General features: G+C 38.4%; 5 protein-coding genes and 3 long non-coding RNA genes across 8 annotated transcripts; all 8 read left to right on the top strand.

The window, feature by feature from the left end:
- Positions 1-37,886: 37,886 nt before the first annotated feature.
- LOC134790480 (hypodermin-B-like) lies at positions 37,887-41,231 on the top strand. Its single transcript, XM_063761285.1, has 4 exons — positions 37,887-38,166; positions 38,850-39,038; positions 40,133-40,278; positions 41,059-41,231. The coding sequence occupies exons 1-4, from the start codon at positions 37,909-37,911 to the stop codon at positions 41,216-41,218; spliced, it is 753 nt and encodes a 250-aa protein (XP_063617355.1). The 5' UTR covers positions 37,887-37,908; the 3' UTR covers positions 41,219-41,231.
- A 6,502-nt stretch (positions 41,232-47,733) lies between these two features.
- On the top strand, positions 47,734-50,070 carry LOC134791077 (trypsin epsilon-like). The gene is made up of 3 exons (XM_063762104.1): positions 47,734-48,295; positions 49,092-49,237; positions 49,821-50,070. The coding sequence occupies exons 1-3, from the start codon at positions 47,840-47,842 to the stop codon at positions 49,978-49,980; spliced, it is 762 nt and encodes a 253-aa protein (XP_063618174.1). The 5' UTR covers positions 47,734-47,839; the 3' UTR covers positions 49,981-50,070.
- Positions 50,071-54,732: 4,662 nt separating this feature from the next.
- LOC134791076 (mite allergen Der f 3-like) lies at positions 54,733-56,785 on the top strand. The gene is made up of 3 exons (XM_063762103.1): positions 54,733-55,244; positions 55,678-55,823; positions 56,574-56,785. Exons 1-3 carry the CDS (start codon positions 54,795-54,797, stop codon positions 56,734-56,736), a joined length of 759 nt encoding a protein of 252 aa, XP_063618173.1. The 5' UTR covers positions 54,733-54,794; the 3' UTR covers positions 56,737-56,785.
- A 7,296-nt stretch (positions 56,786-64,081) lies between these two features.
- LOC134791074 (uncharacterized) lies at positions 64,082-67,352 on the top strand. The gene is made up of 3 exons (XR_010144252.1): positions 64,082-64,412; positions 64,774-64,919; positions 67,168-67,352. It is a non-coding gene; the product is annotated as an uncharacterized LOC134791074 (long non-coding RNA).
- Positions 67,353-68,176: 824 nt separating this feature from the next.
- LOC134791073 (trypsin eta-like) lies at positions 68,177-70,360 on the top strand. Its single transcript, XM_063762102.1, has 3 exons — positions 68,177-68,636; positions 69,425-69,570; positions 70,184-70,360. Exons 1-3 carry the CDS (start codon positions 68,205-68,207, stop codon positions 70,347-70,349), a joined length of 744 nt encoding a protein of 247 aa, XP_063618172.1. The 5' UTR covers positions 68,177-68,204; the 3' UTR covers positions 70,350-70,360.
- A 3,931-nt stretch (positions 70,361-74,291) lies between these two features.
- LOC134791075 (uncharacterized) lies at positions 74,292-77,072 on the top strand. The gene is made up of 4 exons (XR_010144253.1): positions 74,292-74,546; positions 75,356-75,555; positions 75,956-76,101; positions 76,512-77,072. It is a non-coding gene; the product is annotated as an uncharacterized LOC134791075 (long non-coding RNA).
- Positions 77,073-84,789: 7,717 nt separating this feature from the next.
- LOC134791072 (uncharacterized) lies at positions 84,790-91,279 on the top strand. Its single transcript, XR_010144251.1, has 3 exons — positions 84,790-85,275; positions 87,043-87,185; positions 91,082-91,279. It is a non-coding gene; the product is annotated as an uncharacterized LOC134791072 (long non-coding RNA).
- Positions 91,280-120,025: 28,746 nt separating this feature from the next.
- LOC134790478 (protein-glucosylgalactosylhydroxylysine glucosidase) lies at positions 120,026-141,076 on the top strand. The gene is made up of 15 exons (XM_063761284.1): positions 120,026-120,323; positions 127,998-128,329; positions 128,601-128,906; positions 129,223-129,323; positions 129,547-129,682; positions 130,029-130,176; positions 137,038-137,185; positions 137,417-137,507; positions 137,594-137,681; positions 137,846-138,043; positions 138,318-138,471; positions 138,599-138,613; positions 138,971-139,142; positions 139,534-139,674; positions 140,581-141,076. Exons 1-15 carry the CDS (start codon positions 120,148-120,150, stop codon positions 140,679-140,681), a joined length of 2,307 nt encoding a protein of 768 aa, XP_063617354.1. The 5' UTR covers positions 120,026-120,147; the 3' UTR covers positions 140,682-141,076.
- Positions 141,077-144,179: the final 3,103 nt, after the last annotated feature.

Raw genomic sequence — 144,179 nt, 5'->3', positions numbered from 1 at the left:
GCTCGATAGAATTTGACTCCATAAAACCATAGGAAACCTTAAATGGCGTAGCACATCATATTTAAAATAACTATAAATTAAAAACTTTAGCGTCGGGGGTTAAAAAAGACTTCTTCTTTTTCTTCCTCGCGTTATCTCGGAATTTTGCCACGGCTCATGGGAGCCTGGGGTTCGCTTGACAAATAATCCCAAGAATTGATGTAGGCACTAGTTTTTACGGAAGCGACTGCCATCTGACCTTCCAACCCAGAGGGGAAACTAGGCATTATGGAATTAGCCCGGTTTCCTCACGATGTTTTCCTTCACCGAAAAGCGACTGGTAAATATCAACTGATATTTCGTAAATAGATCGATTTTCGCGCTTGGTTAAAAACAGACTATAGGTCTTTATTTCGATATTATGAAAACCGCATATCTAACAAAGTACGATTATCAGTCCACGACCCGCATAGTTCCATGCACGCATAACTGTCTCACGCATGGGAACCTCTCGAGCTATAAACTAGGGAACCATTCATGCCTAATTGAATCGATAGCGAGGCTGTTGAGACCTAATCGATTCATCTGATACATTGTACCATCGAGCAATTAAATCCATTCGGGTTAAGAATGTTTTCCGGTTTGCGGTGAGATTGCAAGAGGTCATATTTATTAAGGTTATTGATCGGTAGAATCCGCGCTAGGTGTCGCTGTATGCAAAAACTTGTGTTTAAACGTACTTTAATTGAAATGATCAATTGCTAAGTAAAAACTTATTTTCCATAATATTTGGTATATAAGTTTTAAGCACAATAATTGTTTATTTATGTCAAAGCTTCATTTTTTTGATGCAGCACTGCAGTAGTCTCTTTTTTGTTCAATACTCGTAGGTGCCCAAAGGTCTAAACTTGAGATTTCGTTCAGCGGAACAAGAAGCGGATAACGTGCTCTAATTCTTATTAGCGTTATTAAAGTAAACTCGATCGGTAATAGAATGAGCCAACCAATTCCACGAGCTAATTCAACCGGTCCGCAGATAGCTCAATTTTCCCGACCGCATATCGATTTCAGAACGAGTAGTGGTTCAAAATTGGATGTTCCGTTCAGAAACGAGCGAGTCGACCGGCGGCACTGGTCCGGGCGTGTGCCATTCGGTTTCCGAACGGATGCCAACTTTCGTTTGCCAATGAGGTAGCCTATAGTAATTAACTGTAACATGTGTGACAGCAAAAAATCCACCGGCTACTTGATCGCGTGCCATAAATATAGTAGTATAGTTTTTTTATCACCGGCCTGTCAATTTAGGGTAATTTTACATGGCTATCCATGAAGGTCCATGATGCCTTAGAAGTCGCAAGTGATTGGATAGGCTGGAAATCTGCAATCCGGAATCATGTGCTCCACTAGGAGGTCACGACCCTCAGCACTGAGGAGAACGAAGCAAGGAGGAGGAAGATACAAATGGTCCAATCACTGGACCAATATTACAGGGTTCTAAGTTACATTTTCAAGATAGTTGAAATTCGACTTAATATCACTATGACAGTGTTCAAATTTCAGTTCGATAAAAGTGAAACACATAGAACCCTGTAATATTGGGCCAGCGAAATGGTCGTCGTTTCGGGTAGCTGAGCGGAAAGTACAGGAAAGCGCTAAGACGAGGATTTTTACCCTTGCTTGAACGAAGTACCTATCTTCTGGGCCTCTGCACGGGCTAAAGTTAATTTATTACTTAAAGACGTTTAAGCAAGTATTACCAATGTATTATTCTTTACACACGTTGACAAAAGTGACTTTTGAATATTATACACGAGTCCATATGTCCCGTAATCTCAAGGCACGGCTTTCGCGGCCGTCATGCACATAATTTCCAAGATTACGTCGCCCTTTGAATGACAAGACCGGTTTGACACAATGTCACTTTTACAGATGTATTACGTACGACTACAGATATTACTCATGCAAGCATTATTTTGTAATACCTACAAGTGACGAATTTTATTGCCTTCTTTGAATTTGTTAAAGTGGTAAAACGATATGTTCTCCGTAAACGATTCCGACGCATTGAGTCGAGATAATTTTTAACAGTGTTTTTCCTGATGCTATGCTGTCAAGTGTGACAGATTATTGAAAACAGTCAATTAATTCAAATTGTACAACGCCTACGTACATTCTTGTTAACGAAACCTTTGACCTACGAATTGAAAATTAAAGGAATTAAGAAAAGCCTAAGCCCATTGCCCATAGACACATTTAAAAATATATTATCTTTTTAATCGTAGGCGTGCGCCCACATGCTGCTGTCAGGCCTGCCAACCGTTCAATAGTGGTAGAAAAATATCGACGTAGTGATGACCCGTGACCCCGACATCATGTGTAGTGACGTGAAAACGACGAGACCGGTCATAAATCAGAGACTTTTGGAGAAAAGTTGTACCTAGGTTCGGGTTTACAAGTTGGCAGACATGTGACTAGCCTGGGAAAGGTTAATATGTTAAAGTTGAGATGCTTTGCAGAGATCAAGCTTTAATTGAAGTGTCGAGTCCATAAGTACTTTTAATGTGGATGGCTCGTAAAGTCTGGAAGCATGAAAAAGGTGGGATGGGGATGGACTGTATTAAAATGATAAGCGGGATTTTACCTTCGAAAATGAGCGAGTACATTTAATTATATTTTAGTATTTACAAGGATCAGAAAAACACAGCATTTGACACGACCAATCAAATGAAATCTAATGTGTCAGTTTCGTTTTTAAGACAATTTTGAATTTATAATAAGAAATAAGAATAAAGACTCCAAAGAGTCTGCAACAAAGCAGTTTATATATAGGTACTTACCAAAATAATCTTGTACAAATATAATAAAATACAACACGCGTATGGGCAATAACAATTAATAAAATCCTTATATTGACGACCGGTCTGGCCTAGTGGGTAGTGACCCTGCCTATGAAGCCGATGGTCCCGGGTTCGAATCCTGGCGGCTTAGCACGGTCGCGTTTTTATCCCTTGTCACCATGCCTGTCACGTTCTAACAAGTATGTAAGTGCGAAAGGGACGCGCATAGTGATAGTCGATAAAAATTCGGGCAAGTGCGAGTCGGACTCGCGCACGAAGGGTTCCGTACCATATAAAAAAAAAAAACAAAAAAAAAGCAAAAAAAAAACGGTCACCCATCCAAGTACTGACCACTCCCGACGTTGCTTAACTTTGGTCAAAAATCACGTTTGTTGTATGGGAGCCCCATTTAAATCTTTATTTTATTCTGTTTTTAGTATTTGTTGTTATAGCGGCAACAGAAATACATCATCTGTGAAAATTTCAACTGTCTAGCTATCACGGTTCGTGAGATACAGCCTGGTGACAGACGGACGGACGGACGGACAGCGAAGTCTTAGTAATAGGGTCCCGTTTTACCCTTTGGGTACGGAACCCTAAAAATGGAACCGTGCTGAGCCCGCTAGTAAGGGCATTTATTTGTATAATGATACAGATATTTGTTCCTGAATCATGGTTGTTTTCTATGTATTTAAGTATTTATATATTATATATATCGTTGTCTGAGTACCCACAACACAAGCTTTCTTGAGCTTACCGTGGGGCTTAGTCAATTTGTGTAAAAAATGTCCTAAAATATTTATTTATTTATTTATATATCAGACTCAATGGCGAAATGCGATGTTATGACTTATGAGCGGTTGTTATGGAAACAGTAAAACGTGGAGTTGCAAAAAATACTTGTTTCGCGTCCGGGAAGCGAGCCTGTTGGACCCGTCACTTCAATGCTGTGTATTCTTATTGGTGCGAGAGTGCGGGTATACAGTGTGTATACTCTGCACACGCTTTGAGGAGCTTTAGAGGAGATAGTCCGTGGCGTTCACGTCAAAAAAGTGCGATTTACGGCAATTGATGATGATGGAATTTCCTTTTGCAGAGTTGCTCCTTTTGACTCACAGATTGATTTAGGAAGGGGAGCCAACCGAATTATTGATGCAAAATTTTGACTTAAGAAAGGGGGGGGGTGCCCCCCGAAATTTAAAAAAAAATAAGTTTTGCTATGTACTCAAGTTTGGTATCATTTTAGGGTAAATCAAGAATGCTAAATTCATTTCTGATATTTAATTTATACGGTTTCATATAAATAATTAAAAAAAAAATGCGGTGCACACCCTCCTGAGAGTCCTGAGGGCCTACCGCGAACCATGTTGACGTGTTGCCTCTCTGTCGCACTTGTAAATTCGTACGTAAGTGTGACAGGGAGGCAACACATCAAACGTGTTTCGCGGTAGGCCCTCAGCTCCAAAATGTGCGAAGTTCGTGCTCGGACTGTAATTCTCTGCCCAACCAGTGTAAAGTTATTTCCAGATCTGATTATTGTCCGTAATCGACAGATTCTGTTGACTGGTACTCTGTAAGCATCTGGAGTGACACTCTCTAGCAAACTAAATTAAAAAAAAAACAGTAGGTAGTTAATTTATTGATGTTCTTATTTCGTTGCAAATTTCCTATTTTTCGCACTTGTATTGTACTTTGTACTATCCCATGCATGTAGGTAGGTATGCAGAACGGAAAATGGAAATAGTGCCACCCTATTGAATACTCCGTAAACTACGTAACAGTTAACCTGCCGCGTTCCTTAGTATCCTAGAAAGGATATTACTGCACATCGCCCCCGGCGTTTCGTCATGGCTTCCGTCCTCTGTGGGAATAGCTGCCAACTGCCTCAGTTGCCGATAATTATGGGAAAATATTACCACGACTTTACTCTTAAACATGCTACTCTAACGCTACGTCTTACGTAGGCGAACAACGCGCGAACGCGGCGCGGCGCGGCGCGGCGAAATCAATCCTTTGATGCCCATAGAAGTGTCCTACGTAAGCGATCTCGTTGCGAACGCAGTGCGGCGCGATTTGCACGCGAATGTCAGGCGGCGCGGCGCGGCGCGGCGCGGCGGCGGCCGCTTTCGCCGCGCCGCGCCGCGCCGCGTTCGCGCGTTGTTCGCCTACGTAAGACGTAGCGTAAGGCTTACAAGTTAGGGTTCAACTTAGCTTGTGTAATTAAAATGCGTTTGCACACAGCGACCTGCCAACTCATCTGTTGCTATGATAATAAATTTGTGTATGTGTATCATTAATTTTAATCACTGGAATGAATGGGCTTTCAGGCGTACATAGCAAAGATGGCAATGCGAGCTCAAACCAATCCAACGGTTATAGGCAATCATTGAAATATCCCATTCGTGAAACTTAATGAAATGAAGTGATTTACGGGTATTTATTAGTTTTTGTTAAATGAAATGCTGTTATTGTAACCTTTGCCTTTAATGGATGGTCTTTGTAATATGAACATTTCAGAAAAAGGGTTCACACTTTCACAGATGAAACCCAAAACATTGCAAAACATACTCAGTATAACTATACTATTACGCATAACTATTGTAACAAAATGATCTAATTTCAACGATTTTCTCTAATGGGAAAATATACCTCCAAGATTGGGCCCATTAAAATCTAAGGTTTGAAAATAGGATATTGATTCGTTTTAGTACCTATCTGTCGAACTCTCAGTTCCTCTTTCATCATGTTACCACCATGTTACGATGTAGCTTTGCTATAAAATTACCTAATTAAAATGATTTTCCAAAAAAATATCACTTTTAATGACTTCATGGTTCAAAATCGTGGCAAAAACCAAATTGCAAAGCAGTTGTACCTATTCAATAGAACATTTCAATCATGGAATGATATTTTTTTAATTCGTTCCGTCATTATCGTAGGATAGTGCCCGCCTGTGACTCACGTCCGCGTTTTCGCATAACCGGTCATTTGAACTTGGAACAAGAAACTACTCGCGTAAATGACAGTTATTTTTTTTAGTTACTGGATTTTATTTTTATTTTTAATGAGTTGTCATTCTAATGTAAACCTTACTGTTGCAAATATTAAAATCCAGTGTATATTAAAAACACCGAAATAAAACAATTAGAGTCGGACCAAGCTAACCCTGCATAACATTTGCAATGACAAATTGTGGGAATGTCAATATTAATGTCAAATTTCTATGAAAATATGACGTTTATAATGACGCTTCCGCACTTTGTTCTGTTCAAGACGGTGCAAAGTTATCTTCGCCGGACTCTACCTGGTTTAAAAATTGACTTTAGAGATATAAAATAACAACTTCGAATAATAAATTTAAACTAGATGCTTTCAATATCTTAGGTGATTCATCTTTTTAATCTCCCAACAAAGGGATGTTAAATAATCGTGTGAAAATCGACACATCACAATCATAAGTCATAATATATAAGTGTCATAACTGTCAGACCGTTGCCAACAATTCTATTACCGAGCTAACAGCGTTAATCGATCGTTATTACCCCATTAACATCGGAACCCGTAGAGCTGCATCGGAACCACAATCGATACGGAATCGATACAATAAATCTTTTCGAATCATTATGTCATCGCATAGTGTCGCGGGCGTTGCCACTAGTGATGTATGAATATTCAAACCAGTTGTAGAACTTGTCTGTGGAGTTGTACAGTCCGTGTCTATGGTATAGCTTGTGATCTCGAGTGCCATTAGGCTGTAAACATACGCGGGGAACAAGTTTTCTGATGTTTTATATTGTAAGTTGAATGTCAGAAGCTTTTGAGGTTCAATAGCTATTACTACGCTTGCGCTTATAAAAAGGAATCACATTAACTTTTGCTTTACATGGAAAAAAAAATCTAGAAAATTGACCTCAATGACCTCTAGGTAAGTATATAACTTATATATTTATTTTAATTTCAATATTTATTTCAGACTGCCTATAGGTCCATAAAATTGTTAGTATTACAAGTACCTACATTTAGGGGAGTTAGTGCCTACATGCAAAACATACAATAAAATAATATATAAATAATAACTAGAGAACAAAACTAATCGTAAATTAACATGTAATCAAAATAAAAATATTAAAAAAATATATAAAAACGAAAATTAAACAGTTAAATTTAGTTAAAATTCCAATTCATGTCAAATTCAATTATTAATTCCTATTTATTTAACATCAAAAATGATAGGTCTGTCGCTTGTATTAACCCTTAATATAGTTTATTCCATGAATATGATACGTTCGACTCTGATGGAATCCTTACTTTCCAATATGGTTAAATCAGATCTAACTCACATGCTTAGGTACATTTGCATATCTATTCATGAATAATAAAGATAGTGATATTTTCTAATCAAGTCTCATAACTATTGACAGAGACGGCTGAAAACCAAATATATTCACGTCGAACAGCTTGTACTGTTAAATAATGGAATAGCTCAATTTACATTGGATTATGAGCCTTTCAGCCGTCTTACACGCGCGTCGCGCGTCGTCTTTGCCGAGTTAAGTTTCTGTGCCAGACATCAACATCTTTTGGAAAATATTGTTTATTTTCATCATGAGGGATGGGTGCCTTACGTCAGCGTGAAATGGACAATGCTACCACATAGGGCTACCATTATTGATATTAATCTTGTAAAAATGACATTTTTTAAAAGAAGAAAAAGTTATTTTATAATTATAATTACCATATAGAATAAAATGAAAGGGCTTGTGATGTTCCTCCAAGTATTAGTGAAAAAAAAAATACTAGTTACCTTATCAATAATCTTCTTCCTCGCGTTATCCAGGCATATTACCACGGCTCATGGAAGCCTGGAGTCCGCTTGACAACTAATCCCAAGAATTGACGTACGTACCCATTAGTTTTTACGAAAGCGACTGCCATCTGACCTTCCAACCCAGAGGGGAAACTAGGCATTATTGGGATAAGTCCTGTTTCCTCACAATGTTTTCCTTCACCGAAAAGCAACTGGTAAATATCAAACAAATAATATTTATTGCAGTTTGGCACTAGAAAAAAACTATAAAATAGGGTTTATTTCGTCTGAATAAATGTTTTTTTCGTACATTTGTTACGTAAAACTCATTAAGGTCCGAGTCGGAGTTTGAACCCGCGTCCTCCGGATTGAAAGTCGCACGCTCTTACCGCTAGGCCACCTGCGCCTTATCAAATTTACCTTATCAATAATACATGCGCTTAATGATGATGTTAAAAAAAACGAAGTTGACATTTTGTAAGTTAAAGTGGGCCTCCTGATCATTCCTCACGCGTAGGACTCAGGCCCATGTGTCGAGTATTAATTAGGTTGACGCCCACCCGTCAGGCGCCCTCGGGATCGCGGATATAACGGGACCAATATCTGTGAAGTATATATTATATTTCACAGTTAACTAGTTTATAGCCAAAATGCTAAATAATTGGTTAAGTAACTGGCCAGTACCGTGTCCTCGCCCGAGAATTAATTAGGAGGGACATTGGAACTTCAATCCGATTTCGATTTGACATCTCGCAGTACATCTCGGACTTCTAACATAATATAGATTCAAGATTGATGTTATATTTTGAATACCACACTAAGAGCCACTTGCAGCATCCCACTAAACCGGGGTTAAGCGGTTAAACCGTTAACCCAGAGTAAAATTGTATTGGTAACCATGGTAACTCCAGGTTTAACCAGTTAACCCGGGTTAGTGGGATGGTGCAAGTGCATGGCGCTAAGTCGATGATGCGACACAGCGCACGCCCGCCTGTCATGCGCTATGCTCTACCTTTTGGGCTATATTAAATATAGCATACAGCGGGACCACTAAATTAAAAATTATACATAACATAAGCTAATTCAAATACAAAAGTTAACAAGATTCTTTATATTACAATGTAGCCGTCCGTATTACTAAGCAGAGCAGGATCAAAATATACTTACCTATGCAAATTTCCATGAATTCTTTATTAAATAACTTCTGATTAGATTTATCTAAAACTTCACAAACAAAATTAAAACTCTTCCTTTTTGAAACCGGCCAGTTTTCTCAAACTTCAAAAACAAACCACAGCCGTTCCATTTTTGAAATTGGCGTTCGATCGGTCGCGTAGGCCGCGCAGGTGGCAGGAATTAATTAGAGCCGGCGCTGCCCACCCACCGGCGATACACCGAATACGTAAGCCAGTTAGGCGTGAAGTTGTGAGGAACAGTATCGGGCATTCATCTCTTACAGTTACCTTGGGGTACACCTGTGTTTTAAAATTTGAGCTTTGATTTGTTTATTTAAGGGTGGACAATAAGGATATACTCGTATAGAAGATAAAGCCTCCAAGCTTCGGGGCCCCTAGGTTGCTTTGACCCGCGGAAAGGGCGGAAAGAACACAAACCCTAAAAGGAAGCGGGATAGCGGAAAGCCTGGTCGTGGTCGTAATGTTTGGAGATCTCTGATCTAGAATATTGTTGAAATATTAAAATAGGTTAACGGCACAGCGAAATGTCATCTTTCTGGAATCAAGAGCATCTAAACTATAAGGGAAGTTAGAAAACCAAAGCCTTAATGACACTACTCCTCGCTAATAGATTAACTCCCTTATTCATAAAACTTCAGCAAACGGTTTTAAATGTTGCTCCTTTCTAACAAACACAAATGTCAAAATGTAGATAACGACAAACGATTATCAAGGGCTTGTTAGACTTGACAAGCGTTTATGAATAACGCCATTCGACTATACGCGTGCATATTATTGACATAGTACATAGTAGCTTGTTAAAGTAGGTATATCCATGCAGGTACATTGACACGTCCAATCAGTGTACTTGACTATGACGTCCGACTGTTATTTTTTGTACATATACGGTTCGGAATAACAAGTCTACAAACAATGTATCGATAAAAAGTTGCGGTAAAAAACATTAGGCCGGGTGGACTATGTGTCGATATTAACACGTTGGAATTAACATTACTCATAGATATCGGACGTTAACATCATAGACATTGGTCTAAGAGCTAGCCACGGCAATAGTTATGCAATTTATAGAGCAACGAAATCCCGAAATCCATACTATCATTATTAATTAATCCGGGCGCCTGGCAGCTGTCTAGCGGTGGGTGTGGGAGTGGATGGGCAACAAAGTGGTTGTAAAATCAATTGAAGGTGTGCAATTTATAGAGCTCTGTGTTTGGTGTGATATAATAGCTAATTATGTATTTAATTCAAATTTAACAATGCCAGGCGTTTTATTTGGGGGAAAAGTAGTGCCAGGCGATGAAAATACACAATCACTTGTGCGCCTGCAGGAAGTACTCTCAATTGCTTTACGCATAGATTGTGAGGCGAGTGCAATTTGCTCGTGATCTTCCTGCAGGCGCACAAATGATTGTGTATTTTCATCGCCTGGCACTACTTTTCCCCCAAATAAAACGCCTGGCATTGTTATATTTGAATTAAATACATAATTAGCTATTATATCACACCAAACACAGAGCTCTATAAATTGCACACCTTCAATAGATTTTACAACCACTTTGTTGCCCATCCACTCCCACACTCCCACCGCTAGACAGCTGCCAGGCGCCCAGATTAATTAATAATGATAGTATGGCATACTAACTAGAGGGATTTCGTTACTCTATATATTGCATACCTATTTCCGTGGCTAGTCTCCCTCTAATACATAGTATTGGCCAATATAATGTCTCATTCGTGAGATTTTCAGTTTTCTTTTTGTTTTTCCTGTGACGGTACTTAGGTAGATCATCAGAGGGTGTTGCTTTAATTTCTGTCAAGTCTTTCAATTTAATGTCAAATTTTAACAATTTCATACAAAACTATAATTTAGCGACTGCTAAAGGATTTAATCTGATATTCGATCCAGAGTCGCTACCAGCACCCATTGCAAAATACCTTCTTGTTAGGGAGAATTTGAATAGACGATTTCCGCAAACATGGCCATTTGCGTTACTTAACAGTAGACCTTATAGGTTAATTTTACTCTTGATCATGATAGTAATTTAGTTTCCACTTAATTACTTGCATAAACTAGCCTCACTTTAACATTAAAATGTGTCCAAAATGCTAAATCTTCCATAAAGGGAAAGGTCGAGTTATCAGTTTATCACTTTCATATATATCAAAAGATGCTTGTGACTCGATATACAAGTAATAAAGACCTCAAGATTTAAATGAAGAACTCTGTCGTGCGTATGAATAGGCGATAATTCTAATTTCAAACGCGGATCGCGTACGGGCACCCACCCGCAGCGCGCGCGCGAATTCGACGCCTCTTTATTGCCCAACTTCAGATATAACTTAACAGGCATATCAGGAAGCGGGGTGGTTTACGTGGGTACTTTACTGTCGTGACAAACGTTGTCGTGGACAGTTAAATTGTAATGAGATTCATGGCTCTGTGCGCTGACACACAAATTACTCACGAAATCTTGTATTAATAACCGTCACATGGAATACGATATGAGTGATCGCCAATATAGTGCTAGTAGATAAATAAACTCTTATACCAGATACTTCCGAGATTTATCGCCGTTCGCTTAACGATAAGCTATCTGAAACGTTTATTTATTACCGCCGAGGATCTATTTATAACGATCAGAGACAACTCGCCTCGGACAATGCAAATTCGCACTTAGTTATTGCTATTCAATTGACTTACAATTTTCTTTTCCCACCGCTCGTTAGTCTAGAACGGTGAGATAACCGCGTTTGCGTTTGCGTTGTAGGACGTTTTACAATCGCGCGTTTGTACAAACGTAAACGCGCGCGTCGACGGCGAGGACTCGTGCGGTTAGTTCGTGAGTCGCTCTTCGTAAGCAGAGCATTAAATCTCAGCATGACTAGGGCTTGCGAAACCCACTCGGCTCGTTGGGAGCGAGGAGCTAATCTGCTGGGAATGCCCGATCGAGTTCCCATGAAATCGATTTAAATTGCTTTAATCAACATTGTGTTTAATTCGGATTTAGTGCAAGGTATTGATCGCCTTCAATTGAGAGAATGTCATTAAACTAGTAATTGTATAGTGTCTTAATCTTTCTCCTAAGTATATAAATGTTCTTTATCGTTAATGTTTATTTGATTAAGTAGGTAAACTTTACTATTTATTGTTTATGATCAAAAGCGTGGTCTTGTTTTAATTTAGATTTTATTTTCTGATGATATCCTATGAGAATTTATCAGTACGTGCACGGAGAAATTGCTACGTTAGCTTCAGCTGAGCATAACGATATCCTGCCATTGGCTACATCTGTAACGGCATTCGTTTCTAGTCGACATAGGAATCTGTAAATGCACATGCTTGATATTCTTCCATCATAATCGTCTATCTCATCGGTTCCTTCAAACCGTAACCACATTCCGCTCCATATTGTTTTTATTCATATCTATTATCTTAGGCATTCCATAAGAAAAACTCCATCAATTTGCATGCATTTCTCAGATCTCGATTGAGGAACTGGGCGTGTTATTAAATAAACATTGAATCGGTAGCCGACCAATTACTGGCGAGATGGGGCGATAGCTGTTTTACTTTAGCATTTACTTGTGGAACATTCGTGGGACGGCGGCTAGTTACGGCTCTGATTATGATAGTGCCTTTAGGCTATTCAAAAAGCCTAGTACGACTAGAGGGCTACCGAATGCTGTAATAAACATTGGAATAGGTAGCGCAGGGTGGTGGGTGCAGCATCCATTGGCCTTTCCCTTCTACTGTTTATTCATTGCTGTGTAATAATACATTAGATACTTATATTTGTTAATGTTACAGTAACATTAACAAATAACTGCTATAATAGTAGTAACTACTTAATTTCCTGTAGAAACTGTAATACATATGAGTAGGTACGTTTGTCGCGTAGGGATACCTTTCGTTGATTTACTCTTAGTTTTGCTTATTAATCATTAAGTTGTCTGCGAATATTAAAAACATTTTCATTAACTATAAACTCACTTCTAATGATCAATAATGAAATCTGTCGGGAAACGCCAGTGAATCAAACCTTCCCAAGCAGGTGGTTGATAATCTGATGGACTATTCGCTATATTTTTTAGTTGCGTGCCGGCACGGCAGATGAAATCTTGCGATACTCTACGAGTAGTAGTCGGCATTAGTTTCATATCTGGACACTGTTAATAAGCGTAAAGTTTTTTATGCTTCTTTTTGGTCGTAAATTGAGATTGCGTGAAAGTCTAAACGCTTTCTTGAGGCTGAAATTGGTCGTGTATACAACGATATTGTATGAAATATACATTTTATATAAAAAAATACTTCATATAACACACTTCACTCGTTGATCTGTATTTGTAATAATTCATTTGACAAAATAATACCTAATATAAATACCTCAATCCTATTTATGTGTTATTCGTTTACATATGACTCTACAATCTATATATCTATAAGCAATAAGATGCACTTAAGTTAACAATTAATTAGGCAATAAGCTAAGTTTACCTATCTATATTTTAAGGGAGTTCCCTCTGCTAACAAACTGTCCTGCAGTTTGCCAGAAGAATAAACTGTACAAATAGGGTTTATTTCGCCTGAATAAATGATTTATTTATGTATCTTAGAAAGAACCTTTTAATATGTACCTCTAAAGCGAAAGTTGATTGATTAATTCTGTTATAATTTTAATGTCCATAAAAATACATGTTCAAATACCCCTTCATCACTTGCTATTCACAGAGCAATATTTTAATTACTATGTTAATGAGAATACCATTAACACCTGTTTCATTTTAATTAAGCCGTGTAGTTAGCTTTAACATTGGCACGCTTTTCAAGACAGACTTATGTGCCTGGGCTTTTATGTAGTATTCGCCGTTTCGTCCTGCAAGATGCCTCTTATAAAATGGGTGTATCTGAATCTACGTCAGGTGGTAATAGAAAGACATAACGTACGAGTCTTGGGTTTCATTAATTTTAATTGCCGTGGTGCGCGTGCGTTGGTTAATGTAGTTAATGATCGGCTAGAGTTGGCTCTGAAGCACTATTCGTAGTTAGATTTACTGGAAATATCGTTGGCATACATCAGTCAAAAGTATTACAGTACCTATTACAGTTAAAAGGTTGCTTTTTTTTCGATTATGCCGAACTGGTAAAATTTTGTGAATACATTTATAGACTCAAAGGATAAGATTGTATAAAATAATGACATCAAATAACTTAAATAATATTTGTTGCTCATTGCTCGATTGCTTTCGAAAGAAAAAAATATATAACAGAGAGGTGTGATTAAATTGCTTAAGATTTTCATTTCTCTCAAAATTTACCGCAAATATTACCTATATAGGCACGTAAATATATATTGAAGAACGGCTGAATCATACCATCCATCGCATTTAATAATGTATACCTACTAATAATAATGATACGCCCACGATTCCCGATATAGATATTTCAATCAAATGGAACGAAGTTTTTGCTATCAATAAATCGATAAAATACGTTTGTCGCATCTCTATCGCTAAGTAACTGAGTCGTCGGTCGCAGTCACCGTGGCGTCACGTGCCCATTTATAAATGCAATCTATAGATGCAGAACGGACTCATAGAATTTATAACGTTGACCTTTTAACTAAGCACTGTTAATATATTTCAGATATATTTATACATTAATCAGTAGGGCTAAGATGATAGACTCGGACCAAGAACAGTCTGCAGCGGATTTGATAGCCCACGCAGTGCAAGTGTCATTTATACGTCATAATTTCATAGAAGTTTGACGTTTAAAATAACACGTGCACTGCGTGGGATATCAAATCCGCTGCAAACTTTTCAGGGACTGCCTCCAAGTTTTTTATTATCTGTCATCATGCCTGTCACGTTCTAACAAGTATGTAAGTGCGAAGTGACGCATGACATGACAAGTGATAAAAGTGCGACCACGATTCGGCCGCAGGGTAACTGCGACAAGTCACTTTGGTAAGTAGATGATAGAATTAAGTAACTTAATGACTTTTTGACGACCGGTCTTGCCTAGTGGGTCCCGATGGTCCTGCCAGTAAGGGCATTTATTTCTGTGATGACACAGATAGTTGTAATAAATAAATATTACAGGACATTCTTACACAGATTGACTAAGTCCCACAGTAAGCTCAAGAAGGCTTGTGTTGTGGGTGCTCAGACAACGATATATATAATATATAAATACTTAAATACATAGACAACAAACATGACTCAGGAACAAATATCTGTATCATCATACAAATAAATATTACAGATTTGTTGGGGCAGGTCCCCGCAGCGAATACGGGTGGCCTTGTCCTAAGTTTCCAGGTCTTCGCCGGGATTGGCGGTTTCATGTTGTAAGTCAGGTAAGCAATTTTATTAGGTGTCAATTATATAATTATATATTTTGTGTATTTGATAAAGGAATCGAGTGTCTTCTTTTCCGATAGTTACAGATACTAGGAACTTATGAGAGTAGTGTTTATTTTTACTGTTCTTAGTTAGTCTCCAGCTACGGATTAAGTAAGTATTTAGCTAACTAAAGGGAACAAATCAAATTATTCTTATTAAATATTTTGTATGTGTTGTATTTTTATTAAATATAATAATAGGTACTGTAAGACATATAGGTATTTCAGTTTATAAATATTTACCTATTAAAACAGAACAGCACTGAAGAGACAGATAGAAACCACACGAAAACAAATGAAAACATGGCTGCTTGAAGAACAGAAGGAACAAGAAGAATTCTAGAAGAAAGAAGAACTCGCACCATGCACAGGCAATGGCACTGGAAGAATTCACGGGTTATTTACAGTCCCGTGGTCTCTTAGTGGCATCACTAGTGTTGGGCGATTCGTCATTTTTTAACAAGAAACAAGATACTTTTTGGAATAGGACATATACCTAATTTCCTACTCTTTTAAATTGCGATTCTGTTGGTTGAGATATTGTCTATTGATTATTAGTGTTTTGTTTCCAAAAAATTCAAAAACATTGTATTTGTACTAGTTCTATGTAACAAATTGGTTTGCACTTTTGCAGGCACTTGTAGAATAATAAAATTCTGCTCAAGGTAAGGTGGGGTATGACTAACATAGTTTATTTTGCTCGGGGCAAGACAAACAGTTTCAGGATTCAATACAAGTGTTAGTCTAGCCCCGGTGATAGTCTTACCCCACCTTACCTTATACAATTCGTGTTACTATGCATATTAGCCGCGACATCTATACGTTAGCGTTTATATGATTTTATTCGTGAAAGTACTATTGCAATGCATTCGGCCGAACAAGCTCCGCGAGTCACTAGCGGACGTTTTTTTTTGCCATTCGTGTTTATATTTACCCTTTGTAAAGTGATGTTACGTTTTTTGGTAAGGTACAGTCACCTGCAATAATATGTTACACAACGAAGGCCGCAAAAATATCTGACGCGATCTTATTTGTAGAGCCATAAGAGCGTGTCACATATTTTTGCGGCCTTCGAAGAGTAACATATTATTGCATGTGACTGTACGTACGAGTAATGCCATAAAAAACTAAACTAGGATACGAGACTTATTCTGATTGTTATAACTGATTATGATCTTGATCTGTTAACAAAATATATGCATAAGATTTATCAACTGTAAAGAGAGACATTTTTTCAACATTAAATGTCATTGTTGACAGCTGACATATCATAGAGGAATTTACTCCCCAAGATTTGGGTTAAAAATATAATGAGCTGTGGAGTATAACAAGTTCATGTCGAAGCACTACATAATATGGGATCTAGAGTCCGTCTAAATAGCTAACTACACCGAATATGTCATTATAAACGTCATATTATCATAGAAATTTGACATTAATTATGACTTTGTCATTGCAAAAGCCATGCAGAGTTAGCTTGGTTCAACTGTATAAACGGATTTATTTGTGACACTTCTTGTACAGTCAGCATATAACTAACAGAAAGAGATAATATATGTTTTTATATGTAGAATAATTAGACTGTAACATACACTTTTGGCACCTTGTTTCATCCGCTACTATTGACGTTGATTCTATTAATGCGATTGTTTGCCGCTTACCTTGCTCCGCTACAGCGCGTCAGTTGGACTAGCACATAACCGCAGAGAGATTTCTTCAATAATATGCCTACAGCGCGCCACTTATTACTGGATGCTAGAAAGCCGCGAAGCGTGCCGGTTTTTTGCCCGTGCATCGTACTATTTTATTCCGAATATAATAAAAAACTTGTTAAGAACTAGCCTGGATCGCGCTTGCAGGGTTCTATACGAAACAATAAATAAATAAAACTGATGCCATAAATATTATAAGTATAGACTATGATAGCTACTCCTACAGCAGACACGCCTCGGCAACCAGACACCTAGGGTTTGCAATCCGGATCCGAAATGTATGAAATTATCCGGATCCGGATCCGGATCCGCGGATATTCCCATACATTTCGGATCCGTCGTGCAAACCCTACAGACACCAGCGCAAACCTCAATCTTTAGATAGGTAAATATTAATTAAATCCAGTAACTGTAATGCCATGCGATAAATAAGCAGATACATATTACATACACAACTATCTAACACGTGAAAATTTAACACTTTAAACTCTCGCGTTTTGTACTTACACATATTTAATTACACAAACTACCGCGATATAATTTCATTGTTTTTACCTTAAGTTCCGACGTTTCAGCTGAGTTGCACGAGCTGTGGTCACGGAAAGCAAAATCCCAGCTAATTTCGGGTAGTGTTTATTTATATCTCCGTTGACATTTGCTGGGACGGTAGGCTTTCCGTGACCACAGCTGCATGGTGCAACTCAGCTGAAACGTCGGAATTTAAGGTAAAAACAATGAAATTATATCGCGGTAGACCCGTTTGTGTAATTAAATACGTGAACATTTTGTGAAGGTATTCGTGATTGTGGTTGTACTAAAGAGTCATTTAAATATAATGTAGTTAGATCAGATAGGCCTAGGGTTACCAGATGACAGGAATTTTCCTGACATGTCAGGAATTTTGGCCTTTTGTCAGGAATGGGGACGGAACACGAAAATGTCAGGATTTTTTTGAATTGATAGACTTTTTTTTATAAAGTACCTTTTTATTTACTTAGATTAATACAAATAATAAATTTAATACAACGTGGCTATCGGCTCAATCGGGTGGCCATCGCTAACGGCTAGACCCCCCCCCCCCCACCCTCCGTCGTCGTCAAAAATATGAATGTCAGGAAAAATATTCGGAAATCAGGAATTTTGTCAGGAAATTCTAAATTTGTATCTGGTAACCCTACAGTTGCCTCCAGAATCTCGCGAACTAAACTGACAGGTCAATGTGCAATAATAATACCACAGTTTGGCCAGTGCTGTTCATATCGATATTTTCAAAAAAGTTTGAATTAGCGAATATCGCGAGAATTCACCGCTAGGGGCGCTACTGTTGCGCGGTCAGTTAAAATGAATCTTTAATTAAGTAAGTAATTTTGTTAAGTTATTTTACAAATGTTATTTGGTATTTCGAAATTGTGCAATTTTATAGTAATAGAGACAAGGATATTGGGATAATCATATTGTAATTAAATAAATATTTTATTTTATTAGTTTTGTTTTATTTGTTAGGAAAACTTATAGCTAGAGTAACAACTTAGGTACTGGATTTTCTGGTAAGCTCTTCTTTACAACTATTAAATAAAGGCAATGAACCGACATTCGTCAATGCAAGGCGGGGGGAGGTTATTGATATAACGCTAGCGTCCAACAACGCGAGTAATAAGATTAGCTCATGGCATGTCTCTGGGGAGATTTCTTTATCGGACCACAGATATATATGCTTCAGGTATAAGACTAAAATCCAATTAGAAACTATACGCAAACGGAATCCCAGGAACACCAACTGGTTAGCGTTCAAAAGCGACCTGGAGGTGGAACTGGGAGACCCTAAAGGCAAGTTAAACTCTATTATTGACATAGAACTTGAAACAGACAGAATAGCACAAGCTGTCTATACAGCTTGGACAAACAACTGCCCGGAAAAGAAAATCCTGGCGAAGAAGGTGCCCTGGTGGAACCCGGAGATTGCAAAACTCCGGAACGAAACCAGGGCTGTCTTCAATGATACTAAAAGGACCAACGACTTCGAGCATTACGCGCGAAAACTCACGGAATACAGCAAAGCTGTGAGGAAAGCAAAAAGGAAAGCATGGATGAACCATTGCGATCAAATCAGGTCCATACCGGAAGGCATGAGACTTACAAAGGCACTAGCTGCAACGAAGTCAGTTCCACTCACTTCCATTAGAAGAAGTGACGGAAGAATGACTGAAACGGGGCTAGAAACCCTCAAAGTTATGTGTGACACACACTTCCCAGGCTCGATAATACATCAGAGCGTAACGGACGATGGAACCGGTGCAATGGAACAATCCATCAGCACGACCAGATACAACTGGGACACGTCTAAAAAGGTAGTAGATCACGATAAGATACAATGGGCACTATCCACATTTCAACCATACAAAGCCCTGGGGCCAGATGGAATCTACCCCATACTACTACAAGAGGGCGCCAATGTACTAATACCGCACTTAGGTAGACTGTACAGAGCGTGCATAGCCTTCGGACACGTACCGCGTGTGTGGAGGATGGTAAAGGTAACGTACTTGCCTAAACCGGGCAAAGCAGATTACACAGAAGCCAAATCATACAGGCCGATAAGTCTGTCATCGTTTTTCCTCAAAATACTGGAGAAACTGGTAGACAGACACATAAGGGATGGTCCTCTTAAGAGGCATCCGCTGCACCAATTGCAGTGTGCGTATCAGCCGGGTAAATCGACTGAAACGGCACTACACCTGGTGACAACCAGAGCGGAACAGGCGATAGAGAACAAAGAACTATGTCTGGCCACTTTTATAGACGTGGAGGGGGCATTTGACCGCACCACGTATCAGGCAATCAATATTGCAGCATCTAAACACGGCATAGAACCAACAATCTGTAGATGGATTGGTACTATGCTAAATAGCCGACTAATAAAATCCTCCCTTATGGGAGATGAAATATTAGCTACGGCCACGAAGGGTTGTCCACAGGGTGGGGTTCTCTCACCAACTCTCTGGAGTCTGGTAGTTAACTCACTGTTGGAAGAACTAAACAAAGGCCCAATACATACGGTAGGGTACGCGGATGATTTAGTGATTCTTGTAAACGGGAAATTCCCGGGAACAGTATCGGAAATCATGAATAAAGCACTGAAGCAAGTGGAGAGATGGTGCAACTGTCATCAACTCTCCATAAACCCAGGCAAAACAGTGGTAATACCGTTTACCAGGAAAAAGACACTTAATGGCATGAAGCAGCTGAAGCTTTATGGAAGGGTACTGGATATGTCCAATGAAGTGAAATATCTAGGCGTTACACTAGATAAAGAGCTGAACTGGAGAAAGCATGTCGAACTAACAACCACCAAGGCACTTAGAGTGTTTGGAATGTGTAGATCGGCTTATGGCAAAACGTGGGGTCTAAACCCAAAGGTACTAAGATGGATCTATACCATGATGGTAAGACCAATCATCTTGTACGGATGCCTGGCATGGTGGCCAAGGACACTAAAGAGCACATGCAGGGATGCCCTTATGAAAATACAAAGAACGGCATGCATGGCTATTACTGGCGCGTTTAGAACGACGCCAACAGCGGCGATGGAGGTACTGCTAGACCTCTCGCCGCTACACCTAGTGATACAATCTGAGGCGCGGAAATCGCTACACAGGTTGACCCTAACAGGCCTCTGGAGCGATAGCAAGCCAAAGACCAAACACACAAACATGGAATGTGACAATTTCATGAAAAGGATTACGAACATGGGCTGCGATAAGATGCAACCCAAGTTTGTGTTCCATAAGAATTTTAACGTTAAAATTCCAACAAGGGCTGAGTGGACCGAAGGTCTTGAAGCACCAATCTCTGATGAAAACGACATCATATGGTACACAGATGGGTCTAAGACAGAATCTGGTACGGGGGCAGGCATTTATGCAAATGACTTTAGTAGTAGTATAAGCATGGGCAATTACGCCACTGTCTTCCAAGCCGAGACATTCGCTATAATTGCCTGTGTGCATGAGAATATAGTTAGGCGAACCCAAGGGAAGAATATCTATATACTCAGCGACAGTCAGGCCGCTCTCAAAGCGCTCGAAGCTCCCAGAGTGGACTCTAGACTGGTATATAATGGCGTCCAAGCCCTGAACCAGCTTGGAAGGCAAAACAGAGTGCAACTGGTATGGATCCCAGGGCACGAGGGATTCATAGGCAATGAAAATGCAGATGAACTCGCCAGAGCCGGATCTGTAAGTAACCTTATAGGTCCGGAACCATTCGTGGGGCTCTCACAGGGAACCATCACAACGGCTATTAAAGACCATACCAAGACCAAACACCAGGAAGAATGGGATAGTCTGACGGGTCTAAAGCATGCAAAGCTCTTTATGCAAGGAATAGACTCCGGCTGGAGCAAAAAGCTTTGGAAACTTAGCAAAAGACAACTCCAAATCATAACGGGGGTGTTTACTGGCCATTACGGGGTCAAAGGATTTCTGGCCAAGATGGGACACTCTGACAACACCGATTGTCGTATGTGTGGCGAAGAGGAAGAGACAGTAAGACACTTAATGTGTGAATGTCACGCCCTCGCCAGACAAAGAATGAAGGACTTTGGAGCAGGATACCTGGAACCAAAGGACTTTAAAACGCTACCCATGAGCTCCATCATCCGACACATGGATATGGTGGGAAAAGCTCTTGAGTAGTTGACGGATCTCTTCTAGGGGGTAACTGCACAAAAGATCCCTATGGGTCGAAGTGTATCCGCAAGGGCCCCCGAAAACAATAAGATAAGATAAGATAACAAGTTAGGTGATAACATAGAAACAGTGATTTTGGCTCAAAATACAAATAAGGCCAGCCCAGACGGGGAAATATTTCGTACAATGTGATTAATTTCTCATTTAATTTGTGTGGTGTGGACGCTAAAATTAAATCGTCTCGGTAATCCCTATTGCTTCGATTGTAAAGACCAGTCCCTAAAGTGGACATTCAAGTTGACAATTAGGTCAAAAATTAATGGATCAATCTCATCTACCGGCTACATATACAAAATTAAATCACCAATTTTAGATTTATGACGACATCCGAGCTCTTGAAATAAACAACTTGCCCCAAAACCTGCATACTAACATTGAAATTTGTCAATTTCGCATCCGCACCTCCTGATTTGATCGGTAACATCACAATATTACAATCGAATCAACCATTTTCTCGTCACGTTCATATTAATCGAAATCGTTTGTGACCCCTAAACAATTATTACATGGGTAGTAAGTGCAATATCTTACTTATCGATATCATTTTATCGACGTATACCGTGACTATTATTTCTTTGCTATTCCTGGTATCATTTTATTTGTCAAACTCATGTCAATTTAGTTCGCGAGATTCTGGAGGCGACCTTAGATAGGATAGGCCCCACTTCATATTGACGTATGCATGGTATAATAATATACTCCGCCTGGTACTCCATTCCCGTCTTTTCTAGGTCACCTAACTGACACGGGCCTACGTCATCATGCGACAGCGCTATATGATAATATGCGATAGCGCTATATATAGCGGCCATGTTGTTGTGACGTAGGCCCGTGTCACTCTGGGAATGGAAGACCATGTTTTATTAGACTATGGACGTATGTATATTAGTCGGTCTTTAATTTAAACCTTATCTTGAAACCCATTGACATGTAAAAGCGGCACAATATCTCAGCAGCTCGGACGAGGGTGCTTTTTTGCATAAAAACAGTGAGCGAAATTCTTACTAATTCGATTTTGACTACTCAGTGAGACACAGCATTTTAAAGTGTGAAATGCGTACCAATTACAATTGGTATTTATGGGTAAGTATATGTGTGTATGGGTGAATGGTGTTTGGGTGAATGAGTGTATGGCTGAATGGATGTATGGTTGTTTTGCACTTCTTGGCTTAGACCAGCGGTCGGCAACTTGCGGCCCGCGGGCCGCATGCGGCTCGCGAACCTGTCACTTGCGGCCCGAGAGGCGCCTTGGCTATTTTGTATGTAATAGTGACAAACGACAATGTCTCATAAAGTCATAAATATTAACAAAGTACGGCCCGCGTCACCTCCGTTAACTACTATGTGGCCCTTGGCTGCTAAAAGGTTGCCGACCGCTGCCTTAGACCGTCACTTCCGACTACTGTCAAAATATACATCTATGCAGGGAAAAATAATAAGTATCTCACATACTTCCAATAAAACATAGAAGACAGAAATGACTTCGAACTAAAAACTTTGTTACTCCTGCACCTTAAACACGTTCATGTTTTTCATCACTCAAGATTTCCTCGGAACCACTAACTCAGGCCACTAAACCAGTATATTACCAATAAGCATAGCAAAGGAAAAAGTGATTTCCGATCGTCTCATACTGACACGAAGATTGATCAGACGGGGACATAATGTACGGCATCAATGGCTCGTCCATCTGCGCTTGCGCACTCGATCATACAGCCTCCATTCATGAATTAGATGTGACACTGTATTAATATTAATCAATGACAACACACCACAGATAAAGGTGTCAATACAGAAGGTCCGATGTCAAACCGAACTGGTTTTGGCGGTAATTAAGAACCATAGCGTTCCATATCGCACGTTTTCGTTCATTTCGGTAGGGTTGATTAATGAGCGCATCGTGTGTGATGGCTAGGTATAGCCAAGGTTGGGGCAAGGCCAAGGCAATAGGATACTTTGACAGCCCTAAAGTCGAATAAACTCTTGCTCAAACTGTACTACCTAACTGGCTAACGTTTAATTGTGTCTCAAGCCGACTGGATTAATTTCATTTAAAGCTTACTTTTTGATTTTTAAGAAAGTATCGCATTGGGGTGGTAAATAATGAATGACCTACTAACCGGCAAAAAGCTGGACGTGACTCGAAACTTTCGTTCTAAAATGATTCGTTTTTCTACACGATCGAAATCGAACGATTTCATAAATCCACTAAACTAGGTCTATCGGAAACCGTTACCTATAGAACGTTTTCGATCATCTATTTGCTGCAACTTGGAAACCGCAAAAACTATACTTTTATGTGTTCAGTTGAAAGCAACACAAAGAGCTAATTTAGTTAGAAAGTAACATAATATTTTGCATCTATAAGTGAACTCTCTTTAATAATGATAGCAAAGAGAATAGAGTTAATAGAAAGGCTTATTGTCACAGTATTTACTGCCATCTTTCAACAAATGATTGAAACTAAAAAATAAAATGAATAAAATATATACATTATGGATAGTTACTTTTAATTTTTTATTATTTTTAGAACGCCATATGACTTTGACCCATGTTCTTTCACTGATATGTGTTAAAATTGTTAAATATTAAATCCTAACACGAGTATAGGCCAAAGGTATATATGACGCCATCTATTCGAGCATATTTTTTTCTTTAGTTTCCTAGGTACGTTTTTTCTTAGACTTTTCTTATACGGAGTTAAGTACATATACCGGGTGTGGCCTGTAACACGAGCAAATAATTAAAACATATAGATTGTACTCCTCAAAGGGTGACACTTTTGTTCAACAACTTTTAAAAATTATGAAGTATTCAGACTTCCTATTTTTCATACAAAATAAATATTATCTTCAATGGACGCCATCGCCATGCCATATCATTTGTGATTGACGTTGCTTGTCATGCCTTAAACATAACAAAATTCGCAATACATTGCGTCTTAGAATAAACTTTAAACTGTATTAAAAATCAAACCACAAGTTATTTTTAAAAATCGCTGAACAAATGGTCAGTATGAGGAGTACAGCCTATACAGTTAAAATTTTTGCTCGTATTACAATACAGGCCACACCCCGTATATGTTTGATGATAGCAAACGCCACCATTTATAAAATATATGTGACGTCCCACGGTCAAAGGTACCTTATGGCGGGTATGGAGTTATGCATACCCCAGTAATCTACAATAAATAAGCTATCGATAACACAAAAGATCAACCTTCTAGGTTGCGTAGTTACAGAGATATGATTTTTTGAAAATAATGTTGTGAAATGAGCAACTTTACGATAGAGAAGTTTTAAGTTTAGCCGCCTAAAAAACTATGTTCCTGAAGTAAGTTACATAGTTGACTACAAATAATAATGCCTTATATATCTGAGATTAAAAAAATATTGCGACTTGTTCTGTAATGCAAATAGAAACTTTTGATATCGACTGATTTATGTGTATACTAACCAATCTCTTGAAAATAAAGTTTTATTTCATTTTCACGATTGATTGCAATGAGCTCTCAAGATTTAAATTTTATCTATTAGAAAACGACACTGACAGACAGTTTAAGCAAAAAACAATACCGATTTAGAGGTGAAAATGTATTTTCTGACTTTTTCATATAAAATCACAAAATTGAATATTTTTACTTTTAATGTGACACACAATCAATTTTTCTGAGCACATATGAAAGAAATTCTGTCATTCAAATGAAATAAATCCTAAAACCCCAACTAAATACTATATTTAACCCCTTATGCCACTTTAAACTTACATAACAATAACAGTATTTGCTCCATACATTTACGAAAAGGTACCTTATGGAAATAAATCTAATAATACATCACTACAAAATATCAATCATATTATAGTTTATCTTTTATGAATAGAAAATATTAATTTACATTAAACTGCCCCCAATTTAATTAGTTCTTCGTCATAATAATCTTAAAAAAGACCAATAATTTGTATGTAATGAAAAGGTACCTTGTGGTCAAGTTACATGATGAGGCATGATGATGATGGAACAGTTAGGATAAACTAATAATATTTTGGGGTTAAGATGGTATAAATCGTCTATTTCTTATCAATAATATATTTCGGTTGCTATTGAAGATAAGCGGCATTGAGGTTCAATGACCTCAGATATTCCATAAGGTAATGCGTCGGGTATTGGCATTTTTCAGCAAACCAATGGCTGATTTACTGCATGCGACCAAACCAAATGAAGATTATTCTAGTTAAGAAAGACTTGACGAGAGTAACTTTGGTATAATAGCAGTCTACTTGGATTTGTGATGTCGGTCTATGTACGGTTATAATATTTGCGAGGCGCCCCAACCAGAACTGAAATTATCAAATTAGTTTTGCAGAATGCTAATACAGTTCTCTACCAAACTTCTTTTCCCGTATTGACTAGTTTTTTTGGGAATTTTCAATCTTTTTTCCATAAGGTACCTTTTCTACTAAACTCTGAGACGACATTACTAGGCTTATAACTAACTTATAACAAAAATAAAAACAGGTAAACAAACGTTACGCATTAAGGTTTCAGATCACACAATAAAAAAAAATTGAGCATTTTTTCACCTCTTTACAAAACATTTAATATCTCCGAAACTAGAAACCCTCATAAGGTACCTTTTCCCGTGGAACGTCACATATATGGTGTTTTTTCAATCCTTAGCCGTATTGTACGAAGTGATTGGATAAGTCATCTCAAACAAAATGATATATAACCACAAATTAGGAATGTAAACCTAGCCTTTTACTAGTAAAAGCCTACCGCCTGATAATGTATCAGCATCGGGCAGCAAGATAAGTGCGTCTGTTCGAATCTGCTGGTAATTACAAATCAAGGAACAACATGGGCGATAAACGATAGGAAAGCTATTTGTACGCCACGCCTATCACGACAACTCTCTTATTACCCTCGATTACATATAGACAGTCTATTGAACCAGAGGGCTTACTGCAAACAACTTAGATCGATCGTTCGTCTATTTGTTTTTCTATCGCTCTTGCTCGTAAGACGAACGAACGTCTGAATCGGTAATCGGAAAAGTAATTAACACTGTTGCTTACGTACTAGCAAAAATAATAGATAGTATAGAGGGGTCCTGTCATTGTAAATTTTGTAGTCACTGTAAATTTACTGCCATCTATCGACACACGACTAAAACTCAAAATGAAAACGCATAAAGTTATCAAATAATGTATATATATGGATAAATGATTTTATTATTTTTATATCATTTTGATCCATGTTCATTCACTGATATCTATGTGTTAAAATTGTTAAATATGAAACGGTGTCGTCACGCCATCTAGCTGAGGATAGGCTAAAGGTGTGTGCGACATCTATTCGAGAATGACTTTTACTTGAATTCCGAGGCACGTTTTTTCCTTAGACTTTATACGTCTTATACGAAGTTATATATGTCTTTGGTACTAGTATTTACCTTGGCTTCAGTTAACTAAATTGACTAGACATGATTATTTGTAAAATTGTTGATGGCGACTGAGTACCTAAAACGTTGTAAACACTACCTACTCAGCGTTCAGCGTCAACCGAAGACGGTTTTGACATTGGAAATGTCTTTTCATTCGCTCCAGTATAGGGTCCGATTTCACGAAAAAGTGCGATCCCCTTATATCTCGGAAATTTGTGAAGATATGATATTAAAAAAGACGCACAAACACGAGAGCTGTAAGGTGCAAAAATAATTATTCGAGAAAGTCAAAAACGAAAAAAGTTATGGTCGAAATAGTGAAAATAAAATTCAATTTTTTCCGAATTTTTGATTTTGGAGCGCGATAATTTGGAAACGAAGAATGATATCAAAAATTTGAGAAAAACGGCTCTGGACAATTTAGTCAGGTACAATTTGAGCCTAAAACAAAGACGATCGGGTTAAGGGTTTGCCCTGTAGCCTAACCTTAAAATAGTCAAACAGTCAGAACGACATTTTTCACATGACATTTATGACTTCATGTTTCGCAGAGTTCGTTATCGGTGTTTGTTGTGAATTATCGGGATTATGACGGCAGAATAACACTTGCACTGCGTGGGCTATCAAAATCGCTGCAGATTTTTCTTGGTCTAACTCTATCTATCCTGTTTGAGACGGGCGTAGATAACGCACTATTCGACAATCTAATATGCATTCTTGTGGTGGTGGAAATAGAAATAGAGATAGAGGTAGAGGTAGAGGGTAGAGGTAGAGGTAGAGGTAGAGGTAGAGGTAGAGGTAGAGGTAGAGGTAGAGATATAGAAATAATTTTATTCGTGAGCACAAACACATAATAAAAACTTATACAGAGAAACATAAAAAAGAAAAAGTCCAACGAAATGGTCTCACCTCAGCATGTTGCTGGCGGCTGCTAGCAGATAGCTGATGCTGAACCCTGGCAGTATCTAGTGGAGCTCGGGTTTAATACAACATAAGCACACGCTGTTTTGGTCATCGGACTCGTCTCGATGAGCACTTAGGAGAGTAGTACCCAAGATAGACCTGATGCTGAAGCCTGGCAGTACCTAAAGGAACTCAGGTTTGTTGCATAGGCACACGCTGTTTTGGTCATCCGACTCGTCTTGATGAGCACTTAGGAGAGTAGTACCCAAGATAGAGCTGATGCTGAACCCTGGTTGTACCTAGCGGAACTCAGGTTCGGTGCAACATAGGCACGCGCTGTTTTGGACATCCGATTCGTCATGATGATCACATGGTAGAGCATTACCCAAGATAGCTGATGCTGAACCCTGGTAGTACCTATTGGAACTCAGGTTTGGTGCAACATAGACGAACGCTGTTATGGTCATCTCTCGTTGCGTCAAACTGCTGTCAAGAAAATTTCATATCTTGCAGCAAATGGGCCGCTGCCGATCAAGACTCGAGTGACGATAACGGCGATGTGGCTAGCACTTCTCGAGTTGACTACGGATTTGCCGTGTAATAATTTTCTTGTACTTTGAACATTAATATATCCTGCTTATTAATCGAAAAATGAAATATGTACCTATACTTATGCGCCACGGCGACAATTATTCAAACTTCGATACGCGTGTGGAAATTTTGCAATTTGTTTGTTCACATGCGTTATGTCCAGGATAGAGTCGGACCAAAAAAAGTCTGCAGCGGATTTTATAGCCCACGCAGTGCAAGTGTCATTTATACGTCATAATTTCATAGAAGTTTGACGTTTAAAATAACACTTTCACTGCGTGGGCTATCAAATCCGCTGCAGACTATTCTTGGTCTGACTTTACTTGTGTTAATCTAAGAATAAAATAATTATCATTCAACGTTGTAGTTTTATTTTGTAACTTTTGCCTTATCCAGACTTTCTCGTCGCTCAGCGACAATATTTTTTCGAATTCCGTAGATTCATTTCCAATGTGCTCGTTAGTCGTGTGAGGCACGAAATCTGTGATTTTTTTTAAAGCTATTTATCTCGGTGACTCGGCCCTCTACTGGAGGTAGGACATCTGCTTAAGCCATTTGTTTGCCAAAGCGGAGGCGTTAAAATAGAAACAGCAGCAGGACAATCAACAGCCGTATCGAAAACCTAGAAAGCGTCGTTACGCCCGACGGGCACCTCTCGACTTTCGCGCCGTTCGCCCCTATCGATCAGCTTTTATCGATCGTCGACGACACGTGTTAACAAGTCGGTCTGCACTTCGGCTCGATAAGACGTTATTTATCGACTCCTGCCTCTAAAGCAGTGACGCGGCTATTTATTATACCGATAGCTACCAATCCCTGTGCGGTGTCAAAGATTAATTCGTTATTTGTTGGGGTCGCCTTGGGCTTAGGCGTGTAAGGAAGCAGGTTAGTTGTATTCATATTGCTTACCGAGTCGGAGGTTCATGCAAGCCAATTGTACCTGTGACCCCCAGTTCCATAGCGGTTAGGGTCATCTACATCAATTGAACAGTCAAGTAGTTGCTGGTACAAAATTTTCGCTTATTAGCATAGCATATCGAAAAATATACAAAATACTCGGAAGGGACCCGAAGGACCTGAATTTAGTATTAGTACGTTGAGCACCCGTTATACTTATCATCTCGTGTAACGATACGTACGACATACTTAGCTTCGTTGGTCGAAATAATGATTTAAGTCTAGGTGGCGGATCCCATTGTTTGACATAATTATTGAAAGTCATAAACCGTTAACTTTTCAGGATTTTCGTAAGGTTAAAATCCTATATAAAGGTAAGGTTAGGTTAGGTTTGTTTTATGGCAATCTTGAAAAGTTACGTTTCCGAGAAAAACCAAATTATGACTAACGAAAATTCGGACAAACAATACATTATGACTTAAAACTTTATGGGAAACAATAGAGACCCGTCTAGGTGGGCATCCCCGTGTAACAAACGATTTTTTGCCATAGGTAAGTATATGTTGCCACGGCATATTTGCTTTTTCGAACTGATGTAAACAGTTTTACACCTTTAAGCGCATAACGATTATCGTCTATGTAATTTATAATGTCAAACAATATTTCGCCCCTAGAGAAACGGTTACCTTGAAAAACTCACGCACCTATAACGGTCCGCTTGAACGTTGGACTCGCCACCACTCGGTAATGAATAACAAATGAAATGGAGAAGGTAAATGATTAGATACGCCAACAACGTTAGAGTTGACAGCTAATCAGTGTTGTCCATTTCCTAAAACACCTCTTGTTGACCTTTATTAAACGCAGTGTCCATCTTTAATAAGTATTCTTACTTTATTGGACAGCGGCAACAATGTTTAGGTACGTCGTCATACGTGAAACCAAAAGGCATTCTACAACGAAATAAATGGGGTTCGATATACAGGATGGAAAGATAAGTCGGGCCCTGGAGGGAAACTACCTTAAATCCTTAAGCTGGCTCATTTTACTTAAAGGAGACATTCCTTTATTTTTAAAAAGAAACAAAACTGCATTCAAAGATTTTCTAAAACTCGCTTGCCTCGCCCGGGACTCTAACCGACTAAAAATTCCAAAAAATAAAAACTCGCAATTTTATTCTACAAGTCGATACAGTTAATGTTAATGATAACATTTCTCCAAGAAACATTAGGTCTTACACTCGTCTGTCGTACAAAATATCCATAAAATGTAATATTTAGTACTCAAGATTTTTTTAGACAAGCCAATTTGAAGAAAAAAACAAAAATGCTTTGAATGCAGTTTTGTTTCTTTTTTATTAAAATAAATGAATGTCTCCTTTAAGTAAAATGAGCCAGCTTAAGGATTTAAGGTAGTTTCCCTCCAGGGCCCGACTTGTCTTTCCACCCTGTATTTTTAGACTAGCTTTTGCCCGCGACTTCGTCTGCGTGGAATTAGTGACAGCAACTAAAGTAGGTATAGCGCCTGGATAATACTAACAGCAATCATTCAATTCGCGCATTGATTTCTTCAATTATTAGGCAATTCATTAACTCCTTCAATTCCACCCCCCTTTGCACTCTCTTCAGGGTTGATTTCCGACATAAAAACTATCCTATATCCTTCCCGGGACTCAAACGATGCCTTTTGAAGAGGTAATAATACCCTGCACAAAGTTTCATCCCTCTGTTACCCCCTGGGGGTGAAAAAAGCCCGATTAACCCCAAAACTGTTTTATTTATTTTTTCCTAAACTATGAAAGTGACGAATTTTAAAATTTGTACAAAAAGCTATATATGAAAAATAATGACTATTTAAATTCCTGTAAAAAATAAAAAAATAAAAAAATTAATCATTCTGTATAACAAGTTTGACTCTTGGTACACACACCATTTTTTTTTCAAATATGAACCAATTTATATTGTACATCATACAAAATTTTCATCGTCCTAGCCCAGAAAGAATATTGCGAAATTAATATGAATTGGCTCTTTGGTCCCTACTATTTATTTAACTCCTACTAAGAGCCTAATATAGGTGGTTCAGTTCAAAAAACATTTATTTTTATTTTCCGACGGGGCACCCCTTTATTTTTGTTACACTTATAATGCTGATAATATACACCAAGTTTCGTAACTTTATCTCAACTACACGGGGGGGTTTGGGGGCAACCACTTTGAAATTTTGTATGTTAGAATGAAACCCGATAAAAAGTATTTATTATTGTTTTCACACTATTTGCACATGTGATTTATAAGTTTTGAAGAAGAAAAACAGTGTTATTTCTATTTTTTATGATTTTGTCAAAAGTAAGATTTATTGAATTTAAATTTATAACTTTTAAATAACACTTTCAAATAATGTGAAAACTACTAGTTACATAAAAATCTAATAATAATAAATTATATTTTGGATTTCAAACAACTTTGTAAAATACAAAGTGTTTGAGCACCCCCTTGTAGTTGAGATAAGATTACAAAACTTGGCATATTTTGTCAACATAATAAGTGTAACAAAATGAGAGGGTGTCGCTTCTTCTAGCTAGAGTTTGAATTTATCCCATATTAACGTGAACCACCCTCTAATATAATATAATGAGTAGTGCCTACTAAATAGTACATTCATTTTAATTTCGCAATGTTCCTTCTGGGCTACGTCGATGAAAATTTTGTATGATGTACAATATAAAATGGTTCATATTTAAAAAAAAAATGGTGTGTGTACCAAGTGTCGAACTTGTTATACAGGATGATTATTTTTATTTTTTTATTTTTTTACAAGAATTTAAATGGTTAGGATAGTTATATTTTTGTAATATCAAACACTTTCAGTCTCATTAATATTTGTACAAAATCAGAAATTCGTCACTTTCATAGTTTAGGAAAAACTAAATATAACAGTTTTGGGGTTAATCGGGTTTTTTTCACCCCCAGGGGGTAACAGAGGGATGAAACTTTGTGCAGGGTATTACCTCTTCAAAGGGCGTCGTTTGATTATAGTTTCGACCCAAAAACGCCGGGGGCAATTTTTCAAAGGCTATCCTGCTACCCTTTCAACTAAATCGGTTCAGCGGCTTAAGCGTGAAGAGGTAACAGACAGACAGGCAGACAGATACACTTGTGCCTTTATAATATTAGTATGGATAAAGGGTTAAGACAACTGTCCATCTGCTGATGATATAAGTGTATAATAATCAGTGATCGTACATTTTCCCATGGTATAATAATATACTCCGCCTGGTACTCCATTCCGAGATTCGCGTATGACCTAACTGACACGCGCCTACGTCATCATGCTGTTTACAGGTTCTCAAACTTTGAAATGTGGGAGAATTTTAACCAACGGTGAAAATTATTTTAACGGCATTAATTTTAAGTTATTCATGTAGAAACATAGTAAAATAAAACAAATCTAATGTATTAAATTAAACTTTATTTATCTATACAAGACAAACGTTTAAAAAACTAATTCACAGTTACACATTAATTACCAAGCTTACGACGTGAAAAGTTTGGAAAACACTGCGACTGCTGACACTGAGCGAGAAGGAAATAACAATTAACACGCGTTCGACAAGGATGACGGTCAGGGCATGAAGTTATCTAGATCCGAATTGTCAAATGTGCACAGCGCTATCCTGTGTTGCCAGTAGTATAAACAGAATTACCCGAAAGTCTGAAATTTCTTTCGTGAATCGGAAGATATTGCTAACGAGTAATTAAAAATGACGTGTTATTGTAAAATTTAAGCTAAAATACATATAAATGAAAATTATAAAATTATAAAGAAATATTTTAACTTATTAACCATAGGTATAATGTACCCATGTAACATGTTATGTTGAAATAAAGTGGCAATGTTATTGTGACGTAGGCCCGTGTCACTCTGGGAATGGAAGACCATGTTTTATTAGACCATGCATTTTCCAGCATTTTTTGGTGCAGCAGAGTGGTGTTAACGGAATTGGTATAGATAATTTCAACTGAAATGGTAAATTAAGGTTAATATTAACGTAATTAGCGCTAATTAATCATTAGGGTTGAAATTATTTATACCAATTCCGTTAACACCACTCCGCTGCACCAAATCGATTCGCGTGGTGTTAACGGAATTGGTATAGATAATTTCAACTGAAATGGTAAATTAAGGTTAATATCAACGTAATAAACGCTAGTTAATCATTAGGGTTGAAATTATTTATACCAATTCCGTTAACAACACTTCGTGCACCAAAAATGCTGGAAAATGTACGATCCCTGATAATAATTCTAAATAAAAATCTCTTAAAATAAAAAGACACTATTGTTGTTTCTGAAATCAAATGACACTTGACATATTTCTGAGTTTGGTAAAGCACCCAATCTTTTACTACCGCGGATTCACAAACTAAACCTAAAGTCAAGTAACAATTTAAAACAATAAAATTCTTAACCCGGTTACACAAACTAATATGTTAGTTTTACACATTTGGTGCCCACTAAATATTGCATCCGAAACACAATGGGAATCGAAAACTAAAATGGATACAGCAAGCACTTAACATTTACTGATTCTCAAGGAACGCAGTACTTTCCATTCCTGGTTGGAAAGTGTTTCCTTTCCGTCCCAAATGCGTGCGTCCATTCATTGCGTTTTCCCGAGGGGGAAGCATGTAGGGAAGACAATGCAGTTATGTATGAGGTGAATACACAAGTCCTTGCTAGGCTTGAATAGGCTGTGCATTGGTAGGTATTATTGTTCCTAGAAAGATATAAATGCGCAACTGTGTTGCTTTCTTGATCCTGGCCAAACCAGTGTAGATGGCCTCGGAAACTTCACGTCATTCCTCCTGTTTTGAGGGCCTACCGCGAAAATCAACAAATTCGAAATGAACTCTTTCTGTTAGGTATCTTCACGCTTAAATTGCTGAACCGATTTAGATGAAATTTGGTATGCGTCATCGCGCGAAAACGAAGCAGAAGTTAGTAGACTCTACTACTACGTACATACTCGTACTCTACTAAGTAAAGTACGTATAAACTATGTTACATTGGATTTTTAGAGACGACATAAGGTGCCCTGTTGTTTGTAAGTGTTGGTAATAAATAACGGCCTTTAGCGCCAGAAACTATGCCAATTTCGTCTCAAGCGCGATTTTGATGCTAATAATTGTTACGTGCGTATTATATCCTAATAGAATGGTGTGGACTTTCATATGGAGTTTGGTCCTTTAGTTCGCTGGTGTTCGAATAGGTTTTGAACATTCATAAATTGCAGTTTTCTTTGTACTTATACAGTAGTTTCGTACTTATTGAAATTATGTTGCCTTCGGGTATAAATTGTAACAATATAATTATTCTAGCTTCTGCCCGCGGCTTCGTCTGCGTAGAATGATGATGATTTTACTATTTTATGTCCTAGAGGGCCTCAACCTCAAACTATCTCTATACCAAATTTCATCTTTGTCAGTTCAACGATTTAAGTGTGAAGAGGGAACGAATAGACAAACAGAGTCACTTTCGCATTTATATTAATAATAGTAGGAGATTGTTTTTGTCATTCACTTCTCATCGAAATATTCTGACCTCCTATACTTAGGTAATCCGAGAATAATCCGTTAAAAGCCGCCGTTGGGCGCGCGCCGGCATGATTTGTGCGTGCCTTCACTGCTCGTATCTTCCGAAAGAATAAATCATTGAAGTACGAGCTGCATATTGTAACTGTACTTCTACTGTAGTTTAGCTTTCACTGGCCCTGTGTGCTCGTCTACACTTAATTTATTATACGCGTGCAACTGTTTATGTAATTAATGTTTGTTACAACCACAATTTCTTGTTATGTACAGTTTACAGTTTGGTAGTTTTCTGTTTTAGTTCTCATAAAGGTTGTCTCGACTAAACGTTTAGATACTAGCCAGGGTTTAAATTTTAACACATAAGTAGTACCTACTGATACTTTTCATCGTAGAAAATAGAAATTAACCCCTAAGGGAATCGGATGTTTGATTATCGATCTCTTTAAGGCCAAAATTACGGGAAAATATAGGTTTAATCAAATTAAACCAAAATACTTAACGCTAATAATAGTTTAACTAAAGATCATCATCATCATGATTTATGTAACTAGAGGTACCTAGTACTAAAGGTGATCTACTTGCTAACTCTTCAAATAATAAACTATGTGAAACCTCTGGCTTGTAATTTGTAATGTTCATAAACTAAGGCATTACAAACAAGAACAATCGTGTTTCATAATGTAATCCCTATTTCTTGACTGTATACCTCGTTTCTTCGTCGGAACACGGTACCCACAGTCTTGATTATATATAAATTCAGCGAGAGGTACAGTTACCTTAACTTTTCTCGAGAAAAGTAATGAAAATACTCTGGAATAACTGTTTTTTTCGGTCAGATTTGCTCTTCATTCAAATAAGAAATTTAAAAGGTTTCTGTAGCGAGTTTCTGTCAAATGTTTTCAACCCCGTACCTACATATGTCCTACTCAGTCATTACATATTTAGAACACCCTTATATAGTTCAAGTTGAAAATACGAGTAGTTAGTTGTTTTCCATCGTATTTTCTCGGAAACGTTCGTATCTGTTATGCTACTTCGGTCAACCTCAGTATTTTTTTACCGAGACTGACTGAAATAGCAAAACACGTTCGTACGTTTCCGTGAAAATACGATGGAAAATAATTATGCACTACGTCCGTACTCATCGAGACGATTCATCATATCGTCCACTGCTGGACATAGGCCTCCCCCAAAGAGTGCCACAATGACCGGTCCTGCGCCAGAGTCGAGACGACTTACTACTACAAAAACAAATGAACTCAATAAATCGGTTCAGTCGGTCTAAAGTTAGTGATTTAATTTGTATGGTGAACCGAATCGGAGCATTTTGATTCCCAACACAATTGTTGCGTGACGCAACTCAGCATAGCCGGCGTCTGTGTCATAATTCCCGAGACTTACGATTTATGTGAGAACGCCTTTATGCATTTAATTCTATGCAAACGCCACACTTTAAAGCGTTTTCATATGTCCGATCAGGTATCGGATGTCGGATACGACCACGATTAAAATGGATAAAGTGCCTTAAAATAAAAGGACTTGATTCCAAGGGGTCTGGCATCTGTATTTCTGCAAGGGTCACTTGTACCCACACCATGAGTAATTAATCGCTAGTTAGTTTACATAGTCGCTAGCGAATATGTCAGTGTCAAACTCGTGATAAGAGTACTTTCAGATATCGGATCGGTCAATATGATAACTGATAACGCTATTTATTACATAAAAACAAACCTTAGACTGAACGATCCTTCAATATGTATACCTATATATTCAACCGGACATCTTAAGTAATTATAAAGTAAGCATAGGTACCTACTACTAAATATTAATTAAGTACACAGGGATCTTAACACAACACAATAATGACATCAATAAAAAAAAAACAATGGAGAAGAGTTTAATTTCTTGTTACGTATGAACGTAATGCTGGCAAAGCATGAATAGCTACATATTTTCAGCGTTCCACACGAAGCTAGAATAATCTAAAGAATTTGGGTTGCATGAATAAAACATTATTTACATGGAAATCTGAAGTCAGGGCATCTGGATCTCATTTGTCTTAGCTGCCATTATTATTTGCGTCATAGTACTCTGTATCTAATTTTAATAAAATAAAGTCAATGTCAAATGGAGGACTCTGGAGACACCAATTTACAAATGACACAATCTCGGCCCTGAAATAGAATGCTTTTTTTTTCCTAAGACCTCATAATTAGAACTTTGCATGTACCTGATTGTACTGGAAAATGATCCTACTTTGCTAACTTCAGTAAAGTTAGTCTTATTAAGAATCATGTCAAGATCTGATGATGCGATTTTTTTAGTGTGAGTTAAGTTACATTATATTATGTACAACTTTTCAGTGGAAATCTTGAATAAATGTCGAATTTCCGTACTTTATCCTTAAAGGGATGTTAAAACTTTTTAGTTCTTAAAATTTGTATGATAAAAGTCTTAGAAAAATGTATCCAAATATTCGAAATCCTCAACCTTTGTAATATCCACAGATAAACACACCCGTTTTACCTTCGAACGTTTTCGACCCATTAAATGGTGAAGTGGAACCGTGGAACACTGTTTTGTTAAGTCGTTATTTTGTTCAATATTATATTTTGGCTGATATTACGAAAAACCTGTGTATCGTTTAACTTAAGACATATTCTTAGGTTATTAGTAGTTTTAACACATGAGTCTAATTTTGCAGACGATAATTTTTAATTTAACCCTCGTTATTGGCAATAATCCGAGCAGAAGTATGATTAATCGATAAGCTAATCTTCATTTGCTTCAAGAAACGATGGCAGTTGGACTCTTTCTAATATTTGGGTTTATTAAAGCAGTAATTGGAGAAGAGGAAGGTTTTATTGTCGGGGGTGATGTTGTTGAGACAATAAAAGAATTCCCTCATGTCGCTTTTTTGACGTTAACGGGAACAGATGGGAGTTACATTTGTGGGTCATCTATACTGAACCAAGTACTATTGGTGACTGCCGCGCACTGTTTGGATGATATTCATAAAATTACAGCGTCTGTTGGGAGTCTTAATAGAGATAAGGTTGTATACCCAGTATTGTCCTGTTGTGAAGAATTTGTTGTTTTTTTTTGGTGTTTGGAGGGCTGCCGGTCCTCAACCCACCAACGGCGCGGCAGCTGACGACCACGAGGGTTCATTACACATAGCCCTTAACTACTTTACGAGTTATAGTCCGGTACACGATATTTGCGCCTGGTCTATTACTATGTAGTAACAGGTTGCGAAATGTTACATTGATGTGTTTAATATTGTTATTTATGTATTATGTAGATATAAGAATTTTAAATAATTATATCTCGTTAGTTTGTTCCCGGTATGCAGTGTTGGCCGAAACGTTAATGCAATTGAATATTCTTGACCATTAACCAGAACAAATTGAACCGTCAACTGTAACCGTCCGTTACCGTTTACGGTTCAATTTGTACTGGTTAATGGTTAATTGCAACTAACGTTCGGCCAACACTGCCGGTATGGATCATATACAGACGAAAAAAGATAAAATGTCCCTACCTTAATTTCCATTGAAACGAATAAAATTGTGGCGATATGTAGGTTATTTACAATCGCCGGGACCGCCGGGTACAGAAAAGACAAATGTGAATATTAAATCTATCTACGCTACATCTTCTCGAGACATGGATTTTTGTCAATACGTGGTCGTTCTTCTTAAATTAATTAGTAAATGATAAAGATTTTATTTTAAGGGAGCCCTATACAAAGTCAAGAACTTCGAGCAGCACAAACAATGGGATCCAGTACAAGTCACTCATGACATAGGTCTATGTAGACTAACAAAGCCATTAACATTGGGAAATAAGGTGAAGAGAGTGGTGCTAATGAAACATCCGCCAAAAACTCACATGGCTGACTTGGCTGGGTGGGGCGCAATCGAAGTAAGGAAAGGTTTTAAGCTAATTGATGTCAAAAAGTAAAAATAGTCACCAAGGCTCTAGTACCTAGGACTGGGATTGAACTAGCGTCTTCTGCATTTGTAGCTAAAGCCTCTTTAAAAAAGCCACTATCCTTAACACGTGCGTTGTCACTCGATAAAATGTGGCTTTGCATCACGTAATGGTCCTTATGATTACATATACACGATGATTTTTAATCGGCGATCAGGAGTAGAAAAATATTATTATCTAGTCCAAATTAAACTTATTAGGCTAGCCTACCTAGCTAGCTAGACCTAGGTCTCACGCAATTATCTCATTGTTTAATTAATTAAAAGTTACAACATAATTAAAACTAATAACCACTAAATACATGGTTATCCTACATGAAGTAACTACGATACGTCAAGTGCCATCGATATGGCGGGAAATTTGACGGATCTATGACTTTGTTTATGCATATGACAATGACAATGACAAACTGACTCATAAATTATCATTTGCCTTTAAGTTTGCGTAAAGAGGCTAATAACTCATAGATACCGATTAGTAGAGTGACGAGGATTTTAGGATAAAATAGATCTCAATCTCTCATTAAAATTATGATAAAAATAAACAAGTTTGTTTCCATGTAATTACGACTTCAACGTGATCTACATCAATTACTGAGTTAGAAAAAAATGTTCCTGATCACCGATTAAAAATCATCGTGTATAAGTATATGTATATAAGTGCAATAATGTCTTTCTTATCTGAAATTCCAACAAAATTTCTTATACAAATGTCCTCATTGCACATGAATCATAAGGATGATTCTCTGATGAAAAGCCACAAATGACTTGGATTAAGTTTGGTAACTTGGATTAAAGTGCTAGTAGGTCTACGAACTACGATGGTCACTAATTTTATCAAAGATATTGACAGTGACGGGTTACGCGTTAAGGCCGCAGCGGCAATAGCGGAACAGTAATCTTGTGAAAAGGCTGCAGTTGCCATCTGAATGTCACCTTAAGACGAATAGAATTTGGCAAAATTTCTATATAAAATTATATTTGAAACAAATATTTGACAAATATTTCTCTTAATTATAATTTTAGGAGCAGGACTACGATAACTCGATAATGCTCAAACACACGAGACAGAAACTGTGGTCCCATCAGCAGTGTAAAAAGATCCTCCACAATGCGCCCAGAGGAACCATTTGCGGTGGCCAAAGTCAGGCCAAAGCAAATTTCGCTTCTAAGTAAGTACATGTACCATACTCGTATTTCTCCATTATTAATTAATAAAATATATGTGTAGAAATTTCATCATATCATATATTATGTATAAAGAGACCGGGGTTGCTTGGCCTAAAGGGGCCCACAGACTACCAGTTCGCCGGAAGATATCAGCCTGTCAATTAATCGCAAAAGTTCCGAACAACTGAGCAACTGACAGGCTGCTATCGTCCGGCGAACTGGCAATCTGTAGGCCCCTTAATGATTATAGTTATGTCGATCCGAACATAATACGGTTTCTTATATAATTTCATATGGATATTTTGTTAACGCTGGGGCCGATTCTGTATTAACAATTCAATATGCTTTTCATTTTATTTTGATTCGACCTTGAGTAATTAGTGGCTAACGTTTAATGATGAGATTGATGACCATCACAAAAAGAAATCGGGAGTCGTCTTATGAGGCATTTCGCTGTCATATATTAATTTACTGATGACACTATCAAAGTCGTATCAAAACAAGATGAAAACTTAATTAATTAATTAATGGCCCCCGAGTACAATTTACTTAAAATTCAGTTTAATTTAACATTACACACATTAACATTATATGTAGTGTTGGTTTCACGACGTATTGGTTCACTGTAATGTCGTGTAAATGTATTTATAAATAAAATAAATAAATAATAAAAATACACATATTTGCATCCCTTAGTGCAAAATTTATTTTTATTTACTTAAATTGGATTTTATTCCATGATCACGTTGTGACATGACTAATAAGCTTTTTTTTTGCTGCAGGGGAGACTCCGGCAGCGGCCTCCTAGTACACAAGGACATAATAGTAGGCCTCGTCTCCTACAAGGACACCAGCATCTCCCGCAGCCTGGTCGTCTACACGAGCGTCCCGTATTACTACGATTGGGTTAAGCGCGTATCAAAACAATTGAATTGCTCTTAATAAATAAAAACTCCTAATCGATGAAGTGGTTTTGGTTGCGGGATAGTCTTTGCCACATACAAAATTAGGAAATTAAATATTCTTTACCTGCGCACTCAAATAAGTAAACGAAAATACATTTTACAGTGCATATGATGCTACTTATTTGCTTATTTATCAAAGATGCTACTTTATCGCACTAGAGCAATAATTAGCACATTACATAACTATGTCGAAAATTTAAAGGGCCATATGTACCTACTGTAAAAAGTTGTACAATACACGTGCGAATTTCCTACTTTCCGCACTTGTATCGTAATTCCACCCTCCAGCTGGAAAGCGTCGACTTTCGGCCTGCTGAGCTAAACAAAGTTCCGGCTACGTCAAGCAGAAAGCTAATAAGTAGGTATAAGGTAAACGTACTAGTGCTCGACATGCTAATGCCCAATAGATGACACCTTGCTGTCACCTCTATTGACAATAACTTAAGTTTCAAGATGACATGTACTGGGACCGCGTCGAGCAGTACGTTTACCTTACTAACTTCGGGCAGTAAATAATAAAAGCCTCCTATCACTCGGCTTCGCTTTGGCTGACAATTATATTTTGATCTGAGTCATTTCTTACTTTACTGCCCTATATGTAATATAATATATGTACTTGTCAATTGTTCTACTATATCTACTCATAATTTGATGGCAACAAAGCTATGGAGTACTTTTTTCAGTTGTTTACAATGTATATAATAGGTTAAAGACTAATTATAGGTACTATAGGAAGACTACTATTTATATCAGGCCCTTGACTTTCTAGTAGAAAAAAACTGAGTTTTAAGGCTAAAGGTTCTTTGTTTATTATATATTTTTACTTACTTAACATAATACAAGTGAGTTTCATGCATCCATGACTTTGACTTATATTATTTCACTATGTGTTAAATATCAAACGGTATCGCCGACGCCATCTACCCGAGTATAGGCCAAATTAAGGTGTGGCGCCATCTATTCGAGAATAACTTTTTCTTGATTTCCGAGGCGCGTTTTTTCCGTAGACTTTGCTTATCTTATACGGAGTTACAGACAAATTGCTATTACATCTTATACCTTAAAACGAGCAATTCTTGTATATTTATTTATTTATATATATATTTCAGGGATCTCGGAAACGGCTCTATCGATTTCGATGAAATTTGCTATATGGGGGTTTTCGGGGGCGAAAAATCTAGCTAGGTCTTATCTCTGGGAAAAAGCGCATTTTTGAGTTTTTAAATCTTTTCCGAGCAAAGCTCGGTCTCCCATATATTAATAATTAAGTATATAGGTACGCAATAATTGCTAAAAAAGGTTCAAAAACTTGTCCCGCCCCCGCCTTCCTCTATGATTCTACAAAAGTTACAAAATCCTTTATGGTCTGCATAATATGACGAACGACCAACAATGGAACCCTACACTTAGCATACTGACATGCCTTTGGCCGGTTTTAAATTTAATCCAATAATCGTTATAAGCAATGATCTGTGAAAATCATTGATTAATCGTCAAGCAAAGCTGGACAACTATTTTACATCAAGAAATAATGGCAGTAAGACTATTAATCATGACATGTGGCTTGAAATTTGTTATTGGGAAACATGAAGGTTTTATAGTCGGAGGTGATTATGTTGATTCTATTAATGATTTCCCTCATGTCGCTGCTTTGTATACATATCATAGTGGGGGAGAAGGAGACAATTTTTGTGGATCGTCCATATTGAACCAAAAGATTTTGTTAACTGCTGCCCACTGTGTGCTTGATGATGTCGTGAAAGTAACAGCATTTGTGGGGAGCTTAGATAGGCGGAATGGAAAACTACACCGCATTGACGGCTACCTGCAGCACGAACGATGGGATATAACCACTGCCAGTAATGATATTGCCTTAGTTAGGCTGAAGAAACCGTTGTCATTCGAGGAGACAGTGAAGAGAGTGATATTAATGAAGACACCGCCAAAAGTCAAAATAGCGGAAGTGGCTGGTTGGGGAACAACTGACGTACGTCTCCCTTCTGATACATAGATGTTAGTGTCGACGTTTTTTTTTTTAATTATGACTCGCCTGCGCCATTGCGCACGTCGCACGTACGTGGGCCATACTGAAAGTTTCTGGATTGTGATATATGACGACTTATTTTTTCTAAGTGGCCAGTCCAGGAATTTTCAGTATGACCTAAGTACAAGCGAGATAACTACATACATAAAATATCTATAGACTGTGTTCTTGCCTCCAAAAAACGTGCCGAGAGCGATAGCTCAAGGGAGACCTCTACGACCATATTTATTAAATTAAATGCCATTTTTATAGGTTTAATCAATCACTTAAGAATATTCCCTTTTCCAAAAAATAATCCTATTTTAAATGTTGCCGTTCAGGAAAGCTAGACCTTAAAATACTTAACAACCAGTATATTGAATGTAGTTAACCAAGAATGTAGGTGTATATATTTAATACTGTTTAATATGTTTTTAACTCCCACTTATTACTACTTAATATTCTTAAGCAAAGTAATAAACCAGCATGGCAATTTAAAATAATGACCTGTACAATTATTAAAAAAGTAGCATATGTTGTTTAGCTGTCGCAACGATGGCAACGTTTATTCAATTTTCACTTCGTCGTCGCCCTAAAGAAAGAAAGGGACAAATATCTACCTCGAGTTTAAAAGCTTGGCATGTTTTTTGGAGGCGAGAGTGCAGTCTACTTTAATATCTATCTCTGACGTCGGCCAAGTAGTTTACACAATATACAAAACATGGCGCTGCTTCGATTATACGTTGAAGGTTCATTAGATTTTTTTTATTTATTTATGTATTTATCTTTACTTTTGAAAGCTTCGATTAAAATAGGCTTGAACTACTAATATTAAGGCTATTCCTTAACTCCTAACATTCATATTCTGACTGTTTCAATAGATTCCATGAAAAGGCTGTGTGAACACTTTGATTCAATTTTAAATGATCCAAAAATACTCTATTTTATCCATCTTTACCCTTCTGAACCCCGAGCAGTTAATATTATCGAAAACAATAGATAGTATAGAGGGGTCCTGTCATTGTAAATTTTGTAGTCACTGTAAATTTACTGCCATCTATCGACACACGACTAAAACTCAAAATGAAAACGTATAAAGTTATCAAAAAATTTATATATATGGATAAATGATTTGATTATTTTTATATCATTTTGATCCATGTTCATTCACTGATATCTATGTTTTAAAATTGTTAAATATGAAACGGTGTCGTCACGCCATCTAGCCGAGGATAGGCTAAAGGTGTGTGCGCCATCTATTCGAGAATGACTTTTGCTTGAATTCCGAGGCACGTTTTTTCCTTAGACTTTATTCGTCTTTTGATATTATGTATAATTTTTTAAACGGTTGTCAATTACACTTTTTGACGTGATAACGTCTTATAAATGGATGAAACCGGTAGCATGCACAAAAAAGTGTCACGTTGTGGACAGATCTCCATGGTAACGTTACGTAATTAAATTAAATTAAAATTTCTTTATTAAAGACAACATATGGTCCATACATTTGTTAGTTATTGCTTATAATTTATGTTAGTAACAACAGTAACCTAATAAAATATTTAATAATTTATAAACAAAAGTGACTTTGTCCGCTGACCCATTGCCCATAACAGAGGACAATCTAGCTTATTAGCTATCATGTTTAGAATGCTGTTGGTACTCCTGCGCACTCTGTCAAGCAGTGAGGCCGTTTTCTTGCGCCACACGGCATTGAAACCGTCTGTGCGCGCCTCGACGAACATGGACGATGCGCTGCAGAAACGCGACAGTCTCAACAGCATCCTAAACGCATTATTGTATTGAATGCGCAAGGCATTGTAAGCTCGCTGAGTATATCTAACCCACAGACTTGACGTGTACAATGATGTACAATAAGCCTTAAATAGAGTGATTTTGACTTCACCTGTACACCGAGCAAATCTGCGGGCTAGCATGTTCGCTCTAACTGACAATGCCCTGCGCTCCCTCTCCATATCTAAATCATCCTTCAAGTCTTCGGTCAGCAAATGTCCCAAATATTTGAACTGTGTCACTCTTTCGAGTGAAACACTATTAAGGATGATAGGTGGTATAAAGAAAGGACATTTACTTCCCGCCTTAAAGACCATGATCTTTGTTTTACTTACATTGTAAGTCAAACCATGCGCTGTCGCGTCGCGTAATGTAATGGTAATGTTTTCTTATGACGTTATCACGCAAAATTATCGTCCGTAAACTGACTTTACAGACAACCATTTTTTTTTCTTAGGAAGTAACCAACATTGATTCAAATATACTTAAGCACACAAAACAAAAGCTGTGGACTCTTAAAAAGTGCAGAAAAGTCTTGAAAGACGCACCCGACGGAACCATCTGCGGCGGCAGGAAAAACGCCAAGAAAAATTTCGCATCGTAGTACGTCACTATATAATATTTTATATCATAAAGTTATATTTTAATCAGATTTGGCTGGATAATGTTTTCGTTGTCAACTGTTTGGCTTATGCTCGCTCTATTTCAATACGCGCGAATATGGGACGTAACCCAATTGCTACTTGTGATTATCATGCGTAGTACAACAAAATATTTTAGTGTTTTTAGCATTTTCTTAGGTATTTAATCTAATATTTATTGATTAATTGGCAATGGCATAGTAATCATTTACATATTTTTTATGATAATAATAGTAGATACGTTGTGCAACGAGGGGGGTAAGTGAGATATTGTAAACGAGGGTGATAATTAGCCTCATGCATGAAGTTTATATTTGAACGAAATATATTTTTTTCGGATGCATGTTGCCGTTATATCATGTTACAAATACATTTCCGTGATTAAAAAAACTATTATTTACTACTTATTGTAGTGTGTTATACACCGTTTACGAGCAAGTTTGATGAAAATAAATATAATCTTTGAGTAGGGAGAGCGGGGTTAAACGTGCCGGGGGTAAGTTGTTCCGATGGGAATAGGAACGCAAGTAAACCATGGAGCGATTCGTATGATGTTTGTCGCGAAAAGTCAGACCACTATTCGATTGCAGGAGCCGTTTTCGTTCCTTCCATTACAGTAGAATAGTAGTTATGGAAAATAAATCAAAAACGAGGGTACAACTAGCCCCACGGAAAATCCCATTTATGCTTTGGATTTTTTTACTAACTGTTGATAGTAACAAAAAATAATCACATATTTCGACGAACTGCAAAGTACTATTTTAGCGTGTGTGAACCGAGATTAAAATATTTGACGAATAAGTTAGAATTTTAAGCAACGGAACAACCAGCCCCATAGCGGGGTTAGTTGTTCCGTTCCGACCTATCTCATGAAAAAAATTCTGGTAAAAAAACAGTTTAACGATGCACAAAATAATATCACTATTCAGAAAGGCAAATAATCATTATTTAATATAGCGCAAGCAACATACCTTATTCATACTGTTTTCATAGATTAAATTTGTATTTTATGAAAATCGGCACGTTTAACCCCACTCTCCCCTACCTAACCATTCTTTTTTTCGACAGTGGTGATTCCGGCAGTGGCCTCATAGTTAACAAAAATATAATTATCGGGGTAGGTTCCTTCAAAGTCCCCGAAATTACGACCAGTCTGTTGGTCTACACGGACGTCGCATACTTCTACGACTGGATTTTGGTCGAATCGACACGATTAGCATGCTCTTAATACAGAAGAAAACTATTGGTGTAATATTTATAGTCTTATTAAATTAAATTAAGTAAAAAAATACTATTTATATTAAACCTTCCTGATCTATAATAAATCAATATAAATTTTTAAATCAAGCAAATATGTATGAAAAAACAGATAAATAAAGATTGTCATCTGTCAGCTATTGATGAAGTAAGAAGTTATTCTGGGGATGGGATTGCCGAGGCGGTCATGGGGCTCTTTCGATTTAAACGGGGAATTACTGTAATGACGATTATTGTTGATTTCACAAAAAAAGTTTATAGTAGATTTTAAACCCTTTTGAAAAGACACTCAGGGCCACTTGCGCCATCCAGGATTAGCCAATAACTAGAGGTTAACCGGTTAAACCCGGAGTTACCAGGGTACAATTTAACCCTGTGTTAACGGTTAACTCCGGGTTAGTGGCCAACCCATGGTTGGTGCAAGTGGATCTTAGTTTCGAATTTATTTGTGTGATAAATGTATTTTTTTATTATTTCCAACTCTTATTTAGAAATCATATTCCAAGAAATCTGACAGCAAGTATACATATCCAATTATCCATGTTCCTAAAAGTAAAAATCAGACTATATAAGGGTCTAGAAAACCATTTTTAAGATTATATTATGTTGGAAATAATTGCTAAAAAAGTTCAAAATCTTGCCCCTCCCCCACCCAGCCCTCATGATCTTTTACTTGTTTTGCACGTAATATTTATAAAATCGTTTATAATCTGCCTATTGTGACGGACGGCCAACAATGGAATGGAACGCTACACCGATCAAGGTCGGACATGGTCTTGGCCATTTTTTTAATTTATGCCAATAATCGTTATAAGCAATGATCTGTGAAAAACGTTGATTAATCGACAAGCAAAGCTGGACAACTATTTTACATCAAGAAAGAATGGCAGTAAGACTATTAATCATGATATGTGGCTTGAAATTAGTTATTGGGGAATTTGAAGGTTTCATAGTCGGAGGTGATTATGTTGATTCTGTTAATGATTTCCCGCATGTCGCTGCTTTATATACATATCATAGTGGGGGAGAGGGAGACAATTTTTGTGGATCGTCCATATTGAACCAATATATTTTGTTAACTGCTGCCCACTGTGTGCTTGATGATGTCGTGAAAGTAACAGCATTTGTGGGGAGCTTAGATAGGGGGAATGGAAAACTACACCGCATGGACAGATACATGCCGCACGAACGATATGATATAAACACTGACAGTAACGACATAGCCTTAGTTAGGCTGAAGAAACCGTTGTCATTCGATGAGACAGTGAAGAGAGTGATATTAATGAAGACACCGCCAAAAGTTAAAGTAGCGGAAGTGGCTGGTTGGGGAACAACTGACGTACGTCTCCCTTCAGTCGCCATCAGATATATCGGAGCGGCCAAGGTGTTCACAATATCTGAACACTCATGCTAACGCCTTGACAATATAGGCGTGTTCAGATATTTGTGAGCGCCTTAGCTGCTCCGATATATCTGATGGCGACTGTACATATGGGAGAGATAGCCAGTCATCGATAAGTGATTTCAGATTACCTTCATTTCTTTCTTAAAACAAATTTTAAGAGATAATTTTATTTCATTATGACGCGCCTGCGCTATTGCGCACGTCGCACGTACAGGAGAAATACTTACATAAAAAAAATATCTACTATAGACTGCGCTCTTGCCTCCAAAAAACATGCTGAGAGCGATAGCTCAAGGGAGACCTCTGCTACCATTATTTATTAAATTAAATGCCAAAAAAATTCAAATAAATAATCCCATATTAAATGTTGCCCTTCAGGAAAGCTAGAGCTTATCTGTTTGTTAAGTATTTTGAATGTAATGAAAGAAAAATGTAGGTGTATATATTTAACACACTTTAATATGTTTTTAACTCCCACTTATTACTGTTCCCACAGATTCCATAAAACGGCTGTGTATGTGCAAAAATACTCTATTTTATCCAACTTTACCCTTCTGAACCCCAAGCAGTTAATATATATATAATTTTTATGAACCTCCAGGTCTTTTTTGTTGTGTCTTTTGTCGCGGTACATCTTTTGTATTGCATTTTTGATATGTTTATGTGACTGTTTGGTTTTTTAAATAAATAAAAAATTAAACGGTTGTCATTTACACTTTTTTTTTCATAGGAAGTAACCATCATTGGTTCCAATATACTTAAGTACACAAAACAAAAGCTGTGGACTCTTAAAAAGTGCAGAAAAGTCTTGAAAGACGCACCCGACGGAACCATTTGCGGCGGCAGGAAAAACATTAAGAAAAATTTCGCATCGTAGTACGTCACTAATAATATTTTATATCATAAAGTCGTGTATCAATTTAGTACCAAAATACGAGGAAATAATTCTAATATTTTCGTCATATTTGGCTAATAATGTTTTGGTTATCAACGTATGAACGATTGACACTGATTGGCTTATGCTCTCTCAATTTCAATACGCACGAATATGGGACGTAACCCAATTGCTATTTGTGATTTAAATAATCCATGTGTAGTACAACAAAATATTTTAGTATATTTTGCATTTTCTTAGGTAGTTAATTTAGTATTTATTGATTAAAAGGCAATGGCGGGATAGTAATAATTTTCATCATTTTTTTATGATAATAATAAATTGTACATTGTGCAACGAGGGGGGTAAGTGAGATATTGTAAACGAGGGTGATAATGAAATTAGCTTAATTCATGCATGAAGTTTATATTTGAACAAAATATTGTTTTTCGGATGTTTGTTGCCGTTATATGTTACAAATACATTTCCGTTTTTGAAAAAAACTAATACTACTATAACACCGCTTACGTCAAGTGTGATGAAAATAAATATAAGCTTTGAGTAACCATATTTTTCTTTCCGCAGTGGAGATTCCGGCAGTGGCCTCATAGTTAACAAAAATATAATTATCGGGATTGCCTCCTTCAAAGTCCCCGAAATTACGACCAGTCTGTTGGTCTACACGGACGTCGCATACTTCTACGACTGGATTTTTGTCGAATCGACACGATTAGCATGCTCTTAAGTAATAAAGAAGAAAACTGTTGGTGTGTTTATTTATAATAGTTTTATTAAATTAACCACCACCACCACCACCTTCGTCATCGGGCACGGCATTCTCCTGCCAGCTATGCGGTCGCGGCTGCCGCTCTCGCGCTAGTTATTTGCGGAAGTGCCGGTCTTATGGACGCTGTTTAAACCATCATCTTATTGAGGTTACAGGCCAATAAGATTAAGATGATGATGATTAAATTAAAGTAAGTAAAACAATGCTATTTATATTAAACCTTCCTGATCTATAATAAATCAATAGAAATTTTTAAATCAAGCAAATATGTATGAAGAAACAGATAAATAAAGACTGTCATCTGTCAGCTATTGATGAAGTAAGAAGTTATTTTGGGGATGGGATTGCCGAGGCGGTCATGGGGCTCTTTCGATTTAAACGGGGAATTACTGTAATGACGATTATTGTTGATTTCACAAAAAAAGTTTATAGTAGATATAACCCTTTTGAAAAGACACTCAGGGCCACTTGCGCCATCCAGGATTAGTCAACTAGAGGTTAACCGGTTAAACCCGGAGTTACCAGGGTAAAATTTAACCCTGTGTTAACGGTTAACTCCGGGTTAGTGGCCAACCCATGGTTGGTGCAAATGGATCTTAGTTTCGAATTTATTTGTGTGATAAATGTATTTTTTTATTATTTCCAACTCTTATTGACCGAAGCGAAGCGAAGGTCTACGTTTTGACTCGGGCATTTTGCTTTCGTATGTCCGGATGTTCTCCTCTACAGGTCGCAATTCTTAACCGATTCTCATGAAATTTTGTGACCAGATTCTATGACTAAATAAAATTTTTTTGTCAATCCGGTTTTTGGAAATTTTAAAAAATGGCGGAGTCGTGATACCTGTCGCCTAAACAAATAGTCGTATCGATATCATAAGGGTTTTTTCTTTTTGATATATGTTTATAGATTAAATGGCCAAAAATTCAGAAAATTTGTATCTCTGGTTTCGGCGGTATTTAGATATTTAGTTTTTACTTGAGAATGAGTAGCTAAATTTCGTCAGCTTTAGTAAGAACTATCATGGCGCATTTTGCAAACGTTCGCTTTTTTGTTTGCATAGGGAGGTCCCTGGTTCCATCCCCAGTAATTGTATGCTGCTACACAACTTTTTGTATTTTTTTATACTTAAATTTCGTATCAATTGTTGTTTTTTATTTAATTTTTTTATTTTAAAAAATTAAAAAAATCGTATTTTTTATTTATCAAGCGCGGGCTAAGCGCATTCGTTTATTTTTTGCAAGAGATGATGGCTTTTTGCGCTTTAAAGAAAATTTGATTCTTGAATATACGGCGCCATACCTTTGGCCTATGCTCGTCTAGATGGCGACACCATTTTATATTTAACAATTTTTACTCATATCAGTAAAAGAACATGGGTCAAAATCATATGGCGTTCTAAAAATAAAAAAAATCATTTATCCATACATATATACATTTATTGATTTTTTTTTTTCATTTTCATTTTAATCCTGTATCGAAAGATGGCAGTAAATTTACTGTGACTACAAAATTTAGTATGACAATAACCCTCTACTACATATAGGGACCGTGCGCGTTGGAGGGTCTGCCATCTTGTGGCCTGAATCGGAAACATGTACATTGCCAAAACAAGTTCTACCAACTACCGTTCTTGTAGGTACGTTTCCTTATGCATAGTAGGTTCTGTCATCTTGTGGACTACATCGGAAGCATAAACGTCACATTTACGCCTCACGCCAAAAATCTGACGGCTCCTATGCTACCCCCTATAGTTCACGCGCGCCCACTATAGGGACCGTGCGCGTTGGAGGGCCTGCCATCTTGTGGCCTGAATCGGATGTACATTATGCACATATGTGCACATGTACATTGCCAAAGCAAGTGCTACCATCTACCGTTCTCGTAAGTACGTTTCCTTGTGCATAGTAGGTTCTGCCATCTCGTGGGCTACATCGGAATCATAAACTACATAATCTACGCTTCGCGCCAAAGATCTGACGGCTCCTGTGCTGCCACCTATACACTTTATTCTCTTTAGATTAGATATTTAAATTCTTACTCGAGAATAAGTAACCAAATTTCGTCAGCTCATCTAAATGCTATCATAGCGCAGTTGGAAAGACGCTTACAAGCAAGGATATGGGATAGGTACCCGGTTCGATCCCCAGTAAATGCAATTTTTTTTATTTATGTTTTGCACTTAATCATCATATTGCTGATTGATCAAGCGAGCGCGAAGCGCGAGGTAAGCGTATTCGTTTGAGTTTTTGTTTGAAAATTTTTTTAGCGATTTTAGTTCAAGGGCATGGCTGTTCCAGGAGTCAATTTCCACTTACGGTTATAGCATGGGCGGTCACCATCCATAAATCGCAGGGGTTAACATTGCCTAGGGTAGTGGTCGACCTTGGGCTCAGGGAACTAGCTGTAGGTTGCTCGTACGTTGCGCTTTCCCGGGCTCAAAGTCTAACTAACAATAATGTTAGTTAGACTTTGAGCCTTTTAATTTGGATCGCCTCGCTAAAATGGCCCATAATTTCCGCAAATCATTTTTTCTTCGAGGCAATTACTCCGTTTTCATTTTTTCCCAGTGGAATTTCTTCGCTTTATTTAATTTTTCGTGTACATTTTTTCATAAACTAAATTTTCCTTTTCTCAATTTATTCCCTTTTCTTTTTAATCCCAGTAGTTAAAATAACCAGTAGGTTTTTTTTTCACTAACTAAATATTCTCTATCTCCATATTTTCTCTTTTTTTTAATGCTAGTGGTAAAAATAACCAGGTTTTTTTCAAATAGGTAGGTTAGGGTTATTTTTTTTGATGACCCTAAAAACGAAACTGCTCCCAGAGATAGGTAGGTTAGGGTTATTTTTTTTTTGATGACCCTAAAAACGAAACTGCTCCCAGAGATAGGTAGGTTAGGGTTATTTTTTTTTGATGACCCTAAAAACGAATCTGCTCCCAGAGATAGGTAGGTTAGAGTTATTGGCTGACAGCGTTTGGTTTTTTACTTGTAGTTTTGTAGATTATGTTTTAATTTTAGTGTTTTTGATATTTGTTGTATGTGAAATACCTACAAGTAACAAATATAATTACTACACTATTAACATACAGTAACAAGAAAATATTATCCTAGATATTTAAAAGAACGAAACCTATAAGGAAAAGATTAATTTAAAAATATTAAAAATAGGCGATTGCGGAAGAAAACCATTGGGAAAATATGGGAACGGAGTAATTGCTACCGAGAATGAATGATTTCGGGAAATTATGGGCAACGCAAAATATGAGAACGGAGTAATTGCCTCGAAGAAAAAATGATTTTCGGAAATTATGGGCCACACTCGCGCACGAAGCTTCTTAGTTGCAGTTTACAGGTTAATTCAAAGGTAATGTTGGTTTCCTAACATAAGTAGAGTTAGACCAAGAAAAGTCTGCAGAGATTTTGACACTGGCACAAATAACATTGGAACTGCGTGTGCTGTCAAAATCTCTGCAGACTTTTCTTGGTCTAACTCTATCCACTTTTCTACGAGTATACAATTAGTATGGCGACGTGTATACTTAAGGGGCATCGACCGTACACTGACATCGGGATGATATTTTTATCATGTTATTTAGTAGTCATCGTGCGTCTCGCTTGCGCCAATACATGTACGGACAAGAACGAGTGAAATGCACGATAACTAAATGACATCAGTTAGATAGATGTCTTTCTGATATCAGTGTAAGTTTGAATTGGCCTGTTAGCCAAAAATTGTTTCGTATGTCCATATGTTCTACTCTACAGGTCGCATATCTAAACCAATTCCCGAATTTTGTAAGCAATTGATAGTTAAGTTTTTATGGTCAAATTAGATTCTCTAAATTCTTCAAAACAACGGAACCATACATTTATTCAGTTTTAAACTCTGCTCGCGAGGTCTACAGCTCACAGAGCCACTAGTTTAGAAATCATATTCGACAAAATCTGACAGCAGGTAGGTACCTATACATATCCATGTTCCTAAAAGTAACAATCAGACTATGTAAGGGTCTAGAAAACCATTTATGAAGTGAAAACTTCTTTAGCGGCGCTGTGGACTTTTTGTGATGGGAAAAAAATGTTAAACTCGCGACAGGTCACGTGACCGACAGATTCGACAGATTGAAAATTCGTAAGACGGACACGTGACCTGGGGGCCGATTTTTGAATTTCGACCGCTCGATTTCGTGTATTTCGTTCAATAATATCTATCTCCAGTACCCGGCATTTAAATTCTACTAATAGAATTGAAAACTCAATACTACTCGATTCCCAATTTCTATCGCTCGTATTTCAAAAATTAGCATTTCACTGTTTTCCACCGATTTTCGAGTGACGAAATCGAACGCTCGAAATTCAAAAATCGGCCCCCTGATCGAAAAACTGTTACAATATGTCATTGAGTTTTCACTTCTGCCGGCACTCCCGGAGTGCAACCCGTTGTGTTTTAAGATCATAAGATGTTGGAAATAATTGCTAAAAAAGTTCAAAATCTTTATGATATTTTGTTTGTTTTGCACGTAATATCTAAATAAATCCTACCTAACGTAAAAAGTTGCACGCAATATCTAAATAAATACCTAGGTACCTATTGTGACGGACGGCCAACAATGGAATGGAACCCTACACTAAGCAAGGTAGGACATGGCCTTGGCCAATTTTTTTAATTTATGATTTTATGCCAATTTAATAGTTATTAGCAATGGGCCGTGAAAAACCCTGATTAATCGACAAGCAAAGCTAGCCAACTATTTTACGTCAAGAAATAATGGCATTAAGACTATTAAGCATGATATGTGGCTTGAAATTAGTTATTGGGGAACGTGAAGGTTACATAGTCGGAGGTGATTATGTTGATTCTGTTACAGATTTCCCTCATGTCGCTATTTTGTGGATAGCTAAACCTGACGGTTATGATTGTTTTTGTGGATCGTCCATATTGAACCAAAAGATTTTGTTAACTGCCGCCCACTGTTTTGATGACGTCGTGAAAGTAACAGCACTTGCAGGAAGCTTAGATAGGCAGAAGGGAAAACTACACCACATTGACCGCTACAAGCAACATAAACAATGGGAAAGGAGAACTGTCACTAATGACATAGCATTAGCTAGGCTGAAGAAACCGTGGTCATTCGGGAAGACAGTGAAGAGAGTGATATTAATGCGGAAACCTCCACAAGCGAAAACAGCAGAAGTGGCTGGTTGGGGCATAACTGACGTACGTCACCCTCACACGTGTTATATCGTCAGGTGACAAGCAACAGTCACTAATTACTAAAAAAAAGTAGTTTAGTACTAATATGGTACACTATGGCTATGAACTTGTGGTGGTACCTACTTAGTGACTTTTGCTTGTCACGCGACGATATATGGAACACTATTATACACATACTTAAAAGTAGTAGACGGCCGCATCTTCAAACAAGTGTGGTCATCATTTTCCTTCCCAGATATTAACTTTGTGTAACAAATTTGTACACACCTTATTGTGTATTGAACATATAGCCCCTTCGTTTGACTTACTTGGATTTTTTAATTTCATAAAAGTTAGAAGCGAAAAAAAATCGGACAAAACGAAAACGACCTAGGCGAAGTTGTATACATATTATATAAATACATAAATGGTTATAATACACGATTTTCTTTCTTAGGAAGATTACTACAGTGAAACAGATCTACTTAAGCATACAAAGCAGAAGGTGTGGACTCTTAAGGAGTGCAGAAAAGTCTTGCCCAAAGCACCCGAAGGAACTATTTGCGGCGGCGAGAAAAAATCAAAGAAAGATTTTGCTTCTAGGTACGACGCTTATAATATTTTACGTCATTAAATACCTCCATCCAAGTAGAACGTCATAACATAACCTTAGATGTCAACTGCAGGTGCATTACTATAGGCCCCGTGCATGCTACTATAGGGGGCAGCATAGGAGCTATCAGATTTTTGGCGCTAGGCGTAAATGTGTCGTTTATGCTTCCAATGTAGCCCACAAGATTGCAGAACCTACTAGTTATGCACAAGGAAACGTACCTACCGACGAGATCGGTAGATGGTAGCACTTGCTTTGGCAATGTACATGTGCACATATGTTTCCGATTTAGGCCACAAGATGGTAGACCCTCCAACGCGCACGGTCCCTATTGTCCTGATGGCCGCGCGCGTTGCTAAGATGTTTACTGCCGCATTACTGCTGTGATTGTGACTTTCAAGATCACTCTTCTTTTTAAGATAATGCAACTGCAGTTGACATCCGTACGTCACTTTTAAGGGACCCACAGATTACCAGTTCGCTGGACGACATCAGCCTGTCAGTTAAACGCAAAAGGTGACAGTTCCGAACAACTGACAGGCTGATATCGTCCGGCGAACTGGTAATCGGTGGGCCCCTTAAGATAGCTCTTTGAAAAGGGAGTGAGCGCCCCAGCGTAGCACAATGGAAAGAAGTTCCATTTCCATAGTTTTATATTCAGATAATTACATTAATTACCTAGAACAGGATAGAGTAATTTGTTACTAAATCTTCGAATAACCATAATTTGTTTTCGGCAGTGGAGATTCTGGCAGTGGCCTCGTTATCAACAAAAAAATAATCATCGGAATAGTCTCCTACAAAATCACAGAAGTGTCGCGCAGTCTGGTGGTCTACACGAACGCTCCATACTTCTACGATTGGGTTTTGGTCGAATCGAGACGATTATCATGCTCTGAATAAAGAAACAAAGATGTGGGTGTATTTATTTAAAGTTTTAATAAATAACATTTAGTAAAAAATGCTATTTATATTGTTAAACCTTGCCGATCCATAAGTACTTATAATTTATAATGTAGAAATTTTTTTTAATCAGGCTATTTGAGAACGCTTAAATAAAGATTGTTATCGGTCAGCCCGAAATACAAATTACTTTCCACCCTAGGGTGCGAAACGCAATTTTCCACCCGGCTATATCAGTCTATTATGAAACGTGAACTTTCCGAATAGAAAAAAATATTTTTAATACAGTTGCTCACAAAGTGCTACTTTACGTAGCTGTTTAGCGTGCGGAAAGTTGGTTATGTCGAACTAGTGCTTTTTACTTTTCCAATTTTTTTAAATTTATACTTGTTCCAATTCACGACTACTTATTGATGAGTGTTAATATTAGTTTCCTTTAAACGTCGTAATCAGCATAAAAACCTACTGTTAATGTAAGAATATGAAAAATATACATATTTCATATTTTAATACTTACCTCTTCATCATTATAACACGTTTATTTTTTAATATTGAATATTGAAAATTCCGTTCTTAATAAGGTGTCTGAATGGAACGGAATAGCTGCCAAACGCCCATAGATATAATATACTTAAAGACGACGTCTAAGCGAGCTGTCACTGTTACCACTTTTGTTTAGTGTACGATTAACAATGTTTTACTTATTTTTTCGCAACTGTATTAAAAAACGTCGTTCGATACACGTGCGGAAATGTCATTCTTCACTCGTCCCGAGTCTTCCCACTCGCCTGCGGCTCGTGGCAAGATATCTCGGTACTCGTGAAGTAATGACATACCTTCCGCACTAGCATCGAAATGTACTATTTCGTGTTACCTATAGTCAAATAAACAAATTCGTTTATAATGTTTTGACATTGGAAATGTCTTTTCGTTCGCTCCAGTATAGGGTCCGATTTCACGAAAAAGTGCGATCCCCTTATATCTCGGAAAGTTGTGAAGATATGATATTAAAAAAAGGCTCAAAAGACGCATAATCACGAGAGCTGTAAGGTGCAAAAATAATTATTCGAGAAAGTCAAAACCGAAAAAAGTTATGGTCGAAATAGTGAAAATAAAATTCAATTTTTTCCGAATTTTTGATTTTGGTGCTCGATAATTTGGAAACGAAGAATGATATCAAAAATTTGAGAAAAACGGCTCTGGACAATTTAGTCAGCTAGAATTTGAGCCTAAAACAAAGACGATCGGGTTAAGGGTTTGCCCTGTAGCCTAACCTTACGAGTAAAATAGTCAAAAAGTCAGAACGACATTTTTCACATGACATTTATGACTTCATGTTTCGCAGAGTTCGTTATCGGTGTTTGTTGTGAATTCTCGGGATTATGACGGCAGAATAACACTTGCACTGCGTGGGCTATCAAAATCGCTGCAGATTTTTCTTGGTCTAACTCTATCTATCCTGTTTGAGACGGGCGTAGATAACGTGTTCACTATTCGACAATCTATGCATTCTTGTGGTGGTGGAAATAGAAATAGAGATAGAGATAGAGGTAGAGGTAGAGGTAGAGGTAGGGGTAGGGGTAGGGGCAGGGGCAGGGGCAGGGGCAGGGGCAGGGGCAGGGGCAGGGGCAGGGGCAGGGGCAGGGGCAGGGGCAGGGGCAGGGGCAGGGGCAGGGGCAGGGGCAGGGGCAGGGGCAGGGGCAGGGGCAGGGGCAGACAAACACAAAATACAAACTTATACAGAGAAACATAAAAAAGAGAAAGTGCCACGAAATGGTCTCACCTCAGCATGTTGCTGGCGGCTGCTAACAGATAGCTGATGCTGAACCCTGGCAGTACCTAGTGGAGCTCGGGTTTAATACAACATAAGTACACGCTGTTTTGGTCATCGGACTCGTCTCGATGAGCACTTAGGAGAGTAGTACCCAAGATAGAGCTGATGCTGAACCCTGGCTGTACCTAAAGGAACTCAGGTTTGTTGCAACATAGGCACATGCTGTTTTGGTCATCCGACTCGTCTTGATGAGCACTTAGGAGAGTAGTACCCAAGATAGAGCTGATGCTGAACCCTGGTTGTACCTAGCGGAACTCAGGTTTGGTGCAACATAGGCACGCGCTGTTTTGGACATCCGATTCGTCATGATGATCACATGGTAGAGCATTACCCAAGATAACTGATGCTGAACCCTGGTAGTACCTATTGGAACTCAGGTTTGGTGCAACATAGACAAACGCTGTTATGGTCATCTCTCGTCGCGTCAAACTGCTGTCAAGAAAATTTCATATCTTGCAGCAAATGGGCCGCTGCCGATCAAGACTCGAGTGACGATAACGGCGATATGGCTACCACTTCTCGAGTTGACTACGGATTTGCCGTGTAATAATTTTCTTGTACTTTGAACATTAATATATCCTGCTTATTAATCGAAAAATTAAATATTGTACCTATACTTATGCGCCACGGCGACAATTATTCAAACTTCGATACGCTTGTGGAAATTTTGCAATTTGTTTGTTCACATGCGTTATGTCCAGGATACTTATGTTAATCTAAGAATAAAATAATTATCATTCAACGTTGTAGTTTTATTTTGTAACTTTTTCCTTATCCAGACTTTCTCGTCGCTCAGCGACAATATTTTTTCGAATTCCGTAGATTCATTTCCAATGTGCTCGATAGTCGTGTGAGGCACGAAATCTGTGATTTTTTTTTCTAGTAAAATGGCTGTGACATACAGACAGACAGACGGTCGTACGGACGGACAGACATTACGAAACTATAAGGGTACCGTTTTAGCTCCGGGCCCTAAAAACAAGCTGATTTGGCTTGTCATTCAATCTACTCTATTTTTCAGGCAAATATAGTAAGCATACCTAATTGTGTACAGCGCCATCTATAAGCATATTGAGTAACTAATTTGCGAGATCTAAATAATGCTATGTTGGTTTTTCAGGGATAATTTTTTATCACGTGAACCGATATCAATTTTTTTTTAGAAGGTGGCTTTAGTGTCATTTTCTAGTGAAATATAATAAACACACACAAAGGTGGTTCATCATCATCTCAGCCATAAAACGTCCACTGCTGAACATAGGCCTCCCCCTTGGACCTCCATTCGTACCGGTTGGAAGCGACCCGCATCCAGCGTCCTCCGGCGGCCTTAACAAAGGTGGTTAAAATTACAAATTAAATTCCTAAAATGTTATTTGTTAAAAAAAAGTCTACAAGACAGAAGTTTGATGTTATCGTTTTATTAGGCAAACGTTAAAAATATACTACATAATCTAAACATAAAACTAATTAAAAACTAAACTTAAATATAAATATAAGCAAAATAAGAAAGACAAAAAAAAAAAACTAATTAACTAAAACTACCTAAAAAGTAAAAAACCTACAAATAAAAAATTGGCCCCAGGTCCGTGCCCTCCGGTAGGGTGCCCAGAAGGCTGGCGGCGTTACCGCGCTGTACGGCAACACCAATGCGTTGGGCGAGGTAAGCTCCAGCCTTCCGGTCACCTGTTGTGTCTATTAGGCGCTTGGCTAACTCTTTATACACACTGTGAGCGCCTTGACCCCACGGCCCTAGCGTCTCCACCCCGAACGGCTCAAACATGCAGCCGGTATCTAGGGCTGCATATTTGCGCCGCTTGAGATTCTCGGCCGCATCGGCAGCGGCACCAGCCCTGGAAGAGGTCCCTGGAAGATGGGACGGCGCGAGCGTGTCCGCGCACGTGGCGTCCCAGACAAGGGGTCGACCCAGCTTCCAGGGCACCAGTGTCATGCCATCTGGCCTCTTCCCATCGTCACGCGCTAGACCCGTCGGTTCTAGAACCGACGGCGCTCCGACGGTGACGAGGGCCCGGCGCAGTATGTCATTAAGACTGGCGTGGCGTGCCATGCGGCCGGCGCTCTTGGTGCAAGAGAGGCCGTGGGTTCCAAACTTCGACACGTCAGTGCCGCAGTGGCAACGGTGTGGGGCCACGCATGCCGCCCCCAAGCGCAGGGATACCGCGAGTCTAAGTTTGATTATATTTGCCCTGTAATGTTTATAATAATGTTAATGTATTTACATACAATAATGGTTTTTCCTTAATCCGGTATTATATAATGGAACTACACGTCCCGCGCTGGAATAGTACAATAATTTATATTATTTTAAGCTAAAATAGATTATGGACATTTATTCTTGCTAGAATAAGATAAACATTTCCGAACATATTTAAGAAAATTATATACGGAACCCTCAACTTGCGCGTCCTAATTTTGGTACCTAAAGCAAAATTTTAATTTACATCAATGATCGTTATAGGCAATGAAGTATAATTAATCGATAAGCATACTGAGCAATTACTTCACGTACAGAGATGATGGCTGTAGGACTTTTCGTTTTAATATCTAGCTTTAGATTAATATTGGGAGAAGAGGAAGGATTTATCGTCGGGGGCGATTATGTTAAAAACATACGAAAATTCCCTCATGTCGCTTTCCTGACTTTGCAAGCAGCTGACTCAGACGATGAATTTATATGTGGATCTTCAGTATTAAATCAATTGGTTTTGGTAACTGCCGCGCACTGTTTGGATAACATCGGGATAGCGACTGCCTCGGTAGGTAATGTGGATAGGGAAAAGGGAAAGATGTATCGTGTCGCAAAGTTTCAACAACACGAGAAGTGGGATACGGTTAACATTAATCACGACATAGCTCTGTGTAGACTAAAGAAACCATTAACGTTGGGACCGACGGTGAAGCGGGTGGTGCTGATGAAAAAGCCTCCGAAAGCGAGAATAGCTGACTTAGCTGGGTGGGGCGTAACCGACGTGAGTTTATCCTTAATTACACGTTTTATATTTTTAAATACTATAAAATAATGATGTCAAATACAATACAATACAAATCCTACAATCTACTTACAAAAATTACTAATTTCTTAACGTAAACTAACAACTAACAACACAAAAACTATTCACAAAATTCGTTGTGAGCCCCTCCAGAAGCAAAGGAGCCCATCACGCTCGCCGCGTTGCCACGTTGAACTACAATGGACAACCTTTGCATAAGGAACGACCCGGAGCGAGGGTCATGACCACCCTCTCTCAAACGCCTGCCCACTTCCCCAATGAAATAATATAAAATAATTCAGAGAATGATTTTTTTAGGAAGAATACTATTCTGATACAGTTATGCTTAAGCACACAAGACAGAAGCTGTGGACTCATGAACAGTGCCGAAAAATCTTACACAATTCACCCAAAGGAACTATCTGTGGAGGTGAAAGTCGTGCAAAAGCAGATTTCGCTTCTAGGTAAATTACCTAGCTTTTAGATATACCATTTTATGTTTTTGGGAATTAGTTTATAAACATAGCCGCCATTTTCTTTCTACAGCGGAGACTCTGGTAGCGGCCTCCTAGTAGACAACAAAATAATCGTTGGGCTGGTCTCCTACAAGGACACCAGCGTTTCGCGCAGTCTTGTGATCTACACGGACGTCTCATATTTCTACGATTGGATTATGAACACATCGAAACGATTGACCTGCTCTTGATTATTGTTAATGTCTATATTGCCGAAAAGGTTATGTCAGTACAAAAAGGAAAATAAAATAACATTGAAATGTGGTATACTTTTTATTAAAAATATGAAATTGTTGTTCAGCTACTATAAACTATCAACTGGATACCCCATACCAATGTAATCCTCTTCATTACTTTTCTGTTATACAATAGTTCTTGTAGTAACGAAACGACCAAGCTAGGTACATATTTTGACTAAGGTGTAGGTAGAGTTTGTTAGTTAGCTCTTGTAGCTTTAGGGTGTGTAGAGTTAGAAGCTTGATGGCTCTACATCTACATGAGATGAGATGGCTTTTTGACAGTGCGAGCCATATGGTCTCGTCTTGGCAACATTTCATACGAAAATGTTATGGTGGTTTTGACTTACTAGCTGAGCCTTCTGTTTCTAAATTGACCAAAATGTTCAAAATTAGTTAGGCTGAGACTCTCACTCACTTGCATCATCAAAGAACTGTCTTTTAATTTTTCCGCCTGACATACTACTTACACAAAACAAAATCCTACCTACTGGAACATTTTAAATACTTTTTATTATGTCACAGCAACTTAAAACGGGAAAGTGGACCCCCTTGAGCAAAACCGCTGTCAGCAAACCGCACCATTGTGAGGCCACCATTTCGATAGGTATCTTGAAATAAAATGAGACTCGCTCAAGAAGGTATGGACCTTCCTGATTTCCTGCTAACTTTTGTAGATAATCCTAAGTTATCTAGAATAATAACGACTATTGCAACTGCTACATATATGAATACGTCTTCATGAATGTCTTAAAAGCAGGCTGGAGTACACCTACAGATTTTTGTGGCAAAACTTACTTTACCCCGTGGAGCGCCCTAAACAGACACGTGTGCTGGTAACTAGTATAGGAGTTCCATACTACGGTAATTCTGGGGCGCTCCAGGGGTTACTACACAGATATGGTGAAACTATGATTCCTTGTTACGGGAATATAAATATAATGTAGACATGTCTACTATACATCAATTTTAACTTTTATACGACCTCTCCTAGAAAAAACATGTTTTTATTGTGATTTTTCAGCATTAGCGTACATTACGTTTTTAAAGGTAAGTAGTTTTATGGGATATATAAAATTTATTTTAGCTTAGTGTAGCGTATATTCTTATTTAGACTTAACTACTTTAATTTGCACTCGCTTAAATACAATCGCTTAATGTTTCGGTTAAAAAATTTTAATTTAAAATTATGATCGCTATAGGCAAATAATCCATGACTGACATCGAAAAATCGATAAGCAAACTAGAAAACCATTTAAAGTCATGAAATGATGCCAATAGGTCTTTTTGTTTTTGTATATACCTTTAAACTAGTATTAGGGAACCAGGAAGGCTTCATAGTCGGGGGTAATTATGTTCACGCTATAACAAAATTCCCTCATGTTGCTTTTTAGGGTTCCGTACCCATAGGGTAAAACGGGACCCTATTACTAAGACTTCGCTGTCCGTCCGTCCGTCTGTCACCAGGCTGTATCTCACGAACCGTGATAGCTAGACGGTTGAAATTTTCACAGATGATGTATTTCTGTTGCCGCTATAACAACAAATACTAAAAACAGAATAAAATAAAGATTTAAATGGGGCTCCCATACAACAAACGTGATTTTTGACCAAAGTTAAGCAACGTCGGGAGTGGTCAGTATTTGGATGGGTGACCGTTTTTTTTTTTGCTTTTTTTTTGTTTTTTTTTTTTTTGCATTATGGTACGGAACCCTTCGTGCGCGAGTCCGACTCGCACTTGCCCGGTTTTTTGACTATGTCCAAGGCTAATTCAGAGTATGAATACATATGTGGGTCATCTATACTGAACCAATGGATTTTGATAACCGCCGCTCATTGTTTGGATGATACTGTAAAAGCTACAGCTTCTGTGGGTAACGTAAATAGGGAAATTGGAAGGCTCCACCGTGTCGCGAAGTTCAAGCAACACGAACATTGGGATACAGTTAGAGTTATCCACGACATAGCTTTGTGTAGGCTGAAGAAACCGGTTTCGTTAGGACATATGGTGAAGAGAGTGGTGATGGTAAAGCGCCCACCGAAAGCTAGGGTAGCTGACTTGGCTGGATGGGGCGCGACCGAGGTAAGCACGTATTTAATACTTATTGATATTCATATTATAAAATATAAGTGTACATTTGTTAAGGACCTGCAATTGGGGGTTTTACTGCAATGTTCTGCCGCCAGAGTGCAGCACTAAGCTAGCTAGTAAACGATAGAGTAACTTATACATACTGTGCCTTAAAATCATCTTATCTATACATTTGTAGGCTCCATGCTACTGCGAGGTTGTGTAATGCATCGCAATTATCAGAAACATAACGTGTAACGTGTAACGTGTGTTTGTGTGTAGTTTTTAAGATAATTTTTTTATAATACATATGTATACTAGTTTTAAGGGTACTGAAATAAAGATTTTTCATTTAATTTCTTTTATTCTTTAGGAAAATGACTACACAGACACTATACAGCTGAAACACACAAGACAGAAGCTGTGGAATCATAAACAGTGCAGAAAAGTCTTTAGCCGTGCACCCAAGGGAACTATCTGTGGGGGCGAAGCTCGTGCAAGAGGAAATTACGCTTCAAAGTAAATTCACTACGAGTAAATTGTTTTCAACGTTATTGAAGGAGCGAAACGTCCTATACTCTGTATATTTAGGTATTTAAATAAGCCAGTTGAGGGTAGATGAAAACATTACATGATCTAAATAATGTAGGTTGAAGTCATGGTATAATAATATACTCCGCCTGGTACTCCATTCCCGTCTTTTCTAGGTCACCTAACTGACACAAGCCTACGTCATCATGCGACAGCGCTATATGATAATATGCGATAGCGCTATATATAGCGGCCATGTTGTTGTGACGTAGGCCTGTGTCACTCTGGGAATAGAAGACCATGTTTTATTAGACTATGGGTTGAAGTCAGGTCGTTCAGTGACTGATCCAGGCCCGGTTTTGTATTTGGTGTATTTGGTTGGTTAACCAATAAATGTTATAACTACCTGAAAATGTACGAGTTGTTTGTTTACTTTTATTTAAATACCTAAAGATACAGACTATAGGTCATAGGTTCAACTAGGGTTGCATATTCAGAGTATTATCATGTTAGTATTGTTAGTATTTTATTGTCGAAATTTAAATACCTACCTACACACACAGGTACCTATCCTACCTACCTACACGGCTACCATCAGTTTGGCACTGTCATAAACGCTATCGAGAACGCACAGACAAAACATCCTCCAGACTTAGCATAGTCGCGCTACCCCCTCTGCCACGCATACGGTAATTTTACTCCATGTTCGAGTCGAAAGTGTCTTTGTGTGACGTCCGGGTCTTTGAACGGAACAATCACGGCACGGGATTTCGCTCACCTCGTCCCGTGCACCCCTCATTTTTGGCATCATCGGTTGCATGAAATAATTGCTCTAAACTCGGTCTAGGTTAGCGGTCGGCAACCTTTTTTTGCGTAGTTTTAGTAGCGTAGTTCACGATGAGTAAGTTGACGCGGGCCGCACTTTGTTAATATTTATGACTTTATCAGACATTGTCGTTTCTCAATATTACATAGCCAGAGAGGCTAGCAGGCCGCAAGTGACAGTTTCACGACCCGCATGCGGCCCGCGGGCCGCAGGTTGCCGACCGCCGGTCTAGAGGATTCCTAGCATTCCGGAATTCCGGAATTTCGGAATTCCGGAATCTCGGACAAATTTTCGGATATTACAATTCCGGAATTGATACCACTGAATGTCGAAAATTCCGGAATTGGATTTAAGTACTTTTTTTAGGTTTTAATACGTTTCTTATTGAAAATTGTTAAGAAACTACACTATACTGGAGTTTTTGTCGTTATTACGTGGTTCTTAGTCATTCAATGAACTATATAGTATATGTTTTACTTTTCCTTTTGCTAAAGCAGAGGGACAATATGGGCTCATAATAAAAAAAAATATAAAGCAAAGCCATGTACTTGCTTAAAATAGTCTGAATAAATATAAACGAATTTTTAGAATTGAAATTTCAAAATATTTGGAGTTTTTATCTTCGATTCAGAGAGAAAGAGGTTTTTTCTATCAACGATTTCGGATCCTGTAGAAGCACATAATATATAATATTCTGAATCATAATTAGGAACTAGGAAGAAAAAAGCCAAACTTAGACCTTCAATTGCTTAAACAACACCACTACCGACTAGGTTAGGAAGATTAGGAAGCCGTTATATTTAACTAACTATTTTATAAATTTATGCATCGTATGGTTTCCTAGCAACTATGGTTTCCCCAAATAAATACCCCGTATCATAGAAGTGAATAAAAGTAACCATATTAATAAGGTGGTAAAATAATGAATAAACGTACCTACTTCAAATTAAATTTCTCTTAAACAATACTAACTTTAATAAACGTAAAGTATCAGAATTTCGCTGATGTATTTTGTTTTTACTAAAAAATCTTATAAAATTATGATAAACCCTAATTCCGGAACCAGTTCCGGAATTCCGGAATTGGAATCCAATATCGAAAATCAGTTCCGGAATTGGAAACCATCCGATATTGCAAGCCCTAATTCCTAGTCTATGCGAGAACGTAACTTGCTCGCATATTAGTGCGAGTGAGATGTTTAGAAAGTCAATTGCGTAGACGTCAGCGGATGTAGTGCATAATTGTTTTTCATCGTATTTTCTCGGAAACGTTCGTATTTGTCATGCTACTTCAGTCAACCTCAGTACTTTCTGTACCGTTCGTATGTAGATGCACTACATCTGATGTCAGAGAGAATGTGCTTATGCATATACAGATTTTACAGTAATTTCTCTTTTTTTTCTCCTACAGAGGAGACTCAGGTAGCGGGCTCCTAGTAGACAACAAAATAATCATCGGGCTAGTCTCCTTCAAGGACCCCTCCGTCTCACGCAGTCTGGTGATCTATTACACGGACGTCCCATACTTCTACGATTGGGTTAAACGCACAGCGAAACGCCTAAGGTGCTCTTGACAGTAAAAACAAAAATAAAATAATACTGGTATTATAGTATTATGTAGTTTAACTTTGAAATTTGTCGTCAACCTCATAGAGTCAGACCAAGAAAAGTCTGCAGCGATTTTGATAGCCCACACAGTGCAAGTGTTATTTATACGTCATAATTTCATAGAAGTTTGACGTGTAAAATAACACGCACTGCGTGGGCTATCGAAATCCCTGTAGACTTTTCTGGGTCTAACTCTATTACTAAAGATTTTAGTCCCTAAAAAACAAAATCTCTTCTACCCTCCATACCTCATATCTTGACTTAAAGAAAATTTGTTACTGCTACTGCGTTATTGGCAATGTAATTGCTACTCTCCTTAAAAAATATTATATCATTGAAATTGACAGCGATTTTGCCCACGGCAACGCTGTAGTAGGTAGTAACTTTACAACTGAATGATGCTGCATTGCACCCGAATACCACCTAAGGCCTAATATTCCGCAAAATGCTCTTGAGTCTAAAAATGGCTCCCGCGGACCTGTATGTATCTATAAATTACCAATTTATTCATGAAAAACAAATTGAAGAATCGCATGACAGGGGCCCACTGATTAACAGTCCGCCGGACGGTATCGGCCTGTCAGTTAGAACAAAATTTTGACAGTTCCGAACAACTGACAGGCCGATACCGTCCGGCGGACTGTTAATCAGTGGGCCCCTAAATTAAAAATATCATGCTTTAGAGCCAGTTTCCTGTACACCTCCGTGGCCTTTTTTTAATTTAACCTAATGATTGTTACGGGCAACGATCTGTGACAATTAACGATTAATCCGTAAGCCATTCGAAAGAATACTTTACGTCAAGAAATGACGGCAGTAGGACTTTTTATCTTAATACACATGCTTCAATTAGTAAAGGGAAAACACGAGGGTTTCATAGTCGGGGGTGTCCAGGTCGAATCTATAAAAAAATTCCCTCATGTTGCTTTTTTGAATTTGGAAGTCCCGAAATCGAAACAACAGTTTATATGTGGATCGTCTATATTGAATCAATTGATTTTGCTCACTGCTGCGCACTGTTTGGATGGCATTACAAAAGGTACAGCCTCTGTGGGTAACGTGAATAGGGAGAATGGAACGCTGTACCGTATAGCAAGCTTCAGATTACACGAACAGTGGGATTCTGATGATTTAGAAAAAAATAAAAACGACATAGCTTTGTGTAAACTGAAGAAACCACTCATATTAGGATCTAAAGTGAAGAGAGTGGTGCTGATGAAGGACCCACCGATAGCAGGAACAGCTGACTTGGCTGGTTGGGGCGCAACCGACGTAAGGCACTTGTTTATTTATATTTTTCACATCATAAAAAAAACATAAAACCGAAGAGTCCCGGTTAACAACGATGCCACTCTCTTTTTGCATGATATCTATCTAATATAAAACAGTCTCGTTACATAGATAACTGACCTACAAAGCATATTCTACGCCTTTGAAGTTAAAGGCACGACTTGAGATTGGGACACATTTTTCAAATGGATCTTATGGTTTTTTCCCTGGATATTTTATTAGTCGACGCAATGTCTATGTATGTATGTCTGTTTCTTTGTGGCACTCTATAAAAGTCTGTATCTTTAGGTATTTAAATAAATGTAAACAAAATCTACCCTCAAATAAGCCAGTTGAGGGTAGATGAAAACATTACATGATCAAATATTGTAGGTTAATGTCAGGTCGTTCAGTGACAGATCCAGGTGGTTTTGTATTTGGTTGGTTAACCAATAAATTTTATAACTACCCGAAAATGTACAAATTATTTGTTTACTTTTATTTAAAAACCTAAAGATACATAGAGTATAGAGGCTAAACAGGTGTGTAAATTTTGATGATTCTTATGTCAATAAATTTTTCTTAGTTGTCCGAATGTCACTAAAGATATGACAGTAAAAACTAAACAAAATGGTGACTATCCGTCGATAGTCGCCATTTTGTTTAGTCATAAAGTTACGCCGTCTTTTAGTCATAAAATTACGCCGTCTTTTAGTCATAAAGTTACGCCGTCATGTTTTTTTAATTGATTACTTGTTTGCGAATATCTTATATAGGTACTTTATTTTCAGGAAAAGTTCTTTACTGAATCAATACAGCTTAAGCACACAAAACAGAAGCTGTGGACTCGTAAACAGTGCAAGGAAATCTTACGTCAGCTGCCCGAAGGAACTATTTGTGGAGGCGAAAGTCGTGCGAGAGATCATTTTGCTTCCAAGTAATTTGTTTCTAACATTTTTGTAAGCGCAGCGCAGTACTCAGAAAGTGACGTCCTCACAACGTGACCTAACTCGAAAGTGGCCTATTCCGCCTAGATCGATATTTTTAAATCCAACCCTCTGTTTTCTGTTTTTTGTACCTAGGTATGTATAGTAATGTGGGTAGGTATGCCTTAGTTCTGGTTAAAATATTATTATCCCGAATGCAGAGGACGCTGGTTCGATTCCAGCCCTGGGCTCTGACGGCCTTGGTCAATTTCCTTTCATAATTTATTAATGTTAGCTACAAGTTATTTAAAAAATGCCTAATATTTTAGGGCAACCCCCACACTAGCGTCTTTTGAGCGTCGGCGTCTAGTTAGCGCTATGGAAAATGGCATCGCAGCGCACTTGCGTTAACGTTGCGTCGAGCAGCAGCCATAGAGTTGACTAGACGCCGCCGACGCTCGGGAGAAGTTAGTGTAGCGTGGCTGTTATTATAAAAATGAAGACATGAACGCACAGTATCAGGCACTAACCATTTATTTCATTAAGACAAAACATAAGAGTACTGCCAAACTGTAAGACAGTTTGATGGCAGTTTTCCTTAAAAAAGTATATTTTCTTTTACAGAGGGGACTCGGGCAGCGGGCTTCTAATTGACAATAAAATAATCGTTGGGCTGGTCTCGTACAAAGACGTCAGCGTCTCACGCAGTCTGGTGATTTGCACGGATGTCCCATACTACTACGATTGGATCGTACGCACATCGGAACGATTAGCATGCTCTTTTTATTGAATATACAAGAAAAAAAATGTGTACACTTTTATTTAACTTCACTGTCATCATATCATGTTTATCGTCTGATCCTCTGTCCTATAGCATAATAAGCAAGATCCTCACTTAAGTATTGAAAAGTATCCTCCCTAGTTTATGTGCGGTGAGAAGATTATCTTTTCTACGGAGACTGCCCTACTCGACCTGGTTGACAAGGTGTAAAAAACCCTAGAGGAAAAGCAAACCGCTCTATGTGCGTTCCTTGATGTTGAAGGTGCTTTCGACAACACGCCCACAGAGACCATACTCAATGGTATGACATCAAAGGGAGTAGACGAAATCACCACCAGATGGGTACATAGCATGCTCTCGAACAGAGTAGCCACTTTGACCATGAATAATATAGAGCATGCATTTTATACCACTAGAGGGTGCCCACAAGGAGGCGTTCTATCCCCACTATTATGGACCCTAGCAGTGGACCAACTTCTTGCAATCATGTCAGGCCAAGACTTTGACACACAAGGATATGCCGACGACCTTGTAGTTATCGTCAAAGGCCCTTGCCTCAGCACCATATCCAACCTAATGCAAGGAGCTCTAAACACAATATTCAAATGGTGTAGAGAAAATGACTTGTCCATTAATCCGAGCAAGACTGTACTAGTACCATTCACAAGGAAACGGAAGCTCGATAAACTAATAAAACCAAGACTTAATGGACAAATAATACCGTTCTCGGAAGAGGTCAAGTATCTAGGGGTCACTTTTGACCAAAAGTTAACTTGGAACCCTCACCTGAGAAACATTATGCAAAAAGCGAAAATGGCCATGTGGTCATGCTGTCGAATGGCAGGAGCAAGATGGGGCTTAAGACCCAAAATTGCTATGTGGTTATACACAGCGGTAGTGAGGCCAATTGTCACCTACGCCTCCGCAGTCTGGTGTAACAAAACCAACCAAAAGACAGCAATAGACACTCTAAACAGCCTGCAACGCACGGCTTGTTTAACAGCAACAGGCGCCTTCTCCTCGACACCGGGAGCGGCCCTAGATGCACTGCTAGACATCATACCACTCCACCTGCAGGTGCAAAAGGAGGCCAAGCAGTGCGTCTACAGAATATGCACGCTAAACAGGCCAAAATGGCGCTCTCAGGCATTAGCCAATCTAAAGGCCTGGGTCTTTGCAAATAGAACCCTTAGCATGCCCACTGATGACACGCACACCGAATGTCATCTCACCAAACTGTACACAGTAGAAATACCTCCTAGAGACAAATGGATCAACAACCAAATGTACGTCGAAGAGGGAAGCCACGTTTGGTATACAGATGGTTCCAAAAAAGGCAATGATGTAGGATGTGGGATCTATGGTGAGAGACCTAAGCTCAGAGCTAGCGTCAGCATGGGCACACAGGCCTCAATCTTCCAGGCAGAAGTCTTCGCCATCAACAAATGTGCGGAGATCAACCTGGATAGAAACCTAAGACACCAGCATATCTACATCAACTCAGACAGCCAGGCTGCTCTGCTGGCACTAGAATCCCTTGAGTCAAACTCAAAACTAGTCCAGAACTGTAAAACAAACCTAAATGCACTGGCTAACTCCAACAAGGTCACACATAGATGGGTACCAGGGCACTCCGACATTAACGGAAACGAAGAAGCGGACGAACTTGCTAGAAAGGGCGCAGACACACCCCTGGTCGGCCCAGAACCGTTCTGTGGAATCACAAAACGGGATGCATATTCTCTGCTCAGCAAGTTAGAAAAAACGAGAGCAACCGAGTGGTGGAAGTTCGTTAAAGGACAAGAACACTCGAAAGCTCTAATCAAAGGGTTCAACAGCAGAACTGCTAAGGAGCTTTTAGGACTCAAAAGGCACAAAACCTACGCGGTGACCAGAATACTGACTGGATACTGTAAGTTGAATAAACATATGTTTCAAATTGGGAAGAAACAAGATGCGACATGCAGGTTCTGTCAGGAGTCAGAGGAGACTGCAATGCACATTCTCTGCTCTTGTGGACCACTAATGTCAAAAAGAAGTACCTACCTAGGGCGACACGTAGTGCAACCCTATGAAGTACAGAACATTACGGCCCAAAGAATCTGGAACTTTCTGGATGCAACGGGCATTAGTAATGAACTTTAAAGGGCCGTCACAATAGATCAATGCTGGTCGATGCGACACTCAAAGGCCCAAAACACCACAATAATAATAATAAAGATTATCTTTTGGAAAAAAATATACATTACCACTTTGTAGGCATGATTAAAACTTTCAATATTCATATGACTTATTATGGTCTTTATTTATTTTTCTTCTTAGGCTAGGTCATTTATAACATGAATATAAAAGTAAAATACAAAGACACATAAAAATCAATAAAAAATAAGTATAAACATATTATAAAAAACCTAACCTAGGGTGCCGCCAGCAGCGGGGCAAGGCCCAAACTACCAGTGGTCAGGGCCGCAGAGAGAGGAACCGGCGAACTATCCGCGCCGTGTCCAAGATCACCGCCTTCTGCATCTGACCCTTGATCCAACCACCTAGCGAGAGTCTCTCAAGATGTTGGTCGAGACTCTTCGCTATTAGACCGTTCACTGAAACCACTATCGGGACAATGATCGTCGAATCAACATCCCACATAGCGGTTATCTCGTGAGCCAAGTCTAGGTACTTACTGGACTTGTCCTTCTCGGCTTTCACGAGATTTTCATCATGGGGGATGGTGATGTCAACGAGCACGGCCCGACGCTGCGATCGATCTATTATCACGATGTCAGGCTTATTGGCTACAATAGTCCTGTCAGTGATGATAGATCGATCCCAATAGAGCGTGGCACGACCATTCTCGAGAACAGGCGCAGGTAAGTACTTGTAGTACGGTACTTCGCGGTCCACAAGGCCGTATAGAAGAGCAAGTTGCTGATGAATAATCTTGGCTACGAGATTATGTCCGTGCAAGTACTCACCGTTAGCAAGATGAGAACAATCGGAAATTATATGCCTGAGTGACTCTCCGGGACGGCGGCATGCCCGACAAATGTCGACCGTACCGTCCTTCAGGATATATTTCCGATAGTTGTTCGTCATCATCACTTCGTCCGCAATTGCACAGGCAAAACCCTCGGTTTCTCCGAATAGGTCCCCGAATCGTAACCAGTTCACCGACGCGAGCAGGTCCACATCGGGTCCCGTGAGGGCCTTGTAGAACCGCCCGTGTAGTATCTTACTCTCCCATGCCGCCTTGCGATCCGCAGTACTTAGTACAACAGGTTTGCGCCAATTCTCGTTTGCCAATGAGAGCGGCGTGTGGTTCCTCTCTACTGCCACCACATCACGATGCATCCACTCGCACACCCATCATCGATGCACTCGTTGTTAAGGAAATAATTCCTGAGGTTGTACACCTCGCGGTTGTGGAGATCCTTGGCGTTTAGGAAGCCTCGGCCTCCACACTTCCGTGGGATGTACAATCTCATAACTGACGAGCGTGGGTGTAGCATGCGATGTGTGGTGAGCAGTGATCGGACCCTCCGATCCAGGGCGTCCAGCTCGGTCTGAGTCCACCTTAGTATGCCAAAGGAGTATGTGAGGAGGGGCATTACCCAGGCGTTGAAGGCGCGCACTTTGTTGCCTCCTGACAAAAGACTGTTAAGGATTTTTGTGAGTCGACTGAAAAAGCGCTCCTTCACCGACCGTCTAATACCCGTGACTTATTATTATTATTATAGTTTCCTAGCAGTAATGGTGTTTAGGTAATGCTGTTAAACAGCCGGATAGATAGGCATGGCGAAACTATAATACTATACGGGAAATTAAACGCATTAAAATTAAAGGCTGATTTTTAATTTAACCATAATCGCCATAGGCTATGATCTGTGACAAAACACGATTGCTTGTTTAATCAAACCAATTGGAAAACAACTTTTCTTGTAGTAATAATGGCATTATTGGCAACAGGCGTTTGCGTTCTACTATGTACTTTCAAATCTGTAAAAGGAGGACTCGAAGGTTTTATAGTCGGTGGTGATTATGTTGAATCTATAACAGAATACCCTCATGTCGCTTCTTTAGCGATAAAATTATTGGACAACGATTATAGTTTATGCGGGTCATCTATATTAAACCAAGTGATTTTAATAACTGCCGCGCACTGTTTGGATAATCCTCAGGAAGTAATAGCTTCTGTGGGTAGCCTGATAGGTATTTAATTTAATTTATTGTGTTTAATTATGACTGATGTTCGAAATAAACGAAATTTATTGACCGTAAAATGGTCGTACTGTGCTCAAATATTTTCTGCTGCTGCTTAGTTGTCAAGCGGACCCTTAGGCTAGGCAAAAATGCCGGGATAACGCGAGGAAGATTATAATATCTTAAGGTATAAGGGAGCAAAAGATATCCATTGTTTGTGGTATCTTAACTCTAACCTTGTACATATGTATAAGTATAACTAAATTAGTGACGCAACGTCGCCTAATTATTATGATGACATTCCATTTCCAACTGCAGCTGCAATACTGTTCATTTTACTATGGAAATTGACAATGACAGCGACGCGTTCAGTACTGGTAGTGCAGCTGCGGTTAGAAATGGAATGTTACCATTAGGCGCAATAAAGAGAAAAGAGATGATGACTAATACAGCAATTCAATATATATTTACTTTCTGAGTATGTTCGGTAATAACATAGACATAGGTGATATTCGAATATATTAAAAATTTAATCATTTTACAGAATTGGAGCATACCTACTCGTAATTCTCCACAGGGGAGCACACTAGAACCATTTTACGGTATTATTTATTTATGACCCGGGTATGTCCTTAAACTACGTCCAAGACCACCGGTGGACGGGCAGCAGCGTCCCTCAAATTCGGTGTACTCGACTGCGATCGCCAACCCGCCTGCCAAGCGTGGCGATTATGGCATACACCCCCCAAAGGGGGAGGCCTATGTTCAGCAGTGGACGTCTTATGGCTGAGATGATGATGATGATGATTTATTTATAGTTGAGCAAGGAGAACTGTATCGTGTCGCCAAATTCAGGCTGCATGAAAAATGGAAACAGCCCTCCAGGACCTCACACGACATAGCGTTGTGTGGACTGGAGAAACCACTGTCACTAGGGGAGACGGTAAAGCGGGTGTTACTGATGAGGCAGCCACCGAGAACACAGACAGCTGTCTTGACTGGTTGGGGCGCGTATGAAGTAAGTACCTACCTACATCAATTATTATTTATTGATATTAACTATTTTATACTTATTAGACACTAGCTCACTATTTTGAAAATAGAATAGGTAGAGTCTGTGCGGAAAGAGTCGTGGAACATAACTCATAAGGGAACCAATACATTCTAGAGTCGGACCAAGAAACGTTTGCAGCGGATTTGATAGCCCACGCAGTGCAAGTGTCATTTATACGTCATAATTTCATAGAAGTTTGACGTTTAAAATAACACGTGCACTGCGTGGGCTATCAAATCCTCTGCAGACTTTTCATGGACTGACTCTATGACTTTTCTCTGTCCGCATAGACTGAGTCCGATGATGACAAAAGATTTTATGTATATTCATAGTTAGTTTGTAAAACATAAATTATATTTTTTAGGAAATTGACTACTTAGAATCAGTTCAGCTCAAACATTCAAAACAGAAGGTTTGGACATATAACACGTGCAAAAAAGTCGTCAAAACTGCACCCCATGGCACTATTTGTGGAGGCGAACTTAATGATAAAGGAAATTTTGCTTCTAGGTATGTATATAACCATCATTTGTATGTCTTTGAGAACAGAATCGAAGTAAACGGCGCATGAAACGCTTATAGGTACACATTCTACAATCCAATAAAACGGACAACATTCTTAATGAAATTAGTCAAACGAGTGATAGGACGGACGTCTCAAGCAATCCCCGTTATAATTTAGCTAGACACTGGCTAAATTTGTCCCACTGGACATATTAAGCCAATTAATAATTATTTATATATTATACATGACCTACTATAAGCACTTGCGTACTTAGCAAGTCGTAAATGTATGAAGTCGTAATAAACACTAGTCAATGGATAAACAGGCTATTGACAATGTGAAGACAATGACAATGACACTTAATCCCGCATCCACACTTACCCATATTGATCTTATTATTTTCCTTCTTCCGCAGAGGAGACTCAGGCAGTGGTCTCCTAGTTAACAGCAATATAATCATTGGGCTGGTTTCCTTCAAAAACGTGAAAATCTCTCGCAGCGTAGTGGTCTATACGGACGTCGCTTACTACTACGATTGGATTGTGCGCGAATCAAAACAATTATTATGTAAATAAAATACATAGTTAAGCGTAGTTAAGGACCTGTAATTAGTATTAAGTTAATTTATTTCATTGCGTTACACAATTTACTGTATTATGTATATTTTATTGTAAGTACTTATTTCACAATTATACAAGTTTATAGCATCCGTCAATACACTAAATGCATGTAATATAAGGTGATTTATATTCTTAACACGATAGAACCAATTACCTAACTTCAGAATAATACTTACTAATACTTAAGGACCTATCTTAAGGTCTGCATCAGGGTCAACATGGTGTAGGCTGTCGACAAATTTTATGTAAAAAAAAACAATAAATAGGACCCACCTGTGGTGAACCTCCTTATAATGAACGCGGCAACACATCACGAATCCTGTACAATATTTATTTTACATCAGTTTTTACACATTTTACCAGAAACAAGAGTCATAGAGCTGCTCAAGTTAAGATTATGTATTATTTTGAGTAGGTATGCTTTAAAAGCGGAAATAAAAATGTTGACACCTATTTCAGTTGCGATCTTTCATTAAATACGTCGAAAACAGAAAGAAAACGAAAAGGACATTCAAATTACATTCAAATTTTAACACGCAGAGGTAGAAATTTTACAGGTACCTACCAGTGAAATATCAAAAATACTCCAATGTTCTGTTAAGCGTTTTATCATTGGTGCCGTTACCATGCAGTTTTATCATCATATATATGTCGAATACCGATGGTCCTAAAAGCGGTAGGCGCGTGGCGTAGTATCTCGATGTATTACTTCACAGCTAAACCAGTATGCTACCATTGCTACCAGTGCATGAAATAAACATTAGGACTCGTTAACCATACTAGTGCCTACTATACTTCAGTACTAAATGTTTAAAAGAACTAATTGCTATTTTTAACTCAAGGGAGCGATATGAAAGTAAAAGAATCCGTTTAAATCTTTATTCAAGTCAAGCTAGGCCGGCTTCAACCCTACATATCTGACCCGAGAAGATTTAGCCCTATATGGGACCGGCAACAAACTCAGAGGGACAAATCTTTTCAAAACAAGTTAAAACAACACATAACACATCATTTCTTTATTTCACAAAAGTAAGCTTCTAATGAAACATAAGAAATCAAAATAACACTTGAAATAAAACACTTAGTTAAATGGTTAAAGAACGCGGGATTCTATAAGCTATCAGAATAATCCTTCAGGTATAAACCTTCAGGAACGTAGCGAGTTAGGCACGAGGTTGGCTAACGAGTACGTCCGATCTCTAGCGCGGTCCGATCAAGAAGAAATACCAGCGGCGGAGCCTCTCCGCTCCCGCCTCAGTCAAGTTGGCAAACCTGCTCGACCAGTCTACCAACATACCGACAAAAACGCCAACTCGTGCCTACGCTCACTCGAGAGAAACCTCTCGACGTTCCAAAGCCTTCTACCTGTCATCTCAGTTCAACAACACGCCAATAGATGGCGTTACTCTCTACGCAACTTTATTTCAACAATGCGCCAATAGACGGAGTTACTCTCTACACAACTTTATTTATTTTGTTACAACCAAATAATACGTAGCTCAACATTGCTAATCGATTTTATACAGGCGTCTAAAATAATTAAATTAAATTAAATTAAATATTCCTTTATTTCAGACCTGTGGCCCATAAAAGTTGTTAGTAACAATGCCTTATTCTATGTTAGTATACAAAAAAGTAAAAACTAATAACAATTAAAATAACAACTAAATAAATTAATATCTATATTTTACACAAGCCCCAGCATTGTTTGCCTCCATTTGTTATAAATGGGGCAGTCAAACCTATACGCAAACAGTCCCAGGATGCTGTTGCTGCTGCTTCGAACGCGACTGAGCAAGGAGGCCACTTTCTTGCGGATGATGGCGTGGAACCCGTCCGTGTGCGCCTCCGCGAACATACCAGATGCGCTACAGAACCGGGGCAGCTTCATCAGCATCCTGATAATGAACTATAACGCTGCAATACGTCTTTCTGGTGTCAGGGTCCGACACGGCCGTCCTGCGCTACACACGTCCTCGTGTGTGGGTGTATGCATTTGATTCTGTAACAAAATACTCAGCACAGTATCTCATCGCTCGGTCATTCCTGACCCACAATTTAGGTCTCACTCAAATTACTATTAAAATCAAACTTTGTTATCAATCAAACCAGAACATAGTTCAAAGTCATTAAACAATCCTCATTTCTCTAGTCAAAAATAGTCCATCGAGCAACGACTTAATAAAAATAATCAGTAATCATCGCCGCTATCTAGCGGATACACTCCATTAATCATCGCCTCCATCTGGCGGATACTCTCAAATTTATGTGAAAACAGAACAATCTCAAACATCAAAAACACAAATCACAACAGCTCTAATTCATTGCTCGACAGTATCACTACTATTGTCATCAATATCAATTTACGGGGAAATTATCTGGCATTAAAAAAAAATATTTTGGTCAAATGTGATAATAATCATTGTAGGAGATCTTAAAATAAATAGTACTCTGACTTAATAATGCCAATTTTACTCATATGAACACAGTACATCAACGGAAATTCATTTTTAACAAAACAACACCAGTCCTTCGGTGAATTGCCAGTCCTTCGGCAGATACCAGACCCTCGTCAGAAGTAACCATCTCAGCCGCGTAATTGCTACTCCTTGCAAAGAGCATTCTGCACATAAAAAGCAGACCACGTGCACCTTTTACATGCTCCGGCACTTCTGATGCGGTCACTAAACAATACCCAGTCCATCTAAAGCAAAACATTAGTGCCCAGTCCATCGGGCGTGCCTTCAGTCCATCGAAAGCAAAACAGTATTGCCCAGTCCATCGGGCGTACTTTCAGTCCTTCGAAAGTACAAGCTTTCAGTCCATCGAAAGCAAAACAGTAGTGCCCAGTCCATCGGGCGTGCCTTCAGTCCATCGAAAGCAAAACAGTATTGCCCAGTCCATCGGGCGTACTTTCAGTCCTTCGAAAGTACAAGCTTTCAGTCCATCGAAAGCAAAAACAATGTTAAGAGTGAATTCCAAAAAGAAAATAAAAACGGTTCTTTAAATCATGTTACTCAGAACCATTGGTACTATCAGCGTCAACTGATCAAGTGAAACTGAACATCACTGATCAAAATCACTAAAGATAGCTTTCTACTTTAGCTTTAACAACAGAAACTCAGCTTTCTACTTTAGCTTTAACAACAGAAACTCGCTCAAAACTTCTATGCAGAAGTAAATCCTCTCAAAATCATCCCAACAAAATGGGAACTGCTCACCAGATTAATAAAGCATGATGCACGCGTCCCAGTCAAAGGTGGTGGTGAAGTCCAACCCAAGCACGAAGGCTGATGCTTTCCGCCTTGCAGTTGCCGTTGCTGCGGCAGATGGCGAGATGCACGATGTAGTTTAACATAGCTGGCTGTTACTGAAATCATCATTAACACGGCATCAGGTTTATCATGTAAGTAGGATAAACTCAAAGGTTTATTAAATGCAATGTAGCAGACACAAAAAACATGTTTCCAATGTATACGGGACTTCAAAAATCTCAGAATAAAATTTAAACTTCAATGAGTGCGTTTTATTTCATTCTATGAACAAACAAACATGTGTTCCAAAAATAAGTAACACGGTAAAATGGCCAACACAAAAAGTGACAGCTAATTAGTTACGTTCGACTGTTATGCTTCGCCATTACACTCAAAATAAAAATCACTTATAAACAATTAGAACGAAACCTGTCCTTTTATTTCCAAATCTCCAGCACAGATGATACTGCACAGCTGCTTCTGTGTCACGGGCGTAATGGTGTCTGCAAGTTCGCTCGGCTCTGGCTGCAGGACACTGTAACATTAATTTTCATATGCGTAGCTCATGCTTTCATAGTATGCACGATTTGTGATCTATCACGGCATTACGGGCAATAATTTGTAGCAATTTTACTAATTACTAAACAGGATTACAGGAGGAATTACAGGATCAATTTCTAACGGTGCATTGTATTTTCAAAAAAAAAAAAATATTTTTGAGGGTAGAAGCACAAGTGAGCGATGAAATAATATCACGTCGTGTTAGCCGATATTTGGTTGTAATTAACAACATGGATTTCACTTCAAAATAATTCAAGATCACTTAGATTTAAATGGATTATAAAAATTAATTGTATCTTCATAAAAAAACAATTATTGAGGGTAGATTCACAAGTGAGCGATGAAATAATATCACATCGTGATAGCTAATACTTGGTTTTAATTAACAGTATGGATTTCAAATCAAAATAACTCAAGATCGCTTCGATTTAAATGGATTACAAAAATTAACAACAAAGAAACGTAACGATCCCAGAGATGACGTCACGTAACGACCGCTATGCTCGACTGCCTCAATCACAATTTCACAATAATTCTCACCAAATAACAATGAATTACACTCACCTTTCAATCAAGGTTAGACACGTGAGCTTACCATTACCACGTGTCCAGATTATAGAATGTAGGTCACCAGAAATACACCACGCTCCCAGGTGGCTGTGTAAGCAATACATCAAACTTTGCATTCATCCCACTTGCTGATGTCGAAGATCGAGGGGCTTAAAGGCGGTGGGCGCGTGGGGTAGTATCTCGATGTATTACTTCACAGCTAAACCAGTATGCTACCATTGCTACCAGTGCATGAAATAAACATTAGGACTCGTTAACCATACTAGTGCCTACTATACTTCAGTACTAAATGTTTAAAAGAACTAATTGCTATTTTTAACTCAAGGGAGCGATATGAAAGTAAAAGAATCCGTTTAAATCTTTATTCAAGTCAAGCTAGGCCGGCTTCAACCCTACATATCTGACCCGAGAAGATTTAGCCCTATATGGGACCGGCAACAAACTCAGAGGGACAAATCTTTTCAAAACAAGTTAAAACAACACATAACACATCATTTCTTTATTTCACAAAAGTAAGCTTCTAATGAAACATAAGAAATCAAAATAACACTTGAAATAAAACACTTTGCTAAATGGTTAAAGAACGCGGGATTCTATAAGCTATCAGAATAATCCTTCAGGTATAAACCTTCAGGAACGTAGCGAGTTAGGCACGAGGTTGGCTAACGAGTACGTCCGATCTCTAGCGCGGTCCGATCAAGAAGAAATACCAGCGGCGGAGCCTCTCCGCTCCCGCCTCAGTCAAGTTGGCAAACCTGCTCGACCAGTCTACCAACATACCGACAAAAACGCCAACTCGTGCCTACGCTCACTCGAGAGAAACCTCTCGACGTTCCAAAGCCTTCTACCTGTCATCTCAGTTCAACAACACGCCAATAGATGGCGTTACTCTCTACGCAACTTTATTTCAACAATGCGCCAATAGACGGAGTTACTCTCTACACAACTTTATTTATTTTGTTACAACCAAATAATACGTAGCTCAACATTGCTAATCCATTTTATAAAGGCGTCTAAAATAATGAACTATAACGCTGCAATACGTCTTTCTGGTGTCAGGGTCCGACATATATAAAATTGAAAAACCAGAACGGGATAAAAAACTAGCGAAGAAGAGAGATGGCGCCTTACAAATTGCTAAAAAAGTTTTTGACACGTATGTCGAATACAACGCACGTATGCTAAAAAAAAACTGTTTAAATCTAGTATCTACATATGAGAATAAAACTAGAACATAAAAACTATCGCTTTCGATGCGTATTTAATTTACAATAAGGAAAAGAAATTTTCATAACAATCTTCATTTTACGACTTCGACCATTTCTCGGGAACTCTCGGTTGCTTTCGTTTGGCGGTGCTACAGATTAGACCAAATAATCCGTAAGTTAAAGTAAACTAAATTATGTTTGTCATGTTGGTATACAGGTATTTCTGAGTTTTTTTACACGAAGTAAAATAAAAAGTGCTGCCAACCTCAACCTTAGTCCATAGCCACTCCATAGCCCATACGAGTGAATTATGCCATTTATGACATATCAATCAAATTAATATTATCGTATGGTTATCGTGTTAATAATTTGTATTTTATTGTTTTAAATTTCTTTATGAGTTATTATTATTCAGATTGATTTTCATGGCTCGGCAAACATTGTCATTCGTCCAGGGAAAGGGCTGCCGAGATGAGCCAAAAATACAAAGTTATAGAATGGGAGACGAGCGTACTTGGGACAACAAAATGGGAGACGCCCGATGGCGAGAGCTATCGCAAGATCGCAAGAAACATGACGTGATCTGGTATCGGAGGCCAGGTGAGTCCTTTGGATCGTTGCGTCACCTTAGCCGTAGTAATGTTAAGATCCAGAAAGGGAAATGGGGACTACCTACGTTTGTATGAAAAGGCGATTTATGGGTGGTGGTCGTCCATATTCGTGGCTTAAAGCGGAAAATAAGTAATCTAATGAACGTTTTTGCAACTAGGCTTACAACAATAAGTAATAATTTTATGTTAAAACAAGTTTTAAATAAATACCTACGTACGTTATAAGAAATTTTCGAATTAAGTTATCCAAATAACGGCTACCTACTTGCAGGGATTATAAACCCTGGCAGGGATACATAATAATGTCGGTATTTAACTAAACATAAGACAAATTCTTTATTTCATTTACGCGAGCGGAGCTGCGGGCCCGTCTAGTTATTTTATAAAATTTACATTATGGCTACAAAATTTTATAATAAATAGAGCGGAGTGGCTACTACTTTGTATTTTATTGTACTTACTTATTTAAAACACAAGCATTTAACATAAATAGAAAGTGCCGTTGGTGCAAAATTACATAGAGTATCGTAAAATAACGTATTATATCAACTAAGTAACTTATAAAATAAAACGTGTAAGAAGTGCTTAATTTTCGTAACAATCAAGAATCAATTAACTTAAGGCAGTCTTCACATTGGATGCGGACTCGCACACCGACCGCTCCGGTGTGCGAGCGGGTCATCATAGTGCTGTCACGTTCTTGTCACTCATGCATCGGAGCGAGGTACAGTCGACGTCAAAAATATGTTTACACTTTTGCACCTTACTCCTTTGTAATAAAGCAAAAAGTGTAAACATATCTTTGACGTCGACTGTATGTACGAATTCGCATGGGCGGCCTAGCCAAGGTGACAATCGCTTGCGCTTCGCCAATCGCCATCGAATTGCTTTGTTCTACCACTCTTGCATATTTAGTATGACAATGACAGTTGCCTTTCGGTCGCTACGGAGCGTTAGCGATTGACATGTTGTCTACGGAGCCAGAGGGCCTACCGCGAACCACGTTCGAAGTGTTGCCTCCCTGTCACACTTATGTATGAATTTACAAGTGCGACATAGAGGCAACACGTCGTACGTGGTTCGCCGTAAACCCCTCAGGGCTGTAACCGCGAAAATCGAAGTTCGCAAATTGCGGGCATTTTTCTCTGTCAGTCTTATTACGCCTTCATTGGAGTGAAAGAGAAAGATCCCCGCAATTTGCGGATTTCGGTTTTCGCGGTAGGCCCTCAGAACCCCTAGTGTAGATTTAATTCGATGGCGTGACGAGCGTTTGCGTTTACCGTTTACGTTACCTATGTCTATTTTTGTATGGGATTTTGAACGCCTAGCGGGACGTTTTGGAAACTCAAAATCTCATACAAAATGATACTTAACGCAAACGCGTACGTCACGTCACGCTTTAGAATGAAATTTACACTAGTACGTCTATTACCATCAGTTTTGACGTTGACATATACGCTCACGTCTACGTAACTTACTTTCTATGCATCTCGCTCGTACTCGCATATTAGTGCAAGCGAGATGTACAGAAAGTAAATTAAGTAGACATCAGCGTTATTTCAATGTCAAAACTGGTGGTAGACGTATAGGGGTACCTACAGTGTGTTAACCGCGTGACTCACTTTAGACCGGGCCGTGGCCGGGCCGGAGCTTCCGGAGAATCCGGAGCTTCGTTTTCTATAGAAAGCACCACGTGATCACCGATCAGCCGTCATATAAAATGACATGTCGGACGCCTCGGCCCGGGCACGGCCTGGTCTATTAGTGTGAGTCATCCTTTAAGAGTAATTACAGTTTCTTAACCATGCGTACCTACACAATTTTCAATTCACGCGACTAATTAGTTTTCAACTCTTCGTTGGTTGATAAGCAACCAATGAATCTAGATTATTTGAGGTAACAATGGCCGTCAGACTATTCGTTTTGATATATAGTTTTAAATGTGTAATGGGAAAACGCGAAGGGTTTATAGTCGGGGGTGACTATGTTCGAAATTTGACATATTTTCCTTGGGCGGGATTTCTGTTGTTTACGGGCTACGACGACTCCTATGGCTGTGGCTCATCTATTTTAAATCAAGATATACTGATAACTGCCGCGAATTGTTTTACGTTTAATGGATTTTTCGAGATAACAGCTACCGTTGGTCACGTGGATAAGTATCTAGGATATGTTTACCGCGTCGAAGCATACAAGCTCCACAGCGAATGGAATGTATTTACCATGAGCCACGACATAGCTTTGTGCAAACTGAAAAAAAGCCTGTATTTAAGAAATTATGTGAAGAGATTGATACTTATGGAGCGTCCACCGAAGGAAAAGACAGCTGAACTGGTCGGATGGGGCGCAATCGAAGTACGTATGGATGATGAGTATTCTGATTAACAATTTAATTTATATTTATTTTTGAAATATTTAGTTCTGCTTCACTACACCTTATAAAACAAATAGTGTAGTAAATAAAGGTAGTGGACCCCGCAGTAATTCCTCAGCCAGAAAAAACTTTACAGTATGATAAAGTATCAATAAATAAAAAGTATTGTATAAATTTCCAAAGAATAATAATAATAGAATTAAAGTAAATACCTAAAGTCTTAAATCGGTCATAACTTTTTACGGAAAAATGCTCCGTTCAAACTTTCTTCACCGGACATATTCATGTAACGTATTGCAACAATATATGAAATATCAAAACAATAACCTTGCAGAAATCCCAGTATTAATAAAATATAATTTTTTGGCGTGTCTTGGACCGGAAAATTGCTCAGTCTAATTTTTTCACTGGAATGCCATTTTATTGCCGTTTTATACCTACAAAATGAAAATCTAAAAAATTTCCACTCTCAGTTTTTAATAGTTCTATAATACATACATTTGGGTACGCATTTTTTTTGGATTTTCTTACCCTCTGCGCCAAATTATATTCTATGATCATATAAGAAGAAAAAAATTACAGAGCAATTTTCCGATGAAAATGAGCGGCAAAAAAAGGAATTATCACAAAAAAATATTCTCATGTTTGACAAAACTTTTAGATTTTTTTCTAGTATCGCATACTGATACAAATAACTTATTTTGTAAAATAATTTTGGACTGAGCAATTACTCGGTTCAATATATAATCAGATTTGTGTTTTACCTAACTTAGGAGTGTTCTTTTTTTTTGGATATTTATATGTTAGTCTCGGCTCATGCTATACAATAACCTAGCTAAATTTCATCGACTGAGAAATTAATGCATGGATCTCCATACAACAACTTGCTTCATTTACTACACTAAAAGTCCCCCGCCGCGCTGTTTGTGTGTTTGCTCGCGATAAACTCAAAAACCATTGAACGGATTTTCATGCGGTTTTCACCTATCAGTAGAGTGATTCTTAAGGAAGGTTTAAGTGTATAATTTGTTAAGCCGGGGGCGGGCGCTAGTTAATACCAAAGAGGATTTGAAGTAGAGAGTTACTGTCATGGTAAATTATGTAGCTACAGTTCATTTACTGCCATCTTTCGACAGAAGATTAAACCTGTTTGAACGCCATTTGACTTTGATCCTTATTCTTTAACTGATATGTGTTAACTTTTTAAATATTAATATTCACGCCATCTACTCGAGCATAGGCTGAAGGTTGTGGCGCCATCGCTCGAAAACATGGAACTATACCTTTGGCCTATAGTCGAGTAGATGGCGTGAATATTAATATTTAATAAGTTAACACATATCAGTGAAAGAATAAGGATCAAAGTCAAATGGCGTTCTAACAGTTTTATGTTCTGTCGAAAGATGGCAGTAAATTTACAGTGGCTACATAATTTACTTGGACAATCCGTCTCTATAGACTTTATTCTCTTTGTTAATACTAAAGTCATGATATTTAACCACATTTTCATATAAATATATACATAGATTAAGGTCCCAGTGCTCGACATGCTAATGCTCAATAGATGTCACCCTTCTGTCACCTCTGTTACTAATGACGACATTAGCCGGTGATAGAAGGGTGACATCTAATAATAAACTTATGTACCTAAGTAAATATTACGTGGCATTAAATGTATTGGGAGATTGGGACGGTAACTAGCACTCGAAAGTCTACCTTATTAAGTAAGTAGTAATTTTCTTTCTCAGGAAATTAGATTCAAGGATACAAAACAGATAAAAACCGTATACCAGAAATTGTGGACTCGAGAACAATGCAATAAAGTCTTATACCAATTACCCGAAGGAACTATTTGCGGAGGGGAAGCAAATGGTAGTGATTTCCCTTCTAGGTAAATTTTCGCTCCGAGAATATAAGCCTAGGTCTATAAAACCATTGTTAGAGACGTACAGCCTCAGAACCAGACGGTGTGACGTGTGGACTACTGTTTGCTGTCGCAGAGTTATGGGTGGATCAAATAATTTTTCATCAAATGTCTTCGTACGGGAAAAAGAACTTCCTGAAGCGTCTGCTATGTCTGCAAACAGTGTCTGCTTGATCCCCTAGGAGGACCATCCTCTAGCTCAACCATCTGCTACTGGACGAGGTATAGAAAGAAAGAAAATAAATTTATTCAGGACGCTTACAATATTGCTTAAATCTATTATTTATTACACTATGGTATATAAACTGCTTGAGAGAATTTTAGCTGAACGTCTCGTTTGACATCTAGAGGAAGTAGGCCTCTCTGAATTCTTTCTGTGTGCTTTAGAAAGGACCTACATCGCATAGGGAGGGAGGAATCCTACATGCGCATCCACTTGGCCGGGGACGGGCCGGGGGCCGAGGCCGAGCCAGGCACAATGCAGAACTTGGACTATTTAGCAGTGGCGGCGCGTGGAATTTTTCGCTAGACAACTCGGAGCAAAAAAAAACACCTACATGAAACACCTACATTATGTACTTATTTTCTCATGATAAGCGAAGGTAAAGTAAAGCGCTAGGTGTGTCCTTGGGTGCGTTCTTTTGCAGTTAGTCTATAACCACCTTTGCCATACTTGTCATCACTGACGTCACATAAACAGTGTGTATGTCGAGTATGACAAAAGCGGATTCCTACTCCTAAATTCCTAACAATCCTAAGTAATAAGTTTTTTGCAAAAATTTCATTTTTGGTACAAGATTTTATCGCTGACTATACTTTTCTTACGACAGAAAACTAATACTCATCGAGACAATTCTAAAAACCCCTAACACAATTAGGTTGCGTTGTTTCATCACAGAGTTCTTATGGCGACCTCCTGTCTCCATCATCAGATCAGTTCGACAGTATGATATTATTGTATTGTCATCAGAACTACATACAGGTGCCAATTTTCATGACGCTACGATCCTTGGAAGATGGTTAAATTAGTTACTTTAGATTCCATTACATAGTTACATACTTACAGATCGACCTAATAAAAGCTTGTTAAAAACAAGGACTGACCTTGAAACACCTGCACGAACAATACGCAACACTAATAACACTCAAAAATTCACTGCTTTAGTTTTTATGTATAAATATATGCACAAAACTAAGTAAAATCTCATTAAAACCTATAAAACTCTAATAAAAACAACAATAACAACAAATCTTGGCAACAACCGGAACGGAAGTGTTGTCATAATATTATTCCATTTTCACCCACGACCCACGACTTCCAAAATCTATTACTACAAATTTATAAACAGTACTTTCTTTGAAGAAACCCTCGTTATCAAATTACCTTAACTAAACTTGCGACTCCATAATATTCTTGGTTTTTGTAATATAATTTCTTTTTTTAAAGGTTTTTTGAAAATTTGGAATTAATGATAGCAAAATACAAAAAAATGTTACCCATTAATTCAATTCAATGTTTTGGTACGGCAACATTAACCACACGAGCGGCAAACGCGACTCGATTCAAAATTGTGAAACATTACACTCCAATATAAATCTTACCTATTTGTATTTAAGGTTTAAATTCAAATGAAGCAGCACTTACGCCACTCGCGGACATTGACTGTGTGCGTGCATTTTTCCAATATAAACCTTACCTTGTTACGTTTAAGGTTTTTATTTAAATGAATAACTCGATACAAAACCGTGTTATTTTGATGCGTAAATACGCGGACTTTCTTTAGCGAACTTTATGAGCGTGTGCGTGAGTTTTCGTATGTGTGTGGTGGCTCATGAATGAATACTCAAGCTTAAACTTAGTCGCCCGCGCGCCCGCTATGATTAGTTGATTTAATCAATAGTGAAGCTTTAGTAAATCGTGTTATCGATTCCAAGGTAATACGTAGTGTTTTCATTATGGATATATATGTAGCAATAAATTTTAGGCAAGCCGGTGGGAATCGGGTTGTACGAGTATGAAGCCGCCGCTACTGCTATTTAGTAAACAAGGTTGTGCCTACGTATAGTGTTGTGGTCAGGGACAGGAACCGGTTACCTTAACCGGGGTTTTTCATAGGGTTATTTTAGAGGTGTTTATAAAAACCCCTACCATAACGGTAACCGCTTAATAAGGTAACACTTTGATTCGGTAACCGTATCAGATCGAGTTAACCTCTGTTACCGGTAACCGAAATAAAAACCCAGTCTATTCAGTTACCTCATTATGAGGTTTTTGACCAGTTCAAACGATTGTAATCTTTACGCACACTTAAATTCAACTTATTATTGAATAACCGAGGTTGGCATGGGCGGTCTATGAAGCCTCCAGCACAAACAATTTTTTTTGCCTTTCCTTTGTTTATCTTTATACCTACTTGTGTGGTGTGTTCTTATTATATTATTATATTATAACTAAAATAATTAAAATAAATAAATTAAATAAGTTTAATAAATTAAATAAATGAAATAAATAAAATAAATAAAATAAATTAAATAAATAAAATAAATAAAATAAATAAAATAAATAAAATAAATAAAATAAATAAAATAAATAAAATAAATAAAATAAATAAAATAAATAAAATAAATAAAATAAATAAAATAAATAAAATAAATAAAATAAATAAAATAAATAAAATAAATAAAATAAATAAAATAAATAAAATAAATAAAATAAATAAAATAAATAAAATAAATAAAATAAATAAAATAAATAAAATAAATAAAATAAATAAAATAAATAAAATAAATAAAATAAATAAAATAAATAAAATAAATAAAATAAATAAAATAAATAAAATAAATAAAATAAATAAAATAAATAAAATAAATAAAATAAATAAAATAAATAAAATAAATAAAATAAATAAAATAAATAAAATAAATAAAATAAATAAAATAAATAAAATAAATAAAATAAATAAAATAAATAAAATAAATAAAATAAATAAAATAAATAAAATAAATAAAATAAATAAAATAAATAAAATAAATAAAATAAATAAAATAAATAAAATAAATAAAATAAATAAAATAAATAAAATAAATAAAATAAATAAAATAAATAAAATAAATAAAATAAATAAAATAAATAAAATAAATAAAATAAATAAAATAAATAAAATAAATAAATAAATTCAACAAATTCAACAAATTCAATAAATTAAATCAATTAAATAAATAAATTAAATTAAATAAATTTAATAAGTAAAATCAATAAAATCAACAAAATATAAATAAAGTAAATAAAATAAACAAATTTTTTAGTATTTTGTTTAGTTCTGACGGCACATCACTAAAACTACTTTAATGTAGCAAACCAGTAAGCAACCGATAATAAAGGTTACCATAACTGAATGAAAACCTGTTAAAAACCCTTAACAAAAACCCTATCGCGATGGGGTTTTGAGATTAACTCGGTTAAAGGTTAGGGTTACCGTTTCAATAAGGTTACCATTACAATCAGGTAACAGTATGATAGGGTTACCGAATGATACGGTAACCGAATCGATTGGGTTACCGAATTGATAGGATTAAGCGTAAAGAGGGGTTTTCCGGTCCTTGGTTGTGGTGAAGTTGGACTGTTGATAAAAACCATACGGAGAATAAAGGATGACTCACGTTAGACCGGGCCTTGTCATCTCATAGAAAAGTAAGCGACGGAATCGATGAATCATGACAGGCGATCACGTGATACTTTCCATAGAAAACGATGCGCCGGAAGCTCTGGCCCGGACACGGCCCGGTCTAACGTGAGTCCGTGAGTCACCCTTTAGGCTTAACTGTTATGTGAATAATTCGTTTTTGTTATTTTTTGTTCGCAGTGGAGATACAGGCAGCGGCCTCGTAATTAGGCGACTGATAATCGTTGGGGTGTACTCGTACAAAGACATCCGGGTGTCGCGCAGTCTGGGAGTCTACACCAACGTCTCACACTTCTACGGTTGGATTAAACGCAGCTCGAGACAATTAAAGTGCGACTAGGAAGAAATCACATTAAGTATATTTTGATTTGTTTTGTTTTATTATAGTTAGGGAGGCGAGGTAGCTAAATGGCGTAATTCAACGGCGCCGTCGAGACCTATCAAAATCGAAAGATAAAATAATTTCGAAAAGAAAAGCTCGTATGGCAAAAACCATTTTAGCGGTGGGTTTGGCGTGTACGGTTTTTCAAAAATGTTAAAAAAAACAGTTACTTGGGCATTCTCGAGCGCGTCAGATATTCATACTACGTATGCCCCGAGTGCCTCTGATAACAACGGTATACTAATCTGCCGGTTTGCGTGGTGGGGGTAGGCATATAAAGTAGTCAAAAATGCAAAAAAAAAAAATTTACTCGAGCGCGTCAGATTTTCGGAAGGGGTGTTAAGTAGGCCCCAAGGAAGCTTCCTTTAAAAAAACTGACGATTTCGGCGTGACGATAAGTTACGATGAATTTTTGAAAATGCAAAAAAAAAAAGTTTTTTTGAAATACTCGAGCGCGTCAGATTTTCATAGGGGAGGTTTATCTCGGTATCCTGAAAGCATATTTTTTTAATCTGACAAAAATGTTGGTGGGTTCTCTTAATCTGACCGAAAAAGGTTTTTTGGTTTCTTTTTTTTTCCTTTCTTTCTCCTTGATAAAACGGGGAATTTAAGAATGACAATAAAATTACCTTTTTTGTTTATTTAAACTTTTTTTTTGTAAAATGTATCGTTCGCGACTTATATGCCGCAACGCGTTCTTAGGAAGACGAAATGGCTCCTCCACACTTCCGGTCATGCGGAAACCGGCAGATTTTGTATTTTTAGTAGGTTTTAGATTATATTCTTCAAAATAAAAAATAAAAAAATCGCGCTCGAGAATGCCGGATTAACGTTTTTTTTTTACAAGTTCGCGACCCTATAACTCGGCGGCGTCAAGGACTTATCGTCAGATTAGTTAAATTTAGTCTTTAAACACTAAAATCAACCCCCAATATCTTAATCTGAGGCGCTCGAGTATTTCAGACTATCCATTTTTTTTTACTAATCTGATCGTCTATCCTAGGCGCGCGTCACTACATATAGAGCTAAATACTTTACAAGGTTGTTCTATTAGGTCTAAGGTATCTCTCATATCTTAAACTGCCACGCTCGAGTATTGCCGAAAATTCCCCTATTCGCCTCCCTAACTATTAGTCACATGTTAGTCACACTATCTATATGTTATGTCTGACCATATGGAATATGTACTTATAAGCATACTGGACAAGTTTTACTATGGACGAACCCTGAAATTGTTTCGTTTTGTTTTGCTTTTACCGTGTTTGTATTCTTGTATACGTAAATAATTTTAAATTTTAAATAAGGTATTTTAGCAGTCTATATTATTATAAATATATTTATAGCTATGTAATTGGTCGTGTGTTAAACAATGTAGTCGAATCGACTGATCCGATTGTACCTACTAATCATTTGTGTGTCTCTCAAGTAAATAATCTTAACAGATATGAAATATCAGGCAATGGTTACGAATATCACCTGAGATGGGTGTGTCACTTTTTTTGATTTCTAAACTTGGCTAAAACACTTGCTGCTGTGTGTGGCATACCACTCCCATGTAAGTTACCTAGTTATTGTAAGCTCTTCCTCTACATAATTGTAGTTAAACATTTACGACTACCCATACATTTCCCTATTTACTAAGAAACAAGAATACAATTTGTCCATTCAAATGGCTACTCGGGGGGCCCATTACTGAGTAACATCCATAGTACGTACACAAAAACACGCAGTCTTAATAGAACACATAGCTGTGGGCGGGGCCATAAAACAATATTGTCCGTAGGTAATATTGTTCGTAATTTTCATAGGGAACATTGCTTGTGAGATTAGATACCATATTTCGTATGGTTATGGCGGAATCACAGACTTACGCTCATAGAATCCGTTTTATGAAGCGTTCACTATGTATTAGTAAACTTTGACCTGACTCTACATCGCATCATTCAGTTGCTATAGCTTAACTACTATTGGAACAGTTTTCTTTCAAAGACTATCTCTATAAAACTATATCAATTTATAATAGCGCTACCTCGTTTTTCACGCAAAATAGGCACACTGGTGGTCGATTTGCGGAAAATGCCCAGCAAAACTAACTCCTACTCACTAATGGTTCGTCCTTAGCAGGGCATAGCGAAACAAGTTCCAAGTTTCTCCGAAAAGGCGATTTTTCAATTTTTCCTTTAAAAAGTAGTACCGTTTACAGATGCAGTAGTTAGCATCTTGATAAAAATTAGTTAGGTAAGTGGTCTGTAGGCGGAAGAAAACTTTACCGTGAAACAAACTCTAGCACGCCAATCCGCCAGCAGAGGCAAATTAGGTAAGGTATGTTGGGGTAATACCGGACGAATTTGGGACCAATTGGGAGTCCTCGCGATATATTTTTTTTTCTCGATCTCAGTACGTGTCAGCTTCTAGAAATATGATGCAAATCGTTAAATAATCGTAAAATAATGTGTGTCGGTTTCATATTGCAATTGACTATTTTCTAACTGGGCAGAATATAAATCTAACTTATCCACTAAATTAACATTAATTTTACAAAATCTCAATTTTTTAAAAAACAATTTATTTATTTTTGACAAGTTTCGGTTTTTTTTTATTAGTCTATTTAATTTAATATATTTCTTTAGTTTGTTCCCGCTGCAATTTACTAACCTTGGTGTGGTAGTATCATAGGCTAAATTTGTAGGGGCCACAAGGTTTTCAATTGGTGCGGCAACCAACTGAGAGTCGGGCCGGACCAGTTCTTCGAACAAGCTCTGAGAGTGTGCCACTGCTGCATTGTGTTGGGCCTCCTGTAGCTCATAGATTTGTTCGTGGGCGTCGTGCAGTGCTCTCTCCAATGAGTTGATGTCCTTCAGGGCCTGCTCATACGCAGCACTACACTCAGTGAACCTGTCAACCGTCTCCTGAAGCCGGGCCCGCTCTGAATTTACATTATTGTAGTCAGTTTCTAATGAGCAAAGTTCCTTTTTAAGCTTATCATTGCTATTAAGTACTAATAATAGTTCCTTCTCACTGTCTTCCCTTTCACTGAGCAATTGAGCACAAGATTCCTTGGATATTTTCAACTCCAGCAAGGTAAGTTGGAGTTTATCAGTCTCCTGCTGGCGAGCCGCTGCGGCTGCTCTGCGGGTAAGCATTGTAGACAGTTTTGCAATTGAAATTAAACCCAAAAATAAACAAGGAATCGCTCACTCAAGCTAAGTGATATTTAGGTACGTACTTACGTGAAATAGTGACGATTGACTGTATCTACACTGCGTTCTAACCCTGTACAATGATCAACGCTTTATTATAAACACACTTAGTAAATATTAGTGATAAAAAAAAAACCCAGAAAGGAATCCAAGGCGAAAGCAGGTTTCAAATTTATAACCTGTAACGGCTACAAATCTGAGATATTACAAGACACTAGTAAACGTCACTAAAGCACTTCACTTATTATGTATACATAAAACTTAATGTTAAAACTATTTGATTCACACTTTTAATGCTTAATATTACATGAAATATCATTAAAATTAAAATAATTACAAGGGACCTAGCAAAATCAGCTGCTTATCGTTTGACAGCCGGGGTTTTATCACAATACGCGACATAAATTACAGGGTGAAGACCGGATGGCCAGAAAAATGACCAAAATTACCTTGCTCTCTTTAAAGGCGCGTAGCACACATCCAACATCACTGAGCGGCGGAGGGACACTGGTGGCCGAAGCGCAATGAAATAGAGTCTTGCACAATTGCACATTGTTGTCAAAATTAAGAAATAAAGCCTATTTTGACGGAAATGAATTTCCTACGTTCTTGACCCATATCCGGTATTATCCCAACATACCTCCAATATAAAATTACCTCAAGTTTCGTAACAACTTTGCGTTATCAGAGATACGGCTTATGCTGGTTTATTCAGTGTTATAAAAAATCAAATACAGAGGAACTGCTCAAAACGCACTACTTAGAATTCGACGTGAAGTGAAGGATCCATTGAATATTAGGAAGTGATTCTAATAGGTACCTATGTAGTAACGTAGTTACCTACTAACTAACATCCCAAGCTAACTAAAAGTTTGTTACTAGAAAAAGTGTCTTCGGATAGGCAGTTATTTCATGATCCAACAAATACTCCTCTGACTCGTTGGGAATGGTTACTCTCAGCCTTGTCTATAATGGCCGGTGGTAAATCTAAAGCTCGAATACAATAGACTCGTGCGCTTGCGTTGGTTTAGTGTCTTTTGGGATTGGCACGTGTTTGTTTATGTCAATTTACTGGTTTGTAGCATCTTAAATGTATCAGTATATTACTGTGTTTGTTATTCGCTTGACACCAGACGCTACTTACAGCGCCATGTTTTATAGAAATGTTATACTCATACTCATACCTACTCATTTATTTGTAAAGTCATTTTACACGTCAAGGAAGAAAAACATAATAGTAAAGAATATTAGTATGGTTAAAACGAATTAGGTAATTATTACGGTTAAAAGACAACATTACATTGTATTGTTATTGATGTAAGGTGGTGGTACTGGTGCTCGACGCGGTCCCAGTACATGTCATCTTAAAACTTAAGTCATTGTCAATAGAGGTGACAGCATGGTGTCATCCATTGGGCATTAGCATGTCGAGCACTAGAACCACCACACGCAGCGTAAATAGGCGCTTCATCCAAATGCATCCAAAACAAAATCGTGTTTAGAGTCACAAACCTTTAAAAGTATACACCTCTCATAAGGCATAGTTCTAATTTCATAGTACCAGAAGAGTGTTTTGCCTTTAGTCCACATGCAAAGCAGATTGAAGACTCCTCACACAAGATTATTTGATGTTTCTGTAGTATTTTCTTCGAGTCAATTCCAAATCGTATTTCAAACGTTAATTCACAGAAACTCTGGGGCTTGAACCTTACAAATTTTGGTTTCAAGCATGAATAGCGTAGGCAAAATTCGGCATATAAGCCGAAAGACGTCCACTGCTCGGGACCTAGCCAAGGTAACAATTCGTTTGTGCTACGACAACGAAATGCGACTTTTCCATTGATCTTGATCAGATCGTCGTCCCATCTTTAGGGCTATCCCGCTTGACAAAAAGCTCTAAGGCAGCGCGTTCCGATGTTCTGTGCCAGCAGCTTTCAGTTCTAACACAGCATCCTAAATTTGGCAACTCTCTGGGTGATCTTGCTACTGATGAGGATTTTTTTTTCTCTGATTCGGATACAGGGTTTCTGGTTTCTCGACCTTTTTAAATTCTCGAGGCACGGGAATTCTCGTCCAAGATTTCTCGAGTTTCTCGAGTATCTCGAAAAATTTTGAAAGTTTCAAAAAACACTATGTTATTTTCATTTTTTTGCTTTATTACAAATCAGACTCATAGGAATCGTAGGTGAGGTCAATAATCAAACTTAGGGTAAATTTTTAGTTACCATAAATTGCACTTAATAATCAAAAATTCAACAACAAACAAAAAAAACTATAGGTGCAGGCGTGCGCGCCGGCGATGTGATATGCTATAGTGTATTTATGTAGGTATTTCACAAAATGAAATCAAACCACAATACTCAAGTAATATTCAAGTCAATAAATATAACTCGATGTGACAAACTTACAGAAGTTTTACTACGAAATAGTCAACGTAACAATGAAGCTGGTAAAATTGTGATATTTTGCTAATAGGAATATATCGGGATGATTTGATATATCAATAGTAATTTAGTATATTATTATTTCCTTTATTTATTTTACATCTTAGGTTAGGTCGTTTATAACATGAATATAAAAGTAAAATACAAAAGCACATAAAAAACAATAAAGTATATTTATTATTACATGGCCCTATAATTCGTTTTTAGCATTAGAATGAAGATAAGCGATTTTGACGAGTCTTTTTATCGAAAAACACTTTTGAAAATTAAACCACCGCAAATATGTAACAATTACAAATCATATACGATAGTTTACATTATTTTGCTTTCATAAGTAGTAGTTATTATTTTTTTTAAAGCGTGTTTTTAATAAAAAGTCACGTCATAACAGTTCAAAAGTTTTAAAACATGAAAATCGATTGATAGCTAGTTTGTTAGTGCACGACACCTTGCACTTTGTGACTATGCGCTGAAACTTGGCACAGTTGATTCTTAGCTGGTCATGAGCAGATACAGACCGGGAGACCTCGAGAGCCACGTCTCATTTAGTGGGGGGAGGGGGGGAAGTTCGACGCCGCCGCGCTTCACTTGGAGCAACATTTCTCTAAAACTGTACCTATTAGGGCATGTGATATATCATTTTCGGTTAAATTAAGGATGAGGAATTTTTTTTTGGAACCAAAACAATGCACTTTCTAACAAAAAAAAAACATAAAGTAGAAAAGACAAAAAAACGTATCTTGGATTTTTTCATAATTACCAAATTTTTTTTTAAGTGTAGTAGGAATCTGAAAACAAAAAATATAGTTGTAAAGCTACACTTATTACGTTTAAGAATATATATAGTTTATTATACAAAACTGTTGATAAATGGGAGATAAAAAATAATATTAAGCGTGGGCCAGAGTGATCTCAATACAAAATATTATGAATGTGGGAAAGTTACTTATAATTTGTTCTACAATCGTTTATTTTTTAGTTTTTCGTAAATAACTCGTAAACGGTAGCCCACAGCAAAAAAATATCTTTTACGTAAATAATCTGTTTCAGATTTCTTATAAAATAAGTGCTCCTTTTTTTCGCTAAGGTCAATATTAAAAAAAATATTGAAGGGAGAAAATAAATACTAAGGTCCTCTTTTTTAGTCATTCGTAAATAACTCGTAAAGGATGTCCAATAGCAAAAAATATTTTAACACAAGAATAATTAGCATAAAATTTTCTACAAAAAAGGTTATTCAAACTTTTTCGCTAGGATCAATATTTAAAAAGGGGACCTTAGAATTTATTTTCTCTCTTTAATATCGTTTTTAATATTGATCCTAGCGAAAAAGTTCGAATGACCTTTTTTGTAGGAAATTTTATGTAAATTATTCATGTACTAAAAATTTTTTTGCTATTGGCCTTCGTTTACGAGTTATTTACGAATGACTAAAAAAGGGGACCTAAGTATTTATTTTCTCCCTTCAATATTTTTTTTAATATTGATGGTACCGAAAAACAGTAGTACTTATTTTATAAGAAATCTGAAACAGATTATTTACGTAAAAGATATTTTTTTGCTGTGGGCTACCGTTTACGAGTTATTTACGAAAAACAAGAAAAATAAACGATTGTAGAACAAATTATAAGTAACTTTCCCACATTCATAATATTTTGTATTGAGATCACTCTGACCCACGCTTAATATTATTTTTTATCTCCCATTTATCAACAGTTTTGTATATTAAACTATATATTTTCTTAAACGTAATAAGTGTAGCTTTACGACTGTATTTTTTGTTTTCAGATTCCTGCTACACTTTAAAAAAAATTGGTAATTATGAAAAAATCAAAAATACGTTTTTTAGTCTTTTCTACTTTATGCTTTTTTTTTGTTAGAAAGTGCATTGTTTTTGTTCCAAAACTAGATTCCTCATCCTTAATTTATCCGAAAATGATATATTACATTCCCTAATAGGTATAGTTTTAGAGAAATGTTGCTCCAAGTGAAGCGCGGCAGCGTCGAACTTTCCCCCTCCCCCCTCACTAAATGAGAGGTGGCTCTCGACGGCTCCCGGTCTGTATCTGCTCAAGATCAGCTAAGAATCAACTGTGCCAAGTTTCAGCGCATAGTCTCAAAGTGCAAGGTCCCCATACAACGGTGTGCAGTAACAAAGCAGCTATGAAGCCAAAACGATAGGATAGGGGACAGATCAAGGCAGTTTTTATTTAGTTGGTTAACTAACCTAATAAATATGAACCTAACCTAATAAATGTTTTAAGTACCTGAAAATGTAAAAAAAAAAATTGTTTACATTTATTTAACTACCTAAAGAATAACACTTTAGACATATCACGTGCTATACGCGTGTTTTCTTTTTACTTATCACATGAGATTTATTTCTCGAGTTCTCGAGGCATAAAGTGTTTTTTTTCCCCTCTCGACTTAGGACAAATTTCTCGAGATTTCTCACCTCGAGAATTCTCGAGCAGAAACCCTATTCATAGGCACTTTCTGATGTCTGATGTGCTTTCAGTTCTAGCACTGCCTCTTAAATTTCACAACTCTCTGGAAGATCTTAGTTTCTTCTAAGAAATTTTTCACCTCTGATTCAGTTTTACAGAGAAACACAGAGCAATCGCGTGACTATTAAGTATACAAATGATCCACTCAACTTGATGATTAACAAGCAGAATATTTAGAGTGCATTATCGATAATGTCCTCTTAAGTTTTTTAGCCATAAATCGTTATCTTGAGCCTAATAGAGCGTATCGTGACAGGTAATAAAGGCAAATGAAGTGAGGTAAAAACATAATTACTAGCAGGTAAACATGATGTACAGGCATTATCGTTGCTGGCCGTACTAACAGAAGTACGTATGCAGTTTGCATACATAAAGCATGAGCGATTTCGAAGCGGCAGAGCTTAGGGGTTCTAGCCAATATGTCAATCGTTCGCAAAGAAACGAAACGATATCTGTCCCTATCGCACTAATATGGAAGAGTGTTTAGCGTCTCTTTTCGTTTTCTGCAAACGAGTGTCGTCTTGTCTAGGCCATGAGGACAATTAGGTGCAAGCGGGGCTCTCCTATGTGTCATGGAAGCATGGAATTCGCCTATTGCTTAGAAATTAATACCTAAATTGACTTTATTGACACTAAATATGTATAATGATATAACAGGCCTTAAAATCATTCGGAGATAAGATAACGGCAACATATATTTATGAAAATACACATATCAAGCTAAAACTCTAGACTATGACGACAACATATTATAATATATTATGTAGATAGATAAACACTAAAATACAAAGAAATATGCATGACTGAGAAGTGAGAACAAATATTCTTAATACACACTCAAAATTCCTTATAAGGATGACTGACTAGACTGGGCCGAGGTGTCCGACATGTAATTTTCTATGACGGCTATAATCGTAGATCATGTGGTACTTTCCATAGAAGACGAAGCGCCGAAACCTCCGGCCCGGCCCCGGCCCGGTCTAGCGTGAGTCATCCTTTACCGGGATTCTAACCCGGGATGGAATATGTACCTACTTATCAGCTAATACCTACGCGCAAGCCAGAGGCCGTTGTTAAGTTGTCGCAGTATAATAAACGTTATTTATCCAGTAAATTACAAGGTGGGTAATGTGGATCGAATCCCGACAAGCGTTAGGTGGGGTCGTAAATATGGCCGCCTCATTACGAGCCTAACGAGCGCTGCGCGCGCGTCTGTACACTGTATATTGTACTCACAGCCGGGTGTGACTTACACCCAACTGTAATACCTTTTTGTACAGTCAACTTCGAAAATATGTGTACACGACCTTATTGCCTACCTATATAATTATGTTAATGTTTAAATCTTTTTGGCTTTTGATCCGTACAGATATTTTAGACTTTAACAATACTTAGATTAAGCCGAGGAAACATTTATTTTTCCCTTTTGTGCACAATCTTGAATTTGAGTCCGATGGCGTTGAAAGTACATGTCTGATGCCTTTCTAGAAATAGTTTTTTTAACATGAATCAGTGGTAAGATGGGAAAATGGCCCGGAAAATTGTAAAGTGGGTAATGTGAATCTAATCAAGACAAGAGAGGTGCGACATTGTTAAATATCTTTGGTTCGCTTTTGAGACTGCCTCTGCACTCTGAGCAGGAAATGTAATAATAATTCATCTGTGGAATGACCAAGGAAGACTTCCCGTTACGATTCGGTGTGAGTGACAGCACATTAAACACCCCCTGTTGAGAACAGAATACACAAGCAATTGTCGGTTTATGTTGCGAGTCTGCCCTCATTTTGATAGTGGGAAAATGTCACATTCGAAAGGTCTATGATTGCTAAAGAAGCTATAGAGAGCTTGTGTTTAGCAGTGAGACATGTATAGCAGCAGCAGTGAGAGATATAAATGAAGTTTAATCGCGTTCAAACAAGTAACACCAAGCTCAATTCATCTGGTACTCACACTCGCCCATGCTCCATCATGGACTTTAGAGTCAGACCGAGAAAACTCTGCAGCGATTTTGATACCCCACGCAGTGCAAGTGTTATTTAAACACGTCATAATTTCATAGGAGTTTGACGTTTAAAATGACACTTGCACTGCGTGGGCTATCAAAATCGCTGCAGACTTTTCTCGGTCTGACTCTAGTTTGTGTTGCATCAGAGAGCGAAAACAAAGATAAAATTTAAACAAACGTTAGCGCAATGTAGATATCACGCCGCACGTAGCCGGCTAGCAGCGCCATCTCTCAGACAATAGAGTAAACAAATGCCACTAAGCGATTCACAAGCGTTAGTAAAAAAAGTGTCACCTGACACGTTTGCCCGATTACACGAGTAACCGATTACTCACACTCGCCCACTACACCATTAACTTCAATTTGTGTTGCGTCAGAGCAGCTAAAACTGAGTCCGTCTTCCTGCAGCATCATTATCTATGGCAATGTGTTAGTTAGTTAGTAAAGATGTTTATTGACATAGGCATGTCAATAAACATCTTTATACAGCCAGTACGTACAGTTAGCAGCAATAGTTGCTAAGCGGGCGAGGTGTTCAAAATGATATTGACGCGACTTTATTTTTAAGAGAATAAGAGCGCGTCAAGGTAAATTTGAACACCTCGCCCGCTTAGCAACTTCTGCTGCTGACTGTACTGTCGATTAATGCAGTTCTAGTCGAAATAACGTAAAGTGCGACACAAATAAGTAGAAATTAAATAAATTGGGACCAAAAAATTTCCATACTAAATTTTTGGCTTTATAATTTTACGTCAAAAATGTGACAGTTACGTAGGAAGTGGCGCCCTCATTTATTTTATACAATTTCTTGTCGGTCCGCTTGTCAACTAATGCCGAGAATTGGCGTAGGCACTATTTTACGAAAGCGACTGCCGTCTGACCTTCCAAACCAGAGGAGAAACTAGGCCTTGTTGGGATTAGTCCCAGGGAGGGTTTCCTCACAATGTTTTCCTTCACCGAAAACCGACTGGTGAATATCAAATGATAAGTGTCGTTGGTAGGTACATAAGTTCCGAAATAACCGCCGAAAAAAAACTAAAAGGAAATAAAGAAACCGGCACTAACACGAAACGAGTCGACCAACAAAAACAATAGCACACTGAAAAGAAGCCAGCCTCAAACAAACTTGAGCACCTTAATAGTGAAGCACCTGCACCGACTCCAAAAATAACAGATTGTAAATATATAAATACGCAGATTTGTGTGATTGATTTCAGAAGTATTTATATACATAGTTCATAGGTATTCACTTGCGTTATTGAAGACAAAATAATTTTTTTTTTTCTTTTCAGTGTGCTATTGTTTTTGTTGGTCGACTCGCTTCGTGTTAGTGCCGGTTTCTTTATTTCCTTTTAGTTTTTTTTCGGCGGTTATTTTTTTTGTTAAAAAGATTTTATTTTATAATTTTCTGTGGCTATAATTTATACAAATTATTACATGCTTAATTTTTGATTACTTTTAAAATAGCTACCTACCTTGCTTTAGCTATTAACTGTTATATTAATAATCCTACTTTAACTATTATTTTGTTCTGTAATATAAATAAATTACCCCTATTTTCCCACCCTTAGGGTAGGATTTTTTTCCAAATTTTTATTATTATTACGACTACTCTGTAAAAGGTTATGCGTGGTCATACGTTACAATCGGTGAGTGAAAAAATCAATCATCCCCTATTTTCCTACCCTTAAGGTTGGATTTTTTTTCCAAATTTATATGGGACCAACTTCGGGGTATCCCCTTTCCAATAAAAAAATAATTATCAAAATCGAACATCTCTGTAAAAAGTTATGCGTGGTCATACATAAAAAAAATATATATATACGCGTCGACTTGAGAACCTCCTCCTTTTTTTTTTCGTCGGTTGAAAACGAATTGATACGAGCCGGAATTTTAACCCGCGACCTCCGGATTGAAAGTCGCATGCTCTTATCGCTAGGCCACCAGCGTTCTTTGACTTTTTAATTATATGAGTCGGAAAAACCCAGTCGCGACTTAAAACAGAGGTTTCAAAGAACTCGAGTCTTAACCAGCAGTAGCAGCACTAGCGTTACGAAACGTTCCGATTTCAAATCTATTTTATTTATAAGCAACAGAGACAACTAAATTATACGGGCTGGTATTTACCTATCACACAGCGTGCACTCTTCGTCATTCTGGCCGTAGATGGTTTCAGTAACTTTTGCAACGCACTTCGACCTTTGACGTCATACTTTTTTAATTCCTATTAATAGTTTAGGAATATGGAGCTCCTGACTAATAGTCCTGATCTGACATTCTCTGTCATTTCTATTTAACCCCACTTCTGCACCAATTTTCATTTGCAAATCAAATTTATATAAATACTTATACGATTTCGCACTTTGTCGCTGCAAGGTCGATACATAGTTATAATAGAAAAAATATAGCTTAAAGTTTAAGCTAGCAGTGTTTTTCAAACTGTGGGTCGCGACCCCCAGGGGACACATAGATACATACATACAAACACAGATAGAAAAACGTAGAAACGGGGTTTGGGGGTCGCGAAAAAAATTTTAGTGGTCATAAAGGGCCGTGACGCCATAAAGTTTGAAAAACACTGGCTTAAACGGACACAACCCACACATTAAATATAATTAGCCTAAGCCCTAGGTAAGCGCCATCTACAACCACGGAGTAAGGTGATCATGTACCTACAGTCGCTATCAGATATCGTCGGCCTAGGTGCCCATAAATATCTGAACACACACTCTGGCGCCCCAGCATTAGATGCGTGTTTAGATATATGTGAGCACCTTGGCCGCTCCAATATCTGATGGTGACTGTACGAAGATCGACAGTCTATTATTTCCCTGTCTCCAATTTACAAGCTGCTTCTTCGGATCCGGCCACGCCTCGCCGCTCGGTCGCGCTCCGTGGAGCGTGGCGTACAGGTGCAATACCAACTTACAAGCAAAACTCCACAGATAACGCAAAATAATCCTTCTGACCATAGACATAAGGAGTTCACTGTTCTAGTGAGGTCGGACCTTAATTGCCTGGAATATTAATTTGATCGCTCCCGGAAGCTTGTCCTTAAGGATTGCTCAGTTTTGTGGCAGCTGCCGAGCTTCAATTGTTTTATGTGGTTTACGATCTTCGGCTATGATAGGTTACTGTGCCCGTTGTTACTGTGACACCTGCTATAAGCTTAGAGTCAACGTACCAGAATAACCTAAGAGGATATAACCAAACGGAGACGCCTTGTCTGTAATTTTCTGTACTAAACTGTCTGCCGATTTTTGCGCGGGAGGGGCACGTCAAATGTATGCGTAACGTAAAAATAGCCATGTAAGATAAACGTCAGTCCATACAATGTGTAAGACCTTTGGCCGCCTATTTTCGACGGAGGGGAACGCTTGTTAATGGCTGCTCCGTTTGCCTGTTAATGGTTATATCCTCTAAAAGGATAACTATAGAAGTCTGACTAGAGCTTAAAAATGACCCCACGTGTATTGTGTCGCGAGCGACCCAACCGTACCTTCTGCGCGCAGTTTGACTACGCCAAATATTGTACATAATGCCGTGCAAAGAGGTTTGACATATAAATTTTATTTTAGCCGATCAAAAGTTTTACTGGCCTCCGATTGTATGGAAGATTTTTGGCGGCGGGTTCATGTGACTCTTAATTCACCTGATACATCTTTTTCGCACTGATAAATAAGGTAAACGTACTAGTGCTCGACATGCTAATGCCCAATAGATGACACCTTGCTGTTACCTCTATTGACAATGACTTAAGTTTCAAGATGACATGTACTGGGACCGCGTCGAGCACCAGTACGTTTACCTTAGTTATTTTACGATACAAGTGCGAAATTTGCACCGAGTGGCGAATTTTAAAACACGACCGAAGGGAGTTGCGAATTACCACGTTTACAGTAAGTACAACGTTTTACAGTACATATGACCCTTTAAATTTTCGACATAGTTAGGTAATGTGCTAATTATCGCACTAGTGCGGTAAAGTAGCACCATATGTACTTACCTACTGTAAAATAATATATATTTGAGCTAGACTTATAGGTACAAAGTCCTCTTCTCAAAAGTCAAACATACTCCTCTCCTCCTGACTCCTCCTGCTAGGTAACCATAATTTAAGCGCATCATTATCAACTGCTGATTCTGAATTAGAGATAATCTAAGATCTTAGTGATATTAGATCGAGATCTTTATCTAATATACTACCACGACCCGCCAGCGCACTCCTAAATCCTCATCAGAACGATATTGTTAACTCTAGGCCCTTTCGTTATATGCCTGGTGAATAATAGGTGATATTTCAGAACAATTATTAAGACCTAGCAGTATTTTACGCACTTAACAGGTTGAATATCCCATGAATCACCTATGATACATATGAACGCAACGTAACTTGGTGTGCCTTTGCAATATGCACTTGATTCATCGAAATAAAGTTTTAGACTACCTATATTAACATTTTTCTTTGTCCCACGTGACCGATACGGGTATAGATGAGAGAAATCATTTCCATCTGTGACCGTCACCGACAGACTTAGAGGATATAACCAACGGAGACGCCATGTCTAAAATTTTCGGTACAAAATAGTCTGCCGTTTTTTGCGGGGGAGGGGCACATCAAATGTATAGGTACGTCATGTCAGATAAACGTCAGTCCATATATATGGTTGACATGTGGTTGACCATTGGCCGCCTATTTTCGACAGAGGGGAACGCCTGTTAATGGCGGCTCCATTGTTAATTACTCCGAGCCGACAGATGGGAATAATTAATTTTCCTTATGTCTCTCAAGGAATCAATGCTAAGACTGTATCAGAGTAACACTACGCCTCCGTTCTCGAACAAGGGCCGATTTATTTTTTTATATTTATCGCTAGATTTGGTTGATAAATTTCGGTTTGTTTGAAGAGTTCCTCATTATGGGAGGAATAAATAGCTATATAATTTTCGGTTAAGTTACGTAAATACCATACGTTTTCATAATTTAGAGGTTGATTTTTTTAGGACATACAGTGAAGAGTGTTTCCTATCTATCCACCAAATTCTATCGAAATCTGACGAAAATAAAGTTCGACACCAATATAAAAATCGGTGGTGTTCATGTAATTATGTATCACATGTGATGCATGATGCAACGAGCCTGTTAATATCTCGTAGCTTGTGGCGCCGCAATTTGCCTAACGGGCCGGTGGTAACGGCATTCGAATTTTGAATTTAGATTGCGGTTGTAAGTAATTATGCGAGATGCTCAATTGTTTCGTTTTGGCCGAGAAGTGGCAGTTTCTCTTGGCTAGCTTTCTCTGCTAAAACTAACCTAAAAAAATTGCCTACAACTTTGAATTTGTTAAAGCATCTCATTTATTGCATTTAAATGCTGTTTGTCTGTTGTGGGACTTAGTCAATTTGTGTAAGAATGTCCAATAATTATTAAAAAACTCGGCAGAGAAAGCCAATGCCATATATTTTGCCTAAATACTTATATCAAACCATAGACCATTTATAAGTAGGTACTCCAAACTGCAATAGATACTTACGAAAGAAAAAGTGTCAGGGCTGGGATTGAACCAGCGTCCTCTGCAATACGCGGCAGATGCGTACACTTCTCGGCCACCCGGGCCACGGCGGTTTGGGTTGGGTCTCATTTTCATAAAAATAGTTTGATTTGTTTTCTACCTAGTAACATTAAATTAAAACTCTATCATATTCTTTGTACCTACTAAAAAAAAAGAAGACGAGTAAAGAGGGATTTTGACTGATAATTTTGAATGACTGACTACTACTAAAACTAGTGCCTACGCCAATTCTTGGGATTAGTTGCCAAGCGGACCTCATGCAGGCTCCCATGAGCCGTGGCAAAATGCCGGGACAACACGAGGAAGATGATGAGTTTTGAATGACTAAAGTTTAAATGAAATAAATAATTAGATACCCCGTTATCTCTCGACCGATTCGTTCTCTCCATGTTACTTCAGCCAGAAAGCAAGCACAATTAAATAAAAAAGTGTTTTCTAGGTAACTCTCGGTAGCATCAATCATGTTTAATTGCGAGCATGCGCTCATTTGACCACAGTTATTATTATATGAGCGGCCACGGATTGTTATGTTTAATCACAGGAACTTACGACGATGGCCAATGTTTGGGCCAATGTTGGTTAACCCCTCGTATGCTTAGACACGGATCCGTGCGTGTGAATTTAAATCTATTGTTTTAAATGTCAAGGTCACTTTTTCAGTGATCATATTTGACAGGCCGCATACGAGGCTTAGTTTAAGGCTTCATGTTGATGATACGGTTTTAAGTGGTTCAATGATTAGAGTTAGACCAAGAAAAGTCTGCAGCAAGTGTTATTTTAAACGTCAAGTTTCTATAAAATTATTTGAGACTTGCACTGCGTGGGATATCAAAATCGCTGCAGACTTTTTTTGGTCTAACTCTAGGAAAGTTCTCGAATGTTAGCTTCATTCTGGGCGCTACTACCTAATATCCTCTTCTCTGTGGCTTATGTTAACTTAGACGGACTCTATTTCCCTAAAATATCGTATATAGTATTTTTCACATAGCTTGGATACGGTGACAGCTGTCATCTCCATACAATGAATACCTAATAAACGGCGGAATCGTCATTGATCGGTGTTTCACATCACTAGAGGTGTCGTCCATCTTGTAGATCGGTTTTGCGCATAGATCGGCGTGGCATATTATCTAAGACCTATACTCTCATATTTGTGATTCCGTAATAAATATTGTTATAAGTGGTGCTCTGGTGTTTTTACCTTAAAACGCAAAATTGTATTGAGACGACAGCAGCCGTACCCAAGCTGTGTAAAAAATACTGACGGGATATCTAAGAGATTGGCAGTCAGTGCTAAAGTGGTCGACGAAGTTCAAAAAGTTTTGACTTGAGTAAGTCAGGATTCAGGACATAAGAAAATATTGACATATGTAATAGAGAAGACCCAAGTCTACAGTATACGCTACGTAATTGAATGCCTTTAAAATGTTTCCTTGACGATGGTCACTATTGACTGAAGTTTATAGTTCACTACTGACTCACGTCGCCCAAAATACCCTATTTGAGATTGCAAGTGACCCTAAATAATCAGACTAGTCCAAGATCCCCAATTAAACCTTACCACACATCCGCCAACATTGGCCCCAACATTCGCTCATCGTCTTGCAAGGTGTATGACCGACGCGAACGGCGGAACGGGGAGGGCGCCTCGCTTCGCTGCGCCTGCATTCCCACCCATACTAGAACCAGTATACACTGACTCTTTACTTTACCTACACTTCCACGTTGGAGGCATATTGTGCAGACACAGGTGAAGTTTGAAGCTGGGCGGCGCACAGAACTCGACGCTAAACGCGACTAGGGTTGCCATATGGAAGAATTAAATGTTCTGATAAAAATCCGGACACCACCCTAAAAATCCGGGCATTTCTTGTAGCAGAGATTTGGCGTAACTTGAAGGACGCCCCGGCGACGCGCTGCTCTGTGCGGTGTACTGTATCGTGGATCTACTTTTCCCTTTCCCTTCGCCCGATCCCGTAGTCCCCTCCCCTAACGCGCATTTTTATAAGGTCATTCCTAAAAATCCGGACACATGCCAAGTCCGGCCGCAATCCGGACAAAGGGGCAAAAATCCGGACATGTCCGGACAAATCCGGACGTATGGTAACCCTAAACGCGACGAGCTAAAGGCCAGACCACCTTTAGTCATAATTTACGATTATGATGTCGGAGCGAGTGTGGCCGCACATTCGCTGCAAAAATTGGCTTAATGTCAGTCACCTGAAGCTGCGTACGGACAGTGCGTTCCTGTGTTACGCGTAGTCGGGATACGCAGTCCACGCGTACATTGTACCAAAAACCGACTATGGCGGCTCGCTAGAGTGTACGCGTAGCTGCAAGTACGGACATGGTGTTCCAGGACACGCGCAACCGACTACGCGTGCCAATGTACGCGCAATCCGTACGCAGCTTGAGAGCGCGCCAGCGACGCTCTGAGCGGTAGAAGGCAGTCGCCGTGACCGAAAACGGCTAGATGGAGATGAGACCTACACTTGTTATGATACTCGAAGTTCAAGTTATGCTGGTGTGTAGGCGATGGCTTGGCGATGGTAGCGAGGGCGCCTCGCTTCGCCGCGCATGCGGGATAATGACATTGTTTTTTGAGCAATCATATCTCACTGCTCGACAATTAGAACGTTCTTAGTTCCTTCAGTGACTTTTTAAATAAGAAATAGGATGGGTTAGATTGCGAAATCGTTTTTAGTAGGTAATTTTAAGAACTTTAAAAAAATTGTTTTTTTATACTTAACAAATTACGTATTGTAAAATTAAATGGTGTGTGTATTAAATGTTTATTGACTTCTACATTTTGTTGATGAAACTCACGCTATTAATATTTTCAGTGGTTTAGGTTGTATGATATTCCGAAGTAAGACTAGTAAGTTAGAGTTTTATATGGTATCAATGAATGGAATATTATTGAATAAATGTATTATATTCAAACACGTGTATATTCTAAAGTAGGTACCTACTGAAAATAATATAAAGCTGAAATTTTTGACATCGATTTTATGCAATAGTTTAAAGTTTAAATAGGGTGCAAGTTTATATGATAGAAAAAGAAAAATAAAAACAAAAAATGTGCACCAAATAAGGGCAAAAATTCATAAAACATGCATTACAGCATTAGGTATATTATATTCATAATTTTACTTACTTAATTACTGCTGTGGCGCAACGACCCGAAGTGGATCTTGGCCTCCGACACCAAAGACCGCCATGCTAGTCTGTCCAAAGCAGTTTCTGTCCAGTCGACGGCGCCGAGTTCGCTAAGGTCTAAAAATACCAAGTAATCATCATCATATATATAAAATTGAAAAACCAGAACGGGATAAAAAACGAGGGAAGAAGCGAGATGGCGCCTTACAAATTTCTAAAAAAGTTTTTGACACGTTTCTCGAATACGACGCACGTATGATAAGAAAAACCTGTTCAAATCAACATATGGGAATAGAACTAGACCATAAAAACTATCGCTTCCGATGCGTATTTAATTTACAATAAGGAAAAGAAATTTTCATAACAATCTTTCGTTTGGCGGTGCTACAGATTAGACCAAATAATCCGTAAGTTAAAGTAAACTAAATTATGTTTGTCATGTTGGTATACTGGTATTTCTGAGTTTTTTTACACGAAGTAAAATAAAAAGTGCTGCCAACCTCAACCTTAGTCTATAGAGCCCATACGAGTGATTTATGTCATATATGACTTATCATTCTTATCAATCAAAGTAATTACTATATTATTATTATCAATTTGTATTTTGTTGTTTTAAATTTATTTTTGAGTTATATTACTCAGATTGACTTCGCAAACTAGATTGACTGGCTTCGGCAAACATTGCCATTCGTCCGGGGAACGGGCTAAGAATGCTGAGATGGGCCAAAAATACAAAGTTGATAGTAAGTTATGTAGGTAGATTAAAGTGCATGTTCAGATGTTATTGAGCGACCTGATAAAAATAAGCAAATGTACAGTCAGCAGTCGGCCAAATATCGTAATATAATTTTGTTGCCATAGAAATAAGAATGTGGTCGGATATAGTGGCGAAATATTGAGAGACAAAAGCGGCTAAATTCAGTGGTGGCTCGGACACAGAGAGAATGGGAGAGGATCGTGCCGTGAAGAGAGCGCAGGTACTTGGGACAACAAAATGGGAGACGCCCGAGTGGACGTCCTAGGTACCACTGAAACGACGTAGTTGCTCAAGACCTGCTCAACCTCGGCCATGGCGACTGGCGAGAGCTATCGCAAGACCGAGAGGACTAGACTACCTATGTTTGTATGAAAAGGCGATTTAAGGGCGGTGGTCGTCCATATTCGTCTTAAGGCGAAAATTAATCTAATGAACGTTTTTGCAACTAGGCTTATAAGAACGAATAATAATTTTATCTTGAAACAAGTTTTAAATAAATACGACGTGTAGATGAAAAAATACAATCTTGCCTTTTATCAAATCACATCATCTTTTGACAAATTTGCGAATTGAGTTATCCAAATAACGGCTACAAATAAGAAATCCCTATCACAGTTTTAAACCATGGCAGGGTTGAATACATAATAATGTCGGTATTTAACTAAACATAAGACGAACTCTTTATTTCATTTACGCGAGCGGAGCTGCGGGCCCGTCTAGTCATATATATAAAATTGAAAAACCAGAACGGGATAAAAAACGAGGGAAGAAGCGAGATGGCGCCCGACAAATTTCTAAAAAAGTTTTTGACACATTTCTCAAATACGACGCACGTATGATAAGAAAAAACTGTTCTAATCTATTATCTAAGTATGAGAATATAACTAGAGCATAAAAACTATCGCTTTCGATGCGTATTTAATTTACAATAAGCAAAAGAAATTTTCATAACATTCTTCATTTTACGACTATCGGCTATTTTCGGAAACTCTCGGTTGGTTTCGTTTCGAACTTCAAATAACCAAAATTATGGTGTTATGTTGGTATGCAGTGATTTCGGCCTTTTTTACTCGAAGTAAAATAAAAAGTGCTGTCAACCTCAACCTTTTACCTTAGTTTATGCCCATACGAGTGACATGCCATATAATGACTGATAATGACTTATCAATATCAATAGTAATTTGTATTTTGTTGTTTTAAATTTTTTTTTGAGTTATGTTATTCAGATTTACTTTCACAGCTTCGGCAAACAAATTCGTCCGGGGACCGGGCTGCCGAGATGGGCCAAAAATACAATTAAAGTTGATAGCAAGTTATAATGTAGGTAGGTAAAATTTAAGTGCATGTTCAGATATTTTTGAGCGAAACGACCTGGTGAAAATAAGCAAACGTACAGTCAGCAGTCGGCCAAATATCGTAATATAACTCTGTTGCCATAGAAATAAGGATGTGTTCCGATATACTGGTGGAATACTGAGAGACAAAAGTGGCTAAGCTTACATTGGCTCGGACATTTAGAGAGAATGGGAGAGGATCGTGCCGTGACGAGAGCGTACTTGGGACAACGAAATGGGAGACGCCCAATACCGCTGGAACGACGTTTTTGCAATTAGGCTTATAAAAATAAATAATAATTTTATGTTGAAACGAGTTTTAAATAAATAACTACGTAGATGAAAAAGTATAATTTTGCCTTTTATCAAATCACTTAATTTTTTTTCAGATATTTTGCGTATTAAGTTATCCAAATAACGGGTACAAATAAGAAATCCCTATCACCGTTATGAACCCTGGCAGGGTTGACACACTCTTTATTTCATTTACGCGAGCGGAGCTGCGGGCCCGTCTAGTAATTAATAATAATAAAATACCAAATATTAAATCTCATTAATTATTAATTAGGGACAAGGTATCTTGTAATGAAATAATTGTTTACCTTTTCATACAAAACAAGAATATTTTTTTAGAAAATATATGACGTTTAAAATAACACTTGCACAGTCTGTGCTATCAAAATCGCTGCAGAGTTAGCACAACAGAATACCTCGTCCCTAATTTATACGAAAATGATACCTAACTTTACCTGATAGCAGCAGTAGGAATAAAAACCGAGAACGGAGGACCGCCGGAGACGCTTTCCCCCTCCCTTTTTGGGAGTAGCGAAGAGTTAATCTCGTGGCTAGTATATAGGGCATTAGATCAGCGGGCTCAGCACGGTTCCATTTTTATCGACTATCACTATGCGCGTCCCTTTCGCACTTACATACTTGTTAGAACGTGACAGGCATGGTGACAAGGGATAAAAACGCGACCGTGCTAAGCCGCCAGGTTAATATGAGCAATCGTGCTAAGCGGTGTCGCCTGAGAGAAAAAGTGCATACTGTTCCATATATATTTCTGCACATATTTCCCCTATTAGTACTTATAACAGGTTTTCGTCGGGCGTGGCATTTTAAACAGATTTATTAATACTTGAAATATTATTATTAATTTATTAATTTCATGTCTGCGCACTGAATCATCATCATCAGTCACATCAGTCCAAATTACGGAACAGGGGGCCGATTTTTGAATTACGATCGCTCGATTTCGTCACTCGAAATTTGGTGGAAAACGGCGAAATGCTAATTTTTCAAATACGACCTATCGAAATTTGGAATCTATTGGTATTGACCACTCGATTTCAATTCTATTAGTAGAATTTAAATGCATAGTACCTATTGGAGATACTATTTAACAAAATACACGAAATCGAGTGGTCGAAATTAAAAAATCGGCCCCCAGGTCGTTAGTGGACAAGTTGTTTACCTATGTTTAAACTAGAGATGCCACGGATATTCGGCAACTATTCGGTATTCGGACTATTCGGCCACTTTGCCGAATATTCGGTATTCGGCCGAATGATGCCTACTATTCGGCCAAAGACTGAATATCTGTTGCACCTACCTAAAAAGAAAAATCACCAAGGTATATTTAATATTTAAAATGTATTCTTGGAAAGTTCTTAAGTACGAAGACTCTTTTTTAAACATTTGTTGAATACAAAATAGTTATTTACGAGACAAGTGCGGAAAAGAGGAAATTCAAAACGAGTGGCGATAAATTAAAACACGACCGAAGGGAGTGTTTTAAATCGACACGAGTTGGGGTACATATGGCTATCTTACGCACATATGGCTATGTTACGCACTAGTGCGGGAAAATAGGACCATATATGTACTGTAAAATATATTTTTTATCATGGGTCTGATTTAATTGACTCTAACTACATTAATTCTGTTCAACAAAAAAACATATCTTTAACGTTGTGCGTTGTTGGCGAACAGTTTTCATAATAATTGTGACTCAAAATGGTAGCATGTCATGCCGAATATTCGGCGCTTCGGCCGGGAGAGGTGCCGAATATTCTGTATTCGGCCAAAACCTCTATTCGGGGCATCCCTAGTTTAAACACATTAATGTTTAGGCAGTCGAAATTCATTGAAACAGAGGTAGCAGAGCGTAACTAGACGGTCTGGTGCGCAGGCTGCGCTCGCGCAGACACGCGCCGGCGCCGCCATCGAACATCGATCAATTTTGAATTAACACAGGCAGTGATAGGTGTGATGTTCCAGTTTGTTAGATAGCTGAATTATAACGAGCTTCGTGGGTTGGCAAGAGGAGTAGTACGGACCCGGGTATGTCCTTAAACTACGTCCAACAAGAGAGGTAGGGCACAGCGTAATGTCATCACGCTTGAAACTGGAGCAGCCCAACTGGGGGAGTACCTCCACCTTACAGAAGACCACAGCCATAATAGCACTGCTGCTTACTCTGTAGGTATGTAGTGCTGTGTTCCTGATGGTGAGTAAGGTTCCCAGAGCTCCAACCCCCCCCCCCCCCCTTCTTCTCTTAATGATGATGTCGCAGTTAAAGAGGCTACCCCAGGAGGGTACCAGCTGCGCTAGCGCTGGAGAACCCCTCACTGGGCTTCCATGCTCAGGTAATATTATGCCTGAGCGTGGACGCCGAGGCCGCCCCACGTCGTACTCTGGGGGGGGCAAAACCGCGCTCAATCATCTGCCATCTGCCCGAGGCAAGAGCAAAGCAACTTCGGCACCCCTTGCCACACTGGCCGTGGACTTCTGCAACATTAGGGGTTTGCATTCCAATCTTAATGCTGTCCATCTACACCTCGAGACAGCTAAGCCGGCCTTGCTCTTTTTGACCGAGACGCAAATATCGTCTCCAGCGGACACATCTTATCTCTCCTACCCTGGGTACGGACTGGAACACTCCTTTTCGCCTAGGGCTGGGGTGTGCGTGTACGTTAGAGACGATATCAGTTCTCGCCGCCTCCGCAATCTTGAAGGTAGGGACCTCTCCACCTTATGGCTGCGTATAGACAACGATGATCATCCCCGTGTCTATTCGTGCCTATATAGGTCCCATAGCGGTGATGCCGAAACTGACCGACTCATTGAGCAGATCCAAATGGCTGCAGACTCTGTGCAGCAACAGATCCCATCCGCTGAGATCGTTATACTTGGTGATTTCAACGCCCACAACGCCGAATGGCTGGGCTCTAGCAAGACTGATCATGCGGGCAGATCTGTTTATAACTTTGCTCTGGCATATGGCTTAACACAATTGGTCACTGCGCCTACGCGAATCCCAGATGTGGAAGGCCAGGAACCTTCCCTGTTGGACCTTCTGCTGACCTCTCATCCGGTTGACTACCATGTTTCCGTTGAGGCCCCACTTGGTTCGTCGGATCATTGCCTGATCCGGAGTACGGTGCCACTCGCGTGCCCACCGCGTCGGCGAGTTGCTTGTAGCCGCCGGGTGTGGCACTATAGGTCAGCAGATTGGGACGGGATGCGTACCTTCTTTGCATCCTACCCTTGGAGGCAGGTTTGCTTCACGCCGGATGATCCCAATGTCGTTGCTGATTCTGTTGCTGACGTTGTGCTGCAGGGAATGGAGCTATTCATTCCATCCTCTGTGGTTCCTGTTGGTGGCAAATCCCAACCTTGGTTTGGTCGCTTCTGCAAAAGGGCCTCTCGCCGAAAGCAAGAGTGCTACCAAGCCTGGGTAGATGCAGCGACAGTACGGGATGTAAAGACTAGCGCATTAAAAAAGGAGTATAACTTTGCCTCCAGGTCCTTCAAAAGAGTTATTGCCAGAGCAAAGTCACTGCACATTGGTAGAATTGGCGAGAAATTAGAGCGCCTCCCTTCGGGAACTCGTGCGTTCTGGTCTCTTGCCAAAGCTATCCAGGGAAATTTCTGCACGCCATCTTTTCCGCCACTGCACATGGGAAATGATTCATTGGCCCACGACGCAAAAGACAAAGCCGACCTTCTGGGTAAACTCTTTGCGTCCAACTCGACTTTGGATGACGGGGGATACGCGCCGCCGACCATACCGCGGTGCGAGAGCTGTATGCCGGATATCCGGTTAAACCAAAGCTCAGTGCGTAAAGCACTTCTTTCCCTCGACACTCATAAGTCGAGTGGGCCTGATGGAATCCCTGCGATTGTGCTGAAGATGTGTGCTCCTGAGTTGGCACCGGTCTTAACGCGTCTTTTCCGGCTCTCTTACACTTCTGGCGTAGTCCCAACCTCGTGGAAGTCAGCTTTGGTGCACCCGATCCCTAAAAAAGGCGACCGCTCAAACCCGTCCAACTACAGGCCAATAGCTATAACCTCCCTTTTCTCGAAGATAATGGAGTCCATTATCAACTGCCAGCTCCTTCGGTACCTAGAGGATCACCAGTTGCTTAGTGACCGACAATACGGTTTCCGTAGAGGCCGCTCGGCTGGTGATCTTCTAGTCTACTTGACACATCGTTGGGCACAGGCGATCGAGACAAAGGGTGAAGCATTGGCTGTTAGCTTGGATATTGCGAAGGCCTTCGATCGCGTTTGGCACAAAGCACTTCTTTCGAAGCTACCATCCTATGGGCTTCCCGAGAAATTATGTGTATGGGTCAGTAGCTTTCTAGCAGACAGAAGCATAAAGGTCGTAGTTGACGGTGAATGCTCAGAACCCATGTCTGTGAATGCTGGTGTCCCCCAAGGCTGTGTGCTATCACCCACGCTATTCCTTCTGCATATCAATGACATGCTGCAAATCAGCGGCATTCATTGTTATGCTGATGATAGTACAGGTGATGCCTTTTACACCGGCCGCACCAATATTTCTCGGGAAAACGTCATCGAGAGCCGGAACAAACTTGTGTCTGAAATTGAGACTTCCCTAAAGGAAGTCTCTGAATGGGGTCGACTTAACTTAGTCCGTTTTAACCCTAGCAAGACACAGGTTTGCGCGTTTACCGCAAAAAAGTTAGAGTTTGTCGCGTCACCTCGTTTTGAGAGCACTCCCCTGAGTGCCGCAGCCAGTATCGGAATCCTTGGTGTCGACATTTCGAGTGAAGTCCAGTTCCGCGGTCATCTAGAGGGTAAGGCTAAATTAGCCTCCAAGAAGCTCGGTGTGCTCAACAGATCGAGACGGTATTTCACACCGGCCCAGCGCCTACAGCTTTATAAGGCGCAGGTTCGCCCACACATGGAATACTGCTCTCATCTGTGGGCAGGGGCACCCCAATACCAGCTTCTCCCTCTGGACCGCATCCAACGAAGAGCGGCTCGAATTGTTGACTGCCAGCGTCTTTCGGAACGGCTTGACTCCTTGGCGCTGCGTAGAGATGTAGCCTCGCTCTGCATTTTCTATCGCATGTATAACGGGGAGTGCTCCGAGGAATTGTTCGGATTAATCCCTGCCGCTTCTTTTCGCCATCGCCCTACGCGACAACATTACCATCTTCATCACTTGGATGGTTGGCAGTCCTCAACTGTGCGTTTCTCCAGAAACTTCCTGCCTCGCACAGCCAAACTGTGGAATGAACTGTCGCCAGCGGTATTTCCGGACCGATACGACCTACAAACCTTCAAGAAAAGAGCGTACTCCCATCTTAAAGGCCGGCAACGCGCTTGCAACCCTTCTGGTGTTGCGGGTGTCCATGGGCGGCGGTAATCGCTTACCATCAGGTGATCCGTCTGCTCGTTTGCCTCCTATTTCATAAAAAAAAAAAAAAAAAAAAAAAAGTTTTTAGGGTTCCAAAGGGTAAAAACGGGACCCTATTACTATTACTTTGACTCCACTGTCCGTCTGTCTGTCACCAGGCTGTATCTCCTGAACCGTGATAAAGTTAGACAACGAAAAGTCTGCAGCGATTTTGATGGCCCACGCAGTGCAAGTGTTATTTATAAGTAGGTATAGGTACATCATAATTTCATAGAAGTTTGACGTTTAAAATAACACTTGCACTGCGTGGGCTATCAAAATCGCTGCAGACTTTTCTTGATCTAACTCTAGCTAGACAGTTGGAATTTTCACAGATGATGTATTTCTGTTGCCGCTATAACAACAAATACTAAAAAGAGTAAAAAGTACGGAACCCTGGGTGGGCGAGTCCGACTCGCACTTGTTATTATTCCAAATTGATTTGTTTTAGAGTCGCAGGCCAATTCGAACGTGCACCTAACATCAAACTGATATTAGAACAATATTGGAATAGGAACGAAACGAAAACTCACTCACTCTATCACCCTTCCATACTAGTGCGACAGAGAGACATTAGCGTATCGTTCGCTACGGAGCAAACAATTGGCATCTTATTTCTCAGAGAACAATGAAAAATCTCTAAATTCTATACCATGAAGAAGCTCCTTACACTCAAATGATACTTAATCTAAAATATGGAAAGTCTAGATAATTATTAAATATATCTTGTAGAGAGGCACTTAATCTAACCCAAAAAATGGAGAGACCTTTCTACTAAATAAATAATAATTAATACCTCTAGTACCTAAGTAGTTTCTCTGACTTCAGCTATTTATACGAAAAACTGGGAGTTTTTTTTTTAATCCTAAAATATTTGGAAAAAAAATTCTTAAATATTAGTCTGTAAAATCAGTGTTCATAATGAAAGTACCTAGTGGTACTCAAAATAAAGTCCAATAAATTAAAATAACTTCTCTTTGTATTAAAATACTGTAAATGTACATATAGGTACTCTATGCTAACAAACTGCTATGCAGTTTGTCAGATAAGTAACAATAATTATTGTAACTTCTCTTTTAATAATAAATAAATTAAAAAAAATACCCTAAATTATTACGCGAATATCTGGTGCTGTAATATCACAATACTACCTAAGTGTAGTTTGGTGTAAGATATCGCCGAATTAAACGTAAGAGTATCTACCTAATTAAACAGGTCATTGATCTCAGCACGTTCCATTGCCATATGCATAAATATTTCTTACAATTCCTTCCCAACTCCCCCAAACAGTTACGTGTGGCGCTGTCGTGTATACGTAATTGTAAAATTAATATGGAGATGAATTAGTTCAATTTTCGACCACCGGTCAAATAAGATGGTCCAGTTAATGCAATCAGGAAACGACAATTGGATTATGTGGCTAGATGAGACCACACCGACGAGGGTTGTCGAGCGTAGACAAAAATAAACCAATAAGATAAAATGAGGCCACCTTAAGGTTTCTAAAGACCTTTCAACAAAAGGCATGCGATTTTAGACAATTGCTGGAAGTTGGAGCAACAAGGTCAATCGATCGACCAAATGCCACAATCTATCATGCATGCGATTATCGGTGATGTTTGGAGAGGCCATTATTGAATAAAAAACTTTATTTAGAGCTGGAAGGTATTTACTCAGAGGTAGTATTGTACCTAAATAAATAAAAATAAATATACAAACATTAAAATTCATCATAAATACTGCGAGGAGGCCGAATTGTAAAGAGACGTTTCGATATAGCACGAATTAAATAAAAATGCTTGAAATCTATTTTGAAATCTAAAACATAATTTATGTTACGCTAAAAAGTTTTAAGATAGATTTATTATTTTCTCAATGTAATGGATTGGGCGGTTTTTTGGTATTTGAATAATACAAACATCCTCATTGCCGCAGGATAATGTCAGTTCCGTTATAAGTGACGACCCTGTTAAATACACTATGTTATCTTTTTAATAGAATCAAAGTGTGTCATGTCATACAGGTCGCATAATATCGCTGCGCTCTCGGCCGGTGACACACGAGAGCGCTCCGCGGTCCATCGCCTGGATAAATTAAAAAAGTAATTTAAAAACAAACTGTCGCTAATTCAAGTGTTTTTTTTTTCTAATCTGTGGCGTTTTTTACGTTTGGATGTGGAGCTTTTTGGCGCGTAACAAGCAGGTGGCGGCGATGCTGGGCGTTTTGGCTTTAGCGGCGGTAGTGGTGGTAGTATTGACCACGAAAGGCGCCGGCTCTAGTATGGCGGAAGATGGCCCGGAGGAAGCAGAGGATGTTAGTGAGGACCCGTATATTTTTTCTACTCATAGGTACGTTAATTCGATAGTCATTACTCTTTAAAAATGGTATAAATATAGGTACCTAGTCAATAACTAGGAAGCCTTATAGTCTCGCCCTGTCTATGTCTATCCGTCCGCGGGTTAGCTCATTTGTTATGCTTAAACCAATTACGCCGAAAAAATTGTGAAATAAAAATAAAGGGGATGAATTACGTTATTTGCTTTAATTCCATGGTATGGGATGTAGTCCGATTAGGTCTAATAAAATGAATACATAAAAGGAGCATTTTTTGATTTGGTGGATAATTTTTGGAAATAATCGCTCAGAAAAGAAAGTAAAAGCCCCTTCTCTATAACTTTTAACCCATGGTTTCAAAAAATATAAAAAATCATAAAAGTAAAGCTTAGTAAGCCATTATTAAGTTTTCGTTTCTTTCTTAGTAAAAAGACGTACCAGTAGCTAGTATTAGGTACAGACGGTACAGTGTTGCGAAGATAGGTACTCCCGTTTGCATGTAATTAATTACAAATTGACCAGCGGTTGACCCTAGTCTTACCTGAGTGGGAGTGGCCACAGGCCCAAGTAATTTTAAGAATTTAAATTAAAATACCTACACATTAGGGTTTTTTTACAGTTTGCAAAATCCAATAAAGTTGAAAGACTGTTTAATATTATTAAAAAAAACTTGAGCGGCAAATGTTTTATCTTTCTTTATAAATTTCAATAGCAGGCAATCTGTTTTTAGGGTTCCGTACCCAAAGGGTAAAAACGGGACCCTATTACTAAGGCCCCTCGCCCACGGCGACTTTTCGTAGCGATGCTGTCGCGCGTTCGCATAGATACAGTCGCGATGCGGTCGCTAGCTGTGTGCCCTCGCCCACATTACACGATCCAGTCGCGATGCAAACGCGATACCGTCGCGCTTCTGTCGCGATGCAAACGTAATACCGTCGCGCTTCTGTCTCGATACTAACGCGATACCGTCGCGCTTCTGTCGCGATGCAAACGCGATTCAGTAAAGCTATGTATGTCGTCCGACACGGTCGCGCGTTTGCATCGATACCGTCGCGCTTCTGTCGCGATGCAAACGTAATACCGTCGCGCTTCTGTCTCGATACTAACGCGATACCGTCGCGCTTCTGTCGCGATGCAAACGCGATTCAGTAAAGCTATGTATGTCGTCCGACACGGTCGCGCGTTTGCATCGATACAGTCGCGATGCTGTAGCGCGTTGCAAATACGAATAACGCGCGTTAGTAGCGATGCTGTAGCGCGTTAGTAGCGATGATGTAGCGTGTTAGTAGCGATGCTGTAGCACGTTGGCATCGCTTCTGTAGCGCGTTGCAAATGCGACTAACGCGCGTTAGTAGCGATGCTGTCGCGCGTTTACAAAAAGTCGCCGTGGGCGAGGGGCCTAAGACTCCGCTGTCCGTCTGTCCGTCTGTCTGCCTGTCTGTCCGTCTGTCCGTATGTCTGTCTGTCACCAGGCTGTATCTCATGAACCGTGATAGCTAGGCGATTGAAGTTTCACAGATGATGTATTTCTATTGCCACTATAACTATGCCGCTATGTTGTTACTACGTGCACTTCAACTCTTTTGTGGTGCGCGTGCCGCGACCGCTGCAGGAGACCATCGAGTGCGCCGACTTCTGGCCGAAAGGTGTCGTGTTTCGGGGGTTCCGGGGCAAACTGCCGAATCCGACACAAGAACAGCCGATGCAACGGAGCTACGCCGTTTTGTCGACTAAATAGTGTTTAGTTTTAAGTTTATAAAATACATATGTAGGTATGTTAGTCTGTAAGGTATTTGTAATATGGGCCTTGCTGCCTGAATTAAATTTCTAAATAAATAACAACAAATACTTAAAACAAAATATAATAAATTTTTAAGCGGGGCTCCCATACAATAAACGTAATTTTTTTGCCGGTTTTTGCGTACCTAAATGGTACGGAACCCTTCGTGCGCGAGTCCGACTCGCACTTGGCCGGTTTTTAATATTTCAAGTTACTTTAATGTTGCTATAAGAAATATTGTCAAATTAAGAACATTTGAATCTCTTCGTCCACTTAAAGTAATGTGACATTAGAATCAAAATGGCTGTAAACACATTAAAATGAGCAAAGATAATGAATACCTATAATGATGATGGACAAAGTGAGTCACGTGCTGGAATTTATTTATCGTATCATTTTATACCTATTTAGAGTTTGCATCGAGTTCGTTTAAAATTGCTATGTAGATATTATGGCGGCGCGTCAAAAAAATATTCGTATTTAATTTGTATTTTTGTATTCCTTTAGTTGCCAATACTAAACTGTTTGAATCAGCAATGGCTGAATGAAAATAGACAAACCGGTGGAAATCGTAATATGGATGCCACTCCACAATAAGTCACATAATAGGGTATTTTCCTACTAGTCAAATCAGTTACTTTTTTAGAACTGTCAAAACGATTTGCTAATTATGGAATTTATATGAAACATTACATCGTGACGTCACGGTCAACTCACCTACTTTTTATATTTCTATCCGATTTATTAAATAGAACTTGCGTTTAAAAATAACTCCTATCTGTGTTTTTCTACTAATTATCTGGTGCTTTATTTCATGCATGGTGTAAAATAATTTTTCATCACACTCGCTCAGTAAATGTGGAATTGCACGCAGGTTTAGCGGGAGTTATAGAAAAAGCGTTCTCCCTAGGGAGTTATGAAGTTTCTAGTGCCATAATTAACAGTTTTTTTGTCTTTATACTTAATTTTTGTATCGCAAGTGTGATGAAAAACATTGTGTGTAACTCGGGGCGTAATAATATTGCAAACTCGAGTCTATAAATCGCTCCGGCAAGCCGTCGCGATTTAACTTACTCTCGTTTGCAATATTTAACTAACGCCCCATGTTGCACAATGTACTATATTTTAAATACATTATAATACCCTATTAGCAGAGGAAGCAGCGGTGGCCGAGTGGATATGACGGCTGACTTTCAATCCCGAGGTCGCGGGTTCAAATCCTGGCTCGTACCAATGAGTTTTTCGAAACTTATGTACGAAATATCATTTGATATTTACCACTAGCTTTTCGGTGAAGGAAAACATCGTGAGGAAACCTGCATACATCTGCGAAGAAATTCAAAGGTGTATGTGAAGTCCCCAATCCGCATTGGGCTAGCGTGGGGACTATAGCCCAAGCCCTCTCGCGCATGAGAGGAGGCCTGTGCCCAGCAGTGGGACGTGTATAGGCTGAGATGATGATGATGACCCTATTATATTAAAGAATAACGTATGATTATGGGTTAGCACTGAAATTGTAAATGATGGTAAATATATTTTCTCAAATTCAGTTATGTTATAGACCATGCATAGGGTATTATACTGTATTTAAAATAAATTATTTTACACCATGCATGAAATAAAGCACCAGATAATTATTAGAAAAACACAGATAGGAGTTATTTTTAAACACAAGTTCTATTTAATAAATCGGATAGAAATATAAAAAGTAGGTGAGTTTACCGTGACGTCACGATGTTTTAATGTTTCATATAAATTCCATAGTAGCAAATCGTTTTGACAGTTGTTAAAAAGTAACTGATTTGACTAGTAGGAAAATACCCTATTACGTGAAACTACGTTTTGTTTATTTATAATCTTGAAGATGAAGCAAAGAAAAGATGATGATTGATGATGTTTTCTTAATTTTCTCAGTTTCGTTACGAATGCTAGCTATAAAAATTTGCATTTTTTTACGGTTAATTTTCGTTACGAAACTGAGAATGTTAAGAAAAAATTAGACAAAGGTACAAAAAAATTATGAGTTTCTACACATACTTAATGTTAAGATTCAAAAGTACTTTGGAACCCAATCTATAAGCTTAACTTATACGCTACAGACCGAATTATAGTAAGAGTTGATGGGTAATTTTGTCTGCAGACTATATCATCTACTGTCGTTCTACTCTGTTTATAGTAGGTATTAGACGCATTTATCTCCATCAGAAAACTTTTATAACATGGGAGGATCCCATCTAGACTTCCGCAATAACCTAGATTAGTCTAACTCTTGTGGCTAGAGTTTCTGGTTTCTCGACCTTTTTTATTTCTCGAGGCACGGGAATTCTCGACCACGATTTCTCGAGTTTCTCGAGTATCTCGAGAAATTATGAAAGTTTAAAAAAACACTGTTTTTTTTTTGCTTTATTGCAAGTTAGACTCATAGGAGTCGTAGGTTAGATCAAAAATCAAACAAATGGTAATTTTATTGTTACTACAAATGATCAAAAATTCAACAACAAACAAGAAAAACTATAGGTGCAGGCATGCGCGCCGGCGCAGCGATGTGATATGCTTTAGTATATTTCATTAGATATTTTTATTTAACAAAATGTATACAAACCGCAATATAGTATTTTATTAGGCAATTAATTTAACTCGATGTGACAAACTTACAGAAGTTTTACTACGTAATTTTAATACTTACTCAACTTAACAATGAAGCTGGCAAAATTGAGCTATTTTGCTAATAGGATAATACTTATATAGAGATGATTAGATTTATCAAAAGGTATCTAGTTTTGTAATATTTGTTATTAAATGGTCCCATAATTAGTTTTTTTAGCATTATATATAAGATAAGCAGTTCGCTTGACGTCTCTTTTTATTGAAAAACCTATGAATAATATGTCACGGCAAATATGTAACAATTATTAATCATATACGATCATTTACATAAACGATTTTTTTAATAGCGTTTTTCAATAAAAAGACACTAAGATTGTTTACCTTTTTTCTAATGTTAAAAAAAAACGAAGTATAGTTATGAACCTAAAACGAGACGAATTATTTACACACAATAGTAGTTCAAAAGTTTCAAAACATGAAAATCAGCTGAAGCCAGGACGATAGGCGACGGATCAAGGCAGTTTTTTATTTAATTGGTTAACTAATAAATGTTTGAAGTACTTACCGGAAAATGTAAAAAAAAACGTTGTTTACATTTATTGAACTACCCAAAAAATACACTATAGACACATCAAGTGTTATACGCGTGTTTTCTTTTTATTTATGACAAGACATTTATTTCTCGAGTTCTCGAGGCATTGAGTATTTTTTTCCCGCCTCGCCGAAAGACAAATTTCTCGAGATTTCTCGCCTCGAGAATTCTCGAGCAGAAACCCTACTTGTAGCTCAGAGGGCCTACCGCGAACCACGTTCGATGTGTTGCTTCCCTGTCACACTTACGTACGAACTTACAAGTACAACAGAGAGAGAATACGTCGAACCGGTAGGCCCTCAGACATCAAATACAGGTGAGGCTATTACAAGTCACCAAATGACCATTCAAACGTTCTGGGAGGCTAATCTAATCTACAGACTTAAAGTACTTGAAGTCAATGTGGCGAAGACTGTCTGTCAGGTAAGATTCTACAAGCGCTTTAACTCTGGCGTTTGTGCACATATCTACTCTACCTATACTTACAGAAAGTCGGTAGAGCAGGAGTGAAGCTCTTCCTTTCTGACTGTGTCTGAGCGATGTACATATACCAAATAGCTTTTGCCCTATGACCTTCTTCCCAACCAAAATATGTATATGCTCATTAAATAGATAGGCACTACTTTTTAGGGTTCCGTACCTCAAAAGGAAAAAACGGAACCCTTATAGGATCACTCGTGCGTCTGTCTGTCTGTCCGTCCGTCTGTCACAGCCTATTTTCTCGGAAACTACTGGACCAATTAAGTTGAAATTCTCCCATTCCCCCCCCCCCCCCCCTTTATCTCCGAAACTACTGGGTCTAAAATTTTGAAAAAAATACACATAATAGTTCTTTACCTATAGATGGCAGTAAACCTATTAGAAATGTGCAGTCAAGCGTGAGTCGGACTTATGATGTTATTTTGTGTGATATGTAGTGTTTAGTTTTTTAAAGTTTAGTTATAAAATATATTTTTATATAATATGTATGCTAGTTTTAAGGTATTTATGTATGGGCCATTAGTTGCCTGAAATAAAGATTTTCATTTCATTTCATTTCATTTATGTACAGAGCCCTAGAAACGCGAGCCTGACTCGCACTTGGCCGGTTTTTATTTTATTATTTGAAGATCCAGTCATGCGCATATTTATATGTTTAAGGATGATTCTATACTTAATGCTTTAGGCAAAATTTTCGGGCTTTTACAATAAGATACCTTTTGCGTCTAAAAGACGTTGGTTATAAGTATTAATTGTACTTTACATGATAATTCGCTTTGCAAATATTTTTTATTAGAATGTAAACAAGAACAATAAGTAGGTACAAGTCGTAGTTACATCTTCCCGCGGGTCACATTTTATTTACCGACAAGGTGATATCTAACTTGATATCGACACACTACCTATCATAGTTATACGTATTGGGGACGCCCCGTCATCAATTGTTTTAACTGCCAGATTTGACAAATAAAACAAATCGAAAGAATATCATAAATGATAACTTGAGCTTTGTATAATATTATACATGAACTAAATTATTGCTTAAATTATATTATTTATTACAGCGGATAGTACCTACAATGTATCTACCACTCTTATAGTTTTACATTTACATACATAGTAGAGATATGTTCAAGATCAGAATGATCTCTGCTACATTATAATTGTTTTACATAGGTGTAAAAAAACATAAGTATCGCTTTTTGTAAATATACCTACATATGTATATCGGACGCGTAGTCTTATCGGACTATGCGCGTTTAGACGGTTTAACCTAAAAGTGCAGGATTATGAATATAATAACATTAATACAAAGAGTTTTTTCGGGCTTATCTGCCGGGTCGTCCCGTTTAATTACTTATATTTCACACACATTTATTACGTATTGCAGATTAAAAAAAAAACTTATTTTTATTTGCGGCGCCTTTAAATAAAATCGTGGCAAACGCCCATACCGTTCCGGCTTTCTACTGTAAACTGCAGCTTTCGCAAATCTTAGGTCTAATAACTGTATTTGATTCGCATAGTAGCTAACTAAGCTATGCACGTAATTGTATAGTCAATAATACCTACATTTAATTTATAGTTATATTTTATAATGTCTTCTAAGAATATTCTTAATGGGTAGAATTACCGTTTACAGTAACATCGAAGGTAACGGCCCGATTCGGATTTTGAAATAGACATCTATTAGATATCTTTTAGACATCACCAAGATACGATAACGATATGTTTAAGATCTAACCTGTCAAATTTGACATTTGCGCGATTCTGCAGATACTCTTGAACGATTTCCACAGGATTATGACTTAAAGATCCAATTCACATCTAATAGATATCTTACTCTATCTGACGTAAAAGTGACATTGGTTGCCCGAATTGCGCTGCAAAAGAGAACTAGTTGATATCTAAACTATAACGTATCTAGAATGGATCTAGTACGTGTCGTCTCTTGTGAATATCTTGAAGTTCGAATACGGCAGTAAGTATGTTACAGTTGGGTAGAATTACAGTTTACAGTAACATGTTACAGTCAACGCCAAAAGTATCTTGCAACCTGTAATAGGGTCAAACATACCTAGTTGAGAAAAGGCCTATTCTGTGGACAATACAATAAAAGGTAACGACAATACAATACTTATTTTAAGCAACCTGTCTTGGTCCAAGTCGTATTCTAGTAAGTTATCCGGCTGCATTTATCATCGTAAAACCACGTTCATTTATTTACAGCCTCCCATCAGAAGGCCGCTTCATGCCCTCCATCGGCAACGGGCACATAGCCACCAACATATTCTCCGACACCGTCTACCTCAACGGCCTCTACAATGGCCACAAAGGCGAGAGCCACAGAGCCCGGATCCCCGCTTGGGCGAACGTGCGACTCAACTCGACGCTGACTCACCGACCATTCGCCCCTGTGTATAGTTTGAACACGAGAGACGGCGTGTTTACTGTGAGAGTTGACAGGGACCGGTCCGTGGTAACGCAGAGGATATTCGCGCATAGGTTCTATACTAGAGCCATTGTTAATCAGATCGAAGTTACGTCTAAGACCTATGCCGGTGAGTAACAACAATTTTCATCAACTACATTGTGTCGGCTTCGGCTGACTAGCAATCTGACTTCATTATTTTAAGGATGAAGGTTATGTTGGCCGTGTAACCGTGTATGCCATTAGGCCATAACAACTCATAAGTGCTCTTGGCGCTATGATTTGAGCCGCTCTAAAGAATCAATGATTATGCGCCGGCCAACGAAACGCCTTCTCAGTATAGAGTAATAATGGTACCTAAAAGACACATGCTATTGTATTTCACCAGGCGCTTCTTTCAGATCCAAACCTGACACATCGCGACATATGGATTGCCGTGAAACTAATGCCAGGCTCCGAAACCAGTGATGACATCAATTTCGAACCCCCCGTTCCCGAGGTATTCCACGGACGAACAATCAAGTCTAGCTGTGGGAAGACCAGGGAATCAGAGGACCTTGAGTATCAGCCTCTGCCTGTGAATGTGTGCGTGTATTGGACGTCAGTGCCGGATCATTTGGTTGTTCCTCAGCACGGGTCCAAGGTGTTTACGTTTGCGATGACTGTGGATAAGAACAGGACTGTCGCTAGAGAAGAGCTACTTAAAGGTTGGTGTAAATGGTTTCCTTTTGTTTCTATTGGTTTTTGAGCATTCAGGTCAGTCATGCAGATAACAAAAAAATTCGCGTAATGGTGCACACATCTTCTAGACGTTTTTGACTATGGGTGCACACACCTTACTCAAAAATATGCCCCATTATATTTTTAAACTTGAATGTACGTTAAGGATACCCAAAAGTATCAATGAGTTCCATGGATGGAATAAGTTTAGTACAAAAATAAATTGCTTGAACTTGAAAGTTCTATGGTTATTAAAGACTTCTATGGTTATTAAAGAGAGCTCAAATAGTAAAGTCTGCATAGTATTACAGGAAGACACCAAGGCGCTGTACCAGAGGCACGTGGATGCGTGGCACGCGCTGTACGCACAAGCGGGCATGGATATTGAGGGCAACTTGCAGTTGGTAAGTTGTGTTACGATGTATTGTGCCCTGTCATCTAGTGCCGGGGTGCGGGGGAACCGAGGCTTCCAGGGCTTAGACTGTAGGTATACGTAAGATGGGGTAGGTTTTTTGTATTCTAAATTGACTTTGAAAAATAAAAAGATTTTGACGAAACGTTTTGCTTAAAAGTACTTTACCTATACCTTTCAAATATATTAATTTTCTTACTTTTCACTTTTTTCAGTCGAAGATAGTAAGCGGCATTTGGTACTATTTCCTGAGCGCGCTGCCTTCCGAGTCCACCAGCCACCCTCAGGATCGGTTTTTCGGTCTCAGCCCCACTGGCCTTTCTCGAGGCGGCACATTTGAAGACTATGAAGGTAAAGCAGAACCTGTGAAACTGTAAAGTTAAGTTTAATTAATTATAAGTTAAATACATATTTATAATTCTTCGGCAAACACTCGATAGTTAGAGTACCCACTCGTTTAGTTCGTAGAGGTGATACGATGGACACAATTATCGCATGATAATTACAGGATAAGGTGTCATAAAGTAAACGTTTTCTCCCAAGTCGTTATCATAACGGCGGCAAATATCCTCCCGTCTTGCTCTCGGGGAAGAAATTTGGCAAAATGATAATCAAGTCAGCTAAAACCTAGAACGTTTCATAAAATTTATTAAATATAATTTCAACGATATATTTCATGGTTCATATTAAATTACAGGCCACAACTTCTGGGACACGGAAACGTGGATGTTCCCGACCATCCTGCTCCTGTACCCACGATATGCGAACCTGCTGCTGCAGTACCGGCTGGACACGGCTCCCGTCGCCGAGCGCCTCGCACATGAAACTGGCCATAAGGGTTACAGGTATCCAATATCTTTCCAGCAAAGCCTTCGTCTAAAAGGCTGCAAAAATGCTTAAGTAAATTTTAGCTACTTAGGTATTAGTTTGAAAACAGCCATAGGTAATCTTTCTACCATCGGACCTGGATTGGATGAAAAATCGTCAAAAAAGCTTCCTAAATGTAACGAAAAGTGTTATGGTGCAATCAAATGCAAATGTGGACACTTGTGTTTTATTAGGGCGAGCGAAGCGAGCCCTATCACTAATCGACGAACTATGCATTCTTGTGGTACACTTTACGGAAAAACTACTGCACTGTTAGGTTTGAAATTTAACATAGTAATTTAAATTCATGTCTAGATGTGTTATCAAACATAAAAATATCATTTAATAAACCTAAAAAAATAAAATAAAGTAATAACACTTTGTATTACTAGTAGCGCCATCTGTTGGCAAAATGATGAATTAACATTCGTGCTAATGTTAATTATTTCTTTCTCTAACAGATGGCGTTAGTAATATCTAAATAAATAAATAAATATTGGACATTCTTATACAAATTGACTACTTAAGAAGGCTTGTGTTGTGGGTATTCAGACAATACGATACCTATGTGGTGTTTTCAAGTTCAATAATGTCGATGGCGCTTACGCCATTAACAACGATGAATACCAAAGTGGGTACAATTTTGGATTCAACCCACCTCGCTTCACTTGGTTTGATTCCCATTTTAGCAATTAATTTTTTGTGAATACCTACTAGAACAATCAATCTTGCTGTATATTTACTGCGGAGGTCAATTTACTCGTATCCCATATAACCATTCCAGTCGCAGAATCACAAAGTGGTAACTAAATGTCAGATGTGTCGTAACAGAGTCCACACAATGTGTCTAGAATTGTTTCGAAACAAAGTGTCGTCGCCGTGTCTACACTTTTCCGTAACAAGGTGTCGACACATTTGTGTGCACTTTGCGTGCGGTTTGCGACTAAATCTGACAGCAAATTTGTGACAGCAAATGTCAATATAAAATACCTCTTGAAAACCAAGGTTTGTCAAACTACTATTAGTGTCTCGTGTGCTCGTAATTCTAGTAAGTCATCATGAGCAATGCAAATGATAATAATCGACCGAAACCATATAAACACCCAACACCCGTCAACCTTTTACAGAAAAGTTTTTAAAGAAATTCAATAAGCTACTTAGGTCAGGCAACGAATGCTCCAAAAGTTGTAGAGGGAAATGCTCGGAACACAATTTTTGACTCCGTAACTCGGTTTGACAAGTTAGGAGGTGAACATATCAAAAGTCCCCGGCCGTAGCCCTTGAGCGGGGGAGAGAGAGGGGGCTTTGAAGGTCCCATTTTCCCGTTTTTAGATTATATCTCGGAAACTATGCATCTCAGCGACATGGCCACTTATACAAAATGAAAGTTAATTTAATTTGTTACAAGTTTATTCAGTCAATTTTTTCGATATGTTGAATAGTTTTTGAGATATCCGCTCTTGAAAGTTTATTTAGGGCTCTCAATTTTATCTTGATATATCTATATCAGTGAAGGTGCTAGGCCGTGTTTGGTATCGTTTTCGTATAAATCTGGGGTGCTGAATCCATTTAAGATATCACATTGACACGATTCCACAAAATAAAAATAAATCTTTTTAGGGTTCCGTACCTCAAAAGGAAAAAACGGAACCCTTATAGGATCACTCGTGCGTCTGTATGTATGTCCGTCTGAATACACAAAATAGTTCTTTACCTATAGATGACAGGAAAACCTATTAGAAATGTGCAGTCAAACGCGAGTCGGACTTAATGTACGGAACCCTTAATACGCGAGTCCGACTCGCACTTGGCCGGTTTTTTTGAAACTCTTCTTGACGCTTAACCGCTGAACCGATTTCGTTGAAATTTGGTATAGAAATAGTTTGCGTCCCGGAACAGGACATAGGATAGATCTTATAACCAAAATCATCTTTTGAAGGTGTGAAAAGTGGCGTGGAAATTTGTACGGGAAATCAATAACCGCTGAACCGATTTATATGAAATTTGGGATGGTCTACATCTTTGATTTAGTTAAAAATGATGAAAAAACATGACTTCAAACCTAAACTTAAACAGTATTAACTTCAAGAAGTCAATTCTGAATTCCCCCCTACACCTCATTTCACACCTTTAAAGGATGATTTTTGTGATAACTTATTATATCCTGTCTCGGGACTCAAAATATATGTGTACCAAATTTAAATTAAAACTGTTCAGCAGTTTAAGCGTGAAGAGGAGTTTAAAAGAAAGTATTTTAATAAGTTTATATGTTTTTACTTCGGAATGGTGTCAATGTGATACCTTAACTAAATTTGGTACTGCGAATTTATACGAAAACGATACCAAACATGGCCTCGTAGCTTTACTGTTGTAGAAGTCAAAATAAAATTGAGAGCCCTAAATTCTTATTACTTGGCCAAACTTGTGTAGAAGGAAAAGGTAAAATAAAAGTCTTCGGCAGGAATATAAGACACAAATATATTTTTTTTTTGCGTTACTATTTCATTCATCAAATATAAACATACCTTGATTATACTATTCTAGTGAGATCCTCATAGATAAACAAAAACATTTACTTAAAAAATTACAAGATCGAAATGTCACGGAACTTGTGAGAGTAATATGTGAAAAATAAAAACTTTTATGACAAAAAAAATCTGGACACAATTTAAGAATCACCCAATTGCGTCGAGGAATCATCTGTATTTTTGCTTGTTTCATTACCTCCTCGCTTCTTTTTTGTCCTTTGTATTCTGTAGCAATTTGTTAGATCTGAAAATAAAGATAACTTGCGTCGTCACGGATGTCGATTTATAGGTTTTAGGGAGTGCAGAATTCGAAAACGATGATCATTTTATAATCCAAGATGGCGGCTACGTATTTTGTCATAAAAGTGGAATCCAAAATAGTCATCATTTTCGAAATCTGCGCCCCCTAAAACCTATAAAACGATATCCATGACGACTTTTATGACATAGTGCATTGCCGCCATTTTGAAATTGAAAATGTTATCATTTTCGAAATCTGCGCACCCTAAAATCTATAAAACGACATCCATGACGACTTTTATTACATAGTGCATCTTGGAATCCAAAATAGTCATCATTTTCGAAATCTGCGCCCCCTAAAACCTATAAAACGATATCCATGACGACTTTTATGACATAGTGCATTGCCGCCATTTTTAAATTGAAAATGTTATCATTTTCGAAATCTGCGCCCCCCAAAACCTATAAAACGACACCCATGACGACTTTTATGACATAGTGCATGGCCGCCATTTTGGATTCCAAAATGGTCATCATTTTCGAAAGCGCGGCCCCCTAAAACCTATAAAACGACATACATGACGACTTTTATGACATAGTGCATGGCCGCCATCTTGGAATCCAAAATGGTCGTCATTTTCGAAATCTGCGCCCCCTAAAACCTATAAAACGACACCCATGACGACTTTTATGACATAGTGCATGGCCGCCATTTTGGAATCCAAAATGGTTATCATTTTCTAAATCTGCGCCCCCCAAAACCTATAAAACGACACCCATGACGACTTTTATGACATAGTGCATGGCCGCCATTTTGGATTTCAAAATGGTCATTATTTTCTAAATCGGGGCCCCCTAAAACCTATAAAACGACATCCATGACGACTTTTATGACATAGTGCATGGCCGCCATCTTGGAATCCAAAATGGTCATCATTTTCGAAATCTGCGCCCCCTAAAACCTATAAAACGACACCCATGACGACTTTTATGGCATAGTGCATGGCCGCCATTTTGGATTCCAAAATGGTCATCATTTTCAAAATTGGGGCCCCCTAAAACGTATAAAACGACATCCATGACGACTTTTATGACACAGTGCATGGCCGCCATTTCGGATACCAAAATGGTAATTATTTTCGAAATCGGCAGTCCCTAAAACCTATATATCGACACCCATCTCGACTTTTATGACAAAGTGTTTTGCTACCATCTGCATGCAAGACATTTCTATTATTTTTACGTACAAAAATGGCCCCCTGTCAACTTTCAATCGAGATTTAATCGATAATTTATTCGATTAATATTCAGATTAATTCAATTTCAATCTATGTTAGGTCGACTAAACTAATCGCGATTAAAATTTGAGAATTAACTTTTTTTATTCCATTAATTAGTCGAATAAACAGTTAATCGATTAATGCCCATCTCTGACCACGGCATTTTTACACTTTGAGAATATCTGAAAACAAATCAACACAAGGAGCCATTTTGCAAATCCAGTAACATACCAGTAACTTTGTTATTACTTTTGACAGCGCGTGTCATGTGTCAACACAGAGTCGACACAAAGTCGAAACATTGCAACTACTTTGTGACTGCAATATTTCTCAGCCTTAAACCATATTTATACATCATAATTAACAAGTTTCGTAGTATTTAAAGCGTTATTTCTGTTATTTAAGTATAGTATACGCATCGAAGTACTAAAAATGCTTCAAATAATATAGTTATGAACACAGGCACTGAGAAGTAAACAATTTCATTTCCGGCTAAACTAAAACAATGTGGTGGCGCGTTGATTATATTACACTTAGTTTATCAAATCACTCGAGCAGTTTAATTCCCCATAATAATTTAAGTCCTATTGTAATATAAATGCAAACAATATATAATTACGTCTTGTAATCCGTTTTAGAGATGGCGTATTAATGTCACCTATTTTTATTTAAGTATTTTTCCATCTGACAGTTTCCATTTGACAGGAACAAAATGAACGAATGAACGAATGATTTTGGCATAAAGTAGTCGCAAACCCGAAACAATGTGTGCACACGGCGACCACACTTTATGTCACTTTGTGTCATGTGTCGACCCTTCCCCATTTCTGGTAACTGTGTCGACACGGCGACGACTCTGCGACTGGAATTGTGACCGAAACAGACGGTGTCGACACAAGATGTGTCAACACCGCGTCGTAACGGCGACTGGAAATGGTTGTATGGGATGTTTTGTGACGCTGACGATGTGATGATCAGTCATGTTGTGTTAGCAAACTTAAATCGGGTAATTTTTAGTTCGAGATACAGTTTTGGCGCCATCCATTTATTACGTAAGACGATTTTGGGGTGGAGGGGGTCGAACATATCTTATTTTTTCTTACAAGGGGGTGGGAGGGGGTTTTCATAGTTCTTAAGTAAGGTCACAAAGATGCGATATTTTTTTTAAATTTCTATGAAATTATGACGTTTAAAATAATACTGCCACACTCTATGCTATCAAACACGGTGCAGAGTTAGCTGGACGGGGTCAGCCTATTCTTATTATTTCTTACATAGGGGAGGGAGGGGGTCAAAAGCTGGCAAAAATTGTCTTACGTAATTAATGAATGGCGCCTTTAGTGTTACTATTGCTTGGAACTGATAAAATTATAAATAACGATAAGCATAATTAATACAAACTTCAGTGACTTAGGGCCGATACAGACGGACTACAACGTCTACAACCCGACTGCAACTTGTATGGGAACTGCACGCCAATCGAAACGTCGGCGTGCAGTTCAGCAAAATGACCCAGTACCCTGGCAGTACCTATTGGAATTCAGGTTTGGTGTGACAAAGGCACATTATGGTTTGGTCATCCGACTCATCTTGATGAGCACTTAGGAGAGTAGTACCCAAGATAGAGCCGATGCCGAACCCTGGCAGTACTTAGTGGAGCTCGGGTTTGATGCAACATACATAGACACACGCTGTTTTGGATATCCGACTCGTCATGATGATCACTGGGTAGATCAGTACTTTCAGTAGGTACCCAAGATAGCTGATGCTGAACCCTGACAGTGCCTAATGGAGCTCGGGTTTTATACAACATAGGCACACGCTGTTTTGGTCATGCAACTTGTCTTGATGAGAACTTAGGAAAGTAGTACCCAAGATAGAGCTGATGCTGAACCCTGGCTGAACCTAGTGGAACTCGATCAGGTTTGATGCAACATAGACACACGCTATTTTGGACATCCGACTCGTCATGATGAGCACTTGGGAGAACAGTACCCAAGATAGAACTCATGCTGAACCCTGGCAGTACCTAGTGGAACTCAGGTTTGTTGCAACATAGGCACACGCTGTTTTGGCCATCCGACTCGTCTTGATGAGCACTTAGGAGATTAGTACCCAAGATAGAGCTGATGCTAAACCCTGGCTGTACCTAGTGGAACTCAGGTTTGGTGCAACATAGGCACACGCTGTTTTGGTCATCTGACACGTCTTAATGAGAACTTGGAAGAGCAGTACCCAAGATAGAGCTGATGCTGGACCCTGGCTGTACCTAGTGGAACTGTGTGTGTTAGTTTATGTGCGGAGCAGCGTGATTACCGCCAGTAGGTGTCCAGACGGGATAGTTTTTCGATCAATTGTGTGGAGTGGACGCAAAAATAAATTCAAGAATATTGGCTCGCTGACCCAACATTATGTAGGAAAGCCAGTTGGGCTCCTTACAAAAAGTACTGGGCGACCGTGTAGGATGTAATGCACTTATGAAATTGTATATTACGTGTGGATGATATTGGCAATTTGATTTTGTCGTCTGGACACGTTTTTAAAGGACAAAGTAAAAGCTGTAACAGACAGGCGTACCGGACAGCAACCGGTTCGGTACGTTAAGGTAGAAAACCTCCGCGAGCCCTTACAAAGCTCTGCTTTTTGCTAGTTTAATACCATTTGAGTATAACATAATAACAACATGATGCCTATAACTACTATTTAATTGTAGCTAGCATCATGTTCAAGAGTGATACCTAGGTAACTAAAAACTGATGGTTAAATAGCCCAAAACTGATATTTTTTCCAGATACCCATGGGAGAGTGCGTACACGGGCAGCGAAGTGACGCAGCCATGCTGCCCCGCAGTGGCAGAGTTTGAGCAGCATGTGTCGGGGTGCATCGCTTTTGCAGCGCGACAGTACCTCGCCGTCACACGGGACGAGCATTGGTTGAAGGTGTGTCTTGTTTTTATTACATTACCTTCTGCTGAATTTTAGTGCTTGGCCTAGCTGTGACTTGACTGAGTTTCCTCCAATGGTAGCCAGGTCATTGCAGGAGACTTGAGCTGAGCAAGATTTAAATAAAGATAAATACTGCTGCTATAGGTAATCTACTAAAACCAAAATAGCCGTGAGTTTTCACTGACAAGATGCTCAGAAGAAATTAGATAAATTTTTATTTTTCAGCATGGCGGATGCGACATCGTGACCCGCATCGCCGACTTTTGGGCATCTCGGGCTGTGATCAACTTTACCACCGGGCTCTTCGATATTTCAAGTAAGGCCATTAGTCACTCTCGTAGGTAATAAGTGTCCTTCAATACCAAGGTGGTTTGTGGATTAATCCTTAAAATCGTTTTACAGATGTGATGGGGCCAGATGAAGACCACGCTGATGTTAGAAACTCAGTTTTCACTAATGTCGTTGCTGGTTACTCACTTTATTTAGCTCAGTAAGTACATAATTATGGTAAAATGAATAACATTTCACAACTCTCATTTTCTTGGCGCTATATTAGATTCCCTTGCAGTTGTTGCTAGAAAGCTGAGAATATGATAGTACTAGTACATGGTTTTTGTAAAGTCGATAAGAGCAACTTCACCTCACTCTTTCCAGATATGTTTCTTGTCTCTGCAAGTCTTACTTCATCACAGACCATGCAGAAAAGTGGGCAGACATCGCTTGGAGTCTGGCTCTGCCCTACGATCCAGAGCATGACTACCATCCGCAATACGAGGGCTATAAAAGAGGAGAAAGTATTAAACAGGCAGACGCTGTGCTGCTGGGATTTCCACTACAATATCCCATGAACAGGTAAGGGTATATAACATAATTTGTCAGATAGTACTTCATATTTGAAGTACGTACGTATTGATTGACACGCTGTTGTGTGTGTGTTTCCTCTTAAGAACAGCTGGCAAATGCTTTTGAGAGCTTTCTCCGAGACTTTTTTCCAACAACTGACTTTGATCCAGACCAGACGGATTTCAAAATTTCATTCAAGAAAGGCCATATTTCCCAAATTTAACTGAGGCGAAAAGAACCTGCTTTAACCTGGTAGCACAGTTTAAACCGAATCTCCTTTCAGAACAACACGAGCAAACGACCTTTCGTACTACGAATCGATGACGCGAGAAAGTGGACCGGCAATGACGTGGAGCATGCACGCGATAGGGCTTCTGCGACAAGGGGACGTACGGAAGGCTGCGACCATGTTCAACAAGAGCTATGAAGATTACGTGCGGGAACCCTTTAAGGTTAGCGAAGCGTCAGATTAGATGAAGTCTGTGGATGCATGCACTACTTCTGCGACAAGGGGACGTATGGAAGGCTGCGACCATGTTCAACTAGAGCTATGAAGATTACGTGAGGGAGCCTTTCAAGGTACGTTTGTTGAATCAAGCCACTCTGTATAGTGGGTTTCAAAATACATACCAATCACGACGCTGTCAAGATGAGGTAAGTATGTGAGAGAGCCGTATAAAATGAATGAAAATTACTTAACTGAAATTGATTAGAAACGGCTTTGATAAATTTTTCAACGAAACTTTACGAGGCTTACGCTAGTCAGTCGTAAGTTACAGGCAAAATTTCCTAAGACAAAGTAGCTTAATAGATTTCGAAAAAAATATTCGGTAGCAAAACTTCATGTAATTAACTATCAGAATTGAAGCGGCGAGAAACTTCAAGAATGCCTTTCTTCGTCGATAATATGAGCTTACCTTTTTTCGTATCTTCCAGGTATGGAGCGAAAACCGGCGTCCCAATATCGGCGCAACGAATTTCTTCACGGGCATGGGCGGGTTTCTGCAGGCGCTCGCGTTTGGGTTCGGCGGCGTCAGCATACACCTCGATAGGCTGGTCATCGACAAGCCTCAGTTGCCACCTGATTCCACAAGATTGAGGATAAGAGGTAATATTTAACATATGTACCTCATAATCTGGAAGGGTCTTTAGCTAAGATTATACCCATTCACTTATAATTATTAGAAGTATAAGAAGATAAGAACATCAGATCTGCTTACCCGTTAGACATATCAAATGCATCAATGTAATTATGCACGTAGCTTACCATTAAGGGCGACTTGCACCATCCCACTAACCCGGGATTAACCGGTTAAACCTAGAGTTACCATGGTTATCAGTACAATTTGATACTGGGTTAACGGTTTAATCGGTTAACCCCGGACCCCGGGTTAGTGGGATGGTGCAAGTGGCGTTAATTGGGCTTTGATATACCTACTCATAGACAATGAGAGACAATTTCTAAAGTTATAATTAGATATTATATTTCTGTCTTCCAGGTCTAAAGTACCTCGGCGCCAGCCTAACTCTAGACATTCAAGAGTCACAGACGACGTTGTTCGTTGCTTCTGTCGATGACAACTGGCCACTGAAGTACGATGATGGAAAAAACAATATCACGTTAGCTGCTAAAATGACCTGTAAGTATTAAATAACGTAAACTAGGTAACTCGATCAATACAGCTGCCTTCTTATGTACCTAAGTATTACCTACATTTGCCGTTCGTTTAAATAATAGTCGGCAACCTTTTTTTGCGTAGTTTTAGTAGCGTAGTTAACGATGAGTAAGTTGACGCGGGCCGCACTTTGTTAATATTTATGACTTTATCAGACATTGTCGTTTCTCAATATTACATAGCCAGAGAGGCTCGCAGGCCGCAAGTGACAGTTTCACGAGCCGCTTGCGGCCCGCGGGCCGTAGGTTGCCGACCGCCGGCTTAAGCAATTGGAGGTGCAGACAATCTTAACTTAACCCAGGGTCCCATACATTCCCAGAATTAGTTTTTGTCGGTTCGTTTATCGACGATTGCCAACTTGGCTACGGCTTCTGAAGTTCGTATGTCCAACGTTAACAAAATATTGAAGAAGAGTAGCAATGTTTCTACTCTGAGCCACTCTGAGACTGGTAAAAAGCTGCGAGACGCGAAGCTATAGCACTGTCAGGCCATCCCTAATGAATACCTAAAAACTTGCTGTACGATAGCAGATCTTGCCTTTTAAATTGGCAAGGAACATGTCAATTCGTTTCTAAAATAGCATTTAAGTCTATTATTTTATTATATATTGCGAGCCTATTGTGTCCCACTGCTGGGCAAAGGCCTCCCCCATCTTCCTCCATCCCCCCCTCTTCGTCCCGGTTTTGAGCTACGTCTGGCCAGTCTCTTAAAAAGGAGTTCAAGTTATCCCGCCATCGGCATCGCCGACGAGGTCTACCCGATCCCCGGTTTGACTCGTGGGGCACCCACTCCGTGGTTATACATGACCAGCCCAGTCCCCAGTCGCAGTCAATCTAATCAATAACAAATTAACATGCCTGATATTTTCAGTAACATTAATTGGAGACGGTCCGTTCACGATCCGCTCTGTGCCGTGGAAGGACTGCAAACTGCCGGCTGACGTCATCGGTAGAAACCACCTGAGACCATAGACTAATTAAATTATTTTAATTAAGTGTAAGGAACAGAATAAGTTTAAGAGCAACACAAGTTAAAAAACGAAATAAAATACATGAAGTCCAAAGTATAATATGCAAAGATCTTTGGCTTGAACCAGCGGTTCTGAAAGCTGTAGGGAGAGACCGCCAAGATATATTTTCTTTATTCTTTGTTTGATTGGAGATAGTGGAAAATTTCTAGAAATTGTATGTGTGTCTGTTACTAGTGAAATACCTACGTATGTACCTATGATTTAAATTGCTTATTGTAAATAGTCATTACCGGTGTCGCTAGAATTTTTATTGAGAATTATTTTATCATTTGATACATAGAAGACCAATATTGTGGTGACCACAAATACCAAATTGTAAAAAACATGGAAGAGAGGTTTAAAAAATTAAAAAATGATCTAATATAATGTTTGTTTTATTTCGATTGTAAAAATATTTTTTAATCCGAATGTACATTTTATCAAAAAATATTTACAATATCATTACGCACAGTCTCGTGCGCGATTAAAATAATTAACATATATAATAACATCATTAATGTCTATCACCGTTGTATCACTAATGATCAATTAACTATATTTAAATTACAAACATTGCAATTACAATTATAAATAACACATAGCACCATTTAATGAGCAATTAGACGATAATTATATAAGCTAAATACTATTAATTCATATTACACATTTACTTCAACTTTATACCAAACATAAAGTATAGTCAGCATGAGAAGTATCTACTTAAGCGGGTAAAGTTTTTTAATTTAATCTGCAAACGCTCTTATTCTCCTAACAATAAAGTTGTGAATAAATCATTGTGAAACCCTTGCCCGATTAGCTACTTCAGCAGCTGACTGCACAGTAGTACTGAACTACAACTCTACAGATATTCACAATACTTATATAAATTCAATTTCTAATATCAAATTCATGTTTATAAATAAATAAATATTATAGGTCAATTTTACACAGATCGACCTAGTCCCACAGAAAGCTCATTAAGGCTTGTGTTGTGGATACTAGAAGAAAAAAAATCATTTTTAACAACCGTCTTCTTTAAAGGAACAGTAGAATAAATATTGTGATAGGTATTTATCACGCTGGCATACCTAACTTAACTTTTTTGCCTATACCTAACTTAACACTTAAGCCTTTGGCTTCTAAAAAAAAAAGTTACAATATTTAATATCTTGACTGTACTTACCTACAAACTGAAACTTGGCAGCATGATTTCAAAAAAATTATACATTATTAAACGAAAATTCACGTTATTCTTAGATCTAAAATATCTAACCCCCTTATTCATAAAACTTTACGGGCCTGATTTAGTTAAATTATGTTTTATCCCTTTCTTACAAATACATAAGTCAAAATGACAGACAAAGGCAAACGATTATTAGCGAATTAAGGCTTGTAGCGCGTTTATAAATAAGGGGGTAAATCATCAAATCCCCAAAAGATACCTACCATCAAAATTGTACAAACAGGTACGATATTACATCACGAAGCAATAGATAAACCAGAGCACACATGTGCAGTTACGAAATACTTAAACGAGTCCAATAACAGGTGTATCAGCAAATGCAAGGTCAGATGTGCAAAGAGCATACCATTGATAAATTATATTAAGAAAGTTAGGTACCAAATTAGTTGAGAGCGCAATATTTTTCGATGTGTGTCAATCAGCAGACTTCAATGTAAAGCCTGACCAGTAATATGGGACATTATCTATGAAAAGGGACCTTATTGTCATGGTCGACAAGCGTGTCATTGTCGCACAAGCACAGTGTCGCGCGGCATTGTATTTATATCGGAGCATCGTTAATAATGGCGTAAGCGCCATCGACAACAAGGTACCTTTTCATAGATAACGTCACATATGATCATTGTCAAGAGGGCGCTCTTATTATCATGTATAGGGTGACAGTTCAGAATAGTATAGAAAAATTAGTTACTGTGAAATTCCGCAATATGGCGCGTGATCATATATTCCTGGTCAGGCTTTAGTTGTAAGTACTATTGAACAACTTGATTCCTGACCCACAGTGAAACCTTTTTACTTTTAGGGTGGTTTCAGACTAGCCTTTTAAGCGCGTGTAGGCGCGTACAGGCCAAAAGTTCAACGCTAGTCTGAAACCGCCTTTGATACTACGTCATTGGATAGATCGAAACTGTTGAATAAAAATTATTAAGGTAGGTATTCATTATTTTCCTTATTAATTAAATCATATTAAACCTACATTATATTATCGGAATGCCCCAATGCCAAGCGATAGTGATAAGCTTTTAAAGTGTCAAAAATGACGGATTAAATATAAACAGCACCGAAAATATCTCAAACTTTCCATACATAGTTTACGCTTCATCAATATGCAAACAGAGATAACTTTTGTTAACAATAACAATTACAATGTACTACGAGATAATTTTATATTTTTAACCTAATTTAATATTATATTCAATATGAACCTCTTAATCAGTAACTCGGTAGGTAGAGTTTTTGCGTAATGCTTCGAGGCACTGAAAAATATTTAATCTTACTAAGTATACATAATTAAATTTACTCAATAACATGTCTAAGGATGGTATTCCACCTGTCCAAATTATTTGTCTAATGTGTATTTTTGTCTCATATTTTGCTTAATGAGAAAGTGAGACGCAATGACATTGGACCAACATATTGGACAGATTGAATACCACCCTAAGGTCAGTCTAAGCCGACTTGGCAAGTATGGTTAACGTAAAATTCATATAAATATATGTCATCACGTGTGACGCTGTCACACTTTGCCGCTGTCAAACCGGTGCAGTTAGTTTAAACAGATTCTGGGAATGTATTGCAATTCAACAAAATACACTGTTAGCTGCGACCACGACCAGTGAAACCTGTGTCGAAACGGCGGTAAATAAAGGTAATAAAATAAATTCACGATAGACCCGTCTATACCTAAATGTGAGTTAATATGTGTTCAAATCGCGAAAGTTTTAAATATAAAATACACTGTTGTAATTTAACGAAGACTGTATTGATCTATTAATACCTTATATTATTATTTAGTTTAATAATATTTACAAAATAACCACTTCCCGCCACTCTCATGGTATGCTAAAGTAAAGTTCATCCTAGTTCTAATTCTGGACTAGATTATATTTGTTTACGATTGAGATGTAAAATGTACTTAACAACATATATACAACCATAGGTGTACTTATATCTGCGAAAACTTATATCTATAAATAAAGATGGACTAAAACTGACAAAGTTCGGTGTTACAATTTGAATATTTTGGTTTGGCCTACAGATAACAATGGCTACAAATATAATGACCACCAAAAAATACTTTGGTACCCTAAATAAAAAAATCATGCTTACCAAAAAAAATTACTGAACACCAAATAAATAAGGCCTAAAAATACAAAAGTACCACCACTTTAATTACGACTGCACTTCAAATTGTATTCAAATACCAAATATATTGAA

The sequence above is a fragment of the Cydia splendana genome, chromosome 5, assembly GCF_910591565.1.
Source record: "Cydia splendana chromosome 5, ilCydSple1.2, whole genome shotgun sequence".
In the NCBI taxonomy this organism is placed as follows: Eukaryota; Metazoa; Arthropoda; class Insecta; order Lepidoptera; family Tortricidae; genus Cydia; species Cydia splendana.
The sequence above is the reverse complement of the archived record's forward strand: the minus strand, read 5'-3'. Positions and strand labels throughout refer to the sequence as shown.

What these genes read in the sequence shown, in the direction of transcription:
- LOC134790480 (XM_063761285.1), top strand. Translation starts at nt 37,909, where the DNA reads ATGGCAGTTGGACTCTTTCTAATATTTGGGTTTATTAAAGCAGTAATT. An exon ending in GGAGTCTTAATAGAGATAAG is followed by an intron (nt 38,167 to 38,849) that starts GTTGTATACCCA and finishes TTTTATTTTAAG; the next exon opens with GGAGCCCTATACAAAGTCAA. An exon ending in AAAGCAAATTTCGCTTCTAA is followed by an intron (nt 40,279 to 41,058) that starts GTAAGTACATGT and finishes TTTTTGCTGCAG; the next exon opens with GGGAGACTCCGGCAGCGGCC.
- LOC134791077 (XM_063762104.1), top strand. Translation starts at nt 47,840, where the DNA reads ATGGCAGTAAGACTATTAATCATGATATGTGGCTTGAAATTAGTTATT. An exon ending in CTGGTTGGGGAACAACTGAC is followed by an intron (nt 48,296 to 49,091) that starts GTACGTCTCCCT and finishes TTTTTTTCATAG; the next exon opens with GAAGTAACCATCATTGGTTC. An exon ending in AAGAAAAATTTCGCATCGTA is followed by an intron (nt 49,238 to 49,820) that starts GTACGTCACTAA and finishes TTCTTTCCGCAG; the next exon opens with TGGAGATTCCGGCAGTGGCC.
- LOC134791076 (XM_063762103.1), top strand. Translation starts at nt 54,795, where the DNA reads ATGGCATTAAGACTATTAAGCATGATATGTGGCTTGAAATTAGTTATT. An exon ending in CTGGTTGGGGCATAACTGAC is followed by an intron (nt 55,245 to 55,677) that starts GTACGTCACCCT and finishes TTTCTTTCTTAG; the next exon opens with GAAGATTACTACAGTGAAAC. An exon ending in AAGAAAGATTTTGCTTCTAG is followed by an intron (nt 55,824 to 56,573) that starts GTACGACGCTTA and finishes TGTTTTCGGCAG; the next exon opens with TGGAGATTCTGGCAGTGGCC.
- LOC134791073 (XM_063762102.1), top strand. Translation starts at nt 68,205, where the DNA reads ATGCTTCAATTAGTAAAGGGAAAACACGAGGGTTTCATAGTCGGGGGT. An exon ending in CTGGTTGGGGCGCAACCGAC is followed by an intron (nt 68,637 to 69,424) that starts GTAAGGCACTTG and finishes CTTTATTTTCAG; the next exon opens with GAAAAGTTCTTTACTGAATC. An exon ending in AGAGATCATTTTGCTTCCAA is followed by an intron (nt 69,571 to 70,183) that starts GTAATTTGTTTC and finishes TTTCTTTTACAG; the next exon opens with AGGGGACTCGGGCAGCGGGC.
- LOC134790478 (XM_063761284.1), top strand. Translation starts at nt 120,148, where the DNA reads ATGTGGAGCTTTTTGGCGCGTAACAAGCAGGTGGCGGCGATGCTGGGC. An exon ending in TAGAGAAGAGCTACTTAAAG is followed by an intron (nt 128,907 to 129,222) that starts GTTGGTGTAAAT and finishes AAGTCTGCATAG; the next exon opens with TATTACAGGAAGACACCAAG. An exon ending in ACTGGCCATAAGGGTTACAG is followed by an intron (nt 130,177 to 137,037) that starts GTATCCAATATC and finishes TATTTTTTCCAG; the next exon opens with ATACCCATGGGAGAGTGCGT.